This window comes from Paroedura picta, chromosome 11 (genome assembly GCF_049243985.1).
Source record: "Paroedura picta isolate Pp20150507F chromosome 11, Ppicta_v3.0, whole genome shotgun sequence".
Lineage (NCBI taxonomy): Eukaryota > Metazoa > Chordata > Lepidosauria > Squamata > Gekkonidae > Paroedura > Paroedura picta.
In genome coordinates this window covers 18,306,540-18,450,718 of record NC_135379.1, presented here as the reverse complement: position 1 = coordinate 18,450,718, position 144,179 = coordinate 18,306,540, and the positions used below count along the sequence as shown (strand labels likewise).

At 41.9% G+C, this 144,179-nt stretch overlaps 1 protein-coding gene across 3 annotated transcripts; it reads right to left on the bottom strand.

The window, feature by feature from the left end:
* Positions 1 to 27,678: 27,678 nt before the first annotated feature.
* On the bottom strand, positions 27,679 to 139,198 carry ITGA8 (integrin subunit alpha 8). 3 transcript variants are annotated; one of them, XM_077304448.1, is made up of 30 exons: positions 138,793 to 139,196; positions 134,446 to 134,570; positions 123,619 to 123,719; positions 117,459 to 117,582; positions 116,526 to 116,587; positions 115,563 to 115,608; positions 114,291 to 114,416; positions 113,180 to 113,224; positions 111,468 to 111,511; positions 110,778 to 110,834; positions 110,566 to 110,618; positions 107,601 to 107,806; positions 106,999 to 107,190; positions 97,955 to 98,000; positions 96,160 to 96,267; positions 88,660 to 88,715; positions 88,006 to 88,160; positions 86,310 to 86,447; positions 85,753 to 85,820; positions 84,706 to 84,853; positions 79,155 to 79,247; positions 75,977 to 76,056; positions 73,535 to 73,615; positions 69,021 to 69,126; positions 65,592 to 65,750; positions 61,648 to 61,770; positions 57,775 to 57,888; positions 44,823 to 44,924; positions 35,544 to 35,666; positions 27,679 to 31,346 (listed from the first exon to the last, which is right to left on the bottom strand). In XM_077304448.1, the coding sequence occupies exons 1-30, from the start codon at positions 139,020 to 139,022 to the stop codon at positions 31,260 to 31,262; spliced, it is 3,198 nt and encodes a 1,065-aa protein (XP_077160563.1). In that variant the 5' UTR covers positions 139,023 to 139,196; the 3' UTR covers positions 27,679 to 31,259. The 3 variants fall into 3 exon arrangements, with proteins under 3 accessions (XP_077160563.1, XP_077160564.1, XP_077160565.1); XM_077304449.1 differs by lacking the exon at positions 35,544 to 35,666 and having other exon boundaries at positions 138,793 to 139,198; XM_077304450.1 differs by lacking the exons at positions 27,679 to 31,346; positions 35,544 to 35,666 and adding an exon at positions 42,426 to 43,113 and having other exon boundaries at positions 138,793 to 139,198.
* Positions 139,199 to 144,179: the final 4,981 nt, after the last annotated feature.

The following is a 144,179-nucleotide window of genomic DNA, read 5'->3' as shown; positions in this document are numbered from 1 at the left end:
CATTTCTAATCTGTATGCGTCTGGGTTGGTGGCTGGGGCCCTCTGCCAAATCTGCAAGGAGATACCCATTCAGAGCTATACTTCCCTAACAAGCATTCATGAACCTCTCTTAGCTAAACTTGCCTAAACTTTCGTTAAAGGAACCTAAACTAGCACTGGCAGGAAATTCCATGAGGAAAGTGTGCCCTGTGTGAAGAAGTACTTCCTTTTGTCTGTCTCGAATCTATGGCCTGTTAATTGAGTACCTCAGTGCTCTAGCATTCAAGCAGAGGGAAAAAGGTCTCTCTGACAGATTCTGCAGAGGGGCGGCTGGCAGTTCCTCGCAATGGGGCAATTAGCCCCACTGCTTCCTGGGTCCTCATGGGGGAAGATTTCCCTCGCCCCGGTCTGCCCCGGATTTCTGTCTCCAAAGACAGAAAGCCGGGGCAAGAAGATATCGCTATGCTTTGTGGCAGGGGGGTGGGGTGGATTGTTTATTCCCACTTTGTGGAAATTAAAAAAAAATCCCCCATTTGGTTTCGTGCCACTGCGAAGTGCCACAGACCCTAATGGGGTATTTCTTGTCACTTTGGGGACTCTGTAGGTAGGGGAGGAGCCAGCTCTTCCACCTCCAGAGAGGCCTGGCCTAGCATAGCTGCCTATGGCCCCCATGGCAGGAAAAGGAACACAAAATCTGTGTTCCCTTGCTGCAGAATCTGTGTTCCCTTGCTGCAGAATCTGTGTTCCCTTGCTGCAGGGAGACCTGGGATCTGATTTGGGCCTGCCCTCAGATGGCACCAGAATGGCAGCAGCATCATGGGGATGTGGGGATTTGCCCTGCTGCTGGACAAATGGTAAGGTGGGGCTTATTTCCCATGCAGAAGTGGTCTGTGTCTCTTTCTTTACGCCATGCATAAGTTAAAGAAACTCTTAGCTTCTTTTTTCTACAAAACTTTCACTTTTCCTCACAAGTGCTCTAAACCCTTGATCATTTTGGCTGGCTTTTAGATGCCGGTTGAGAAGAGAAATGGGTCCAAGCCGTGTGAGTTTTCCAGACATGGAACATCATTAAACATATTTAGCTTTCTTCACAACAAGCCCCCCCCCCCGATTATTTTGGTTCCTTTTTCTATGACTTTCCCAGCTCTGTGATATCCTTTTGGAGATGGGTTGACCAGAACTGTATACAATATTCCGTTTGTCTATCTTTCCTATTAATTCCTAGTGTAGAATTTCCTTCTTTCATAGCAGTTAATATTTTCATTGAGTTATCTGCGTCAACCCCAAAACTTGAAAATCGACTTCTAAAGTGCGTTGAAAGTGTTTTATCCAACATGTGCAGAACTGGCACTGATCAGATCATTTGGTGTATATTTGAAGTTAGGATCCCCCCCTCCATGTGCACTACTTTACCTATAAACCGGACATCCTCTGCCATGTTGTTACATACTTATTCTTTTGGGGAATCTTCACAATCCACATGGGTTCTCTCCAATCTGAAAAATTTGTTGTTGTTTACAAACCTGGTCACTTTATTACTCACCTCTAAACTATATATGATAGGCTTTCTCAACCAGGGTTTTGTGAAACCCTGGGGTTTCTTGATGGTGCTGGAAGGGTTTCCTGAATGGGTGAGAGTTAATTAATTTTTAATATATTTTTTAAAATTTGTTAAACACTTATTAGTGATATGACCATATATGGTCATGTTGACCCGCCCCCCTCCTAAAAAGGCCAATGATGGGCCTGGAGGGGGGGGAATTAAAGGGCCCCCTGGTGGGCATGTACACAGCTATGCTTCCCAACCATCAATCGCGCCACTTCTGGGGTTTCTTGAAGCCTGAAGATTGTTTCAGGGGTTTCTCAACAGTAATAAAGTTGAGAAATGTTGTCATATGTGAACAAATGAAATAGAACTGGTCCCAATGCCAATCGTTGTAGTACCATATTGCTGACTTCCCTCCCTGTGAGAGACTGGGAGAAAAAAAATCTGTTCCTGGAAGATCAGATGTATCTGGCTGGTTTGATCTTCCTAAAGGAGACGATGAATATTTCTTGTCCCAAGTAGTTCGGGCTGGGTTCACTAGCCTCCAAGGATTGGGCATGGAGGCAGCCATAGCCATTTGAGAGTTTTTCTCCTGCTGTAGCTTCTTAGGGATAAAGGTGGCTGTTATTGATAGTATATACCTGGGGCTGGATTCCAAGAAAGGTTAGGACTCTTGCTGATTTATTCCTTGCCTAACTTTTTTGTAGACTCCTTGGCTGGAGGTATCTCACCCGGAATACATGAAATGTCTTTGCCACTAACCAGTCAATCATTTCCCCAAGAACAGGTAGATCCGACAAAGACCTGTAACTCACTGGGTTATCAACAGGCGGCAAGGATTTTTTTGAACAGGGGCCATTATCTTGATCAGGGAGCCATTAACATTCCAGGGTTTATATCAGTGGATAATCATACCTTTCCAACTATTCCATTTCCACCAGGTTACTGAAATGCCCAGTCTAGCCATATTGTATACACGCACTTCTGTTCCCCCATTTTGTCTCATTGGTTTCTAGTAGCTGGACATAAATGCCTGTGCCTTGCTTCTTTCTCCAGACAGCAAGTACACTTCTCCCTTTGACCCTTCATTTCTTTAACAGTCTCTTATATCTGAGGATTCACATTACCAAAAAAAATTAAGTACTCATGCAGAGAGAGATGCAAACCCTTGGTTTACATTTCCTCTGGTCTTTGCAATTGATGTCGCTCCTCATATCTCTTTCTCCCAGTCCTTTGCAATGGTTGCCAAAAGGAATCTTGCAGGCCGCTCCTGGAACAGCACATTTCTTTCCTTGCGTGTCCAAATAATGAAGCTTGCTGCTTGCTGACTTGATCAGCACATCTCAAAATTCTGGCAACCTGATCACAGTGGGGCGATTCAGAGTCGTTTTTATGTTCCGTTCAGGGTCATTCATAGGCAACAAAATTTTCCACAGAAAAAATAGTGTTTCCAAAACTGCTTAATATATTAAGCTAATGATTTTTCCATCTATATTTAGTAAACCTGCGCCAGCCAATAAGATCACCAGTAAACAGTGCTCACTGATATTTCTAATCTTATAAATTCAAAACAGCTGGAACCCTCCTTGTTCATCTTCAACCTGCTTTTGGGGGGAAAGCCATTTAATAATAAATTTATGCTTAATGACACTAACATTAAAAAAGGTAAAGGTATCCCCTGTGCAAGCACCGAGTCATGTCGGACCCTTGGGATGATGTCCTCTAGCATTTTCATGGCAGACTCAATACAGGGTGGTTTGCCAGTGCCTTCCCCAGTCATTACCGTTACCATTAGGGGTGACTTATTGTTTGGGTAATGTATTTATGTATATTAGGAATGTATATGTCAGGAATGAACATCCAAAGACTAGCCAATAACACTCATTAGTTGCTAATCCATTGTATTCTTTCTCGGATGAAGATTGGCAATACTCACTGCCAGCAGTTACAGTCTTCAGTTCCTTTATATTCTGGGATGCTAATGGAGTTATTGTCTCAGGCCCACCTGTTGTGGCTTATCTAGATCTGTTCCTGGTCAACCTGAGAAGAAAATATAGTGTGAACGGAGTTCATTTTTGTTTTTTTTTTAATGTAATTATACCCTCCCCTCCTCTTTTCAGCTCTACTGTGATTTAGCCATCTATTGTTAGAGATCATGATACCTGTTTCCTCTTTAGGGTTGGCAAGGTCTCCCAGGCCAATGGTAAGGGATGAGGGAGGGGGTTGCAGATCCAGGCTGAGAAAACTGGAGATTCAGGGAGGGAGCTTGGGAATGCCTAGGGATCTCAGTGGGGGACAATGCCCTACAGCTCACTTTCCACTTTTCCCCTCTAGGGCCCATTATGCACGGTCGCCGAAACAGCCATTTCGGGTCACATGGAAAACGCGGAGGGGGAAGAAGTGAAGCAAACCACTTATACACGGGACGGGACGCAACGGTGGCAAAACCCAGAGTAACTGATTATGCACGCGGCGACCCAGGTGCCGCTTCTGGTTGTGCCCCAGTCACCCGGAAGCTGCGCTTTCTTCCGCGTTTCGCTAACGCGGCTTTTTCGGCAGCATGCACCGAATCTGCGGCCGGTTGCAGCCGGCTCCGTGCGTTATCGGTGATTTTAGTCGCCACCATTCCACCCCGAATGCGCGCTATAATGGGCCTTAGAGAATTGATTTCTGTAGTTTGGAGAGGAGGTGTGATTCCAGGGGATCCCCAGACCCTACCTGGAGGCTGGCATCCCTGAGGGCTGAGGCCCGCTGATGGACTCGCATAGCAGTTTGCTTCACTATCATCTCCTGTGAGCTGAGAACCAGAACTAGCATAGCTGTCTAGGGCTGCTTGGAGATTTTGGGGGTGGAGCCTGAGGATGGCATGCTTTGGATGGGGGAGGGACTTCAATGGGGCATAATGCTACAGAGTCCATTTTCTCTCTTTCATCTGGAGACCAACTGCAATCCCTTCTGCCAACAGCTGAAGGCCGAGAACCCCATTCATCTAAAGGCTGCTCAGATTGCTTTTTGATAAGAGTCTCATCTTTCAAAGACTAAAAATACTACCCGTTTAAAGTAGGCAACAAATTAGAGGCCCCTTCATCATCAGGTTTTCCTTAAGTTCTGTAAATAGCCTCAAAGAAAAAACTGATTTCCGCACATTTCTTTTTCTCTTTTTGTTATTTAATGGTGGTGTGTGTGTGTGTAACATTCCCATGACTCTCTACCTCTTATCCTGACCCTTCTGCCCTGAATCCTGGAGTCAGGAAGTGGGCTGGATCTTGCAGGATGGGTTTAGGTTTTTAGGATGCTGCTGTTCTCCAAAAAGCCAGCAATCAATTGAGGTCACTAGGTCCCTCACATACCTTCCTTTTTGTTTTCCTGTCCTCGGGGGCAACTGCTTTGAATAACAGCCTTCCCCTCTTGCAGTCTAGGACATTAAAACACACTCTGTGGCTAACATCCTGGGCTGCACAAGCTGTGCTCTCAACATGACCGAGATTCAAAGCATTGTATCTGTTCTGCATTGTCCCATGGCTCCTTTTTCATTTGCACCGCTGTAGGCTGTAATCAAGACCATGTCCCATTGTGCTAAGGACTGCAGGGAAACATAAGAAGCTGTGATCTTTGCCTCAAAGGATTAAGCACTGAAAACAATCAAGGGAATATCAGGAACAAGATATAACGCAAGAAATAAAGGTTCCGTTCCCTTTGCTGGGAGAACTGGCACTACATATGAATATGAGAATAATATCAACAAAGAGACACTCCTGTGTTTCTCCAGGAACCTAAATTTGAAGAAACTATCCTAAAGATCTAGAGCTAAATGTAGAATCCACAAAGAAATAACAATATCAGCAATAATGACACACGACAATCAAGGTTTGTTCAATTCATTTCAGGGATACGTGAATGTTTTTCACTACCAGAATGTTGTAACATTTGAAGCAGTTGTCTGAATTGATGTGATATGAAAAGGACGATCTACCAGTGGAGAGTTTTATTTAAAGCAATCTTGTTACAGGAAGATCTGTTCTTAGTGAGCTTTAGGTTTATAATAGCTTTACCTCTCTGCAGAGTGGGGGGCCAGGTATTTTGGGTCGGTCCCTGGGTGGAGGGCTGATAGATCTGGTCGATTTCTGGATGTCTTTGGGGATGGTTTCCTTGACATGGCTGAAACCTTGGTTGATCTTTGGAATATCAAGATGATTTGAGCTTCAAAACACCGTCAAACTGCCTTTTCTTGTTGGATCGTGCCAGTGTGAGTCTTTGGTATGACCCTGAAAGAGTTGGGAAGATGGCTAAAATGCAGGGGGAAGAAACCCCAAGCTAGAATTCATTTTCGAACCTACTTTGTGACACTGATGGTAGCACAGAAGGAATCCATCATTCTGGGGGAAATATGGAGCTCAATTTGTGCTGGTTCTGGGAATGCATGATAGCCTGAGATGCCATGGATTGAATCTGGGACTTTACATATGCAAAACAGCAGTTCTATCACTGAGCCATAGGCTAATCCAAAACTCTTGCTCAATAATAATTGAAAGTGGGAGTCCCAGTTGGACCGGATAGGTTGAAGGTGCTGCTGTTAGACCCAGTTCTTAATTCAAAGACTCAAAGAGTATCTGTGGCATGAGTCACCTGTGACCACCCTAGAGCATTATACAAAGACAGCCTTATCACAATCCTGTAGCATTCACATCATATTGTGTATGTTTGTGTGTGTGCAAAGAGGAGCAGAGATGGTTTGCCATTGCCTTCCACTGCAGACTCTTCCTCGGTGGTCTCCCTGCTTTGCTTCTGATATCTGACGAGGCCGGGCTATGGCATGCTGCCTTCTGTCCCCACACTATAATGTTATAGTGCTGTGTGGTGATCTGCCTGGGTTGTTACAAGTCTCAGGTATGAGGCTGCCTCTTAAAAACTGGGAACTTCAGCTAGAAGTAAAGAGACGAGTTCTAACTGTAGTATACAAATCTGATCATGTGCCAGACTGGAAAGATCAGCATTAGTTGTTCATGTGTTATGCAGGCAGTTTAAAGTTCTGTTTTTAACCTTTAGAGCTCTAAACTGTTTCAGTCTAGGTTCCCAGAAGGACCATCTTGTCCTGTTTGAGCCTGTCTGGCTCATGAAATAAAGGTACACTGAAATAAAAGCACACTACAAGTGGGTAGAAGACTGTTATGCGTTCTTCTTCTGTACCTTCTCGTGGCTGCCTATCAAAATAACCACAACAAAGGCTATAGAAGCCATCACTTCAAAGTAAAGTTACACATCCTCTGCAAATGGAGTTTGTAATGCAGTACTTGTGAATTAATGGAGGCCCCCTCAAACAATATTGATTTTTCCTCACTTCCGTTGCTCGTCTTTCAACCCATGCATTTCGACTAGAGGGAATTTTGCAATGCAAAGCTTAGAAAACAATTTGCACAGAAGATGGCATGCCATATTTTACAGGCTATTTTTGTCTTCTACTCTGACCTAAGTTGTACTTAAGCGGTTACTTTCTAGTCAGAGGCCAATAACAGTCTGTATCAAAGAGATCAATGTTGTTTTCCTCCTTAAGATTAATGTGGTGCTGTTTCTTGTGTACAGAATGACACTGTCTACATGGGTTTCTTTATACACTTTAAATATTCCATATGGCATGATTCAGGATGGCAAAGAACAAAAATTCCTGTCTTTGTGTGTAAGCTTAGAAGAGAATGCAAATCATTTTTAATGGCATGTACCATATGCAAGCCATGTTTTCAGCCCCTCTCTTCTATCAGAAGAATATTAAAAGAGCATTCAAAATGTTGAAAGCACCAGGTCCCACTGGTGGGACAAATTTACAAAGGCACACACGCATCCAGTGTCCTCGAGTCCCATCTAACATGTGGAGAACATCTTTGTTAACTCTTTATGACTGGGAGGAGCAAAGAGCAGCATTGAGTAACAGCCTGGTTCAGAAAACCCATATAGCTAAATCAGTGAGCGTTGAGTTCCAGGGTTTGCAATTGGTTCTTACTCAGGAGACTAAAACATGCATTCAAGATATTCTTAGCAGACTTTTATCAGGCTTACTATAACTCTCATTTGAGAGTCATGCTCTTAAGTATCCAGGTATGTGGATGCACAAGCTGGGTTGTAAATGTTGCAAGATGGCAAGTATTTCCATGATGTCAACAGTGCTCTCCACCATCCTCCCACTTATCCAGCCTGGGCAGAGTCTGCACTTACTTTGTTTATTCCATTGTCAATCCTGTTGAATTCAGATCACTTTGAACTCAGATCTTCCTCTCCCCCCCTCTCCATTGAAACAGGAAAGTGTTCTGCATGTGGTTAGGGTAGTTCAGAAGGGGGGGCAAGCCTCTTTCTTTTCTTGAAGGGGGGGAGAGGAGCCAAGCAGGGAGCCTCTCTCTTTTCTTGGAGGGGAGGGGGAGAAGATCGAAAAAGGCAGAGAAGGGGAAAAAAATACAGGACCGAAAGAAGTTGAGAGAAATTAGGGCCTTCTCCTTTAAGGTAAATTTGTCATATGAACACCTGTGGTCAATCAAGGGTCCTCTACCACGGAGGAGAGCCCCGATGCAAAACAATGCGATTTTATAATATATTCAGGATTAAAAGCACTCTAAGATATCGCACAATAAAGGTAGGGTCACTCCGGATCAATCCTTCTTGCTGCAGATGGAAATTTTAAATCGCTCCAAATCCAAACGGAAATCGCATTCTGTGCAGGGACTGAATCGATCTGGGGTTGGAATAAAAGCTCCGTGCAGTTTACACCCTGGTTCAAATTATCCCCATGTAGTCTTGTGATCTTGTCCACAAATGTGTAGATGAGTTGACAGCCTAACTGAGTCTAGAGTTCTGCTGACTTTGGTACCATTATCTGAAAAGAAAGAAATGTGCCTAAGAACATGCATTTGTACAAATGTTCACACATGATAATATTCACACAAGAAGGATTTTGTTTTTGTGAATTCACCCTCAAACATGCTTATGAATGACAGTTTTAGGAGGTGAGCTCAACAGGTTTGCTTGTCAATTATAAAGGCTAGATATGAACGGAACATGTAGAGCAAGTTCCATAAAGTACTTGTCCTGGTTATATCTAGATTGGGTAACTCCAATGCCCTCTACATAGAGCTGCTGCTGAAAAGCATATGGAGACTTCAAGTGATGTTAAATGCTGCAGCCAGGATGTTAATTGGAGTGGGTTGTAGGGAGCTTATCTAGTCTTGACACATAAACACTCCCAATATGATTTTGGTTATAACTGAAGGTGCTGGCGTGGATTTTTAAAGTTTTGGGACCAACGTACCTGAAGGACTACCTACTTCCTCATGAACCCAACTATGGTCATCTTCTAAGGCCATCTTTTTAGTTTGGATGCTCCCACATTCTGAGATTGGGTTGCTACAACCTGGAAGAGGATATTCTTGGTTATGGTATAAAAACTCTAGGACTTGGTCCCCAGGAAGTCCCCAAGAAGACTCATCTATCACCTTCTGTTGCCTCCTTTTACCAGCAGGTGTTCCCTAGGTGACTCCATCCCACCCAATGTTGTAATTGTTGTTTTTATGGGGTTTTTAATTGATGTAGTTTAGTTTTGGATTTCTGTGTTTCAGTTTTATTTATGTATTTTAGATCTGGTTATAATTAATGCCGTGCTTTTTGTTGGTTTTAATGTTTTTAGGATATTTTTAATGATGTATGTTTTAATTTGCTGGCTGCCTTGGTGGCTCTTACAAATGTATAGAATCTGGGTATGAATTTTGTTAAATTAAAAAAATTAAAATAAAAAGCTGGAGAGCAATTCTCATCAGATCATTTTAGGCTTTCTTCAGTTTACATGCTGGGTTTGAAATGTAAAGAGAGCAATGGGCTAGTCAAGGAACCCTCATGCAGTTCACAGCAATGTACTGTTCCATCCCATTATTTTCAGTTGTTAACACTGGGGTAGATCCAATTATCTTCCAAGGAGCCTTCTTTCTATGTAAGCCATCCAACATAGGGTGGCACTTCCACTGTAGGAAAGCTCTATTCAGTAGAGTTGTAGGATTCACAGCACTGTATATAAGTCATGAGATCATAGATTATTTGGGGGGGGGGGAATCCTTTCATTGCACAAAGTGTATCACAAACACGTATGGTATGCACACGTGCATATGGCTTGGGGACAAATCTCCAGTATCAGTTCCTAACCGGTTAGATTGAGAGCACCATTTGTGCAACTGGCTTCATGCCTGTTAGAATTATATTTTAGTATTGCAGTTATGTTTGTTTTGGAATGTGAACAATAGATATTATGAGAGGGGATATATAAAAAATTAACGGAGTTTCATAGGAAGGGGTGGCAGGTCCCGAAGGGAGTGCCAGAGTGGGGGGAGAATGTGCCTGTGGTCTCTAAATAAAACGGGAAAATATTTACCTAGATAACTTCCCTTTTGCATTTCCCTAGAGATTGTATTTTTTAAAAACATCAGCTGAAAAAAAAGCCTTTAGTCTTGTTCAAAATCCTGGATAATATCTAAGAAAGCATCAGAGGACATGTGGAGCTTTCCTGCGCTCCTCTCCCCCACACCAGCCCCAGATCCTTTTTGACCCTTGGGATCATGGGACTCTCAGGGATGAACATATGTGAGGGATGGGGTTTCCAGTGAGGAGAGGGAGGGGGATACAGTCAGTGGAACCACACGTTTTGAGGGTCAAAAGATCTGCAGGGATGGAAAAAGAACCCAGGAAAATCAGTGTTCCATTGATACTTCATTGGATACCAGCCACTCCCTCGGGTTCTTATCAGATGCTGTTTTTATTAGTGGAACAAAGGAGGGAAAAGTTTTGTATTATTGTAGTTAGTCTACTTTGCGCCTCTTGTGGCGCAGAGTGGTAAGGTGGCAGACATGCAGTCTGAAAGCTCTGCCCATGAGGCTGGGAGTTTGATCCCAGCAGCCGGCTCAAGGCTGACTCAGCCTTCCATCCTTCCGAGGTCGGTAAAATGAGTACCCAGCTTGCTGGGGGGTAAACGGTAATGACTGGGGAAGGCACTGACAAACCACCCCGTATTGAGTCTGCCATGAAAACGCTGGAGGGCGTCACCCCAAGGGTCAGACATGACCCGGCGCTTGCACAGGGGATACCTTTACCTTTAGTTAGTCTACCAAGGATTCTGCAAGTCTGAGTCACAAATTTGAAATTCTGTCCTGTTGTAAGAGGAAGACCTCTTTTTTTGATGTCCATCCTCTATTATTTCACCTAAATAAGTGAATAAAAATTGTTATTTAAAAACAAGGAAGGTTAGGGATACCCCTAGTTAGTGGCAATCATCACAGATTAAATAGGAAGGATATTTAAAATAAGATTTGTCGTAGTGATCAGATGTTTGAAGTAGTCAGATGTTTGCAGTGGGAAATACTTCTTCTTTTTTGCTTTTCAGAACATGGAAACCCTGGCCACCACAAAATCCAAATGCCTACTTTCTCAGTCAGTTCCCAAAAAGAGGTGGTAAATCCGTTGATATTTACATAGCCTCCATTAAACTCCTGACAATTAATTCCATCCTTGTGAGAGCAGAAAGAAAATAAATAATAAACAATTTATGACGGTAAGGGATCCTGGGATCATTCTGGGAAGCCTTTGATTGTCTCAGACATACCCTATCTGCCCAGACGCAAGGTAAATGGGAAGACTAATAAGTCTTCTGCACACCCATTACTTTAGAGTTACCATATTTTGAAAAGCGAAAAAGAGGACATGTTTTCTGACTGACTCCTTCAAACCAATGATGCCTGTTACAAATCTCATTTTAAATACCCATACTATTTAAGCTGCAATCGTTGCTGCTAACTAGGAATATTCCTAACCTTCCAACCCCCAAAAGGACATTTTCATTAGCTTTGTTGAAAAAAGCACAAAAGAGGACACCAAAAAAAGAGAGAAAACAATCAAGTAACCCTTCTTTATTAGCTGCTCCAGAACTGGAGAGAGTTTGTATACCTGGAAAACATATGAGGTGTGACCTCCCCTGGGTATATTTTAGTGGAATTGCAAATAATTCTGGCTGTATATGTTCACATCATCTGTAGTTCAGATGTGGGAGAAGGCATCATGCTGCTTTGGTGACTGTGTCACACACTGCCACATACCACGTTGTCTTGTCCCACAATTCTGAACTTGTGACCACAACAGTGACCAGCTGCCTGTCCAGAGTGAGCAGGATTCTGCCACAGGTTGTGCAGATTCAAAAGCTGCATTCAGAATCCAGCATAGCAGGGGTAGTCAACCTGTGGTCCTCCAGATGTCCATGAACTACAATCCCCATGAGCCCCTGCCAGCATTTGCAGTTTGCTGGCAATGGCTCATGGGAATTGTAGTCCATGGACATCTGGAGGACCACAGGTTGACTACCCCTGCAGCATAGTATAAACTGTGAACATATCAGCCAGTTCAGAGCACGGGGGAGGGGGAATGGGGACAACTTGAGACAAAAACAGGAATTACAAGCAGGATGGGTTCAATTTTTGAGTGCATTATTTATTATGATTGTGACATCACTAATTAATAGCTGATCCATAAGAGTAGGATATCTTTTTGAAAGCTTTTGAAATGCTGCTCCAGATCAGAGGTACTGATAAGCAGGGATTTTGTATAAACCTAACAAGACTGGTAAAAGCAAACTTTAAATTGGTTTGCTGCTCCTTAACTGGAGAATTAAGGTACTGTGTAGATATCAGGGTTTGACATGGAGGTCCTTATGAAGATCAGCGTTGTGTTATATCATGCCCAAACAGGGACCTCTTGTTAAACATATAGAAGCATTTATCACAAGTCATTACGCAAAAAATGGTCACCAAGGTCATCGTATCAGGTAGCCTTTTGGAAAACTAGCTATCATATTTCACTACACTTCATTCAGACAGTTACACATGATTCCAGGCAGAATGTCCTGACATATAGACCTTATAATCTTACAAACTATGGGGCTGGCAGAGGAAAAAAAATAGGTTATTTTTTAATTCCTTGAATAAGAATGAACTACTATACAGGTTGGAAAAGAGACTGGCCCCAAAGACTTTTTGGAACACAATCATATTTTGATGTGTCAACGGAGAGAAAAAAAAATAGCATTCCAGGGATCAGCCATGAAAAAAACATCTGATATAAGTACCTTGTTTTTTAGACTCCCCCACGTGGCAAATGAGCCACTCTACAGATGCTGTATTTCTGGGCTTCACCAATAGGTCTAGAGTTCCTTGGCTTTAACAGCAACAGAACAAAAGTATCTGGACCTTCTGTAGTCAATATCCTAGAATGATCGCCTCTGACAGTTTTTAAAAAATGCACTCTGCTCTTCTGTTTATTACATTTCACCCTGTTAAGATTTCACCTCCCCCAATTAACCTTCTGTTGTTTTTTGATTCACACATATTCATTTGCTTTCTTTGATACTATTATGCATTCGTGTGGTGTTGCTGCAAAACCACTTAATTCCCAGCATCTATGCTGCTGCTGCTGGATCATAAAAGCCTTTTCATGCAGTGAGCTTCAATAAGATTGACTTGATATGCTTTACCCTCGTGCCTTGAACATGTAATCATTTACCATGCTGTCACCATACTGTTTTCTACAGAGTTTGGGTAAAGATTTAGCCCATAATACTCATCCCTTATAGCAGATAATCCAAAATATGAACATTTGCTCACTTGGATAACTCAAACCAATAAACCAACTATGGACCATCTAAAAATTTTGATTGTTCAGCAGCAACACTTAGCATTTATACTATTGCTTTACCAAGGGCTCAATCACTTATTAATTCACCATTAAATGACCATAGCTTCTTCTAAAGATGCACTTTATTTCGGTTACTATGTCATTGCATACAACATTTTACTGAAAATCTCCTTATAAACAAATGCAGTTTTTTTTTTAAAAAATGGTATGAATTTTAACAGACACAAATTAACAAACATTTCTGACCTTACCAATCATAAAACTATCTTACAGATTATGATTTGATCATTTAAAGGGTTTTTTATTAGTCAGACCAGCAAATGTATGCCTTAAAAAGCTCATCAGTCAAAAGGAGAAGTTATATATACAACCATTTTTCTCATCTTTCAAAATTTTCCATTTGGATCCCAGCAAACGCAAGAAAACCAGCTTTCTGGATGTTTGGGGAAGGTCTGCTGTCCTTTCCAACTTAAATCTGCTGAGTGATGAGACAAAAGGTGGAATAAGACATCTATATGTCTTTCGTTCTTTCGGAACATCTGGGATCTTTAAAACCAAAAAGACATTATGATTTATTACCCTTAATTGTCTCACACGGATGTTAGACAGAACAGATCATTATGACAAACCAACAGAGTGCAGATGTTCCAAAACTGACACTTTAGCTGAAGGAGTATTTCTCCCCTGCCCACAATCACTTTGAAAAATTCTTATCTTCTCTCATTTTTCTTGACACATTTCCTATTTATGTTCATGTTTGGAGAGATATTTATGGTGAAAAGGAAGACCATACTAGTTTCCATTCCTACAGATACATTTCATGCCCTAAAACTTACAGACTGTGAACTCAACAGGAAACCATCCCACAGACTTTCTCCATTACATAGTGAAAATAGATGTCTCCAAGCAGGAGGGGACAAGTCCCTTGTGCAATGCCATTGATAGTTATCTGGAGTTGCTTGTAGCTGTGGGCCTATTGCTGGGGCCTATCAATACCATGATAGGTACAGACCATCCCAGCCTTTAAACTCCTTTTTTTGCTTGTTTTTTTGCATTTGCCACATGTAGAATTTAAATTAGTGTTCCAGACAACACTAAATAAATTGCTTCATCCCTCGTATGGGCCATTTCTTGGAAGAAAATCCCCTTTAGTAAAAGTCTTGCTCTATTGACTGCCTGCCCTCTTCTTCACTTTCTTTGGAGGCTTGTGATGCTCCCATCATGCATTGCAGAATTCAGCCAAAAAATCATTGGAAGCCTGGGCTTGACTTTCTGCACTTAATGTAAGGCTTAAGCTAGTCTTTAGTGAGAAGGGGACCCTCCATGTTCTGGGACTGGATTTTTTACATCTTCTTGGATGAAATTTCTTAAAGAAAAGTTGATGGCCCTTGATATAACATTAGATTTGATGAAAAATCATGGATAACACAAGATTTATGCCCTGGATAAGAAACCTGGATTACAAAAATTGAGCACATTATGTTTGTTTATCTCAATATTTGGGTATTTCTCCTCCCAAAATCTTCTACCACATGCATATTATTTGTCTATCCATTGATCTGTGAGGGCTAAGTTATCTGGCTAAGTTAAGTGCTAATCTTTCTCAGGGTCGCCAAGATGGATTTATGAATATCCTGTATTCTGCTCTACTCTGTCTAGACCCTGTAGGTAAGATTGATATCTCGTTTCATATTCTTCTCAAATGCCTGCTTTATGATGATCTCAGAGCTCTTATTTTAGCCCCAATCATTCTGATTGCTCAATTCTGTCTGCTTTGGATTTTTTAAGTTTGCGGTAACCCCTCCCATTACTTTGCCTGTAGGCATTTTTGCTCAGTCCTTTCATTCTCCAAGTTATAACCATTTCTACTGCTCAAAAGCTTTGTCTCATGAAGCTTTCATAGAAAAAAGGAAAGGAAAAATTCTATTGACTAATTCTTCCTCTTATCTCCTCATTCCATCCTTGGCTAATAATAAATGTTGTTCCCTTGGGAAGGTGGAGGCTTAAGCCAAACTCACTGCTTATCAAAGGCCTATTATGCACGGCCACTGAAACGGCGGCATGGAGAACGCGGAGGAGGAAGAAGCGAATGCCTGTGGAGGAGGAAGAAGCGAATGCCTCCGTCCGCTTACCCACAGGACGGAACACAACGGCGGCTAAACCCAGAGTATCCGATTATGCACACAGCCAATCCAGAGCCACTTCTGGTTGTGCCCTGATCCTGGGAAGCTCCTCTTTCTTTTGCATCTCGCTAACGTGGCTTTTTCGGCGGCATACGTTGACTCTGCGCCCGGTTGCTGCCTGCAGCGTTCATAATTGGTGAATTAGCCGCCACCATTCCACCCCGAATGCGGACCTTCCAGTCCGTGCATAATGGGCCAGCTTGGGGTAGCCGGGATTGATTCTATGCTCCCCCACATGTAGCCAGCTGGGCTTGCCACAGCACTAATAAAGCTGTTCTGACCGAGCAGTAATATCAGGGCTTTCTCAGACTCACCTGCCTCACAGTGTGTCTATGGTGGGGAGAGGAAAGGGAAGGCTTTGAGACTCCTTTGGGTAGAGAAAAGTGTTATATAAGAACCAACTTCTTCTTCTTCTTCTTCTTCTTCTTCTTCATTACTGTTTACTATCCCAATAATATAGTTATCAAACATCACCTCTAATTTGTGGGGGGTGAGTGAACTTATCATGGCAACTGCAGTCTCAAGGACTAGTGAGGAGACACTCATGTCCTGAAGGCCTGAAATTAAAGCTGGTCTCAGTGTGATAAGTGCCCAGATGGGAGACTCCTAGGACTATGCTGTGTTAGAAGACAGGTGGAAGGAAAAATGAAACATTCTAGTGTGATCCCGACAGTCAACATATCAGAAGGATTCTAATCTAGAGAGTTTCAACACGGATTGTTTGCGATCTGGATTTGCAATCATCCCATGAACCCACACTGCAGAGCTGGAACCCCAGGCAGAGTTGGCAGCCCTATGGGTCTGTTAGCAGGATTATGTTGCTGGGGCCAGGGGCCAGAATGTTGTCAGTGGCAGAAGAGTTATTCTCCTGCATCCTGCTGTTCCTCTTCTCTAAGGTAGGATCTACCTCATCCCCATCTTCATCATTCTGGAGCAGCAGGAGGTGCAGACATGATCTTAGCTGATGTGTGGATTTAAACCAGAGAGATTACAGAACACAATGTATACCACTACTTACCCTCTGGCATTGATCCCTTTTAGAGTTTCTACAATTGCATATGTATCCCACAAAAACCTATTCCCTTACAGCCTTCACAAATGATTTAAAAGAAATTTAGAACTGAGGGCCATATATTATGCTTCAGGTGCAGAGGGAGTTTTGGAAATTGCAGATACCAACTTTGATGTTTAAAAAGTTAAACAGACCAGACAGTTTAATGACTTAGGTCACCATGCAGACATGATGCCAAATTACTTGCTAGTTCTTTTTTTTTAAACAGTATATTCCATAGTTATGTTGTCAAGGACAGAATACCTTATTCAACTATTAGGATAATTTGAGACATTAGCTAAGATCTATGGATTGGACCCATCATAAAATAATGAACAAATGAACCCTGGGCCTATCAAATTGGAACACTGATCAATATCAACATGATAGCCTAGAATCTAGGGGCTACCATACTTGGTATCAAAATACCATACCATTTTCCCCCCAGCTAAAATGAAGAGAGTTCATCCATTCCAAATTATAAACACTAGTCATCTGCACACACATAGCCGTCTACATTCTGACACAGGGCCACAGACAGCCATACCTGATCTGAGTTCTAGAGGGGGTGCTAAGGACTGAATGCAGAAGGATTGAGAAGGAGGAATTGGATTGATAGCTGTGAATATACAGGTGTTCATCTTTTTACCAAGCACAAAGCCAGAAGACATCTAGGATTATTTAACAGCCTTAACCAACCCAGAGGCTCCACACCAGCTTACCAACTGCCAGGATGGATATTTTGGTCTTTATTGTCATCCACCCACCCACCCAGCCAGCCAGCCAGCCAGCCAGCCAGCCAGCCAGCCAGCCAGCCAGCCATCCATCCATCCATCCATCCATCCATCCATCCATCCATCCATCCATCCATCCATCCATCCATCCATCCATCCATCCATCCATCCATCCAGCCAGCCAGCCAGCCAGCCAGCCAGCCAGCCATCCATCCATCCAGCCATCCAGCCAGCCAGCCATCCAGCCATCCATCCATCCATCCATCCATCCATCCATCCATCCATCCAGCCATCCAGCCAGCCAGCCAGCCAGCCAGCCAGCCAGCCAGCCAGCCAGCCAGCCAGCCAGCCAGCCAGCCAGCCAGCCAGCCAGCCAGCCAGCCACCTTGCTTCTGTTGTGCATTCACGGTCTCTTCTGCTGCTAAAAAGTAGGGTTGCCATCAGGCCTAGAGAAAAAATGGCATTTCCTTAAACAGAGACTCAGTGTGTGGAAATGGGCAGCTGAAGCTTTTCTGGGCATGGAGACAACTATCATTGCCTAGTAAACTAGCAAGTGCAAGTCAAATCAGAGCAGCTAGGTCATTTGCTAGTATGTTTCTCCTGTTTCCACTCTTCATGTGCAATGAACAAATAGCAATGGAAGGGCACATAAAACCCCAAAGGCTGCATCAGTGAAACACAGACAGCATTTTTTTATTCTCTGATATTCTTGCATGACTACCATTAGATTTGCCACTGAATCCAAGCAGTTCCTTTCTGCAGCCCCTCTGGAAATAAGTCAGTTCTGTATACAAGGAGCTTCCATGTTGCCTACATTCCAGCTGTCTCTAACCCACCACATTTAACTTTCTCCAGATGTAACCCCTCACTTGCCTCCTTTGAGAAAAAAATAAGTTTATTATCTTTTTAAACAATATAAGCATGGGAAAAGTTTTTGGCAGGTGCTGATCAAATTAAGAATGGTCTAATGCAAAGAATTAGGTTATTCCTCATGGTTTCCCAGAATTCCAGAGCTAGCAAGTTTCCTCATTTTCCATTAAAAAAGAGCAAGGCAGGTCTGCACATGTGCACAAATGGATAAATTTGCAGAGCTACCTGACTACATAGAGATGAATGAGGTAACCATTGTTGGCTAAGGCTATCTGCATTCATGGAAGCCCCTCCCCTGGTGGGCGGAGCACCCTTAACTCTTGACAGAAAGCTAATTTCCAGATTTAGACTGATGAATACTATTAGTTGATGTCCCTTGCATCTCTCATTAGGATGAATTTGCAGTTTCCTGTTTCCTTGCATCATAGTTTCTTCATAAAATGTATGTCTTTTCAGCTCAATATGTCAATTGGTCAGCTGCAATGGAGAAAAATAGAGGCCTGGCAATTGTTGATTTTGCCCATTTGCAGGTTGGCACGTGCCGAAAGTCCTGCTGACATGAGTGAATTTGATGTGGTGAAGGATAGAGAGAGGCAAATAAAAAGGGACAAGGCAATGAAGGGATGTGTGAAGCTGCCAGAGAACGGAAAGCCAAAGACAGGTTGGCTGTTAGGTGGGAAGAAAAGAATGAAGCAGAAAAAGGGTAGATGCTGTAGGGCTTTCATGCAAGGTTAAAGAGGACATAATGGAAGAGGGAAAATGAGATGGTCCCTACAAGTCCTTGTGTGTCCCCTGCTTGCACTAATATAATTGCTAACCTTATCGGGCAGTGCAGAATGAAGCCCGCCAGTTCTTCTCCTTGGAATCTTTTAAAGCCAGCCTGCATTTCTATGTAGACCTATCAAGGGTGATTTACTGTGTAATATTTCCTACTTTCAATAACAGTTTGAAATTCTACCATATGCATAGCTTTCTAGAACCTCCATGGGACATTTTAGGGATGCTCCTGTACATTAGAAACATTTGGGACTGAATGGTCTTCCGACTTTCCTGGAATGGTGACATTATTAAAAGCCCTGCTTTTTAATGCTGGAACAATTAATATGTCACTACTAGATGGCATTAGATCTGACTGCTCTATTGAGAAGTAGGTGACTGTGGCTCTGGTCTTGCCCTCTTTTTTTAGCTTAGAAGGCCTGTCATCGCTGAATGGTTTCAATGATGGGAAAAAGAGATGACGTGATTCCACATGGAGATTAAAATATATCCCTCCCTCCTACACATACTCCTGGGATCAGTCTCAAGATTCTGGAATAGGGACACACACAGTGTTTCTGCCTCCGATGTGTGCATGTGGAAAGCACTGATTAAACACATGTGCAGAGAGTGCCACTGCAAAGACCAAGTGAGGGATTTTGCTGGGAAACGGACGGCCATTTTCAAGAGAAGTGGTAGAATGATTCATGGTGTGGAGCCTAGGAGCTTTCCTCCATGGGAGCAGTAGGGTCAAAGGTAGGATCATAGGAAGTCAGTACCTGCACATAGGACACATGGTCTCTGTACAGCACTGTGTTGTCGGCACACAGAAACCACAGGAAGACTTGCTTTCAATTTGCTTTGGGCTATGATATTTTTAGATTTATTATAGTATCCAAAATATTTTAAATTGGGGTTCTGCAAGGGTATGGCTATGACTCCAAGTCAGTGGGGAGAAACACGCATGGAACTGAATAGAGCATTGCCAGCATTTTCCAAAGCAATTACTTAGGAACGCCTTTAAAAATACCACAAATATTTGTTTTCCTTTTTTCTTTCTCTACGTTCAGGAGCTTCTCCTCCGTGTTTTCTTGCCAGGCCTAGGATCTCTCTAGAAAAATATTGCCCAGCTCTGCTTTTCAGCATTTCCTGCAAAGAGTAATCGGAAGAGATCCTAAGATGGATAACTATTGATGTGGGGAGTTGGCAGCGAGAGCTTTCCTTGTATCCGATCTCGTTTATCATCTTGCTGTTCTGATCTTGATAGCCACCTTGCTGTTGAATCCAGCCTTACTAATAGGCAGAAAGAGACGTTTCCTTCACGATTGAGACTCAGGACGCCTGAGCTGAAAACACTTACTGGCATCAGGGAGTGTCACCTGATCTACCTTGGCCTATCAGTACAAGGAAGCATCCTTTGCTGATGAGGCTAGTCCTCGCCAGGTCTCTCCTAGTGCACAGAGGCGAAGTTCCTGTATGCCGTAAGTCATAACGTCCTACCTATAGGTGGATCTGTGTTTCTGTATTTTCATGACTGGATTGCTGCAATTCAGTCTACAAGGGACTGCTCTTGAAAATGAGTCAGATTATTTCAGTATATGGTTGCTGGTCTATTGGTGAAAACCTGAAGGATGGAACAAATTCGAGAAACAGCTGAAACAGTTGGGTGGTGGGGAAAAAGTAAGCCAAAAATGAGGGGAGATGGGAAATATCCCAGCATGCTTATATCCCTGTCCATGCAACTGGAAGTGCTGGGCACGTGGATGGGCACATGATTATGTTGCCAGTGAGGTAAGTCTCCCACCAGTTGCCATCCTTGGATTGCTGCCCTAGGTGCCAATTCAATATGCTGGCATTACCCTTTAAAACCCGATAGATCCTGAGACCTGTCATCCTGAGAAATTTAAATAATTTACAATAAATAGAAATAGAAATGTCTTATCTCTTCTTTTAATTGCCACAGAACAACCAAAACGGCTTCCAGATTTAAACTGATTTAAAAGGTATTTTCATCAGTGGTTGTTATCAGTGGTTGTTTTTCCAACTTAGTATTTGCTGGTGAAGTCCTTCACTAGGATCTATTCTTCACAGAATTTAAACAATATATATATTGGCCTTTGGCTCACAGGTATGAGGAGGTTTTAGTCCAAAGACTAAATATTGGTTAGCAAGCAACAATGTCAAAAGCACCTCTACTTTTTTGTTTTTCTAGAAAACTCTGTAGCCAAGTTCCATAAATGGTATAGAATTCCTTAATATAGAGTGTCCTTTAATAGAAACACTGGACATGTCCCTCTAGGATCTGGGGAAAGGAGGTTGATTGAATATTAAAGTCTCCCACTCACCTGGCAGGCTCTCCACAACAGCTTGGGAAACAATCATTTGATGGCACTGCGTTTTCTTTGTGTTTGCGCTGAAATACGAGTTTCGGTGGTTTCAGGCCGAATGGTAATTGAACAAGCAGACTTCCCCAGCAGGCTTGAGAGAGAAGTCCACCTCCAGGCACAGAGCCCCTAGTTGATTAAGCAGGTTTATATGACATTAGTAATAACTGTTGCTTTTAGCAAAGCAAAGATGAAGTGCTAAAGATCAGCTATGTAATGTGGACTTGGACAAGGGGCGGAGGAATAGCTGGTGGCAGGTGTTCTTGTGTTTTATGGGTCCACAGTTTAAGGAGGGGCAAGTTACTGCTAGGTGGCTGCCTGGCAGCAAATGAATGACATCTTGCTGAGATTTTTCTTCCCTTTGCTCAAAAGTGCTGAAGAACTGGGTTTTCCCCAGAGGGGCCGGGAAGGGCAAGAGCCAAATTGTACAGTACATATACAAGACTGGTATATCAACTCTACCTGTGTGGGTTCTGTGGGGCTAATTCAGGAACAGGAACTTGCAAAACAATTTAAGTGGAACAAAATTTCTTTAAATCAGACCCGCCAACGTACAGAACAAAAACTGATTATAACTAAACACATTGGCGTAACTTTGACCAGTAACTTACAAAAGAGGGACGTTGTATGGAACAATGGTAAGGAATGCAAAGGTGCAATGCATATTGTAATCAGCTTGAGCAGAGCAAAGGAGAAATGCTTGAGGGCAGAAGACTGGCATCTATAGAAAAAAAATTCTAGATTCCTATTCAGCCCTGGGGGGTGGAATCCATTGTTCTGACTGTGTTAATTATCTCAAATTAGGCAATCTTACATTGTCATTCCGCCTTGAATCATAGAATAATAGAGTTGGAAGGGACCTCATGGGTCATCTAGTCCAACCCCCTGCACTATGCAGGACACTCACAGCCCTATCACTGTATTTGGGGACTGCCACTCTTAGGTCAGCAGTGGAATGACCTGGAAGATTAAAATATTCTCCTACTGGTTTTTTGAGTGTAGTGGTTGTTAATCTCAGATTTATTTCCATTTATTCTGTTGTGTAGGGACTGTCCTGTTTGTCTGATGTAGAGATGCGAGAGGTTTATTAAACATACTACAACACACTGCAGATGTTCTCTTGCTAAAATCAGTAGTTTGCATGTAACAGGAACACCTATTATCTTTTTCTCCCACATATGTGAAATGTCAATGTTGCTGAACATATACAACTGCCTTCTATGGCAATAGATTATTACTCCATCTAGTTCGGTGTTATCTACTCTGATTTTAGCTTGTCAAGACTGGATTTTGGGGACGTCCACAGCCTCTGCACATGGCTTAAGCAGGGGCCCCTCAAAAGAAGACTATAGCTTGTATTAAAAATATCCTTTGTCATCTAAAGTGGGAGGAGCCCATAAAGAGCATTCTGTCCAGGACCTAACATAATCCAACTCATCAATATGAGCTTGGATTGGCAGTTATTCTCCAGCATCTCAGTCAGAGAAGAGTTTTTCCAAGGTTTGATCCTGGGAGTTTGAAATGAAAAGCGTTTGCTCTGCTGCTAAGCCGTAGTTTGTCTCCAAAAGACGTTTGTATCTCAAGATGGTTCCTTTGACTCTGTGGTTCCAAGTCCTTGGACATATGAAGCAGAAGAAAATGGGAGTACCAGAAAGATGTTCTGTCCTTTCGTATCTCCAAGTAGCTGGAGACCCTTTTCACAGTCAGAGTAGTTCAGCAGTGGAATAGGCTGCCTAAGGAGGTGGTGAGCTCCCCCTCACTGGCAGTCTTCAAGCAAAGGTTGGATACACACTTTTCTTGGATGCTTTAGGATGCTTTGGGCTGATCCTGCATTGAGCAGGGGGTTGGACTAGATGGTCTGTATGGCCCCTTCCAACTCTATGATTCTATGATTCTATGACACTCAAGTCTCAAAGCAACCATTTTGAGACACAGAAGAGGTTAGGGATGGTTTAGGTTTGATTAGGAGTAACGTGAAGCTGAAACAATGATGAATGACTACAATCCATGGGACTCTTCAGGGTCCTTAACCAACAGAATCAAATTTTGTGTGAATAGATCCCTGTATGGAAAAGGAAGAACAGTTTATAAACAGCTGCTAAAGGTTCTCCACCCATAAACTTTTGGCTACGGAAATCAATAGGATGAATGGAATGTTAAATTTCAGTCTCTTTATGCACAGAGCAGAGTCACAACACTGCCCAGCGATGCCTCCGCAGTACAATGTTCAGTCAGTCAAAACAAGAACCAGTCCTTAGATATTAAAAACATTCCTGCTGTGTCACATCATGGCGCCGGCATAAGCTAAAGTCAAGACTTTATATTGTCAAGAGGCACTAACTTCAGACTGCATTTCAACATGGATGTTTGCCAGCAAGCATAAATAAAGAACTCGCTCATAAACAATATCTTGAGGCACTGAGATCTTTTTCCTTTTTTCTTTGGGAAAGGAAAAGTTTGCTACAAGCAGCTAAGTTCCTAGAAGGAGCATCTGCTTAGGACTCTCCATTGTCCTGTGGATCTTTGGCTTTGAAGAGAACTGATTCAAAAGGGTAGACGTGTTGGTCTGAAGAAGCACAACAAAATCAGAGTCCAGTGGCACCTTTAAGACCAACAAAGATTTATTCAGGGCGTGAGCTTTCGAGTGCAAGCACTCTTGGTGCTTGCACTCGAAAGCTCACACCCTGAATAAATCTTTGTTGGTCTTAAAGGTGCTACTGATGTTATTTTGAAGAGAACTGTTTAGCAGTTCCCAGGTGTGCTGGTGTCTCTGGAAACGGCAGCGACAAGGAAATAAATGGACAGCTTATCCAACCTGGGGCAAGAAGTGTTTGGAACTGGTACAGTATGGAGTAATTTGATGGGAACGTGTACCCAGATTTGGGTGTGGGGGAGGGGGGAGGAATATTCCCCAAGAACACATATCTATCACCAGCTCAGTTCTTCTGATTATAAACAATTTAAAGGGTTTGTAGATCAGGCATAACATAACCAAGTCACAAAATCTTTTGCTTAAAAATAGGTGGGACTGACTACCCACTGTGTAGATGCCAACCGTGAACAGTCTTCTTAAAATACCCTTTTTAGTTGTTGCAAATTGGTGTTGAATAATAGCCAGAAACTTTGCTGTGACTCCTCCCGGAAAGGGTTATATTGTCTGGCTCCTTTCCCCAGCATCTCCTGTAAAAAGGTTCAGGAGCAGGTGATGTGGGAGCCCTCCACTTGAAGCCCTGGGGAGCTGATGCCACTCAAGAATACCAAATACTGGCCATGGTATGTCTTGCTATATGCCAGCTTCAGTTGTTCAGATGTCCTGTTTGCCGCATCTGTACTAGTGTGTTTGTTCGTGCAAGGCTGTATCCTATGCTGTTTTGAGTTATGGATGGTACAGAAGTGTGGATCTGTATTTATATTCCTATTGCAGCTGATACTAAAAATCTGGGACCTTTTGACTTCAGCTTGACTTAAAGTGAAAAGTTTTGGGTCCTGGTTACTGGAAGGCTTGGAGTATATCAAGTATACAAGCTCTATTATCTGTCAATACAGTCTACGATGGCCAAGCTCTGAAGTTGCCCTTTTAGAGGGTTCTGTGTTGTACAGTTTGGGCACATAGTTGCTAGATTTGAACTCAGATTGGTGCTAGGCAGCTTCCTATCTACTATGTTTAATGAATATAAAAAATATTACTGGATTTTAATACACCTACAAGGGATTCATCAATTTTGCCAATTACAGAATTCTACAGATTAAAGACAATAACAGACCAAAATAAGCAAGCTAACAGATAAACAAGAGAAGTGAAGCAATAATGCAGGTACATTAAACCCTCCTTTCTTCATGTTAGCATCTCAATATAGTATTATATCAAAAGATTATAGAATGCATCAAAATATATCACATTAATACAGTTCTCCTTCTCAGGGCGACTGTGGCTCCGTTGCTTTGATCATCATAATCTCCCTCTCTCTTTTCCTGAACTCTTGGGGCCATTCCGCACAACTTAAATGTAGCAGAAATCTTACCTTTGGTAAACGCTACTAATTCAAGGTTCCTCATGACATCACACACAATCTGGAACACTCCTGCAACACTCCTGCAAAAAGCGCTTCGTTGTAGCACTTTACGGGAAATCCAGAAAAGTAGATTCCCGAGAAAACCGCTACACTTCTGCGCAGAAGCTGCAACACATCAGCGAAAGGCATGTGCGTTCTCAATGTAGCGGTAGAAAGAAAGTCCCTCCCCCAATCTCGCCACCGAATGTCCGGCGAAGCGATCGCCATTTTTTCCCCATAGACGGGGAAAGCAACAAACGAGTGAGGCTTCTCCGGCTAAAATCACAGAAGTGATTAAAAGTTAAACAAAGCTCCCTACTGCAAGTTTCTTTAAAGTTCCCAAGCACAATACAGCCCCTTGTTCGACACTGTCCATAATTTCGGTCACAATTCTCGCCCATGGGGGGGGGATTTTTTTTTTAACTTGAGGAGCCTGTAAACGATTAAGCGCCAGCTCCTACGCCTGCAGAAAAGGTCTTTCTGATACACTGAAGGAACGAATATGCGTTGCTACAGGTGTTTTCGGGTTTTTAAAAAAGAGCTCTTAAAGGGAAACACGAACACAACAGTTAATTGGCTGTTGAGAGGCGGGAGGAAGCATGGAAAAACATCGCCTCCCCTATTGCGATTTTGGCAAGACCAGAAACTTGTGCGTTACGAGAACAGCACTAGTGGGAGAGCCTTTTTTCGCTAGAAATGGCTGTGTGTGTTACCGCGATCTGCCGCTTTTGCCTGCAGCGCTTTTCAATAGGGCACAGATTTAGCCACATTGCCCTTTGTGCGGAATGGCCCTTGGTATTTAGAAGTCAGACTAAGGAAAGAGCAAGTGGGGACAATAAGTTTCTCATTGATTGCAACATGTATCCCATGGCTGAGTGGTGCATATTTAGATCCATCCATACCAGCACCTGCACATACTATAGCCAAGCCTTTAATTTCTAAATATGCACAAATTCAAGGAAACTACAGAAAAACTGTATTCCCAGACAGCATAAGGTTGCAGATTTTACTGTGAGTAACTTTGGTATGTCAAGAAGCAGAGCTTGGGGGAGGGGGAGCTTTTGCTCTAAGTAAGCAATTGTCAGTTCATGCGCTTCTCACTTGCTTTGCTGTGACATTGTGCAGCTGCGAGGCCTGGACTCTAGCCAGGCTGCTCATAACTGGTTTGGTTGTTTCAGCTGATGCAACTTCCCATTTTCCTCTTCATTAAAATAAGTGTGTATTGATATCCCCAGCATTTGATAGTTGACCATGCAATTTTGGTGGATCGACTGTAATCAATGTATTTGGGGGAAGGATAAGTTTGGGTTCATTTCTTGCTGGCAGGAAGCAAAGTTTCCATGGGAGACATGGATTAAAGTAGCTGAGGTGTGTGTGGCATGCTAAAAAGTCCATTTTATTTTCAATGCTATTTTATTTTTAAGTAATACTATTTGGCTGAGATCACCAGAAGCTTCAGCCTGGGGTTGTCACCAATATGGAGGTGACACCAAGCTTCATATGTTTCTACCTAGGCCTCCAGAAGCAGCTGTGGAGGTCCAAGAATAGCATCTTGAAGCTGTGATCAAGAGGCTGAGATTGAACAAACTGAGACTTAATCTACACATGATGGAGGTGATGCTGGTTGGGAGTTCAGAGTTCTTAGCTGGAGCTGATCTACCAGCCATAAATGAGATTTTCTCTTGTAGATCAGGTTTAGAGCCTGAAGTTGCTCCTGGACTTGGCCTTGTTGATGAATGAATAGGTCAGTGACTTGTTGCTGGGACTGTCTACTTTCAGTTACATCTGGCTTGTAAGCTAGTTCCTTAATTAGATTCTGTTGGTCTAGTTGTGTGGATCCAGGTTACTGTAACATCCAGACTGGACTACTATAATGGAGCTCTAGGCTCTGCGTTAGAGTCCTCAGACTAGCCTAATCTTGTCAGATCTCAGAAGGCAAGCAGGGTTGCATGTGATTAGTTCTTGGATGAGAGACCAGCAAGGAAGTCCAGGGCAGGCAATGGCAAACCACCTCTGTTTGTTGCTTGCCTTGAAAACATTAAGGTGTCACAACAAGCTGGCTGTGACTTGACAGAACTTTCCATCACCAACGATCTCTAGAAGAGGTCTAAGAAATGTCAGGTGCTGCAGAATGTGACGGCAACACTCCTTTCTGTGGTCAGCCACTTTGAACATATAATGTCAGGGCTCTGTCACTTGCATTGATTGCCTGACCGCTTTCAAGCCCTTGATGCTTCTTACCTTGATAACTGGCTCCTCAAAGCTCTTGGACAATATCTCCACAGTACCAGTTACATTCCCACAGCTCTAAGAACATAGCAGACTGACTTAATTAGTTTGATATTTGATTCATCTTGCTGTATCAGACATGACATAGACAATGGAATTTTTTTTAGGGGCTTAGGCTAATAAAAACTGGGTTTCAGACAGGGAAGTTAATTTTTTATTTGTTAATCAATATATCCAACTTAAAAAAAACCACAAATGCCAGTGTAAACATGCGCCAGGTACATATATAATATAAAATATTGCACATACAAAAATCTTCAATATTATCTAATATTCCATTCATCTAAGAGGGTTGCAATGACACAGATAAGCATATGTTCAGCTGGGCAGTCCTTCTGCATAAGCTATTATTATAACACAACAACCCATTATTTACAAAAAGAGATATTTCTCTTCATGTTTGTGGGTGGGTATGCATAGATGACAATGGGGTATAGTTTACAGAAACTTAACAGCCCCTTTCCTAAAAGTTGTTTTCTTGGTTGAGTTTTCTGTTGCCAACATCACAGTGAATCAGATGCCAGAGCAACTAGTGTGTCAGTGCAATGGTTTTCAACCTTCTTGTCCTCAGTGAGTCCTTTCTGCATAGACTTGGCAGCTGAGGCACACATGAGCATCTGTTGTGCAAATTTTTGCATGTTGCTTTAGCATACAGACACTGACCAGGATAGCCCAGGCTTGCCAGATCTCATCAGATATCAGAAGCTAAGCAGGTCAGCCTGGGCTAATATTTGGATGGAAGACCTCCAAAGAGTACCAGGGTCATGACATGGAGGCAAGCAAATCACTTCTGAACATCTCTTGCCTTGAAAACCTTATAGGGTTGCCATAAGTTACTTGTGGAAAGGGGAGATAGACATGGTTTGGGTGCCTTGGAGATTTTAGGCTAAGCCTAGCTTGCTGATGGACCTTGCAGTTGTTCCTTTTGTAGACAACACTACTTTTGCCTCATATTCACATGGCACTGCAGAAGCGATAGTGGTGAACCACTCTTATTTTCTTCTAGTTCAGGAACTATCGATAACCTTCTGAGAAACTTCATTTTTTTCAGTTTGAAAATCATTGAGAGGGGCCAAGATTCTTCCATGACCTCTGTTCATGTGAAACACGATAAACTTAGTGGCAAATATTGACATTTTCTGTATCAAATTTACATCATTCAAACAGAAGTTCATTTATTTACAGTATTAATTTTTAATTTTATGGCATTGGGACCGAGTATCAGCATCTTTTTTTAAAGCCCTATATTAATATAAGCACTTTGGGAATTTAGTTTAAAATCAGTCATATCCTACAATTTTCTAATGAAATTGAAAAGGCAAAATAAGTCAATAAGTCAAACTGTTGTTAACGCTACAGCTAGACATTCAATAATGTATGCAATCATTTTATGCTGGGAACAAGATCGCTTCCTGCCATTTTGTGACTACTGTTATCACCCCATTTCAGACACAATTGGCTGTGTCTAGAGAAACAGATTTTATACTGAATTCTTTCAAATGTATTTTGTCTGGTGGTCAGCAGGTGTGATGGTAGTTTATTCCTTCTTTTCTCTGGATGAAAAGAGTGTAGAAGAATAACAAGCCATAAATCCTTGGCAGGCTCTGGAAATCGAAGGCTCAACACTCAGCAGTCTTTATTCTCTTTCCATCCCTCTGACAACAGATATCACAACTCTGCTTTGTAGCAGGCCCAACACTTAAGAATGGTGGAACAACTGGATGTAGGACACGATGATAAACATGAAATTAATAAACCACCTTGGGATAAGGGAAGAGTGCGAGTAGGACAAACATTTCAATCACCTCAATATTAAATGCAGGTAGAAAAAAAATAATATAGAAGGCTCAATACTTCATACAGATTTTCTACACCACTTTCTCCAACACATTTGGAATTAATTGCCAAGTAAGGTCTACCAGTTGTAGTTATTTTGATCCAGTTCTTTAAAAATTCTATGAACCAGTAAATGGCTGATGTTTCTAGAACAGCTCCAAATCTTGCAGCCTTGGGTCCGAAGATTGTCCTCCTGCAACTTATAGTTAAGAGTCATCATAAACACCAACAAACATGATAGAGAGGACAAAATTATTTCTGGTAAAGATCATCATCACGATTCCAGCATCATGTGTATCGGCAACAGCACGTGATCCTCTTGTATGCCCTGAATCCTGATTTCTCTAAAATGTTACATGAAAGGAAATGCATAAGGATTGACTGTCTCCACTGAAATGAATGGAAAAGCAATTAAATGTTGAGGGTAGGCCCAGGCACATGCTGGAGTTCTCAAGGTCAGAACAGATGGCTAGATCAGACTGTATGAATACAAGAACCAATGTCTCCAAAGTGTTTAATAATAAATTCAGGATGGAGAACAGAAGGAAGTTCTATTAGTTATGCAACATTCTGGAACAGCCTCTTGGAAAAGCCATGGGATCAAAAAAACCAAAATGCCTTAAGGATGTTAAAGCGAAGTTGGGAGGTTTTAGATCTGGCACTCAAATGTGTTGCAGTGGGATTCTGCCCTAAACCTTGGGGTCGTTTTCCCCAACCCGGATAATCAGAGGTCACCAACTAGAAATAGAGGAATATGGTGTATTCTAGTGAAACAAAGATTATCTTCTCTTGCCAATGACAGGTGACTGGGTTTTGCTTACAACAACAGCTTCACAGATCGTATTTAAAGTTAGATAGTGTATCTTCTCCTATGTCAGGTTGGCTAGCTGGTAACTCCTTTGCTTTTTGCTTTTCCATGTAGCATGGGGTTTAATACACATGGCTAGAAACAGCTGGGTAGGATTACTAAAACACAGATTAAAAAAAAAGACTTTTATTGAGAATTAGTCATCTCTTTCTTGCAGATGACACCTGTTTTTCAGTATTGTATAAGCAATATAAAATGGATAACCTGGATGGATCTCTTACTGTAGTATGGAGAAGGAGGGTTCAGTTCCTCGTGCCTTAGGGAATTGCAGTGAACTATATAATCTTCAGGGTCATTGTCCAGATTTAAGATTTTATGACTCCTATTGTACTTTTCACCATATAAAATAATTTATAATTCTGCTCCCCCCTGAACACTTTTAATGAGTCTATGGAATGTACAGGCTACACCCACTGTATTTACATGCAAGATAATGTAGCTGTTACCGTCAGTATAAGATTTCAGAATGTCTAGTTAGTTGCCCAGTCTATAAAAGGTGTAAAAATAAATAATTGTGCCTTGTTGATGAAGTATTTTTAAAGGCTATTTTTTGCTTTTCAGAAGTACTTTCACAGTACCAACATATTGCTTGTCTCCCTGAGCCAGAGTCTCCTAAAAAGTTCTTATTCTTAGGGAGATGCCACAATGTTCTGCCATTATACAGTAGTGTTTGAACATTTTGTCCTGGCTGTCTTCTAAGCCAACACGGGCCTTTCATCTCTGCACGGTTCAGACTATGCGTGCTTTTAATGCACCACATGTGTTGCAAGGTCCAGAGTGATTAAAAAAAAAAAAAACTTCCTGCTCATCATCTGGGTATGTTTTCGAGGCAGCAATAAATGTTCTTTTCTGCCTACTATGGTCATTATGTAGTGCATATGTAGAACATTGCATGGTTCGGATTGCAACATCTTGGCAGTCTTGAGTTCAAAGGAAGGCTGCTGGTAGATGAAATATCTAGCATGGTTCTGGTCTTGATCAGGACTCTCCGCCTCAGTTAAATCTCTTCTATGTGTCAGTAGTCTTGTCACTTGTCAAATGAACCCTGTCGGCCATGTCATCTCTAGGGGGCCTAGCTCTGTCAAAGAAGCCGCACTAGGACAAAAGAGAAACAAACAAGTAAACATAGAGGCCTTCTCTCCAGCCATAATGCCATCATTTCTCTGTTGCTCTCAGTAGAGTTTGGTTACACATGCTGCAACAAATGGGCCCGGAACAAGCAGGTCCTGCCAATATTTTTGCTTTAAAAAGTACTCACACCAAATCCCCAAGCTGCTTTTCATAATGGCTGGTCCAAATGTCCCAATACCCATCTAGGGACAACACCCTATTAGGATTGTAGTTGGCGAGTCCACATAGAGAATGTAGCCTTTGAAATTCATTTACCATAGGTTGGCCCCAAACACAAAGAAAATTTTCCCAGAGCATCATGTTGCTAATTGCTGCTGGTCCATACAGACAGGGTCAGCCAAATGGTAAGCAGATTCCAGACATGATGGCCCAGTCCAATGTGTACTTAAAGCATGCAGAAGCAGTTAACAGTAGCATCTACAGGCACATATTCTCTAGGCAGAGGTATGGTTCAAACCACCCATAAGAAAGAGTTTGAGATTTCTAACAGCAATTCTCTCAGACAAGAAACCAGGAGAGGTTTGTATGGATTCTAGAGATAGAGACCTATCAGACTATTTGAGAGTAAATGTTATAGAATTCATGGCTTGCTTGCTTGATCAAAGTGAATTCATCTGTAAAACTGAAGTGGTAACTGAAATGGAGAAGCCACCAAATAGTAATATTTTCTCTCTTTGTTTATTTTTTGGCAAACTGGATATTTGATTTTGCTCTTTCAGACTGACTGAGATTACAGTCCCAAAAGTCCTCGCTTCCCATGTGGTCTAATGGTAGAAACATTGATCAAAAGTATGGTGCTCATATAGTACTAAATATCAGCCTGCAGCAGTTCACCACTGCTGGGCATACCTGAAAAGCAAAGTCCTTTCAGGACTCACCTTTTCAGATTGTAGCTGACCTATTCTGCATTACCCCATCGAATGAGGTGAGATCTAAAAGTGGGGTGGATTACTAACATCTGAGAACCTTGAATTCTCAGATGAGTCTCTCAACTGGTTAATCTACCAGTCAGAGACTTTAGATTTCGATTGTCTGTTCACCGTTTGGGGATCTTTCACGTACAGAGTATTCTTTGGAAAGCAGACTAGCAATGGGTGTCATGAATATTCTATTCCTCATATGAGTTCTACTCTCCATTCATTACCAACCAGCCTTGCATCGTTGCCAGCTCTGGGTTGGAAAACATCTGGAGATTTTGGAGTCTGAGAATGAAGGAGGGGTGAGGTGTCAGTGGGGTATGATGCCAGAGAGCACACCTTCCAAAGGAGCCATTTTCTCCTAGTCAACTGATCTCTGTTGCCTGGAAATTGGTTGTAATCCCAGGAAATCTCCAGCTTCCATCTGAGGGTTATCAACCCTATGTATCTGCCCAGCCACTGTCCCCAGTTTAGGGCTTAGAGGGCTTAGAATTTCCATTTTTGCGGCCAGTCAGGGTTGCAAAAACAGAAGGGGTGTCACCTAGCACTCGGCAGGCCATAATTCATGGATAGTGGACTGTTTTCAGCTTTGTGTCTGAGAAGTTGTGCAGGCCTAAAACAGCGAATACTCTGTAGAAATATCTAGACTGTGATATAAATTATTCAGAAATCAAAGTTCAATATGAGAGTTCCTAAGCATTTTATACATTCTTAATATCTAAAGTTTTTTTTTAAGGGTTTTAAAGTTAAATCAGTTATATTTAATTTGATTATTAAAATTTCATTCCGAGTTTCCAAATTTAAATCTTATGGTTTTTACTTTTTAAAAATATGATATATTACACGGTTTTCAAACACAACCTGGTTTTAAATTAAACTTGAATTGAACAGAAATGAACATGTTACCTTTTACCCCTTTTAAATCTCATGTCACACTAAATTAAAACTCAACAAAGTTTGAATCCTGCGGCACTTTTAAGACCAGCAAAGTTTAATGCTGGGTTCAGCTTTCTCATGCAAGGACACTTCTTTACAGACCATGAAAGCTTCTACCCGGAATTAAACTTTGTTTGGCTGCTTCAGACCAACATGGCAACTCCACTGGAATTAAAATTACAGGGGGAAATATTTGAATTCTGAACTCATCTTCTACAAATACGATAGAATAAACCATGTTATCATGACAAAGTATTAATATTTATGATTCTATCGGCTAAACACAGAGACATTTTATTTTCATTTTCTGGAAAAATTCCTAGTAATCACTTTGCTTCTTAAAAGCAACTGTCCAGAAAAGCTAACTTCGTTGGATTGTGGCCATCTTCTTATAAGCAAATTATGTTCTTCGTATGAGTACCGAGAGCAGAAACTCTTACATTCGATGACTGCTTCCCAAGCAGATGCAACTGTAGTGCAGAAGACATATGGGATGCACAACAGAGGATTTGGAATAATCTATTTCCATGGTTATAACAACCAAGCATGCACACATTTGTACTAACGTGAAATGCATGACTTAGAAGTGGGAAATGCGATCTTTTTTGGCAATTTCAATAATGATTTAAAATGCTATCTAAATTCCCTTGATTGAAATCAGTCCACCTCATGTGATCTTATCTTAGGTCTATGCACAAGCTAGTTTGCTTTTTGGATATACCATCAATAAGAATGAAATACATAGAAGCCATACAGGAAGTTGCAAAAAAGCCTTTCATGTGATAGATTATTCTCTTCCCAAGGAATTGGTTAAATTGCTATTATTGACTGAGGATGCTCCACTGATTTTGTTGGGCATGTAATAAAATTAAGCAAGTGCCTCTCCTGGGCAACAACCTTACTTACATTTGCTATAGACCTTCATTTAGGGTCAAGTTAATAAAACAAACATATTCATGGGGAGATCATATCAGATGCCAGAAGCAATATCAGAATTGAATGAGTAAAATCTGCACTGGCACTTCATGATGACTTTTAAACCTGTAAAGGTTTAGAACTTGAATGTATAACATCAGGCAAGAGATCTCAAGTATTATGCAATTTCAAACAATGCTAACTAAGTGATAAAATCTAAGAGGCTGACAGAAGTGGGAAAATACTGGCCCACGGTGGACTGGGCAATATGTTCACAAATATTATAAATGCCTCTAATAAATGGTAAATTCAAGTGGGCAGTGAAAAACCTGGTTGTTCATTTAGTCTGAGGAAGAGTTCCTGCAATCAAAGACTCACGCCTTGAATAAATCTTTGTTGGTCTTATTGGGCTCAGTTTTTGTTCTGATTAATGGTTTCAGTAATGGTGGGAAGTGAAAATGAGGTTGCTTCCTTACTCCCTACTAATTCTTAAACAACTGGACATCATGACACTCTCATGTTCAGCCTGGGCATACTGTGAACAGATTGGATGGGAGGACAATTGGCCATTAACCAGTTTCATGGAGAAGGACAGAAACTGGAACCATTAATGCCAGCTAAATAAGTCCTGGGAGAGTATTCCTACAGGTATGTAAGACCTGGCTGGGAACACAGACAAAAGCCTTGTCCCTCAATCTGTGGCCCAGTATCATGCCATACTGGAGGAACCATCAGCTGTTCTGGATATCCTTTTTAATGGTATGAGAGAAAAGCAGAATTAAAATACTCTCAATAAACAAAATCATTTGCTTGTGACATCTGAATTGAGTCTCTGCTTGGCTGTGCGTATTTTTAGCCAATTGTTTCCAAACCCCGAAACAAAACCTTGTAAACTGCCAGTGACTTCATTGATTGCAAGTCTTCAGCGACATAGTAAAAACATCAAAGAGAACCTACTGATATTAAAATAAAATCACTTGCAGAGTTAAAAATATAACATTTTCCTCTCTAAATAGGGTGCAAGATCATGTTACAAAAGAGAATTCCTTGAGGTTTTAAGCAGAAAACAACATTAGAGACACTCCTTTGTAGCATGTTACAGAAAGTACAACTCTTGGGACAAAAGAAGATCACAGGTTTCCGAGTTCTCAGCCAGTCTCTCACTGCTCACATATAATGAGCTTTTAGTAATGCAGAATTCAGAAAACAAACTGCCTCTTAGAAGATCAGTAAACATGAATGTTTAGTTATCTCTCATAAATCTAGCACCCATCTATGTCTTTGAATGTTTTGCTCAGAAGATCACAAGTTATCCCCTCTCTTTTCTGGGGGGAGGGGTAACTTCAAACATTGGTTATAGTTTTCTCTCCTGCCCCTAAAACATGCAACTTACCTTCCACAAAGCTAAAGTCAACATAGCCAGCACCAGCAGTCCAAGGAGTACAGCTAATATTACAACCCACAGAGGAATTACAAAGGAAATATTTGGAGTGGCCCAAATAACAGATGTGTTTATCTGAAAATGAAAGATGGAAGAAAGATGAATAAAATGAAATGAAGGGCAGGTGGGGGGGGGGGAGGAAACCCAAACAATGAGAACATAGAAATAGCCTGCTTCAAGACAGACCCAAAGTAGGCTCCTCATTGTCACCTACAGTTCCCAACTCAAATCAGTCCATCATATCCTCATGACCTGCAAGCCTTTCTGGGTAATAAGATCTTTCTCACACAGGACATGGGTGGCAGGACTTTCCTTGCTCACAGATAAGGCTTACAACAGCTTCCTGCAATGAACAAAGATGGCAACTTTGCCCCTACAATACACTCAAGGCAGGACTAATAAAATCAGGAAAACCCTCTTGGGTTCATCCGCTTGCTCATTCTTCCTTGCAATAAATGCCATCATCTGTCAACCATGCCCTTCTGGTTTCTGGACTGGATTAACAGGTTAGTCCCTAATATAAAAGAATAAATGGGCATTAAAATGGGCATTAAAAAAGAATAAATCTGACATTAAAAATTACCATGTTGAAAAACCAGTAAGCGAACATTGCAATTTTTCCAATAGTGTTCTGTTGCCATTATAAAAGCCACGATTCTTGGACAGAACAATTTAAAAGGGAGAGCCCAACGTGATGGGTAGAATTAGGAGTCATTAATTAGTTAAATATTATAACACTTCAAGGTTTGAACAACAATGTCGATTTCTCACAATGGGTGCTAATTTTTTAATGTCACCATCTCCCCTTTACAGATGTTAATTTGTTCAGTGAATTGTTCAGACTCACAAAAGATGATGCCAGAATAAATTGTGAGCCTTTAAGGTACCGGTGAAGTTTTGTTTAATAGTATCTACACAGAGAAAACCAGGGACAAGAGGACTATTGTACGTAAAAATACTGCAATAGCAGAGAACCCTCCATATGTCTCAGGGGTACCCTGAGAACTGACATTTGTGAGAAGAATTCAATCAAGCATGAACAGACCCCTGGCACTGTTCCGCACCTAACACTCTGTGCCCAAGTAAGGATAAAGAAATGCAAAAGACATGTACCTTCTGTCACTTCTGAATGGAGGATTCATGTTTAAAACCACCACTTCAAACACAAGTGACATCTTTGAAATATGCAAATTTTGGATCACCTTTCTCTACTTGAATACAGTATGTCAAGGCTACGGTACCTAGGATTTCTATGGAGAAAGAACAGGGGAGTTGAAACTGGTTTAGGTTTACATTAGGCTGTAAACCAAATAAGCTGGAACTGCTCCGGATAATGGCATAAGCAAGAGTCAATCTCACTTCCAGCTGGCATTAGACTTCTGCTGACACAGCTACATACCTTCGTAGCATTTGAGCAAGAAGCCCCTCAGCAACATGTAACTCATCATCTTTTTGTTACAGGAATAACACTTAAAGGTATTGGATTTGAATGCTTAAAAAAAATGGATGTCGTTTTTAGAGGCTAGTGTTCTTGGAAGATGGCATGTAACAGTATTTTAGGACATCTCAGATGTAAAAATAACTTACAGTTCAACAGAAGTATTAAATGTATTAACACCACCTCACACACTCTGGTTTAAACCAGACCACAAAAACTTGCCCAAATAAATAGAACTTATAAAGTCTTTGAAAAACACATACACTTTGGCTTTGTGAGGCCCTCCAGAGGAAGATTATATCTTTTCCAGCAAAAAGAAATTATATATTTTTCCAGCCTACCATTTCCCCCAACATTTTGGAACTCTCGTATTGCAGCTTTACATAATAAATATCCAACTTCCATCTAGCCGAAGTTTATAATAGTGCTCATCTCCAGTACTGCCCACTTAGATGAATGGCGTGTTAACGAGAACTCTGAAAGCCCATTCTTACACTATATTGTAGAAATGGACATTGTAAGTACAGCTTCTGAGTATTTCATGCAGGTCTTACCTGTGGTCAGATCAGTGATCTGAAACTTATTTCACCACAAGTGAGATCTGTATTATCAGCAATTTAGGATTGCTTTAGAAGTATTAATGAGGCTCACATATGCATATACTTGCTTTCTGAATCAACTGGGGATTAACTGTCAAGTGAAAAAGCACATCACCAAGATTCCAGGTCGATATATTTTATAACTTTATTCTATTTGTTGATTCTTGTCCATGGCTGCTTCCACACTGGGATTTTTCCTGGATGGAAAACAGGAAGCTCCCAGATTTCTTAGGAAGGCCCATGACCTCATGATCATTCCAAGAATGATGGTATTTCCATGACTCTCCCTTTTAATCCAAGGGGGGAGGGAAACAATCTGTTTTTCTTTGCTTTAATGGAGGATACTCTTTGGCTGCTCCAACCAGAGCCACCGCTGGAAGGACACACAGAATTAAGTTCCACCATCAAAATGGTACATGGCAGCTCACAGCCATGCACCATAGCCTCAGTAGCCCTTATAAGAAGTCTTTCCCCATTTCTCTGTTGAGCCATGCTATAGCATTAAAGCAGCCTTTCTCTACTTTTTTACTGTTGAGAACCTCCTGAAACATCCTTCAGGCTTCAAGAAACCCCAAAAGTGGCACAATTGTGCAGAATATGGTTGGGAAGCATAGCTGTGGACATGCCCACCCAGGGCCCCTCCCCTTCCCACCCCCTCCAGGTCCATCACTGGCCATTGGGAGGGGAGCAGCCAACATGTCCATATATGGTCATATCATACTATGGTTGGGGGCTTCAACGTGCTTTGGCAATCACAGAAGCCTGAGGTGGCTAGTGCTGCGGAGGAGCAGCGCCGGCACACCAGCTGGCATGCCACCACCACTGCCGCCCCTCCTCTTCATGCTGCTGGCCGCCTCGGGCTTCCATAATCGCCGAAGCACCTAAACATACATCACACTATAACAAATTTTAAAAATATATAAAAAATCAACTCCCACCTATTTGGGAAACCCTTCTAGAAGCCTCAGGGTTTCATGAAACTCTAGTTGGGAAAGCCTGCATTAAAGTGTAGCTTGTTAAAGAAGGGAAGCGGAACTGAAAGGGGAGTGTTCATCACTGCATATGTCCTCTTGCACAGTTGTAATGACGTGATGGTGAAGCAGAAGCAGAGAGTGTTATAGAGACAGGATGTGTGGATCCAAGCCTTGTCCTACTTGCTTCTGCTATTGGCAAGCAAGCAGAGGTGAGTTTTTGTATCCTTATCTGTCTGCACCCCAATTCCTAGCCTCCCTTGTTCTGGGTGTGATTCCGTGTTTGTCTTAAAGTCAGGATGCTGAGAAACCTGAGCCAGCTTCTCAGGTTATGGCAGAATTTATGTTACCTGAGTCTGATTATTGACCCAGTCATGACCTGACTGTATCCAGTGGAGCTTGGTGGCCTGTGGCATTCTAACTGCATTTACACAGCAGCTTTTAATCCAAGGAAGAAATGCACAATTTAAATTTGAAAATGAAACACGCCCAGGTTTTATTTTGTTGGAAACTTGGGGGTGAGATAATAGCAATAACAAGCCAGTTGCTAATGCACAGAGATGCAATTCAGCTCTCAAGGATTTCCCCATCCTTCATGCACCAAATACATGGGAGATGATTGAGGATGAAACATGAGTTCTCTTCCAGTGCCTATTTGGGAACCTATGAGCTGGAAAGACTTCCTAGGTCAGCAGGCCCAGCCATCACAACAGAAGAGGCTCATTTCAGCTAGCTAATAAATATTTTTGAATGGTTCCTTGTCTCCGTTAACAAGGCTGTAGCTGTCATGAAAGCATAAGGGCAGCATGAATGAAGAAAAGGTCAGGAGTTCTATTTGTGGCAATTACTCAGCCAAAGAGAAAATGAAGTAGTGCAGAAGGTTCCAGGATGTTGATACTGCAGATATTACAGCTGCTGGGACTTCCTCAACCAGAAAAGAAAATCCAGGATTTCTTTCTTTTCACGGTGACAGTTCAAAAATCTCAACCAATCTTGATCTTTGCACAACTCCAAGCATGCTGGCAGCTCTTTTAAAGGCAACTTTTTGTAGTCCCCCCTCCTAGTATCTCCCAGAGATTTCTGGCAAAAACAACAAGGGAAAAAATGAATTGGGAAGGATCTGCCCCTGGGGGTCAACACCTCTTGAGCAGGGGTGGTGGCGGCAGCTTTGCCTTCATGGTTGCTATGGCCCCAGCACTGTTCCCTTCACTTCGTAGGAATCAGTGGTACCCACTGACTGTGGAAGGAACCAATTACCACCCATGATAGCACATCACGAGTAAATAAAATGACAATGATTAAAGTACATGCTGAGTCCCAAAAAGAGACAGGGTAAGGCAGATGTAGTTGGATCTATGCTCTGGGAAGGGTTTTCATTGCTACAGATTTATAAGCAAAATTGTTTTTCTTGAATAGCAGTCTGTAAATAATTTTACTTGTATCCATTTTATTCTAGTGTATTTTCACACCACGAAATCTGAATTCTGCCAAAAAATAAATCCTGATATCAGTGCCGATAGAATGCAAGCCAGACAATGGTGCATATTTCAAAAGGAAATTGTGAAACATTGCCTTGAGTTATACCATGGATGAAAAAAGCTTGAAAGGAACGGATGGTGGTACAGTGGTTAAAAAGTGAAATAATAGGCAGGTAACATTGTGAAGAGCCAACAAAGTGTCCAAGGGTGCTACATACTAGCTGTAGCAGTATAACTGTTTTAAATAATAAAATGTTTTATTAGAACTTTTCCTTCCAGCAAACGGAATGTGGAGAAATTCTCAGCAACTGCTTTACAAGACAGATTAGGCTCTCTAAAGCCAACAATCCAATGATCTTCATGAATGAACAGGGGTTTGTGCCCGGTCCTTCTGAATGGCTAAACATTCTTTCAATCAATCACTTTGTAACAGAACAACAGTGTAGAAATCTCCCAAATAAATATCGCTTGGGATTCACAATGTCCAGTGATTCCTCTGTGTACCTTCACATTTTCCCTCATTGCTACGAGGACTAGAAACATCATTCAGAAAGCAAACCAACAGTACGGTTTACAAAATGAAGCTGCCTTTTTTTATCCGTCCAGCTCAAGCTTTGTCAAAAATGTGTTTGAGGCTTCTTGGAATTTCATGTACAGAGACACCTTCATGGATGGAAAACTGGGAAGCACCTGGCCATTACAGGCATGCAGATGAATCAAGAAGGAGAGAGCCTGGAGGAGCCTGCCCTTTGTCTTTTTTGATTTGTTTTGTTTTGCAAGCCTACTTATAAAAGCAGACCAGATGTTAACCCAAATAGGTTTTTATTTATGACTCCCAATAGGTGTGTGCTCTTCAACTTGGAAGGCTCCCGTATTTCCCATGTGTTTTTAACTTTAATACTTTGTTGAGTGCCTAGACCTAGTTAAGTGTTCTTCTTTTTATGGTCTGTTCTTTAATTACAACAAAAGAAGATTTTTTTAAAGCTAGCAATGAGAACCATCCTTCGCCTCTCCTGTTTTATCTAAGGTGGCCTGTTATGGGGCTGTGGAATTTTTCTACAAAACGTATGTGTTTTTGGCAGAGCTCTTCTGACAAGTTTTGGCTACCCTGCACGGTCGGTGTTAAAAGAACTCCTTGTGCAGAACAAAGAATATAGTCTGCATGTTCTTTTATCAAGTGAAGAAAGAACCATGGTGGGCAACAGGGGAACAGGAGTGGATCAATGGGAATTAATCTCCTCTCCTCTCCTCTCCTCTCCTCTCCTCTCCTCTCCTCTCCTCTCCTCTCCTCTCCTCTCCTCTCCTCTCCTCTCCTCTCCTCTCCGTGTGGGATTCCTCTGTGCGGGATATCCTCTCCTCTCCTTTCCTCTCCAATCCACCCCAGGATCCACCCTCAGTTATCCAGGAGTCTCCTTACGCAGAGTTGGCAACACTTAAGTGGCTGAAATAATGGCTGTGGACTAATTGGTGGGAGAGATGATGTGGTCCTACAAGAAGACTTCAAGTTTAAAAAAAGAACTTTTCTCCATAATTCTGTGTTGTTCCTAAAGGCCTTGAATAAATTAAACTATGCCATACTTTCCTATGACAAAAGAAAACTTGACAAAGGAAAACTTGACAAAGGAAAACTTGGACAGAACGGCAACAGAATTACAAGTTTTCCCCATTTAAATTTATATTTAGAGTAGATTTGATTTTTTAGCAAATGACTGTAGTGCTATTGATGCTTGTGTTGCTGATGTTTAGTCATTCTCGCTTTACGGTGGCTGAAGTACTATAAATTACGCTTTAATAATCTCTATATTACTCTCAAACAAACATTTACTTTTTCATGTTTTTAAAAGGGGCCCAAAGCAGTATTTAAAAGCTTCCCGGAGCCCGGACTCATAATTAATACTGACACGGGTGTTTGCGTATTATGGTTCCCTTGTATAAATATACTTAATACAAAGCACAAAGCACGTTTAAGATAAATATGCCTGAACATCAATTCTACAGATGTCTCAGTTAGAATATGGCACATTTAAACCTTCAAATGACCACCCTCTTTACCAATGGTACTGCACATATTACCAAGTACACTTTCAAATATGCCTCAAGGGTATTTACCCAAGATAGTAGAGGAATAATTTAATAAGCATGACAATACATTATTTCAGAATCATTACCCAAAGACACAGATTGGAGGAATGATACATGCTAGATCAGGGTAGTCAAACTGCGGCCCTCCAGATGTCCATGAACTACAATTCCCAGGAGCCCCCTGCCAGCATTCGCTGGCAGGGGGCTCCTGGGAATTGTAGTCCATGGATATCTGGAGGGCCGCAGTTTGACTACCCCTGTGCTAGATAGCACAGGTTGCACATTTCTCAATAGCTAAATGCAACCTCTGTGAGTACGTGAACAAGGTAGGGCCACAATCTTCATGTAAGTTTGTAAGCTTCATCAAAGCTATGGCTGCTGTTGTGGGATAAATGCTTTTGCGGACTGTTAATAATCTGGTCCAGCAAAACTATTCTTAGGCTCTCACTGTGGGATAACATCAGGTCTAGGAATACAAGTTCATTTTTTATTCATTTATTGTATAAAGGTGACTACAGGGAAAGTCAGCAACCTCTGACAAGAGGGGGGGGGGGTTCTTGCTTCTTGACTCATCATCTCCTCTTCATCAAATGTTCACACCAACAATAGCAGGTTTGTTTTCTCTAGGGGGTGGAACTGATTGTTCCACAGAGTAATGGTGCCTCGTGAGGGTCCCAAGAGAAGAAAAATTGACTGGCTGAAACAATGGCATTTGTTCACATATTTCAGGGCAACAACCTTGCGATAGCAGCCTCTGATCTTGGGTTAGTTAAAGAAACAATGTCCAAATTCTCTACTTAATCTGTTAGCATTTTACATAAGACATTGCCTGCAAGCCTCGCTGATCGACTTCAGGAGAAGTGAAAAGTATTGCTAGCAAAGGCTCCAAAATAATTTTGTGCCTACAACACATCAAGCTGTAGATTTGGCAAGGCTCCACCTCCACGGTCAGATCTGAGAAGACATGAAAGCGCTATCATTTCCCAAGCATTTAAAGTTGATGTTTTGGGCATCTGGCAGTAAATCAGCTCCATGGGATAATATGCTGCATTCTTGAGTAATACTGTAAAAATCCTTAACTGATCATTTGGTACATCATCTGAGACTTGTTGGGAGCAGCAGGCTATCACCTGTGGCAAAACACTTCAGTACAGATGGAGCCTGCCCGTAGCAGCCATTTTGAGACATGTGTTTCTAGTATGAAACACAGGCAGCAAGAAAACATTAAAACCCCCAGAATTTATCTTTTACTGTGGTATCTTTGAACCTCTGTGAAGGAGCAATGAACATTAAGGATAAAGACATTCTATTTTCCAGACTACAGGTAAATCATCATTTCTAATAATAGGCATGAAAGAAAAACAGACCCCCCCCCCCAAAAAAGGCCTATTTATTGACTCAGCCTCTTCTTCATCTCACAGTACTTTCCCTGTGATGTTATTTAGTTTGGTTACATGAAAACACACTGCATATATGCATGAAAATGGAGTACACACAATTATATTTTTGAATCACAAGATTCAATTTGAAACAAACTTTGTAAAGATGTGAGTAATATTTAAGTTATAGTATCCTGAGACATTATACCATCAATTTCTGTGTTTATTTTTGATTTGATATGGTTAGTACCCACAGTGATTCACAGAGAAAACCATGCAAATTTGCAAGGAAGGACAGGAAATTAGTATTATGATGCAGCTGTGCTGTGGCATTAGTGAAAATCCCCTCCCCTAATTCAGTGACACGAGACTAAAAAAATTTCTCCTCGACCAGAGGACTTCTCCCCCGTACAACTTGAAGCCTTGTGCAAAGCGTGGTGGAGTTGCAGCTGACTTTGCACTGGCGAAAGTTTATTTGCACAGTTTATTGGCATTATTTTCAGAGCATACACTGCTGAAGGATGAGTGAGAACTTGTTCTCCTCTCCTCTCCTCTCCTCTCCTCTCCTCTCCTCTCCTCTCCTCTCCTCTCCTCTCCTCTCCTCTCCTCTCCTCTCCTCTCCTCTCCTCTCCTCCCCTCTCCTCCCCTCCCCTCCCCTCCCCTCTTCTCCTCTCCAATCCACCCCAGGAGATGGTTTAAGGTATTTAGCTCAGTTTAGGAATGGACTTTGCTCAACCTAGCACAAAAAGCTACAGGAAGCCTAGGAGAAGGATAGTTTGTTGTCTAGAAAGGTTGCAAGCCAGAAGCTATGAACACAGGAAAGGGGATTTCTATCATGGAAACTATCTTTAAAATGAAAACCAAACAAATAAATTATGGAGGCCTAGGGCTGCAGTCTCAAGCTTATCCTTGAAGTAGCCCTGAATTTCCAAGAGGCTACTCTTGGTGTAAAGAACAGTACACAGTCATAGATGTTCTGCCTCCAAGCAAAATAATGAAGGACCGAATTCTGAAAATAATGCCAATAAACTGAGTTATAGCTGGAATTGTCATCTTCTCTTTCTGAACACCTGAGGATCATTACAAAAAGATATACAACCATTAAGCTTATTTTAAATTCTCCCACATATAAATATCTTTTAAATAATTTTCAGAGGATGAATTTGTACTAGAAACACAGGAAACATTTATCCCAGATTTCCCATCTGTATCCAGCAGTAATCAAGACACGCAACCATTTCCTATATGTTCTGGACCAGCATATCTATTTTCTGTGTTGCTTACCGATATACTGTCTTCAAGGAGTCCGGCCGGCTGAACTCTGTACGGCATTTTCTTTACTTCAAAGGACACGTTGACCGAAAGAGAGTAGTGGTGATTTTTTCTCTGGAAAAAATAATTCAGATCCTCTAAATAAACTATTTTACAATGCAGAATTTGCTTCCAGAAGATATATTTATTAGTTTGTTTGATGTAGTGATGGCCACAGGAATACATACCTTTACAAAAGGATTGCATAGATTTGTGGAGGATATGTCTATCAATGGCTACTAGCCATGGTAACTGAGGCGTTCAGAGGCATTCCCAATGCCAGAGCCAGGAGGCAATATCAAGGGAAGGCCTGGGCTGCTATGCCCTATTTTTGGCCATCCAGAGGAACTGGTTGGCCACTGAGAAAGGATGCTGGACTAGGTATATCATTGGTCTAATCCAGTAGGGCTCTTCTTATGTTTTTAAGCACCATTAAAGCATTGGTTTAATGAATCAAGATAACAGTTTGATTGTACTCAGGAAATTGTATGTATATGTGCCTATATACCACCTGTGCCTAAATATTTTCCATAAGATGAAAGAGTTATCCTTTAAAATTCATGTCCGTGCATGCATGCACATACACACAAGTGCACACAATGTATACAGGCTTCAGTATATGTATAGTGAAAAAAAATGCAGGTGATTCTCATATGCCATAGATACATGCAATGTACAAACGGTCAAAGAATAGCCCTCCTGCACACAAAGAATCGCTCCCTCGCCAACAGAGAGTAGTGCAATCTGATGGTTCAGCACTGGTGCTGTGATAAGCAGATAAGCAGATCTTCAGGATATAAAACTGGATAGCAGATTCATCTGGTTAATGAAGCCATATGGCAGGGGTAGTCAAACTGCGGCCCTCCAGATGCCCATGGACTACAATTCCCATGAGCCCCCGCCAGCGAATGCTGGCAGGGGCTCATGGGAATTGTAGTCCATGGACATTTGGGGGGCTGCAGTTTGACTACCCCTGCTATATACATTCGGAGTGGTAAGGCCTAAAAAAATCTACAATTTCAGAGGACAACCCTGGTATCAGAGTTCACCAACCAACCTCACAAGACTATTTGCTAACAGACAGATATGTCTGGCATCCGACCTGACCCAGACACTGCTGAGATGGAAACTTTAGCATCATACACATATGATACCTATGTCCCATCTCAATGTTTTTGCTTGTATACACGGACTTTCATCCAGGTTTGTGACACTGCAAAAGACCATTGCAGAGTTCGCACGACTTGCGGCCGTCTTTTCAGTTCCACCATCAAGCTGTCCATAAATTCCTAGTGGGCCAAGCACCCAATTTCTGGGAAACATGTTATTATCACTCACTTTATTGTTTGTAATCCCTCTTAATCAGTTCCTCATGATATTAACAAAAATCCAGTTCTTTCAACATTTTCTTACAGAAGGACATATAACTATCTATTATGTCCCCTCATTCGTTGTGAAGAAAAACTGCGGATAATATTTATGTGACCCCCTCATTGCTTATTTATAAAGAGTAAGGGCCTCATTCTCAAAAGCTGCTCATCGTTTGACACCAGCTGCTTTGAGATTTGTTGAGTGGCCAAGAAATAAACTGGCACAAAGTTTGAATTACCCTAATAACAATGTGATCCCAGTTCACTTTTTGACTGAATCCAAACACAAAGCTTGCTTTCATTACAATAGGCCTATAATGAACTCTCGGGAATTTAAGCAGGCCTGGTTCCAAGACGTGGGGAGGGTCACTGAGCACACCACCCCTCTCTGCCTTCATCCACACAAGGAAGAAAGGTGGGAAGAGAGGCCAGTCCTTCGGGACATGGGCAGCTCTGATGCTGTTGCCGAGAAAAGGAGAGTAGGAAGTTACATCCTGGGGATCCAGCATCTGACCGACAATGCCAACTCCACCACTAGCTCTGAACACAAGAAACTGAGAGCGAAAAAAGTGAAAGACGTTTCTATCCTTCTGAAATTGTACTTCTTTGCAAAAAGTAACACAATACTCCCTACTGTCCAGTGCATCAAGCAATACTGGTACAATAGGAAACTAGTGCATTTCATCTTTTGTTCTGATCTTGGTTTTCATTTTGGCAGATCTCCAATTCTTAAACTTCACTATCTGTTATATATCCTGCACCTGGGAAATCCCTTGTTTCTAAGAGATCTCTTTTTCATGCCCCCTGCCCCAGTTAAACACAAACATACACACAACAAAACCCTGATTTTTCTGAGTCTCTTTCAAGATACATTTTCTAGTAGGCCAGCATTATCCTCTCACAAGTGTAAAATGTTTATATTCTTTGGAATTTCCTGCAGCATCAGCTCTGCTCCCCACTATTTTAGTGATATGTTCTCCCTTTTGCAGCTGCTGTCCAGAAGAGGCCAGCTCTAGCTATTTTATCTCTCATCCGTGAGGATGATTTATGAGTACACTAATCCCTGGCCTTTACACTTGAAGGCGGGGCTTAGTCAAACACACACTCATTGGAAAGCGCATGTAATTTTGAAAAATGCGCTGTAGACCCCCAAAACAGAGATTACTCTTTCTTTTTAGAAACAGGAAGTCAGCTGATCAGCTCCCTTCTCCTTGAATGCAAATGTCTGCATCATAAATCCAATGGTTTAAAATATTTCACTAATTTTTGGAACAAGCAACAAACAAAGGAATTAATCCAGATTAAGGGAAAATGAGAAGGCTTCTTCATAAATCAGCTTTGTCAATTGTCTTTGATTCTTGTTCCTGACTCCTACTAGTAAAACACTCCTTATTCAAAAAATGATTTTAGAATCTGTGACTCTGGATGCAGGGAAAGTGCAGCTGCCCAGGACAGATTCAAGGAAGAAGGGCCATCACTGATGTCTAAAATTCAAGGGACAGAAAGAAAAGAATCTTTCCTTGTCTATTGTTTGTATATGGAACAAAGCTTAGCAGTTCAGCTGGGGAGGAGAGCCTTATGAGTTAAAGGGGTGTGTGTGAGTGATGAGTTCTGGCTTGGAACCAATAGAGATGTTATTTTAAGGGGGGGGGGATCAGATTGGTCCTTGGCACTGGACAAGAGAGTGATGGTTAATCTTTTCCTCTGAACTTCTTTATCCATCAAACTACCCCCTTCCCTTGGTCTGCAGTTATCTCCCGGAGGAACAGAAAACACCCTTTTGGGGTTGTGGGGGTGAGCTAACCACAGCCTGGGGGTGATGGTGAGTCAAGGAAAACTGAGTGAAGAATTAACACCTTCTGTCCTGTCCTAGGGCTCAAACCCAAGTATCCCACACCTACTTTTCAGAGTACTGGGAAAACCTGATTATTGAACTGAAACTCAAGCCATGCATAGTTTGGCTCTCACTCTCCCATGCAGATGAAGTCTTCTCTCCCAGCCCGAAATGGGACTTTCAGATTCCTCTGAATTTGCAGTCCAACAAAACAGTGAATGGTTTCACTGGATTTTAAAGAGTGTGTTAGAAATAGAGTTTGGGGACCTGAGAAAGGGGCCAGCTTTTCCCCTCACTTAGCTTATACTGGTGCTTTAGATCTTAATGTTTGGAGTCAAATGTTGATAAGGATGGTTTCAGCACCAAATTCCTGGTTATGCGGAAACACATTTAACCACCCAGTGGCTTCTCCATCATATACGCATCCACCTTCTTTCAAAGCAGCTTTTTCAGTTTTGAAATTTATGGTATTTTTTTCGGGGAGGGGTTAATTTTACTGTATTGTTTTACTCTGTGAGCTGTCTATAGACTATAGTAGGCCTCCAGAGAGGCAACACTGACATTTTCAAATAAATAAATGGGCCATTAGGGCAGTCTGCAATTGAAAGGGAAGTATGAATCATATTCAGTAATTTGACACTGAGCAGAATCATAGGGCTGGAAGACACCTGGCCATGATATCAAATCTCTTGCTGTAATGAAGGATCTTCTACAGCCCAAATGACATGTGCCAGCAATGAACTATAGAGAGCGTGGAGCCAGAAAAAGTCTTTGATTTTCTTTTGCACAATCCCTATTGTTGAAAAACATCTCAATTTTTTTGGTGTGTGTTTTGATTGCCCTCCAACATTTCATTTACTTTGTCCTGAACATTGTGATTGGTGATCAGGACTTGGATGAAAAGCAGAAGAATGCTTTCATTTTGTTTTGAGTGATTTCATTTAGGTGTTCAAAAGGCTGTCCTTTCCAACATGCACATTTTTGACAAGAAAAATGGACTCGTGAATATTTGGCTCACTTCTAGTTGCAGGTCATAACGTGACTTCATCAAGGATTTGACACAGATGATCTTGCACGGTTCAGAGAGAATTACTACTACTACTATCCTCACCTGAAAGGAAAAAGTCCATAGTTTGGGGGTGCTCTTGGATGTAGGCCTATTGCTGGATTAGCTGGTGGCAGCTGTGGTCAATAATGCCTTTTACCAGCTTTGACTAGTTAGCCAGTTACAGCCTTCCATGGCTGAAAAGATCTGGCCAATATAGTGCGTGCCCTGGTTACACCTGGATTAGATTACTGCAGTGCATTCTGTGCGTTGCTGCTCTTGAAAAGGTTTTGGAAATTTCAGTTGAATACAGAGCGCTGCAACCAGGATGTTGACTTGAGTGGGTCATAGGAACCATTTTACTCCAGGCTTGGCACTGGCTTCCAATTTGTGTCCAGGCACAATTCAAGGAGCTGGTCTTGACCTGCAAAGCCCTATATGGCTTTGGACAAACAATTCTGAAGAACTGCCTAATTCCTTATGAACCTGCCCAACCATTGTGGTCACCTTCAAATGCCCTGCTTCAGGTACCCTGCCCTCTGAGGGCAGGGAACCTGGGAAAGGACCTACTCAGTCATGGCACCAAAGCTCTGGAACTCTTTTCCTGAGGTAGATTCATCTGTCCCCTTTTGTTGCTGTCTTCTCCCAGCAGGTAAAGACTTCTTAGTTTCATTTGGCAAACCCTCAATCATCCCTCCTACTTAACCAATGCTTAAATGTTTTGGCTGTATTTTAACTCTTTTAACATTCATTTTAATGATGTATGTTTGTGAGGGTGGTATTTTAATGTCATTTTATCTTGTTTTAATTTTAGCTGTCTTGGTGGCTCTTATAAGGGCAGAACGGTGGGATATAAATTTTGTAAATAAGAATAAAAGCAATGGAGCCCAACAACTCAACTTTTTGCTCCACATGAAGTCCTTTACCAATGCTAATGGCTCTGGCTAAAGTAGGACAAAGGCTCAGCATCTTATACCTTGCCGAAATGTCACACCCAAAAGGGATAGATAGGTAGGCAGCCAAATTGCTATGAAGGTTTGCTTCTTTTTTAGGCAGGAAGGCTAAAATGAGGGCACAACCCTTCAGAGGAAAAATATAAATCATCTGAACAAAGGCAGGGTAAGGGGGAGTGATTCTTTAAGATATATGTTGGGCAGATCCTGACCTAAGGACTCTATCTTGCTCATGTAGTGAAGGACAATGAGGAGAAGTCCCAACTCTAAGATTTAAGGTTATGCTGAAGTTTGATCCACTGAAACTTCAAATTATACTAGACTCTTGTTTATGTTCCATGTGAACCACCCTGAGCCTTAGGGGAGGGCGGGATACAAATATATAACAAATAAACAAACATACTGAGTGTAGGATGACAGGACTGCAGGTTTTCACCATTTCCTTATATCCATGTTCAGCCTGGTGCTTGAACAGGCCCTTGTATACTCTTTCTATTTTTGTTCATTGAACTTTCTTAAATTTTGAATGCTCTAAGTCTGATTTCTGTAAACACGCCACACCTATCTAAAGTGCAGTAATTGGGCAGTGCAGTGAATAAACTTGCAATCCCTTGACCCAAACAGCTCAAATTTGCAAAGGTGCAATCAATCCCCTCTGCTCTAGCATGTACAAGGCCAGACAGGAGATGTGGCAACCAGGTGGTCTCAAAATGACACTTTAAGTATAGAGTGCTGGATGAACAAATCTGTCCATCAGGAGATACTTTTTAATTTGATGGCAGAGGTGGTCAGTACCCACTTTGGTATCTCTTTGGGAATGAGGGAAAAGGGAGGAGACTTCAGAAAGCTGAAGGAAATGGGGTTTGCAAGTCTGAGGTTTCACAGATTACAAATGTATCTTTTTCAGACTTCTGCATTCACTAGAGTATTTTTGTTATTCAGGTGACACATTTCAGCTTCCTGAATGGTCTGGATATAGTTTTGTGATTCTGGAACACATCTGGAGCTCTCTGTTTAAAGGATAATCCCATTAAAATGTCCAGAGTGAAGATTTTTTTTATAGTAACTGGATAGTAACTCTATCCTCCCTGTGCACCAAATTCCCAAGCTCGAGCTTATCAGAACAACACTTGCAATTTTGTTATAGGCCGTCTTTTGTTCTTATTCCTTCTCCACAATTTCCAACTGATAAATCCCCAGATGACAGCAAAAATGTTTATTGTTAGTCCCCAAGTGAATGACCGCAACAGTTCTGTTACTTGAGTTCACAGGTCACCCAGTTCATCCTGTAAAATTTTGTGGTTGTCATTTATATTAATAATAATACTGCTCCCCTACATGGAGTTATCAGCAACGGTCATCAGTACGCTCCCATTTCCTTAGTTAAGGTCATTAGAAAAAATCATAGAAATGGTTCCCAGCACTGGCCTTTGAGGAATTTTGCTAGCTACTTTACTTTATCTTAGAACTTTACTTTTCAGCAAAAACCTTGACCTTCTTCCCTTTAACATGTTCCTTATCCAGTTTATGGTGGGTCTTCAAGGTTTCCAGATATGTGCTGCTACTGAATTAAATGCTTGCTGTAGTAGATGTTCTCTATTTCCCTGGTCCAAAAGTGGAATCTTTCCTAATCTTTTACATTATAAGTAGCATATTTTCTCTTTGACATTTTGAATTGGGTCTTAGTTATATAATAATTTGACTAGAACTCTCAGAACAGGAAGTGGAGAGACCCAATGCCTCAAAAGGCTTATACATTGCAGGGATTTGGGATGAACTTTGCACACAGATGTTTCAGGCGTATATAAAGTATGTACAAGCTTATGGAGGATCATGTGCATTGCTTCTGCAATAGACATCCACATATGGAGGTGAGTTTATGTGCAGAGCTCTATACATATGTGTGATCAGATCACAGCACAGAGCTCCCGGCAGATGCCTGTATGCAGGGGTGGGGCCAGTAAGTGAGAAGTTGTTCTGTATGTGTACAGGTCCTTTATTGTGTTCCTCCTATAGAGTCAAACTTGCTATTTTATACTGACATTTTACAGCTTGGCGTCAGCAGCTTCTGTTCTGGAGAGCTGGGCTTGATTCCCTGCTCCTCCACATGCAGCTAGCTGGGTGATCTTGGGCTAGTCGCATTCCTGACAGAGCTGTTCTCACAGGGCAGTTCTTTCAGAGCTCTCTCAGCCCCACCTACCTCACTAGGTGTCCGTTTTGGGGAGAGGCAGGAAAGGCAATTGTAAGCCACTTTTGAGATTCTTTCAGGTAGTAAAAAGCAGGGTATAAAAACTAACTCTTCTTCTTTTAACTGACTTGGATCCCATGTTGGAAATATTTCCTCCTCCCCACAGATGAAATACTGCTATCCTAATTTCCCATTTCCTTTACATCACTTTAAACTCAGCCAGTCCCACCCATTATTTTCACAACTGGCAATATCTGTTGTATGAACTGCCGCCTGCAGTAACTTGAACTACTAATGATTTGTGCATTCTCACTAAGTCATTCCCCCTGTAGGACTGCATCAATGCGTTTTCTACAAAAATGAAACTGGAATAAGGCTTTTGAAAGGATGGACTCTATACTCCCCCCCTTGCAAATCCAGTTGGCACTGGATATATGCATACAAGGGCATGATACACAGATAATAATCTATCTATCAATATACACCTGCCTGTATCTTGCTTAATATTACAATTTTCACACTGGATCCCAGGTGATTAAAGCCTGCCTGGAAGGGACATAGCTTGCTTACATAGCCCTTCAGTGCTTCTTTCCAATAGCTGCCACCTTTCCTACATCACCCACGGCTGCCATGAGTCTCCTTTGAAAGATGGGGCCAAGTCAAACAGATCCGTAGAGATGGATATCCCTCCTGCCCTGAACAATGATAATCTCATGGCTTCTATTTAGCATCCTCAGCAAATCAGCTCTATATGCACACATCCAAGCAGGATATTAAACAGACTATAATAAACAGAGAGATTGTGTACGTAGGGTATATCCTGCCCTCCTCATTAATTTAACATTTTCAGACTGCAGTGATAACCAGTGGATGGATAGTAATATGGCCAGTGGATGGATAGTAAAGGACATTAACTTTTTACAAGTCCATTTACAGTAAACACGTCAATCATAACTATTTGTCATCATTGTGTATGTCCTGTTTCAGCCTGCGGCAGGGTATTTCTTGGGGATTAAAGTCTCCTAGGTTTTTTTAAAAAAAATCTTGATCTCTGCCTTGGGTCACTGAATCCTCACAGCTGCTCCTTAAGCTCCAGGAAGTACTCTGGAATTCAATTCCTATCACTTAATAGGAATAGTAGGGGAAAAACACTACAGAATGCATCTCTTCAATATCCTCTTAGCAATTGGTCTATGACGATTTGTATATCATGCCCAGGGAGCAACAACCCAAAATGAAATCCTCCTGTATCTCCTGGACACTGGGTGCATTTATGACTATCCCCAAAACCTATGCTGAGAATCACAGGACCTGTTTGTACAAAAGCCACGTGAGACTAGAGCTGTAGAGTTGGAGGGGAACTAAAGGATACTGAGTCAGCTGGATCTAACCCTATGCTTCCCCATCTCATTTATTCCACTCTTGAGCCCTCAGTTCATTAGCCTGTTATAATATTTCTCCTACCATAGAACAAGATTTAAGTCTCTCATTCCTAAATAGCATTTATTGGAATAGCTGTGATTCTTAGCTTTGGAACAATACTTTATTGTATGAGCAGAAATCATGCGCCTCTAGATCTCTTTTCTAATGCAAGCACAAAGTTAAAACAAGCACAATTCATACATGTCCTTGTTCAGCCCTTAAGCCTCTGGGTGGCGTTATAGAGGCTGAAGAATCTAGAGACCTCTATGCCGCCTATGATATCTTTATCACTCACAGTAGTACTGGAACATCAACAACACCCATCCACAAACACATGCCATATATATTCAGCTAGCAAAATGGGGGAGTGGGGGTGGGGAGGAGAGATATTTGGTTTAAACAAATGTGAAACACATGGGCACCTGGACTGAAAATATTGATGCATTTCCAACAAACAGTTGAGCACAGTATCTGTCTGCATGTTATCCAGACACAGGCAGAAGTAATTTGGAAAGAGCATCAGTCTCCTGGCCCACCTAGGTAGTAAAAAACAATTTAAATGAATTCTCACTAGGCATGTTGATGAATGATGGTGCCTGCTTGGGTCCCAATGAGGCACAACAGCAGAAGTCAATAACCCATCCCAAAAATGCAAGATGGAGGCCAAGCGAGGCATGCAAGGACAACTCCCCCCCTGCTTGCATCTGGCTTGCAGATGGGGATGTGGGGAAGGAAGATGAAACTGTTTAAGCCAGTTGGAACTGTTGGCAGAATATCGCAGGTTTGATGTATCCTTCGAATGATGTTCCAAGCTTTGAATATGTGTTGACTACCACACCAGAGGTCTCAACATCATTGCGCTTCATCTTGCTATTTCTGAGGTACATTTGAAGGACAGCTTTCCTTTTCGGGCATGGTATCATAAGCTCTTTCCTAAGGGGAGCAATTGACAAAGTCCCCTTATTCAAACTGAGGGTCTTGCGTTGGAGGGTGAACTTGGCTCCCAGAACTGAAGCATACTGCTGAATATGTTGTTACTGTAATAATGTTGGCCATGCTTCATAGAAAGTGTGTGTGTGTTCCACCTCATTTCCAATGAAGTCTGGCATGTTTAGGTGGAGGAAAGTGAGCAATGCACTGTTACCATATGAATGCACACAATGGGAATTCATCGCTGCTATTCCTTCTCTGCATGATATTCAACTGTTACGAATTGAACAGCGGCCAGCAAAATGCCCCTTAAAAAGGCCGGTTTCAGAAGTCATACAAAAATTTAGCATGATGATTTTTTATGATACATTTAAGCCTGTCTTGAGACTACTGAGCACATACATTTTTATGGGAGGTAGGAATCTGTTTCCCGCAGATCCAAGTCAACCTGATAGAGACATGTAGGGTCCCTAATGAACCATATCATAAGAATGAATTTGTCGTAATATGTACTGTGTGTCTATTTAAAGGATGTGCTTGGAAGTATTTAAATAAGCATTCAGGAAACAGGGAAGTAAAATCAAAGTACAAAACCACAAAAAGGTTCCTATAATGTGTGTGTGTGTACTCTCAAGTCAATTCTGACTTATGGCAATTAATGTCCTCCCAAACTTCCTATTGTTAACTGCCTTGCTCAGGTCCTGCAAGCTGAGGGCCATGGCTTCCCTTATTGCAGGGGTAGTCAACCTGTGGTCCTCCAGATGTTCATGGACTACAATTCCCATGAGACCCTGCCAGCAAACATGGGCAGGGGCTCATGGGAATTGTAGTCCATGGACATCTGGAGGACCACAGGTTGACTATCCTTGCCTTATTGAGTCAATCCATCAGTTGTTGAGTGTTTTTCCTTCTGCCTTTAACTTTTGCTAGCATGGTTGTCTTTTCCAGTGGCTCTTGTCTTCTCATAATGTGAGCAAAGTACAGTAGCCTCAGTTAAGTCATTTTAGCTTCTAGCAAGAGTTCAAGCTTGATTTGCTTTAGAACCTGATCGTTTGTCTTTTGGGCAGTCCACGGTATCTGTAAAACTCTCCTCCAATACCCCATTTCAAATGAATCAACTTTCTTCCCATCAGCTTTCTTCACTGGCTGACTTTCACACCCATACATAGAAGCAGAAAGTCAGCTATGGGAGTCTGTGAGTTTGGAGTGCGGCTCCGTACGGGCGTGGCAGTGACTGTGCATCACCTCTCCTTGTCTGTGGCTTCTCCATTCTAAATGGGCCACAAGCTCCTTCCTTCCCATAGAATTCCAGATATCCCTTGGTCAGAGCCATCCCAGGTCTTGAACTACTGTTTTCCTGGGCATTGTTATGCACGTTGGTGCACGAAGTATTGTTTGGCCTTCAGACTAGAGGTTTGTTTGTTTTCAATAAGCATATCAGACATGTAAAAAAAAATAGCAGAGTACTGGAAAAGGCAAGACAGCCCAACCAAATGAAGCTACCTTTCCCTTGTATGAATTAAGCAATTAATGATTTGCTGGTTCAGCCAGACTGAATACAAAATTTAACATATGTTCACGTTTGCATTCACTCTTTGAAGTAAAGCCAAAAACCGTTCTGTCCCTTTTTGGCCTTGGTTTAGCAGTTTCTGTTATCTTTGTTGGTTTGCTGAGAGACCCCAGGCTGCTTGTTTACCCTAATATGTTAAATCACCATATAACTGCAGCTTGTGATACAGTGGTAGATTTTTAGATGACAGACCACACTTTGCTATGAGACAGAATGATCAGAATACGTCATTTTAACATTGCACAGTTAGAAAGTCATTGTATATAAATGCAAAAAAAAAAGAGAGAGAGGAGAGTCATTTATTCGTTCTTTGAAGGGAAACATATGTTATGTATTGCTAAAATAAATCACACTGGATTAAATACTCATCAGGATTACACTTTCATATCTGGGAGGAGAAACCGTTCCATTAGTTTGTACTTTGTCACATCGGACTGCATAATGCATCAGAAAATGGTGTTCTTTGAGTTTCTGAAAATGAATTTCAGTCCACTCTAATAAATTTGTGTAAAGAAGAGACTGGCAGAAGAGAATCAAATACACACTTTGAGCTTATGTCATCCATGAAGTACGTGATCTACTGCAATAGAAATGACAGGCTCATAGCTCAAGAGCAGCGATGTTACTGTACAACATAAGAAGACCCTGGCTGGATCAGACCACTGGCCCATCTAATACAGCATCCTGTCTCACACAAGTGGCCAACCAATTATTCTGGAGGGCCAGAACAGAGCATAAAGGCTGAGACCTTCCCCTGATGTTGCTTTCTTGCACTGGCTCACTAGTACACTCTTCCTGCGTCACTCCTCAGAGCCAACGTGATATGGTGGACATGAGCATAAAAGAACTGTGTCATAGTTGCAATACAGTGAGGAACAACAGGCTGTCTTGGACATGCCAATATCTCATCTCCCTACTCCAGCCTTGCAGGGACACAGAAAGGTGGATCAGAGGCCCACTCCCCAGTAGGAAAAAGCACTGGGTCCAAGCCTGGCTGGGAAATTGTGAAGCCAAAGAGCTTCACTGTGTAGCCATGTTTTGGGGGATGGTAAATCAGAAACCAGCTCCCAGCTCATATCCCATTGCAAGAAATCACTGATTGTTCTCCCTGAACCTTCCTGTGCCCCAGCACACCAAGGCTATTAAGTGGGAAGCACAGGAAGAGAACCAGCTGCTTCCGAGCAACAGAGTAGCTACTAACTCTTAGCAGCAGTGTGTAAGAACTCGTTAAGCAACTGTGTGAGTTGTTTGGTGCCAATGGATGTATCCTTAATCAGCATGAGTATGACTACCAAGCAGGATTGCTACCAGATTTGCAGCATCCTAAAATGTTGATTATTAGTCAAGTGTGAAATAGGGACATTTTCACAAGTAACGATTAAAAAATTCAGACGTGAATTTTTCATCTTTACTATTTCCAGCAGCCAAACTGCCCGGGGGTGGAACTCTGCAGTTTGGCAATTCTCTTTATTCACCCAAATAAGCTCTGGGATGGGGTTTTCAGAATGATCACATGCTGCAGAACCAAGATCCAGATTTCCTTTAAACTGTGAATACAATATACACCCCCCCCAAGTCCTTTCGCATATCATTTTAAGGATGCATTGCCATACCTTTAGGAATGTTGAGGCCCATAACCGAGAGCGTACTTTAAGTGCAGCACTTTTTCCTCTTTCCAACAGTCCGACTGAACAGGTGATGATGAGGCATTCCACATTTGTACAGTTCTGTATGAGAAACAATATAATATTTCGATCATCCCTTGGGAGGAAGGCAATAGCTCTTAAGCAGGCAGGCTTCAGAACAGCATCTTGAACACTAGCGTTATTGGCGTTAATTTTTTAAAGGAGATGAAATTGGGAATTTATTTTCCTTTTTTTAGAAAATAAATTCATGGTGCCATCCTAAGCAGTCATGCCCTTTCAACTCACTGAAGCCCATAATGCTTAGAATTACACTGTCATTTACCTGAACAGTAATATAGCCCAAGGACAAGATCTAGGTTTCCTTGTCAGAGAATGAATCCTTTTTTTTTTTTTGCCAAATTTGCTTATGTTTTAAATATAATGGTTTATGTATTGTGTTAATATTCCTGACTGACCATTTACTAGACGAATGACCCATTAATTGTTAGAAGGGGCATTCCTGATAGGTTGCAAATCCTCCGGTGGCCTTGAATGATAGATTTGTCAGAGCCTGTTAAAGGAGATAGCTCCCAACTGAGGAGAGGAATGTGTGTGTGTGTGTGTGTGCATGCGTGTGTGTGTGTGAAGAAACAGAAATTATCAGTTTGGGAGTGACATACCAAGAAATATTTATTGCATGGCATACATGATGTAGCCAGGAGATCCTAGGAAAGTCTGGTGGCCAGGCAGAGGAGATTTGGATATGTTTTGCCCTAGTGATAACTCTAGTGTTCCTTGGAAGTTCCGCCATCCAAATATTAGCCAGGGTTGACCTTGCTTAGCTTCCAAGATCACATGAGATCAGGCTTTGCCTGGGCTATCCAATTCAGGGCACCAAGGCAGAGAAAAACAGCCCAAGAGCTTTGAGATGATGCAGGTGAATCTCTTTATGGTTCAGTATATCTCCAGGGACCTGGCCTGGGGTAGCAGGTTTGCTTAGGAGTGCCTCCATGGTTCTTCCTACATCCTACTTGTACATTTGGAAATATTGAAAACATTACAGTTCTTTCTTATCCAAAGGAAATCAAAGCCATGTAGCACTGACTCAGGAACTTCTTACCACTTGGGGAAGTGGGTTGTAACTATCTAAATACACACTAGAGAATAAATATGAAACACTAAGGTTACTTTGTTCAAACGCATCCTCCCACCTTAATGCTCTAATGTTAATTTCTGGTCAAATTACACTCTCTCTATGATTCAATCGTGGGAAACTAATTAGACACATATAATTTTATACCTGTAAACAGTGGTTCAACATTACATTTGTACACAAAATTATACAAAGCTCCATGGAATGCTCCCCCATTAGAAGTGAATTAAAGATTACATTCTCTCAGCTTTCATCTACTTCCTCAACAAGAACTTGATTACACAGCACTTGTCGGAAGGATGCATTTTAAAGGAGGCATCTGTTTATCTTTTCTTATTTGAACAAGTCTTTAATCTAGCTAGACTTGTTTACTTTTCTGTCTTGTAGGAGCAAGTACGGCATGCTGAATTTTCAATCCATAAGCACCCCAAACCAAAAGTAACATAATCAGAGGCCTATGCAGAAACCCAGCTTTTATCGGATGCACATTTACAGCCTAAATGGCCTTTTTTTTGTTCTAACTGGTCCTCAAACAGAATCTCAGAAGCACGCACGATTTCTGCACACTCAAACAGCATGGTGTCAAACCGCTTGTTCAAAGGATGGATAAGAAAGAAGTCCCACCAGGGCTTGCCAGAAGTAGCCCTTTCAATTCTAGCCATGGGCTGTATATAATCCATTGATAATGATATGAACGTGAGGCAGGATGCTCCTTCATCTCATGTGGAAGAAAGCTTCATGCACCCAATGGAATGAAGCATATATCTAACATTCCATAAATCAAGAGAACAAGGCAATTCCTCCTCCAGGTCTGAGCACTGAAATGTCTGGGGAGGGAGACTGAAATATGTAAACAGCAGACTGCAAAACAAAAGACCTGCCTGCTGTTTTCTTTTCCCTCTCTCCATCATCGTGGCTGTTCATCCTCATCAAAAAATACGATTAGTGAAAAACACCAAGGAAATATTGCCAGACTAAATCGAAGTACATTGAAGTTGGATGAAACTACTGAATAAAGCTCTGGTTCTTGTTCATTTCACTAGATAAAATGCAGGTCCCACACAGAGTTACTATTTGGGCTAAACCATTTGCAGTTTCTTAATCTGAATTGGCAACAGGAAACAGTAGTCCTCGATAAAGATAGCAGATAGACGGCAATCTGGTGTGGATTTAGAGTTTTTATGGCTGAATGGTAGCATCTCCAAAGGTGGTCTTGTGGAACTGAGAATCAGTGATAGCTTGACATTGTTGATAGGAACCAAGGCTGTGTCCACATGACAATGATTGTCCATGTTCCTTTCACTGCCATTGCAAATGCAGTGCTAACAGTTCTTCCTTGTACTGCAGCTGCCATTTCCCTGTGTCCCCAAGGAGCCTTTATTTTTTTAAAAAATCAGTAGAGTGGACTCTAACCCTCCAATCACTCAATTGAGCAAAGTCTGAAGGCTTTTCATCCAACTGAGTCTGAAACAATGGGAAGTACATGGTAAGAATTTGGAGGACAATAAAAAAGCTTAAAAAGAAATAGCCTCTTCAACTCAAAGAACTCCTGAAAAATACGAGATGGAAAAGATACAAGAAATTGAGGTGCATAAAGATTTAGGTGAACAATTATCTCCTTTTTTGCTCCAGACTTTGATTGATTTTGGCTTTTCTCCTTTTTCTTGTTCGTAATGCTAAAGCATGCTTAAAAGCCAGCACGGTATAAGAGGGCATTGGCTAGAACAGGGTGCCCCAACCACTTTAAGCCTCTGGACATTTTTGGAATTTTTACAGAGATTGGTGGGCACTGCCCCAAAATGGCTGTCACAGAAACTGGAGCAAAACCCAAAATGGCTATCACAGGAGGCAGAGCCAAATTCTCACTGCTTTACAAAAGACTTGCACAACAAGAAATGAATAAAAGTCAGAGGGGCAAGACTGAGGATGAAAGGTATGGGGGAGTAAAAAGGAAGGAAGGAAGGAAGGAAGGAAGGAAGGAAGGGAGGAAGGAAGGAAGGAAGGAAGGAAGGAAGGAAGGAAGGAAGGAAGGAAGGAAGGAAGGAAGGAAGACAGACAGACAGACCGACCATAGGAGAAATGGGACACAGTATTTAAAGAAAGCACAAGTCCTTATGAGTCCTCCAGATCCTGCAGGGGCTGTGGTGGCTTTTGCAGTAGATAACCCTTTCATTTGAATGGCAGCAGCAATAACAAGCCCAGCCTTAAAATGGCCTCATCCTCTACCTGAAAACCTCAGAAAGCAGGAAGTACTGGCAGGCATCATCATGGTTCTTACAGGAGCCATGCTGGTGAAGAACTGGGAGACCCAGGTTTGAATCCCTACTCTGACCTGGAAGCTTACTGGGTGACCTTCACTAGTTACACCCCAGCCTAACCTAGCTCACAGGGTTAATGTTGTAGAAATAGAATAGACAAGGGAAGAATCAAGATGTAAGCTGCTTTCGGTTCATTTTGGGGAGAAAAGCAGCAATAAATGCTCCTATATACAGAGAATTGTGGAATACTAATATTAAAAAAAGCAACCCCCCACCCCAAATAGTCCAGCATGCCGGGCACTTGTGTTTGGCCGGGTCAAGAGCATCCTGACGCACCAATTCTGAAGGCTACAATGCTATGCCCACACACCTCAACTGAAAACAGTGGAGCTTTAAGCACACGGATGCACTGCAAGCTTTCAATGATGCTAGAATCTTCAGACATCTCACCAGAATTCTTGCAGAGTTTGTTTGATGCTCTACGAATTTGACTTCCCTCCGCCCGACATAGTGAGGAATAGAGGAATTGCGCAAAAAAGCAGCCAGTTCCGGCGTGTCCTGTGGGACAGTAAACTGCAAAGAGAGGGGGGAAAGTTAGCAGCAAACTGCTTCCTCGATTGTTCTAACAGATACATTGAGGTCACGGCAACATACTAGCTTGCCCTTCTTTTTGTATTTAGTAATTCTGTCCTGAGGACAGCTATCTGGCCGTCTTCTGCCAGCAGGCGGTTTAGGCACGGCCCAGTAGGGGTAGTCAAACTGCGGCCCTCCAGATGTCCATTTGCTGGCAGGGGCTCATGGGAATTGTAGTCCATGGACATCTGGAGGACCGCAGTTTGACTACCCCTGAGCCAACCAAATGAATAGACAGCGTTTCCCTTCTGTCATCTGAATGACTTCTGCAAATGTACTTTGTATTAGTTACGGTCCTGGAACTAGAATCGGTTCATCGCTGTACAAGCCAACGCTCAGCACGGGTCCAGAAATCTTGTGGTTAGTAGTCAATAGTTTTATTGGCACGAGTAAATACTTTTTGGTATGATCGCTATTTGTGGGTTTCTGGAAAACTCATTCTCCCAGCTATGGTTTGCTGCATTTGAAAAACAACTCTGGATACATAGCTGTAAATAAAATATTTGTAGGTGAAACCTTAGAGCCCATGTCTGGTTTTGTTGATACTTTTAGAATACTAATCACAAAGATGGCACTTCAGTTCATCCCCCCCCTTTATTCCCCCTATAACTCCAGCAAACATATCAATAAAGCAAAAAAAAGTTACTTTCTCATTTCAAATCTCACAAAGGGTTCAGAAGATAAAATTGAAAGGGTACAGAGGAGAGTGACGAGGATGATCTGGGGCCAAGGGACCAAGCCCTATGAAGATAGGTTGAGGGACTTGGGAATGTTCAGCCTGGAGAAAAGGAGGTTGAGAGGGGACATGATAGCCCTCTTTAAGTATTTGAAAGGTTGTCATTTGGAGGAGGACAGGATGCTGTTCCCATTGGCTGCAGAGGAAAAGACATGCAGTAATGGGTACAACGATACAAGTACAACGATATAGGCTAGATATCAGGAAAAAAAATTTCACAGTCAGAGTAGTTCAGCAGTGGAATAGGCTGCCTAAGGAGGTGGTGAGCTCCCCCTCACTGGCAGTCTTCAAGCAAAGGTTGGATGCTTTGGGCTGATCCTGCGTAGAGCAGGGGGTTGGACTAGATGGCCTGTATGGCCCCTTCCAACTCTATGATTCTATGATTCTAAAGGGAATCAAACTGCATATTCCAACAGCGCTGAACAGATTGACACAACAAATAAAACACATTCAATCTTTATTTTTCTGGACCACGCTTCTCAGGGCGGGTGACGTGATTAAAAACAATAAATTATGTTAAAACATGGCATTGTTTAATTTCCTCCAACTAATTACATACCAGATGGGTGGGGGATGTTCTAGAGTTTATGGAGCAGATCTTCCCCATCTCCAGCGGTGAGGTTGGCACTACTCGATGGTTATTTCAGGCCCCGACTGTAAGCCTGTGAAACAGCTGTGTCTTGAAGGCCCTGTGGAACTGATTAAGGTCGCTCGGGGTCCTGATCAACTTAGGCAAAATGATGCATCAGGCTGAGGCCAGGGTCGAAAAAGCCCTGGTCAAGGCCAATTTCACTTCCTTTGGGCTGGGGAGCCCTTTATTGTTTTGGGAGGGGGGGCTATAGGGGGAAAGGTAGTCCTGCAGATATACTGATCCCAGAGTATTTTGGTTTAGAAACATCATGCAGGGGATATGAAAGAAAGGCACAAAGGAAATAGGAAACAACACATGATGCTCTAGATATCTGAATGGAACTCCATGGTGGGGGGTGAGCATGGATTGCATCTTTGCCATTGGAGAAGGAATGCTTTCACTCTTCCACCCAGGCCAGTTTGAAAATGTCCCCTAGGCCAGGGGTAGTCAACCTGTGGTCCTCCAGATGTCCATGGAATACAATTCCCATGAGCCCCTGCCAGCCTTTATCCCAGCCTTTATCCCAGAATAAAGACTTACTTAGTTGATGTAGGAAGGCTTCTAAGGTAGAAACCATCTGCAATGTAGAGGAAGGTGAATTCCATTTGCTGGCAGGGGCTCATGGGAATTGTAGTCCATGGACATCTGGAGGACCACAGGGGGGAAAGGGTAATTTTTTAAAGAAAAAAGGGGCAATGATAAGAAGCAATGAGTTAAAGTACAAAAAGTCAGAATTAGGTTAGACAGGTTGAACAACAGAAGAAGTTGCCCAGGACAGTTGAGCAGTTTTTTGGGTTTTTTTTCTGGGAGGTTTTAAAGATGAGACTGGTCAGCACCAGTCAGGGAACTGGTTCCAATGTAATTAGTTTCCTACTCAGTGATTATGGTTGATTGCAATATGCAAACTTTCTTTTTCCTCCAGGGAGGAATCTATATGGAAAATCTTATTCAAACCCCAAATTCATGCCAGTTCTAGGTTGTGGATCCTTCCTGAAAATTCCATGTGGGTTTTTCATTCCAAGCATTTTCAATATGCATTCTTCCACAGGTATTCTCATGCAGAAGAAAACGTTTCATGCCAGTTGGCCCCAGAAATAACTGAAGTCTAGCTAACCGTTCTTTTCAATATGGCTGGATAGAATTGCCCAACACTGTGTATGGTAAGTATTTATTCCAACTTTTATATTTAAAAACAAATATTCTGGGCAGCTTAGAGCAGCCTTTCTCAACATTTTTACTGTTGAAAAACTCCTGAAACATTCTTCAGGCTTTGAGAAACCCCCAAAGTAGCACAATCATGCAGAATATAATTGGGAAGCACAGCTCGGCCCACCCAGGTCCCCTCTCCTTCCCACCCCCTCCAGGCTCATCATTGGCCATTTTGGTAAGGGTGAGTGGGTTGACATGATCATATACACTTGTATCATCTGATAACTGTTTAAGAATCTTTTTTAAAATATAAAAATAATTAATTCCCACCCGTTCAGGAAACCCTTCCAGGGCCATCACCCCCCCCCCCCAGGGTTTCATTAAACCCTGATTGTGAAAGCCTGGCTTAGAGTATCAAAAGCTACACAAAACAGTTACAAACACTGGCTTTTTTAAAAAAGAAAAAACCTTCCCAGAATAAAGACTTACTTAGTTGATGTAAGAAGGCTTCTAAGGTAGAACGATCTGCAATGTAGAGGAAGGTGAATTCCAATAGGCAGGGGCCACTGCTAATTATACCCTTATGGCAAGAATTCCACCAATCCCACTTCTCCAATTAGAGGTCCTATAGTAAGGTTCCCTAGATCTACCTCATAGCATGAACTGGCAATATGGCTGGAGGTGATCCATGTGTACCTTGGGCCCAAGCTATTTAGTGGTTACAGAGTTAAACTATTACTTGGGACAGCCAAGTTCAAATCTCCACTCTGACATGAAAGCTGGCTAGATGACCCTAGGCTAGATCACACTTATCAGCTTCATAGGGTTGTTCAGAGAACAAAGCCATACAAGCCGCTTTGGGTCCCCATTGAGGAGAAAGATGGGATACAACTGAAGGAAATCAATCAATAGATTTAAGACCTGAAAGCCATGATACACACTCAGTGGCCCAGGAGCCATGTGTGACTCTTTGACATGGTACTTGTGACTTTTCTGAGGATGGTTTCCCGATCTGGTATCTGCCCAAGTGCAATTGAATACAGGAAAAAAAATTAGAGGTTTGATTAACTGATTAATTATTAGAACTATTTTGCAAGTAATAGGCCATAAAGAACTTACCTTGTGGAGCAGACTTCATATGTTTTGGCCCTTAGGAGGAAACTGCCTGAAACGACTTCTTGAGTAACCTCATAAAGAGCTATCTTGATCAGCGTTTTTAGACATGTGTTTTGACAATGGTCCTACCTTTATTTCTAAACTGTTGATAGAAGAGCTTGTCTGACATTGCAATGGTCCGTGGGTCTGAATATGCAGGATGTAAAGAAGGAATTCATCTCTGCTCTGGACTGGCCATTCCACATATAAGATGGTGTCGTTGATGGCGCTGGGCCCAGCATTGTGCAACTACATGGTTCACAAGCAGAATTTAACTAGACACTTACAATTCAATATCTGAAATAAAAAATACTAAGCCACATCCATTCCCTGTACTCCCACCCTCACCATTTCTTTGCTCTCAGTGCCAGATTATGATGCTGCAATGACAGAATGTACAAGCGGTCGAATTCTCCTAGCAGGGATATCCGGCAGAATCCCCCTTTGGCTTCCTTCTGTGTGTTCCCTCTTCCTTTTCACCAAGAGTGTACTTGTTACTAGGCATGGAGGGATTTATAATCCAGTTCTACTTTCTTCTTGATTACTCCAGTTTTACCTTTCCACTACCCATTTGTAGGAGTGAGGTTTCACCAGACCCTAGCAGCCGGGCTGAGGGCAGAGGGGCTCTGTACAGTGGAAAGGGTTCTCACTCTGAATGTCCTTAAAGAGGGAAAAGGGGGGAGTACAGAGGCTATAACCCTGTTTTATGTGGGAAAAGGCACAGTGTGCAGCCCCTGGAAGTTCAGGAGTTGTAGCATGTGCTACATGCATAAACTGGTCCTGCCCATTTGCTTCCCCTAAGATTACTGCTTTTTAGCCTTGAGCCTTCTGAGTTTGCTATTTCTTAGCTTCTGTATCTTCTAGGCCCTCTTCCCTGTCCATTTCTCTCAGAGAAGCTGGTTTCCCATATTCCTTTGCTTCGCAAATGTCTGAAACCTCTGAGCCTTCACACCAACATCAGTGTCAGATAATTCCCCACCATAAGTGTGGTATGAGGTAAAATGTGACATATTTTGAGGTATGAAGTAAAATGTGACATATTCCCCCCCCTCAGGCAACTTTAAACTAAAACAATAAAACCAAGCCATTAAAACCAAGCCAATGCCATTAAAATAAGCTGGGGCGTAACACACAATACACACTGATTGTCCTAAAACAATGTAGATAAAATGATCTTTGGGCCAGAAGCAGACCACAAAACATTAGTTAAAAGCCTGAGCAAAAAAGAAATGGCGCCTAAAGGAAAGCAGGATAGGTGCCAAGTGAGATTCATGGGGAAGATGTTCCAAAGGCAAGAGGCCACCACTTAAATCCAGCTCTATTTGGTTTTTTTGTGTTTTTTTTAACATAGATAAGGAACAGCTTTGCAAGAAGAAATCACTCTCTTTTGTTCTAACTTATGAGGAACAGTCTCATAAAAGAACAAAGCGAGTGACTCAGGTTAGTTGGCTGGCTTGTAGAAGAGGTATGTTCTTCCATGCTTTGGTTGCTGAAACCATCTGGCAATTGAACAGCCTATCCCACAACAAAGAATAGGGTTGGGCCCAAAGTTCAGTTTCCATTAATTGAAGACTCTTCCATCAAAGGAATGGAACTTTTCTGTCTCTCCTCCTGCTGCAGCCTTCTGCTGCAAATATAGTTTGGATCCAAACCATGGTATGGTGTTAAGAGCTCGTAAGGTATGGCTGAATCTCTACTTGGCCAGAGGAACTTGCTGGATGACCTTGGGCCAGTCACTCTCTTTCAGCCTAATTTACCTAAAGGAGGTGTCATTGTGAGGATAAAATAGAGATGAGGAGAAAGACGATGTCCCCATTGGGGAAAAAAGTGGTGTAAAAACATCTAAATGAATAGTTTAAACTTGATTAGAACCCTGAATAGTGGAAACTCTCTGAATATTGGTCTTCTGATGTCTATATTCCTGGGGTTTTGGTTTTGTGGTGTTCTCTGAATACTGGAGACCACATGCATGGGACAGTTTGGTAGCCCAACACCACATTCAGCAGTTATACATCAGAAGCTATAGCAGCTCCTTGAACTTATGCATCAATGGCAGACAACTATGGTACAGCTAACATGGAGCAAATGTACAACACTAACATGCATTCAACCCAGCTCTACTGTAAACTGTTCACTGTCTTCTTCCTTACTTTTGATGAGGTCTAGTCTCCCAATGTTATGGACCTCAAATAATTCCCCCCCCTCAGTTATCCCTCAAAACTGAATCTTTAAATTATGAAAAAATGGCCACAGTCAATCATTATCTTTCATAACAGGTTTCTGTCGATGGTTCTTTAGAGCTTGACCTTGGGGAGGGGAGGCATACAAGTAATGGACACAATGGGAGTGCAAAGAGGGGTCTGGTGGTGGTCTTTTAGGTGGGTGTGGAAGGCACCTCAGTTTGGAGCTGCTTTTCAGATTCCAGGGGCCGTGGCTGTGTTTTAAAAGTTCATGCAAAGTTCAAGGATCTGTTTTCAAAGATAAACGGGGGGGGGGGGGCTTGATTTTAACAGCATTTGTTGTGGTTACTTTGTTACACCACATGTTTGTATAATGTGGTTCCACATTTGGTTCTGGCAATTCCCACCTTCCAATTCAGTCTCTTTTTTTTTTTTGCTGAAATCTGATTTATTTTAATTATTTATGAGATTTGTATGCCGCTGTCTGATCTATTAGCTGAAACTGTTAGAGCCAACTCTCTCTCTCTCTCTCTCTCACACACACACACACACACACAGCTTTCCTCAACACGTTTCAAATCAAGAAGAGCTGTTTTTTGCTTTTCACTACTCGAAGAAGTACCAAAGTCGCATACAAGCACCTTTCCCTCCCTCTTCCCACAATACGCACCCTGTGAGGTAGGTGGAATCAGACCCAGCTCTTCAAATTACAGTCCGTCACTCTTAACCACTACACCACGCTGGCAGTCCAGCTGTTCTTTGCCCATCTTGGACAAGCATTCAGATACCAGAATTCACCATGCTCCTGTGAAACTCTAATCTATAAATCCCCTGGGACAGTGGTCCCCAACCTTTATTAGGCTGGGGACCGGCAGGGCATTGGGTCGCGCCCGCAGGGACCGCGCCCGCACGCGCCACGCCCATGCTTCGGGCCGCGCCCGCGAGCCGCGCCCGCGGATCGGGCCGCGCCCGCGAGCCGCGCCCGCGGATCGGGCCACGCCCGCGAGCCGCGCTTGGCCGCGCCCGCGGGCCGCACCCACGAGCCGCGCCCGGCCGCGCCCGCGGGCCGCACCCACGGATCGGGCCGCGCCCGCGGATCGGGCCGAGCGGGCGCGGCCTGCACGGGCACGGCCCGGCCCTGATTCCCTGCCCGCCCTCCCGCAGTAAGTAGCTTCCCAGGCCGCAAGCTTGCGGCCTGGGAAGTTTTTTACTGCGGGGGGGGGCGGGGAGAGGGAGCCGCGGCCCGGCGCCATGGCCTTTGCGGCCCGGCGCCGGGCCGCGGCCCGCAGGTTGGGGACCACTGCCCTGGGAGGTCAGGGCTTGATTTGTGGATTTTTACCTCATATATGTGCTCCACCAAAGGTCCAATATCATCTTCTTTGGTAGGTTCTTTCTTTGGTTCCCAGTTATGAACTGGCAAAACAATTTGTGGCGGATGCGAAACTCTGAAAAGGGTTCAAGATGACGCTACATCAGATGGGTGACCAGTTACACATATGAAAAATCTTTATATTGTGCTTAGCAAATGAAAAAAAAAAAGATATCAACCGGAAATGGAGTCAAGAGACAGGAAAACTTCTGTGAGCATGTTCAAAATAGGTGCTAATTTAGCTCTTCTGAAGGGCGGGGAGAGTAAGTATAGAAATTGGCTGAGAGAACTTTAGAAGCTGCTAGTGATTGGATCTAGTCAATATTCCCATCTTTTTGCTGATTTGCATGAGAAGTATCCACAAATAGCAATTACATAATGAGATCTCTGTCTCTTGTGCCAAGTGATGAGAGGATCAGGAAGCCCCTCTGAGAGTTTGTACACCTGCCCCAGTCTTCAGGGACATTCCCAGAGGGTCTACAGAAGGCAGTGGGTTGGCCCTTGCTGAAGAAACTATTGCTTGATCCATGAGATCCCACCAACTACCACTCAGTTTTGCATCTGCTATTTCTGGGTAAGGAGGTTGAGCAGGTGGCTGCAATCAGTCTTGGACCCATTCAATTCTGGTTTTTGGCCTGATCTGGGGTAGAAACAGCATTGGTTGCCCTCATGAATGACCTCTGAAGACACTTGGACCAAGGCAGGTCAGAATCATAGAATTTGAAGGGACATCCAGGGTCATTTAGTCCACCCCCCTGCAGAATTCAGGAAATTCACAACTACCTGCCCACCCACAGCGACTCCAATTCCATGTGCAGTGACCCCGGTTTCATGTGTTATTCGATCTTACTGAAGACTTTCCCATCCCACTGTTAGTTTCAGCTAATTTGTGTCTGTGTTTCAAGGAGATATGAAAACAGTACAGCTAGAACCAGGCATTTGGTTGAGACTGGCCGACCCAACAACATCTGCTGGTCCCCCAGACACCCCTCTCCATGACCTGAACCAAACTGACCTCCCTATGGGATCATGTTAAAAGTTGTTGTTACAATGTGGATCTGTTGTAATATTCTGTTCAATTTTGAAAACCAATGTTATCACTATTACTATGATCATGATGTAAACCCGCAACATTTTAAGTAAACTGCCCTGAGCCTAACGGGAAGGTGGTATAAAAATTCAAGAAAATAAATGAATAATTAAGTAAATACTTATTAGCAAGTTGGCTCATGTTTCTTTGCATGCTCAGAAACAATTATGCAGGTCCTTGTTAAAGCAGAACCTTAATAGAGCTATTTCTGTGCTGCGGCTTCCTGAGTAGGCCCTCCCAGCCTTTGGGAAAGAGGCATCCATACATGAACCTCGTGAGATGATGAAGAATTTTCTGGGACTCTAATGAGAAGGGGCACTGCACAGTTAACAAAAATAAAGCTGCGTGATGTTCGTGCCAATTGTAAATACCAATGCAAATCACAAGATAACTACATATACATCCGCACACATTCACTTATGAAGGGAAATGAAGTCCAATGGTAAATATTTTAAGGGAATATTTTGCAGCTATCAATGGAAAGAAACAAAGTCATGCTGGATGAGGTGTTTGACTCATGAAATCTGTATTATTTCACAAACAGTTTCTTCTTCAAATGAGAGTATCCATTTTAATTTCCCTTTGGAGATTAGGAACTGATTGATTTCATATGATATTAGCAAAGCCTCGACAAGATATACTTTCAGGAACTACAAAAAATTCTGCTAAGGTTAACAATGTCTATAGAACAGGATTTTAAAATCTGGTATTGTTCATTGTATTCCATGAGTTACATTTGTCTTAGCAACAGATGTTTAAATTTAGACACTTGGTTAAAGATGCATGTGTAGGAATATACAATCTCTATGTTTTGTAAAATATACTTAGGATAATACTTTATTAATAAATAGAGGAACTTGGCCACTATCCAGATACCCATACAATTAGTTCCATGTGCCTTGTAGACCTTTGGGACATATTACCTTGAAGAGTGCTCCTCAAGCTGCAATGGAAACCAGGCTGGAAACTTGGAGAAGTTTCAACAACAATTTGTGAGAGAGTGTGGGAACGCTGCTCCCTGGTAATTCCTCTGAGCCCATGGACAACCTAGAGGAACTCTCTGGACTAAGATCATTATCCAAACTCTAAAGACAGTGTCAAATACACTGGCCTGTGAATTAGGTTGACATCTGGTCAATTCTGTTTACTTTTAATTACTTTCTGGATTTTTTTAAAACTATTTTTGGAGTATTAGGCTGTCTGATGGGCTACACCAGAAACATCAGCATTGATCAATGAAGAATCACACATTATACCATGCTCCTAAATGGGGAGGGGGGATGCCCCAGGTGGCTCAGTAGCCTTGTGCGGCACCCTGGAGCTGCCTAGGGCATTCTGTGGCCATTCTGGGACACTGCAGTCAACCCAGAGTGGGGGGAGGAGCCCAGCCTGGAAGGTCCAATGCTTCTCTGCCTGATGGGCCTGGGCCGACATAGGACCTGATCGTGCCAGAAGAATCCACATTCCCTTACTGTGGGCCAAACCAGGGACTGAATCGAGACAGGTCTGTGCTGGCACCGACGTTATGTGGAAGTGGGATTAGCCCCGCTGTCAGAAGAGTGCCGGCCGGGCCTTATTCTCCATGTGGAAAAGGTCTTTGAAGACATTCTTGGGAAAAATTTAATGCACATTTATCTCTCCACTGTCATGTGCTTTACAAATATCAAACAATGTTTCCAAATGCATGGAACCAGAGGAGGCTGGGACATATGGGATCCCTTTTACAAGATTGTCATCTATGTGCATCGTATTGTGAAGAGAGAAAAGTAATTGGTGATGGACACAAATAACTTTCAAATCTATTTTTAAAGGATCACTTATTTTGAACTTTTCACTATTATGGTGCGTTTACCTTTTCTGTTGTTCAGATCCAAACACATCTAGAAAACAACCATTAATCTAACTAAAAGCGGAAGATGTCTAGGGCACTCTCTGTACACATTGGATAATGCACTTTCAATGCACTTTAGAAGCAGATTTTGCTGGTTTTGCACAGGAAATCCAGCTTCAAAAACACACTGAAAGTGTATTATCCAATGTGTGCAGATTGAGTCCTGGATGGTTTGGTTGACCACATTTATACACCTCAGGAACTTGTTGTCTGATCACACCTAAGGTATGCCCACCCTTCTGCTTGAAAGATGGTGACCAGATGTTGAGTATGCAGTCAAGTTAGCGCAGCCAACGTCCATGGAAAACCTGAACTCCGTGCTATCATAATGTTAGGATGAGCATGAACCCTTTCCAGGATTTGGCCTACCAAACCAGATGAAGGGCAAAAATACCGTGTGTGTGTGTGTGTGTGTGTGTGTGTGTGTGTGTGTGTGAAGATTCTGATGAAAGGCTGATCAACTACGCAAGGTCTGAGGCTAATATAGCAGATAAAATCTACAGCTGATATATCAAGATTTCTGATATGGAAACAGATGCTGTGACTCTTCTCAGGACACAGCTGCCTCTCCTTCAGTGCTCTGGCTCAATGAAAGAAGGGCAGTCATGGACTGAGAAGAGGCTCAGAATCTATTTTCACAACCAGCTCAAGCATGAAAGCTCCTGGTTGTGCTGACTGCGAGATGGTGGACGATATGTGTGCCAAAAACAATGAGACTTGCGGCCACCAGCAGGGCCCTAAGACTCAATACACCTACTGTTCTGAGTGCACCACCACAAGATCACTCCCATATGTGGTACGGCCAGCACCCAATCACCTTAAGCAGCAGCTGGCCCACTGGAATGGCTTGTGAAAATAGGGTCACAGTGTAGTTGTTAAGAACGGCAGCTTCTAATCTGGCAAGTCAGGTTTGATTCCCTGCTCCTTCAAATGCAGCTGGCTGGGTGACCTTGGGCTCATCACAGTCCTGTCAGAGCTGTTCTCACAGAGCACTCTCAGAGTTATCTCAGCCTCTCCTCCATCACAGGGTGTCTGATGTGGCGAGAGGAAGGGAAGGTGATTGTAAGCCACTTTGGGACTCCTTCAGGCAGTGAAAATTGGGAAATAAAAAACAACTCTTCTTCTTTTGGTTGGATTGCAGCAGTCAACAGAGTGAAGGAAAGAATAGATTTCTTACCACTTCAGCTGGCTAGGTGATGCAAAGAGCAGAATCTTTCTTAAATACCACTTGTGAAAATGAAATTAGATTAGAATAAAGTACTTAACCCTGTCTGGAAAAGACAGAGAGATCTTAAAGGACATCGCTTCCCAGGTGTATGAAAAGCTAGTATCATAACCTTAGCTTCTTATAGTTGAAAGTTTTTGGTATGAAGAATTTTTGCAGTGCCATGAGAAATCCGAGGAGGATCTGGAGGTCTAATTAACATTTAAGCCGAGATTATAGTAAGTCATGTTAAACAGATAATTATATTTTCTAGCACAGGCTGAATATAATGTACTTACCCTCTGATCTGTACTCGAGCCACTGCACTGATGTCAATCTGAAGGTCAATCAAGTTACTGTTTGAATTAACTTTGTTGGAACTGAAATAGATTTGTGGAAAGATAAATTAGTGTACATAAATTTGAAAATGGTTCAACTAAAGCTCGTCATATTCCAGGGTTATAGCATGTGATGACTAAATGGAACATCCATATTGAGAGGCAGTGGTCTGTAAGATGCTCGGAGGCAAGAAAACGGGGAGGCTTATGCCTCCATGTTGTATTTGTGGGTATTCCAGGGCATCTGGTCATTATGAAAAACAGGATACTTGAATAAATGGTTCTGATTACAGAGGGTTCGTAATGATAAGTTAAAATTTAATTAAACATATTAAACAGGAAAGATTGGGGGAAGCAGAGAGAGAGAGAGAGAGAGAGAGAGAGAGAGAGAGAGAGTTTCTAGTAGTTTCTAGAGAGTAGTTTCTAGTAGTTAGTATTTAAATTTATGTATGCATGCACATACACATAAACATACACACACATTCTTTAGCTGATTTCACAAGTTTAAAAATGCAAACAAAAGGGATGTTATAGGCCCAATGTTTAATTATATACAAAACTGCATGCGTTTATCTAAAGCAATTTCCTGTAAAATATGACAAAATGTTCTTTGTACTGTAAGTACTTATATAGTCCCATCAAGTGCTAATACCAACATATATTACTTTGATAATCTGCAAATTACATACTCCAGTAAAACAACCAAGCCATGACATCTGAAGTCCAAAAATTATGAGGTGGTTATGATTTATATCCAAAATGATAAATGTTATTCTTCAGAAAGTTTTATTTAACTCCATTGTGTACATCTAATCTTATCCAGCAATCTCTCCCTGTATAGTAACTGCATCCCAAGCAAATATTTTTATATAGTGATGGTGAATCAATTGCCTTCTGCTTCACTGGCTTTTCTTTGAAAATTCCTTAATGTTTTGAATGGGAAGACTATGATGCAGATCTCTTGGGCAGAAACAAGGCTGAACTTTTCCTGTCTCTTGAAGCTGTTGGAGATCAGTCTGTGAAAGTTCATGTTTATCATTCAGCAGTCAACAAAAAGGAATTTCCTGCAAAAATTGCAGTCCATATTCAGTGATGCTTCTTTCCTCCCAGATACTTCCACTGGCAGAAAAGAAACTTAAGATTTCCTATTTTCCAACAAATCACAGTTTGTTGTGACTATGTCTTAGAATCCTGATATGCAGGCAAGAGAATAAACCACTGTTTGCCTTCAGATGTCGCACTGAAGGCGGCTTCCGTATGGAGGTTTGCTCCAAGATGGAGGGGAGCTTTTTTGGAACATATGTACATGGGCATCTCCTATTGACTGTTTTTTGTGTTTCTCCTTGGCTTTGCTGCAATCCTTCCCAAACCTGGGTTGGTCCACATGCCGCCACCTCTAGATGCCCGGCGGCTGTTGCAGAGGGATCGGAGGGCGAAAGAGCCTGTGCAAAAATGTGAGGGGGGCGTGGCAGATTTAAATGGGGGCCACGTGAGCAACGTGGTCTCCTTCTGCTGCTGCACCCGGCTGCTTCGGTTTTTGAATGATTTCAGTCAAAGCATGTTTGTATGCAATGTAGATGGAAAGGTACATTTTTTAAAAAATAGCAAATGGCTGTAAAATAGTTCCTCTGAATTCCCAGGCCTCATTTTTTTAAAAGTAATCCTCTAGCCCCTTTTGTTACAGATACTCTTATTGGAGTTGTACTTGCAAAAAAACAAACTACAAAACTCACTAATTATCAGATTTCAAGCATATTCCTTGGTACAGACTGTTTTATGTAAGGTTCTCTGTTATAATGTAAACCGCCCTGAGCCTCCGGGGAGGGCGGTATAGAAGTATGATAAATAAATAAATAAATAATAAAACCCCAAACAGTGTCATAGAAAGCTAAGCCTGTTTACTTGTGTTAGATCCAAAATATATGTTATCAAATATGTACCAGATAATGTTAAAATGTATAACGAACTTGTAAAATATACGACAACCACTGCTAGGATCCTTTACACATCAAGATGGCAAAGAGATTCATCATCAGACATTACGAACTGGCTAAACAGACTGACAGAATACGGGACAATGGTGAAACTTACTTATAAATCAACAGTAGAATTCAGAAAAAAATGGAGGTCAATGCTAGACTATGTAGAACAGAATCATAGCTGATTTCAATTTGCTCTGTAACTTTTAGAGGATGCAAAAAAGCAGGATGTGAACTTTTAAATCTATGTCCTATGGAATTTTGGGGGTTGCTCTATGAACAGTAACTGTAGTGTATAATTATAATTAGTATTCTTTTCTGTATATTTCTAAATAAGTTTTAAAAATTCAAAATAAGCCTGTTTACCAGTAAATCAGACTTTGGTAGAATGAGGTTATCATGCTCTTCGTGAGAAAGGTCCTACCTTCTGATTTGTAGTTCAAAGTTGATGCTTAATTCCGCATTTTCAAAACGCTGAACGGTAAATTTGATACCTGTAGAAAACTAGAAATAAGAGTTTGGTTATTAGGAGTGGATGTTGATTAAAAGAGAGTGTTGTACACTTCGCTTTAGACATTCCTGGTGTGGTGCTCCACAGCAGCCATTTTGAAATGTAAAAGGAATGCATGAATGGTGTCGTACACCATCCTGAGCCTGCATGGGTTGGTGGCATACTGAATGAATGAATGAATGAATGAATGAATGAATGAATGAATGGATGGATGGATGGATGGATGGATGAGAAAGAAAGAAAGAAAGAAAGAAAGAAAGAAAGAAAGAAAGAAAGAAAGAAAGAAAGAAAGGAAGGAAGGAAGGAAGGTAGGAAGGAAGGAAGGAAGGAAGGAAGGAAGGAAGGAAGGAAGGAAGAACATGCAAAATAGATTTTAAAGGCCAAGAACAGGAGAAGTCAGTGGTGTTGAGTACAAAATTAGGAGCACCAGAGGCTTTGGCAAGGGTCATATGTGGTTAAATGCCTTCAGAATGAACTTTAGAAATCCAGCACTGTGAACCCACATATGCATTACACAGCACCTTCATGTTTGGCGATTGGGGTCAACCATTTACTATTTCTTTATCTAATTCTGAACATGGCCCTAAAGTTCAGATCAAAAAAGGTACACAATGGAGCCATGTACAAATAAAAGTGGATGTTTTTATTTTTACAGAGAATCTGAAAATGAAAAAATCTAGGGAGATTAAAAAAAAATACAAAGTGAAAGGTGTCTTCTGTGCAGGGACAGGATTCAGTGGCATCCCTATTGCTGCAGGTAAAGCATAACAGCAATTGAGCTTCTGAATGACGGGGGAGGAAGACATGTCTGTAAGGAGGCTGGAAAGGGAGAAAGAAGCGACAGCAACTGAGAGGTAAAAGCAGCAGACAGCTTGGAAGGGGTGTGTTGAATATCCCTACTCCCTGCAAATTATTCACAAGCCTCTTGCTAGATGTAGTCACAATGATGAAAACAGTTCAAATGTTGCTCCATAACCATTGCAGACATAACCACAAAGATCCACAATGTGCAGTTCCAGCAATCCGGCGTCTGGAAATGCATGTGTTCTAATGGAGCGCTCATGTTCCACAGTTGTTCTGAAGACCCTTCCCCTCCCCCATCAGCTTCACCTTCACTGAAAGCATAAAACCGCTCTCCTGCTGCACGATACTAATGAGCAGCAGATGGTCCTTCTGTGTGGCGATGGGCTTTAAGGGTGGCGTTTAGTCCTTGACACTGCTAGTAATAACGGGCAAATGAAGTTCACATATGCCAACAATAAAACTCCACTGAGGTCAATGGAGCCATGCCTGGTTACTCCAGTTCCACATGCTCTACATTCATGCTCTACATTCATGAAAACTGAAATTTCGAAAGCATGAAACTGTGTAATGGCACAATGAGCCCGGGGTCTTGTAGACCTTCAGAACAACTATGGTATGTATGTGTTTGGTGTAGTGGTTAGGAGTGCGGATTTCTAATCTGGCATGCTGGGTTCGATTCTGTGCTCCCCCACATGCAGCCAACTGGGTGACCTTGGGCTCACCATGGCACTGATAAAACTGTTCTGATCGAGCAGTGATATCAGGGCTCTCTCAGTCCCACTACCACACAGGGTGTCTGTTGTGGGGAGAGCGAAGGGAAGGTGACTGTAAGCTGCTTTGAACCTCCTTCGGGTAGGGAAAAGTGGCATATAAGAACCAACTCTTCTTCTTCTTCTTCTTCTTCTTCTTCTTCTTCTTCTTCTTCTTCTTCTTCTTCTTCTTCTTCTTCTTCTTCGTCTTCTTCTTCTTCGTCTTCGTCTTCGTCTTCGTCTTCGTCTTCGTCTTCTTCGTCTTCTTCGTCTTCTTCGTCTTCTTCTTCGTCTTCTTCGTCGTCTTCTTCGTCTTCTTCTTCGTCTTCTTCTTCGTCTTCTTCTTCGTCTTCTTCTTCTTCTTCGTCTTCTTCTTCGTCTTCTTCTTCTTCTTCGTCTTCTTCTTCTTCTTCTTCTTCGTCTTCTTCTTCTTCTTCTTCGTCTTCTTCTTCTTCTTCTTCTTCTTCGTCTTCTTCTTCTTCTTCTTCGTCTTCTTCTTCTTCTTCGTCTTCTTCTTCTTCTTCGTCTTCTTCTTCTTCGTCTTCGTCTTCTTCTTCTTCGTCTTCGTCTTCTTCTTTCGTCGTCTTCTTCTTCTTCTTTCGTCGTCTTCTTCTTCTTCTTCTTCTTCTTCTTCTTCTTCTTCTTCTTCTTCTTCTTCTATTAGACTGCATGGAACTGGCCATTGTACACTTCATGGTAGTAGCATCAGCAATATGGGCTAGTATTTGAAATGTTCAAGTCCATTGTTTAAACTAAATTAATTACCCTTTAGAGGAAAACCCTAGTTTAAAAAAATTGAAATGCCATGGCAAACAATTTATTTTGAATCTAATTTCACTAGAAATAAAAACTGAGTCCAATAGCACCTTTATGGCCAACAATGATTTATTCAAGGCTTGAGCCTTCGAGTGCATGCACATGAAAGCTCACATCTTGAATAAAGCATTGTTGGTCATAAAGGTGCTATTGGACTCAATTTTTGTTGAGCTACTTCAGACCAACATGGCTACCCATTTGAATTTTCACTAGAAATAATACAACTTCAGACTGGGATCCTTTGTATAAGAAGTATTGAAATGATGCACACGGGTGACATGGATCAGTGCTTCTAGCTTTTATAACAGAATGCATAACAAATGATATAACCAGATCTGATGAAACCGGTCCTTATGTGTTCAACACAGCTGCATGAGTGTAGTTGCATTCAGAAACAGTTCATTTTGGCACAATCTAGAATACTCTGAGTTTAAATCTCAATGAAAATCAGAGGACAAATGCACACTTGTCAAACCCCACTAAATTTAAAAGGAATTTAATGGGTGAATGTCATCTGGATTCTGGCCAAGGTCATTAAAAAAATCAGAGAATTACATTTTCTTATATACTGTAATGCGTTCTACTTTACCAACAATTTCCGGCCCAAAGAATTGTTTTAGCCGGCACTTACTGACACAAATCCCCCCTAATGGAGGTAGTTTTCCATTAGCTCCCTAAACAATTCAATTTGATCAAAATCAGCAAATGTGGTTTTGCCTTACATTTGTTCCAGCTGCCATGGGGTTCCCAAGGTCACAAATCACCATTCTAGTTTCATTTTCCATCTTGTAATCACAGCTCAGCACACGTAAGGCCTGTAACAAAAGAACACCAACATGGAGGTCACAGGTCAAGCTAGAATGTATCCTGTTGGCAAAATGAATGCCTTTGAGAAGGCAAGATTGCTGTTGATTTCAAACACCTGCACAGAGGTCCAGCCCTGCACCCCTAACCCAAGAGGGTCTGAGACTTGGAAGAGAACAACTAAGAAACTAATATCTTCAAAAATTGCTAAGGATGGGAGAGATAATATTTGTGTGTGTGTGTTTTGCAGTGGGTGCTTCTTTGGTTCTCTGGTTAAAAGCAGCAGTCTAGCTAGCTGCTTTGCCCGTGTACAACCAAGAAAAATATAATGAAATGAAAAAGACGGATGCTCCATCAGTAATTTACCATAAACTACTGCTTCTTGTGTATGTTTGGGACAGAATCTGTCAAGGAAAACGGAAGCATATTTCTCACATCAAACCAAAGAGCTGCAGTAGGTTGAGAGTTATGCATAGCCCTGTGTCCCAACTTTTTGCCCTAAGTTTTAGCTGCCAAGCTATTTCTGGTGCTTTGGCAATACTCTTGTTTTTCTTTCATAAGAATGGATAGTGATGATCTTTCCTCTGTGTTATCTCTGGCATCCTTCCTCTAGTCTGATCATCTGTACAAATAAAAAGAATCAGAGAGGGAAAGAACAGGATGTTTCAAGACAGTAGGAGTTAAATAACACGGAGTGAAAACAAAACAAAAACATTGTCCTTCTCTTTCCCTCTTTTGTCATCATCAGTACAAGAAATGCAGCCCGATAAATGACATGACGTATCCACGAGAGATTGAGATTGGTAGCTGTGTTGGTCCGAAGAAGCAGAAGTTCGTCTTTAGAAGCGTGCATGCACAGAAAGGCTTTTACCTAGAATTAAACTTTATTGGCCTGAACTATACAGGAGAGTTTCAAAAGAAACCAAGACCTGGTCAGAACTATTATGTGTTTAGTGCTAGTCTTTTGGCTGCAAGTGGCTTTTGAATGCTAAGTAAAATGTGATGATGAGTTGTATTATTTCCACAAGAAAAGCTAGTTAAGCTAGGAAGCCATATCCTAAAATAATCTGTAAAATTCCATTTCAGCTGAGATTCCTGCAGTGCCATCCTAAGTAAAGTTACATCCTTCTAAACCCACTGCTTTCAGTGACCTTACAAAGGTATATTCAAGAGGGCAGCCATCTTGGTCTGAAGCAGCAGAGCCAATTTTGAGTCCGGTGGCCTTTCTTAGTCCAACAGTACCTTCAAGACCAACACATTTTTATTCAAGGTATGAGCTTTTATATGAAAGCTCATACCTTGAATAAAACTTTGTTGGTCTTGAAGGTACCGTTGGACTTAGAAAGGTCCATCTCTGCTTAAGCTGGCAAGGCTTTTGACATGGTGTTGGTACATTATCCAATATTCAGAGATACATCACACAGTACAGAAGATACGACCGGAGCTTCTTCCTTTAGCGACCCTCCAAAGAGAAGATGCATGTCACTGGATAACCTGTAAGCCTGTCTTTTTTGTATTATATTTAATTTATTATTATCGATTTGTCTTCTGTAGGCGGTCAGGATACCATTGTCCCTAAAGATGCCCATCTGTTATAGACCTCCTGGTGAGGAAGTTTGGAGGACCTACTCAGTTTACAGAGTTACCTGCCAGAGCCACGGGGCACTGCACCCCGTGGTCCCTAAGAACACAGTCTAAAAACCAGTGTGCTAAAATAACAGACTCTCTGCTTTCATCAAGAAATCCAGCTTTAAACTCACAACCCAAAGGATGACCGGAATGCAAAAATTAGCATTTGTATTAGGACTTTGCACAGGGGAGGGGGAGACACATGTTCTGCTGGCAGCTCCTTTGATCACATACGTAACTCCATTGACACCTGTGCAAATTTCACTATATCAGCGGTTTATTAGACCAGAGGAGCCATTCTTTTTTTCCTTTTATTTTAACACATGGCTCATGTTACAGATCTGAACAGTAGCAAAGCCTGACCAATTAGCACTTGCACAACTTGGATCCCGTTTCAAGCAGAAACGGCTGGAATGCGGACGGAAACGGACAGCCTACTCGGGTTCTTGAATTAATAAAGCTGCAGGCTTTAAAACTGGCTGCTTTCGTGACATTGATTAACTGGCCACAATCTGATGAGTCAGTCCCCCAAGGGCCTGGGTATTACCAAACTGCCTGACGGCTGCTGACATCCTAACACCCAGGCCCCGAGCACCAAGTGACGTGGAAGTCAAAGATATCGGAATCAGCGACCCAGCTTCTGATTAGATGCATTTAGAATATGGGAGCCAGCATTTCTGTTTCCCTGGTTGGAGAAAGTTATAATTCAACCGTTTCTCTTCTGGTTACTAGCTATACATCTACTTCCACAATAAGCCACCAAATTATAAAACTTTGCTAAACAAAAACTGTGCAGGGTTGTGTGTTGCTGTTACTGCAAATGCACTACACAGACATTCCATCCAGTCACAGGAACTGAAATATTTTCGTTGTCTCTCCCCAGTCCAAGGAAATGATGACCAACAGAATGATTTCACTACTTTTTTTCCATTGTCTCATCTCAACTTTCAATGGGCTGCCGTTGCTAGAGGGCTTGAGAATTAGAGCTGGGGCTTTTTTTATACCCCTCTTTTCACTAACAGAGGGAGTCTCAAAGCAGGTTACAGTCACCTTTCCTTACTATCCCCACAACAGACACCCTGTGAGGTAGGTGGGGCTGAGAGAGCTCTGACAGAACTGCCATATGAGAAGAGCTCTAACAGAGCTGTGACCAACCTAAGGTCACCCACGTGGCCGCATGTGGAGAAATGGGGAATCAAACCCTGCTCTCTAGATTAGATGCTGAAGCTTTTAACCACTGCACTACATCATGGCTCTCATTGCAACTCAGTACTTTCTACCATGCGCTGCAATTTATACGACTGCAGTGCAAGCCTGAAGCACACCTTAAACTTCGTGTACTTTGATGCATGTAGTGTTTGTAGGTACTCTTACCTGGGTGTATCATATTCTCAGGCTAATTATCTTATACAAATAAACTGAAAACAGCAAAAAACAAAACCAAAAGCGTGTGGGTTAACAGGGGTATGATGCTGATGCTACAGACCTTTAAATGTTGGACACTGACTATCATGGAGTCCAGGTGGCACCTCTGGCTTTTTAGTTCAAGAACAAAGGGTTTGAATTCAAGCAGCAACATAGGATATGCTTCCCAAATTACCTTTTCACCTGGAATAAGAATTGCCTTGGAGATACAAATTCCTGGGGACAAGTTGATTTTTAAAAATCTTATATCATATGTATGGCGTCTGTTGTCCATCCACTCTAATTTGCCAGTTTATGCCAGCAAGTCTGGGTATGATTCATTTTGGACTCTCCTGGACTGCTTTTAACCATCATTCATGCTGGATGGCCCATGCATGACAATCATACTAAAACTCACCATTCTTTTTCTATTTATCAGATGACTACTGATGAAGGTTAAAGCAGATTGTGCCAAAGCAGGATCGCTGCAGGATGTCAAGAACATGGAAGTAATGACTACTGAAGAATTGCTCAATGCTAAGGAGGAGGAGAAGGAGGAAGAGAAGGAGGAGGAAAGCAGAATTGTTCAAGATGTCCAATTAATTGGTTGAGTCATCAAGCCAAAGGCAGACTGCAACCAAGAAATCAGAAGGAACCTAAAGGTGGATGCCTGGAACATACTCCAACTACCTGTTATCTAATAAAGCTTTATGGTTCAGTCATTCAAATCAGAAAAAAAAAATCAAAACATCCAACTATAGTTACGAGGAAGGGGGTCAGGATATTGTTTAAAAGCTTTGTTTAATTTCAGATACAGCTTCTAAGAATAGCACCAGTTCCTTTCTAGTCGGATGAGGGTTTTTTTTTTTCATCAGGTTTTATACTGGCGAAACAGTCTTGAAGAGGGGAGCAGGAGGCTATTTTCAACATAACAAAAATATTTGCTTCTACAAAGGAAATTAACTTGGCACACCTTGGTTTCTTTTTTGGGTGTCATGCGTTGAACCAGCCAAGATAAAGTTCATGCAGTATCAACTAGCAAGTTTTGTAGTTAGATGAGTTGAGATATTCCTCTTGCCCAGCAGTGAACACATGAACTGTCTGTGTATTTAGGGGATAGAATTTCATCTTGGCTCCTTCAAAAAACACCCCGCTCCTCATCCTTCCAAAACCTTTCAAATAAAACCGTCTAATTCCATTACAACTCAAGCTCCCATAGCTTGCTGGATAACATTTGTATGAACTTTTATGTCCTGTGCCTCAGAAATTTGTTTTTGTCCTTATAGAACACCTTTTTTTTCATTGTGTAATATATCATAGAGCCTCTGGTGGCGCAGAGTGGTAAGGCAGCAGTCATGCAGTGTGAAAGCTCTGCCCATGAGGCTGGGAGTTCGATCCCAGCAGCTGGCTCAGGGTTGACTCAGCCTTCCATCCTTCTGAGGTTGGTAAAATGAGTACCCAGCTTGCTGGGGGGTAAACGGTAATGACTGGGGAAGGGAATGGCAAACCACCCCGTATTGAGTCTGCCATGAAAACACTGGAGGGCGTCACCCCAAGGGTCAAACATGACTTGGTGCTTGCACAGGGGATACCTTTACCTTTACCTAATATATCATGTTTAACACTTACGCTTTGATCCTGATTTCTACAATCCTAGTCCTACAACATTACTTACAATCCTAATCCTACAACATCTTTCTAATGATCTCACTGGTTTTAAATTCTGTAATCTGCCCTGAGTCATGGTGAGAAACATCAAATAACACACATGAAGAAATCTTTTGAGGAAACAGAAGTATCGTTTGGGTAAACAATTTATTTGGAGATTCACATCATCTCTACATTAATTCACTTAGAAGAAATGCTGGTAAAATCTCCTATAAAGCCTAGTATGGTCGCAGGGGCATCTCTCCTTCCCCTCATCCAGATGAGGTCACAGTGCCTCTGACAGGGAAAAAAGCCCAAGATGATAATCCAATAAACGTTTGGTACAGGCAGCAGCATGTGCAGTGGGTTGCAGGGAGTACCCCAGCCCTCACTCCTGAAGCCATTGAATGGGCAGGGAAAGCCAGCATATCTCAAATTGATGCTGGGATCACTCAGTGGCTGCACATCTTCCTGGTAAAGGCCGCAGTCATTACCGTTTACCCCCCAGCAAGCTGGGTACTCATTTTACCGACCTCGGAAGGATGGAAGGCTGAGTCAACCTTGAGCCGGCTGCTGGGATTGAACTCCCAGCCTCATGGACAGACAGCATTTCTGCCGCTAACCATTCTGCACCACAAGAGGCTCTACATCTTCATGGTGCTGCAGGCCAAATTCTAGTAGCTCTATCACTGCCTACTGACACCTGCTGGGTTCTGCTTCTCCTTCAGTTAAGAGGGACAAGGATATTCCCTGCTCTCCCCCATGAGGGGGTGCCAGTGTGTTTATTACCTTGATGTTACGTTCAACACCAGTGTAATCTGCCTCTGGAGGTATCTTTATGTGCAGTTCAGCTTCATAGGCTCCTTCACCATCGTTTCTTGAATTTATCCAAAGCATGACACAGTTTTCTTCTCCAATGATGACCCGATCTCTATCTCTGTCAAAAGAATACGTGTTTTGCAAAAATATAAGATAAAATAAATGTCAGCTGCTTTATTTCTGCAGAAACTGTGATACAGAATACTCATCATATTCCACAAATATGAGGAATAATTTCTGTGTCATAAGCCTATGCATTTACCCACTTTTGCAGGCCCTGCAAATGTTTCAGTAACAAGATCAGGTAATGAAATGGAAGAGAGATTTCACTAATGAGACCATGTTTTCCTCCTTAGCCTTTGTGGAGCACGTGCAGGGGTAGAAGTTAGACAAATGCGACCTGATGTTCCTCAGAGCTTAAATAGGGTTGTGTGTGTTGGGAAGGGAAGGGGAGGGAAGAGCCATTGCTTCCTTGCTACATATCTGCATCCTCAGAAGACAAGGCAAAAGGAATACTTTGGAATTATGATTTCTGACATGATATGTGAATTGTTCCAGAAAGTGGCCTAAGGATATATTTTTCTGCCCCTTACCAACTCACCTGGCCCACCCCCATCTCTGCCAAACCAACGAACTATCATGGATGTCAAAAGAAAATCGGCATGGATGTCAAAAGAAAACCTTGAGGAAAACAAATGTACACATTTTTTTCAAGCATAAGAACATTATCAAGACCCCTTCTTTGCTGAAATAAGCAAAGTAGGCTGAGTGGAGATACGCAGAATTGATTTAAACAACTCTCCCCCCTCTCCACCAGAAATGTGATAAGCCTTTGAAGCTATATATTCTTCAAGGTCACAGAAGGTAGAACACAAACTTAGAAGCTCATCTCAGCATGTGATAGTTAAGACCTCCTTCCTATCACAGGGGCGGTCCTCCCCCTCCCCCCCAAGCAGTTTTTAATGAACACCTTTATTTCATTAACTGCAATACACAAGTTTATTTGTTCAAACTTACGGCACAGCGGAAAGTTTCAAGTCAGGAATGCATAAGTTGTCCTCTCCACAATCCACAAGAATGTAAGCCTGCATTGTCCAAAACATGCATCACTCATGTTAGTGCTCTGTTTGAAAGGAATTCCAGTCATTTCCTTTCCTTTCTTTTCTGTTTGTTTGTTGACTGGCATTAAACATACCCCCCCCCCCCGCCCCAAAGGACTGCGTCCTTCCAAATCCCTATGCCCGTACAAAGAACAGTGCCATCTAAATTCTGCACATTAAAAAGCATGAGCACATCTTTCCTTCATTCCGAGGGGAAACGTGTTTTACATGCTGTTACAGTTAGCTGGACCCAGAGAATGAGAATGCTTCCAAAAGGAACACTGGAAGAGATCCAAAACATTTAGATAGATCGGGTTCAATTAACTTCCCATCATGAAGAAATTAAACTCTCGAAGGACAAATTGAAGGAATGCTGAGACACTGAAAAAAGCGCCTTATAAAAGGTGCCACACAGAATGCTAAACATCATTGGTTGTTTGCAATACATAACATATAGATAGGCAAGGCCCATACTTTCTCTCCAACGGTGCTTTCCTGGTAATAGTTCAATATTGGGTTTACAGAGAAACCATTGGGAAAAGTGGATTCATCCAAGCTGTAATTCAAGTTTATGCCAATTGGAGACAATTTATCTCGGTACTCCGTTTCGTCCTGTGGGAAATGAATCACAGGGAAATTCTTCAAAACATCGGGACTACACTTCATTAAGGCATTGGTTTGGGTCACTAATAAAGCAATTCAATCTCCAAAGAGGAGGGAGAACCAGTTACTCACCTCGATTTCACTTTCCAAGAACATATTGCCTCCACAGATCCACACCTGGAAGCAGCTTGCTAAATGGTAAAGGCTCAGAAATATTTCAGTACGGAAGGCTATCATGAGGTCGTATAAAGACCAGTTGCCACAAACTCTTCACTGCTTGGCACACACACAGAAGAAGCACACATGTGGATCTGTGGAGGCAATGGTGTTGATTTGTTCCATAACCAAACGCTCAGCTGTTAACTATAATGTTCCCTCATACAGATCCAAAAAGCACTTCCCAAAACTTTCCACGTCAGCAGATGACCATCATTGCACCTCAGCTAGATGTGGCAAGACAACACCAAATACAAATGAATAACTAATAATACCAGCATGCATCCAATTATGCAGTTTACTTTCTGTTTATGAAAGAGAAGGTGGCAATTTCTGCGGATTCCAGTCTCCCACAGCAGACTCTCACTTTGCCCCCCATACTGTTCTTGGGGTCCACTGGCAGTCCAGAACAAAACAGCTGGGGAGCCCAATGCTCAGCATGAAGAAGGCACAGCAAAGTCCTGCTTCTGGTTCTTGTGTCCAAAGGTGCCTAGGAGAATGCCATGAATCTCCCAACATCTCAGCCAACATTTAATATGACAAGATGTTTTGGATACAAGTATTAGGACCATAAGAGCCTCTTGTGGCGCAGGGTGGTAAGGCAGTAGAAATGCTGTCTGAAGCTGTCTGCCCATGAGGCTGGGAGTTCAATCCCAGCAGCCGGCTCAAGGTTGACTCAGCCTTCCATCCTTCCGAGGTCGGCTTGCTGCTGGGGGGTAAACGGTCATGACTGGGGAAGGCACTGGCAAACCACCCCGTATTGAGTCTGCCATGAAAACGCTAGAGGGCGTCACCCCAAGGGTCAGACATGACTCAGTGCTTGCACAGGGGATACCATTACCTTTACCTTTATTAGGACCATATTTACACTGGGTGGATCATATCTAGCAAACCTCCTCCTGTCCACTACACCTGACTATGCTCTCATAAATCATGACTCTCCCCTACCAGAGACACCCTGTCAGGGAAGTGAGGCAGAGAGAGCTCTGATATTACTGCTCGGTCAGAACAGCGTTATCAAGGCTGTGACTAGCCCAAGATCACCCTGCTGGATGCATGTGGAGGAGTGGGGAGTCAAACCAAGCTCACCAAATTAGAAGCTGCCGCTCTTATTTACATTTATTTATACCGCCTGGTAGTTACATAGTACAATCATTTACAGTGAATTCCAAAGATGCATAAGTTTTATCTATGCAACAGTCATTTCTAAAGTATACACCATTTTTAAAGTGCAAAAATCGATTATTTTTTAAATTTTTCATTTACTGCCTTGGTCATTGCATAATTGAAATGCATTCTGAAAACCATCATCCCGAATTATGTTCTTCATTCAAAGGCCAATAAAACTTACTCTGAGATACACCACAAAGTCCTTGCAAGTGAGCCGCTTCTGCCAGTCGATCATAAATGAAAAGAGAAGCTGTGACTGAGGGTAGTCAAAGAAGAGGGTCCGCTTTACAGCTCCTTTTGGCTTTAAGGAATCCAACTCCAGTTCTGCTTTCAAAGCTACAAAACAGAAGCAAAATGTAACACTGAACAGATCAAACTGGGGAAGGGGATATATGTAAATCTAAACTAACTTCTATGCCTATTATTTTATTTATTAATTCATTTATTTACTTATTTATTTTTAAATTTATACTCCGCCTTTGTTGCCTTAAGGTGGCTTACAAGATAACCATAAAACAATAGGACCCATAAAATCCCATTAAAACCACGATAACATTAATCACGGCATCCCACAATTCTAAAATGGCGATAAAAACAGTAATCTCCCCAACCCAACTCTGCTGAACCCAATCTAGGACCATCTTAATTATAACTCTGGGATGCTCAAATTGGCTGGGACCCTCCGATCAAAACTCCAGTCAACCAAAAAGCGAATTTTAAAAATCAAAAAGCAGAAGGCAGAGGCAGGATATGCCTTCTTGAAAGCGAACAAGCCTTGAAGATGTTGCATTCCAACAAAATTCAGTGAGAATTAAAGTCATGGAATAAGTCTTACCTAATTTATCTGAAATGCCTTGACCTTCAAAAGCCATACAGACAGTTATGGTAAAGCTACAGAGGGAGGAAAAACAGAGAAAAAACAATTCATATAATAAAACTATGTAGATGGATTCTTAAAATTCTAGTGCTTGCCACGGAGAGCACATTGCTAAGTCCGTGACATATTTACAGTAGGATTGTACAAATGTCCTTTCTGTATCCATGTTACATGGCTTTTGACAGACACTTAGATATACCATATGTGTCACATACATTAATAATGTACACAACTGATTTATAGACACGTGAATAACATTGAAAAACCTTTACACACTGGCATGGATCACATAAAATATTTCTGGTGATGGAAGGGGGATTTTTTACTGATCTCCTTTCCTGCTGCAGACCCCTGTGCTGTTCATGGGGTGGGGTGTGGGGGGGTCCCTTTCCAGGAAAAGCATTATAGGGGCCTTGTGGGATTGCAATAGGTGACAGAGATGAAGAAGTCCCATCCCGCTAGATGTCCATTCCATCAGCAGAGATTTACAATATATCTAATCTATTTTCTGGTCTAGAACCACATTAATAAACTGAACTGAAATATATATCCAGGTTTTCAGGAGAAAAAAATGGTATGAAGGAGAATGAAATTGTGCAAAAACAAAGACTCCTAGCCTTGATTTGCACAACAGCAAAGCTGCACTGAAAGTGTGATGTCCTGATAGCAAGGACAAGAAATTTGAAATAATTTCAAATCTGCAACATGGCTTTATGAAGAAGCAGAAGAAGAGTTGGTTATTATACCCCACTTTTCTCTACCAGAAGGAGTCTCCAATTGGCTTACAATCACCTTCCCTTCCTCTCCCCACAACAGGCACCCTGTGAGGTAGGTGGGGCTGAGTGAGCCCTGATGCTATTGCTTTGTGAGAACAGCACTATCAGGGCTGTGATGAGCCCAGCTGGCTGCATGTGGAGGAAAGGGAATCAAACCCAGCTCACCAGATTAGAAGCCACTACTCCTAACAACTACGCTGCCCTGGTGTCACTCCTCTCCATAGGGAGTCCCAGAAACTCTAGTTCTGGAAAAGATCTAAGGGATTCATAGAATCATAGAATCATAGAATCATAGAGTTGGAAGGGGCCATACAGGCCATCTAGTCCAACCCCCTGCTCAACGCAGGATCAGCCCTAAGCATCCTAAAGCATCCAAGAAAAGTGTGTATCCATCCTTTGCTTGAAGACTGCCAGTGAGGGGGAGTTCGCCACCTCCTTTGGCAGCGTATTCCACTGCTGAACTACTCTTGACTGTGAAATTTTTTTTCCTGATATCTAGCCTATATCGTTGTACATGTAGTTTAAACCCATTACTGCGTGTCCTCTCCTCTACAGCCAACGGAAACAGCATCCTGCCCTCCTCCAAGTGACAACCTTTCAAATACTTAAAGAGGGCTATCATGTCCCCTCTCAACCTCCTTTTCTCCAGGCTGAACATTCCCAAGTCCCTCAACCTATCTTCATAGGGCTTGGTCCCTTGGCCCCAGATCATCTTCGTCGCTCTCCTCTGTACCCTTTCATTTTTATCTACGTCCTTCTTGAAGTGAGGCCTCCAGAACTGCACACAGTACTCCAGGTGTGGTCTGATTCTCTTAACGAGTATGCTCAATGCCTTCATCAAGGTGCCAGGCTCACTGAATCAATGACATTTTAATGGAATCAGTAGCTAGAGAAGAAACCTTCAAGACTTTACCCAAAGTTCTTTCAATATTCAAAGAAGGGGCTAGGCTGTTGTTTTCTTACTACCACAGCTGGTCCTGGATATTAATCCAGAAGAATTACTCTAGTAACTTCCTCTTCTATCTCATCAACAATGAAGAAACTATGAAAGTGTTGCATGTACGAACTTTGGATAAGAGTCAGAGAAATAATGGTCTCTCCTTCCATGTTTATTAGATATGCTTATTGATATTAACATTCTTCCTTCCTTGAAAGAACCTGGTTTTCATTCTATAAAGTTAGCATAAATATTCACAACATTAATATAGCTATATCTTATGGCCAGTCAGAAGTGAACAGAACTTAAATATTTTATATAGGTAATTTCCTCTGTCAGGCCATTAAGCTTCACTAACCAAGTAACTTTTTAAAAGACAGAAGATCTAAAAAATGATAAATCAAAAAGCACTTGAGCTACAGTCTTTCCTCCTTGGATTATGAAAATATAAATTTTTAATCAGCCTACACTCCAAAGCTTTCACAAATAACCACAGATGGATGGCTAAATTATTAGAACAAAGTCTATTCTGTTAAAGAAGTCTAAAATCCTGGCAAGTAGAATCACAGGAAAGCCATCACTGATGACTTGTTTAAGATGACAGGCACTGCTGAAAGCTGAAAGATGTAAACTAAACATCCCTAAAACAGCAGTGAAAAAGCTCAAAAATGAAAAAACTGGGGGGGGGGGAATCTTCCCAGGTACTTATTATAATTGTTAGAATATTTATAATTCATGTAAAGAGCTCCAGTTTACCAGATAGATTCAGATTCAAAGTACCTTTATTGGCATAAGTTTACCAGATACTTTCATCACCCTTATTCTTATTATTTTACAAAACTGCCAAATGTATACTAGACAGCTCCTTGGGAAATATCCAGAATCCTTGCATTAGTCATTCCTTTTCAATTCATGTTACTAAACAGATATCTACAAACACTGCAAGTTCAAAACCAGCAACATCACCTCTGGAATAACCTCTAATCTTATTAAAACTGAGTATCATTTTCCTTCAACAATCCTAATGAAAATGTGCCACATCTGGGATTCATATATCGTGCATGACCTTATTCAACATCTTCCTTCAGGGCAAACAATTTGCCACATATCATTAAGCAGGGTTTTCCCGTAGACTCCAGAGGTTGTTATGAAGGTTTACTTCAGGCCCTCCGAGAAATCACAAATTCAGCCCTGTTTCCATTTCCTTTGAAATTGCCAAGAGATGAATAATTGAACAGATCTTCATTTATGAAGCGGTATGTTGTAGGAAATAGGGGAAGAAATATGTACACGATATGCATATAATGCAGTGACATTCTTTCAACTCTGCTAGGGCATAAGGAAGTCGCAGGAACTGTCTTCAGACGGGTAACGCTTATGACAACAGTACAGCATATCCGGAGGTAATTTATAACAGATGCCCATTTTGCAAGTGCCGTTCCCTCAAATGAAAAGACCCCTAGAATTAGCAACTCTTTCATTGCTTTCTCTCTCAGCGCCTCCAGTCCGTCCATCTCAATAGGTTCCCACACTCCATACATTCCATACAGAGAATGTCACTGCCCTTAGGTTATCATCACTGTGACTACAGGGAGTACAGCGTGGCATTTCTCTTGACTACAGGGACATGCCTAGATAAGGCTGAGGAGATTCCAGGGTCCAGAGAGCTGCCTTAGTCAAAGCCACTACCTTAGGTACCTCTTATTTATTTAATTAATTGATTGATTTATAGCCTGCCACTTCCCTACAAAGTGGCTTGTGGTAGGTAACAGTCATAAAACCCCATAATAAGAGATAAGACTAACTCTACCTACTAAATATATGAGCTGTGAATAGAACTTCCATGTTCAAAGGCAGCAGCTTTGCAAGTAGCAGATGCCGGGAAAGCCCTGGCTTCCTGATGCATCCGGTAGGCCAGGGGTCCCCAACGTGGTCCTTCACCCCTTCTATCTTTTTTTATCCATTCCTCTTCCATAGGAAGGGCAGAGAAGCTGATACAAACAGGCTTTCCTTTAAGATCCTGGCACAGAAGTCACAGCAACTACTGTGGAATGAACTATGGAGACTTTATGACCATGGAGACAAATTCCTATTTTGAATATATAGAGCTATTCATAAATGTCACTTTACATAGGATTAATCAGTAAGTCACTTAAGAACAATTAAAGGAAGGAAATAGCAGCAGATATGAAACAATGAGGAAGAGGGACCACCATCCTACATCTGTGTTGTCTTATCTGCAATAATTTATGTGTAATGTTTACATAAATGTTTGGGCCAAAGACCTATGCTTCATGTGACTGCTAAAAAAATATGTGCTTTTAAATTAGGAATTGCTATTGAAGTGATTGGAAATGTTAGCTTAAAACAGCTCAGTAATCTTTAACCAAACGAATTTTCACACATATCTTCAGGGAGATGTTTGTAAGTCAATGCATTTTCTGTTTCCCCATTCTTGTGCTTACTACATTTTGCTGCTTCACAGTTTGCTAAATCAATTACATATGTTATAATTTATGCAAACAATATTTCACAGTGTGAAAATATTTACAGATGCTGGAAGCTTTGGAACATCAGTAAATATTAATTATTAATACATGGCTGTGGTTGGATACTCTAATTCAATTAATGCTTACAGTTTACCCCAAGAGATACATTACAAGTTTCCACTTGAAAACTTATAGAAATCATAGCAAGACCCAGTATTCCTAGATCCATTTCAGGGTCAGTTTTTACAAAATATCCTGGGCTTTTATAGCCAAGCATAAAATGCAAATGATTACATTTATTTGTACTTTTCATGTTTTTTCCCCTTCTTAAAAATACATAATGGTGGAGGACCTATCACTTTTGGGAGTTTCTTTATATTTCAAATGGAAAACAAAAACTAAGAGCCAGCCTAAAAGGAGCTGGCTGGGCTTGAAGGCAGGGGCCAATGGGGGAGCTGGGAGCCAAGATGGTCAGGGTCAGGTGATGGAGGGGGAGGCAGACCAGGATAGACCAGCCTTTGTCAACCTTTTTACTGTTAAGAAACCTCGGGACTCTCGCCTTCCCACCCCCTCCAGGCCCATCGTTTGCTATTTTGGGTGGGTGAATTGACATGACCTAACAGATAGATAGATAGATAGATAGATAGATAGATAGATAGATAGATAGATAGATAGATAGATAGATAGATAGATAGATAGATAGATAGATAGATAGATAGATAGATAGATAGATAGATAGATAGATAGATAGATAGATAGATAGATTGATAGATGATAGATAGATAGATAGATAGATAGATAGATAGATAGATAGATAGATAGATAGATAGATAGATAGATAGATAGATAGAATTAACTCCCACCCATTCAAAAAACCCTTCCAGGGCCATCAAGAAACCCCAGGGTTTCATAAAATCCTGGCTCAGAAACCCTGGGTTAGGGAATAAAAGGAGGAATAAGGAGAGCCAGGGATATGGAGGAGAAGCAACAGCAGAGGACTTAGGGAGTGAGGTGTCTGAGCTAGTTCAAGGAGCCACTCCAGCAGCCCTCATGGAGTCTGAGAGACTCAGTGAGAAGGACTCGGGTGATGAAACCTCTCCCCTCCATCAGCCATTTACAAGAGCATGACCCCAGGGTCCTGGAATGCAGCCAAGGAAGACTCCCTATCCCCTGGTCAAAGGCTGGTCCGTCACAAGCACCTTTCCACCTATCCAGTATTGTGTTTTTAATTTACCTTAAATTTACCCCTTAATATGGTAACACAAGCTTAGATTTAAATAAAGTACTTTAGAACTTGTTTCCAATGTGGTTAAAACACCGTTTTCCTAATGCTACGCAGCATACAGTCAACCAGATCTTTAAACTTCCTAAACTCTTTCTCCTTAAGATGATCTCTTTTCATTCACTTTATTTTGAAATGTCAATCAACAGGCATTTTGCACAAGTTGCGCAGCTGGCTAAGAGATACAGAAATGTATCCCATGGGGCAGAGGAAATATTTGTCTGTCGGAGTTTCCCTAATAATTGTTTGCATATGTATAACACAAGGTTATAACAACTACAGAGAAAAATTACGGCATGGAAAACCAACAGCTGCTCTTCAATCATTTTCGGAAACTGAATTAAATTTTTTTTTATAGCCGAAGCAAAATCTTCAGGGAAGTATATTTTATAATGTAATGGACAGAAATGTGACTTATCTGTCTGCTGTGACACCAATATCACACACACGCTTTTATGTATCTGTGAGAAAATTCACATTCAAACAAATTCTCTTCTGGGCCCAAATTTCCAGGAACAAAGCAGAAATTAGAATGATAACTTCAGTGTGGTGTTTATTATGGATCCATTTCTCGATCCTGGCTGGAGTTCCAGACAGCTTCAATGGCGGTCTAATCCATTTCAGGTCTTTTACTATACAAGGAGGACAGAGAGTACTTTGGGATGTAGGCAATACATATATCTGACTAGTGTTTGTTGATCACTGAAGGCTTCTCAGCACTGGAGTTAGATGCTTCTAAGGGTCCCCCATGCACAGATGTACAACACAGTTCTGTCCATATTGTTCACATCAAAGTCCAGCCCCACTCTCCTTCAAACTTTATCATTAAAAATATGTCTATCTCAGACTCTCATTCGTCTGACCCAAGCCAGCTTATAGTTGGAGACAAAGGATCCATACTGTATAATTAAAAAGGTAAAGGAATCCCCTGTGCAAGCACCGAGTCATGTCTGACCCTTGGGGTGATGCCCTCTAGCAGCAGACTCAGTACAGAGTGGTTTGCCATTCCCTTCCCCAGTCATTACCATTTTATGCTCCCCCCCCCCAGCAAGCTGGGTACTCATTTAACCAACCTCGGAAAGATAGAAGGCTGAGTCAACCTTGAGCTGGCTGCTGGGATCAAACTCCCAGCCTAATGGTCAGAACTTCAGACAGCATGTCATCTGCCTTACCACCGTGTGCCACAAGAGGCTCATACTGTATAATTAAGCTATATATAAAATATTCAATCATCTAAAAACAGAACATAAAGATTCCACCTGCAGCATAAAGAAGTGCCATAAAAGAGTCAATGTAAAGCCAATAACATCAAGGTAGGCCACATAGCCTATACAGGCTCTTTATCAAGGCTTTTCAAAGGGGGAGTCCAATCCATACAACCTTATGAATCTTGATAGTAAAAGAACCTATTTTATTTATGGAATGACAATGTAGACTATCAGTGCAATCCTAAACACAGTTACTCCAGTTTAAGCCCACTGGGATTCAGCCGAACAATGGATGGCTTTTCAATAACATAGGAATATATTGAATAGTGATTATTTTGTCCACAGCAGCTGTGGGCATTCAAGAGTATAAGGGCAAGAGGTCAATCCTACAATGAAGCCTGTCTAAAATAAGAGTATTAGGAAGGATCTTAAAATAAAAAGACAAACACCCAATGCAGCATTTTGCCACAGCAATTATTGCTTACAAATAGCATTTCCTCTTTTTTCAGTGGAAGAGGTACTTCTGGACAAACAAAGATATGTCTTTCCAGATGAAGTAAATGAGATAAGCTGCATATGCGGGAACTCCGTGAGGTGGATATCTTCTAAATTTTGTAAATGGAATTTCCTCATCTCCTTGCTCTCTAAGCAAACACCTCAGAAACAAGAGGGAGTGTAACCGTTCTATCTTTTATGAATGCATAGAAGATTTCAGTAGGATCCAACCCTACATGAAATCCTACATGCATTATTCTCACCCACTTACCAAGCCACTAAAGTCATAGAGCCAGGAAGCTGACAGGTTTTATTTTCTGGATTAACAGTCACTGGAGACAGCAAGAGCCGAGCATCCACTGTTAGAACTGGCCTTGTTCTGCAAGGGTAGAAAAACAAGCTTATGAAAGCACAGAAAAGGAGCAGGGTACATTATGCATGGCAGGAAACCTTGCAAAAAGTCTGCCCCAAAAGACATTGTTGTTTTTATTTCCGCATACAGAATCCTTTTTGTTGTGCAAAACCCATTGTAGTATTTTTGATTATGCACAGCAGCCCCTCAGCATAGCATCAACTGCGTTTTTTTAGCATAGTATCTAAAACTAACTTTGCAATGACTTTTCTTGTGTGACAGTACTATGCATAAATGTTAGCATGTTTTTTGGTCTCCTCCCCTGACAGCCCCTTTTCTGCTCAGAGTCCCTCATCCACCAATGGGAGCTTGAGGTGCCTGCTGCTGATTTTCTGCCTTCTCAATGTCAGCAATCAGTCTCCCTGGCAACCTATTGAATTTTATTGCTTTATTGCATAATAATTGCCTGAGGAGTACTTCTGCTGGCATGCATGGTATTTCTGCCACAACAGTCTTCCTCGGATGCTCCTGAGACTACAAAACTAGTTTCTCTGTAGAACTATATCACACAAGTAATTACTTGCAGTGGCAGTCTACTTCTGATCAGTGACCATGACTCGGGGTCGGGGCTGTTCTTTGACAGTTTATCAGGCAGGCAAAGTGAAGGGATTTTCCTGTGCAAGCTTGCATTAGCTCAGCAGCTGTCTGAAATGCCAGTTCTGTCTTGCAGGAGAATGAGGAAGCAGAGCTTCTTCAGGCTATAGGAGGAAGCTCCCGTTTTGGGCTCATCGGTGATTAAAAAATAACTTAACAGGGGAGAGGATGGTATGGTTGGGGCTTTAAGTGTGCATGGGAATCTGTGGCCTGCTATGGTCCATCTTGGTAGTTAGCCATTCAAAGGCCTGTGTATCCCCAAAGAAATTCTTGTTAGGTCTCCATGTCCATGAACTACAATTCATATGAGGCCCTGCCAGAAGCATATGACAGAGTGGCAGTCAGATGACACTGCAGCATAATGGATGAAGTTCCCCCTCCCAGGATTACTGTTGGAACTTTTTAAATGCATAATCGCAGCAAAACAACAACAACAACGCAGTATCAATGCATAAATGGAAATTAAAAACATATTTTAGAAAAGGACATTTTAAAGGCTTGGCAAACTGAATGCAGTGAAAACCCATAGCCCAAAATGTTAAACCCTATAAAACAGCCAGAGAATCCAAGTAATCAATCCTTCAGATGCAAAAATATGAGAAAAATTCATTCTCATTTATCCCCTTCAATGTCCCAATTTCTGTACCAACCCCACCCCTGAAAACCCCAAGCTATGGGTATTGTTCCTCCAGAGCAGGCTTTCTCAATCCTGGGGTTTCTTGGTGGCCCTGGAAGGATTTAATGAATGGGTGGGAATTAATTTTTATATATTTTGTTAAATGTGTTAAACATTTATCAGGTGGAATGTCCATACATGGTCATGTCAACCTTCCCTCCTAAAATGACCAATGATGGACCTAGAAGAGGTGGGAGGGGCCCTGGTGGGCATGTACACAGCTAGGCTTCCCAGCCATATTCTGCATGATCATGACACTTCTGGGATTTCTTAGAGCCTGAAGAATGTTTCAGGGGTTTCTCAACAGTAAAAAGTTGAGAAAGGCTACTCCAGAAGGAGAAAAAGGGAAAGAACCAATAAACCAAACAAATAAATAGTACATACCTGTAAACAACTACTTTTCCAGCTCCAAATGCACCAACAATTAAATCTGCAAAATTTAGAAAGGGATACTCAAAACACATATAAAAGTGTGTAACATTAATCAAGACTGATTTAGAGTGGAAATGAAATTATGTATGCGTATACACACAAATACAGAAGTTCAGAAATGTTCAGGAAAATGTTCATCCTAATTTTTAAATTCAGTTATCTTCAGCTTTTTGTACCCTTCCACATCAGCAAAGGATCACATTCTTTCCTTCAAACATACATTTCTCAATTCTCTCTATGGGTCAGAAGATCTCTTATTTTTTAAAACTGCTTCCATGTATTCCAGAATCTTTTACTTTCCCCATTTCTCATTCATTTTGCAATCATGCAAAACCCTGCCCTCCATACATTATTTATTTATTTATTTATTTATTTATACATACATACATACATACATACATAGATACATACATACATACCTCTGCCCCTCCCAACATAGTCGGCCTGGGGCGGCTTACATAAAGATAAAATAATAAAATACAATTCCCATAAAAACCCCTTCAATTAATCCCCTGTAAAATACTAAAACAATCTAAAATTTCCATCAGATGGTCGTGCCCCATTCCTCCTCTATACACTGGTGTAGTGGACCACCTATCCTAACTGCATCTGTGCTCTGGTACAACCAAACAGATATTCTACTAGGCAGGACCTCCAATTCGTAGATTATTTATTCCCCGAGATAGCTATTCCTCCCCAGCCTTAACAAAAAGCCTGGCAGAAGACCTTTTAGGGGCTATTAGCTATGATGATTAAAGAATCACCATGTTCAGATATAGAATACCCCTGAATGTCAGTTGCTGAGTATGACAGACTGCACTAAAAATTCTAGAAATGCTGTACAAACAACTGAAGGACTGTGAAGGGCTAATTCTTCACAGAAACACAGAACTTTGAGTGACAGGCTGCTCCAAGCAATCTTGATTGGTTAGCATTACCTAAACAAAGATAGAGATGAGAGCTGCATGCTGAAGTCAGATTTCTTGACTGGGTTTAGTCTGAGAATAGTTTAATACAGACAGAGAACTGGGGGAAAATTGGCAAGAAAGTTTGGGAAGTTAGGTGAAGACTTCCTTTTGGGCCAAAGAAAGGGGAAAGATCTTCTAATGAGAGGATAATTTCCCTATTCAGTCAACATAGGGTGTTATTTCTGAAGAGTGTTATTAGAAACTGCCTTTGGAGTCTTTCAGAGTCAGTTAAAATCTCAAAAGGAGTACTGGTGTTTCAAGAGAAGGGGCTTAAATACTGGAAAGAATATACCAGCTTTCGAGAAACTAAAAGAACCAGATAATATTAAAGAAAGTATTGGGGGAAACATTAAATTATGAGTGAAGTTTATAAACACTTGGTATTCTGTGAAAGAAAACAATCAAAATCAACCTTCGAACTGTCTACATCAATTGATATCTGACAACCTCCTTATCCTAAAAATACAGAAACACTTTATTCATTATATTCATCTTCCTCAAACGGCTAGCCGAAATCAAAATGTTTGACAAAGTGTGCAGAGATGTTTTTCAAACAACAAAAAAGTAATAAAACTAAAGGAACTGAATTCTTTCCAAATGAAATCTGAAGAAAAACATCCATGCACTAGAAGATTGAATCATACCATTTGATGAACCAGTCTTGTACTTTTCTTTTTAAAAAAATTAAAAATCACTGTAGCTTTGATTTATGGAAATATTTGTCTATTAATCAATCATAGGATATTGTTGTTTAATGAACATAAAGCATTTACACAGGCCTCCTAAAGGGAACAAGTCACCTGCTCTACATATATAGAGTGAATACTGACTACTGAAGCAAAGGAAACTATGATCGAATGCTTACAAAGTAATAAAATTGACAACACCCCCCCCCCCAGCAAACAAGGTTTACTACCACCTCATCTGCATATAGCACATGTAAAGGATGCTTCCAATATGTTCTGTGACCTTGCTTTGTGGAACAGGGTCAAGACACCTCGGTGGACTATGAAGACATTGTAGGTTGGATGAAGTAATCATCAGTGAAAGGTGCTAATAGGTACAGATTTTCTCTGCATCCTCCTCTCCTCAGCAGTCCCTTCTGAAAAGCAGTTAACAGGGCCATTGCGCCCTTTATCTTAGGTCAGGGGGGGGGCGCTAATGTGAGGATGGTAAAGAGAATTGCCCCTCCTCCCTCTTCCACCAGCAGAGATGTACTTGGAAAAGGAGGAGGAAAGTTCCCTAGCATTACGGCGATTAATCCATATGGATCCTAGGCCCTTGGGAATGAGCTTTTTCCATGTTGTAATGAACTGTGGGTGGGAGAGGTAATTGGGGGAAGTAATTAGTTGCAAACAACCATCCACATTGTGCTATTATCTCTGCTATCTAGCTCAGTCTATTCAAATAAATAGGCTCTATTGGTTAGGCTTGCTTTTGGAGGTCATGCATTGCACCATTTTTCAACTAACATGGACTGGTTTTTATTACAAGAAGTCTTTACAAATACAGGAGTCTCCAGCAGATTAGTTCAGGATTTACTAGAAGTAATGATGCTCTAATAAGGTGACTAAAACAAAAACTTCGTTATGATGCTTCAGATCAGCATGGCTACCCACTAAAAAAAGCCAGCTTACTAAGTGCCCACACAAGCCTTTAGGACTCATCAGCCAGGTAATGACGTTTTCAGCCAAGAATGTCTTTATCACCTAGTTGCAGATGCTTCCTGTCTTCTGAGACTGTAGTGAAGTACAGTATGGTAAGGGTAAGTGAAGAGTCACCTGGTTGCTTGAGCACTTGGGAAGCTGTCCTTGTCTTGCCCTATCAAATTGCAACCACAGACCAGGGAAATGGCTTTTACGTTCCTGTATTTCCTGGATGGTAGGTTTATGCTCCAGCTTATGGGTCTGCGCTGTCATTGTTGCAGCATTTGTACAGGAAAGAGAGCAAAAAAATAAACCTCAGAAAGAAATATGACTGTGGTTGTCAGGCTATAAATAAAAATAAAATAAAAATGAACAAAAGGTACGTTTGGTGGGGCCAGGGAGCAGTTTTCACTCCAATTCACTGTATTCTGTTCCACAACTCAATCCTAGTAATATTGGTAACCCAGGACTACTAGTTCAAGCCAAATGACACTCTGAACAGCGTCTGTTTTTGGCCCACCCTTCTACCAAGTCATTTAGGGCAGGTTGAATTATCCCCTACTGTAACCTCACAGCAACCCTTTGAGAAAGGTTAAGCTGGGAGAGGAAGACTGACCCAAAGTCAAGAGGCAAGCCTCTTTTATCTCAATCCAACACCCTCCCCACACCACTATACTACCCCAGTCATAATACTAGGTCGCCCCACCTCTCCAGAAAATGTAACAAATGGCAGTGCAGCTACCCAAGATGTTTCATATAAATTCAAGGAACATCATAGTCACTGCATCTGCCCCAAATATGGAAATACATAGTGGAAATGCAGAGCTGTTCTGATGTTCGATAAATCAGAACAGTAAGACAGTTGCAAACGACTTGGCCATAAATTGTGTTGGCCCTCATCCGAATAAAATTAATCACTCAATCTAAAAATCTGTATGTGCCGAATTGCTAGCAGTGGGTTTACAGCTCTCCCAAAACTTTAAATCCCACAAAATCCCTGCTGCTAAGAAGCCTAAGTAAGGGGTTTCTTCCTGCTGTAGATCTTGATGCACTTAGCAGATGGAAATACTAATTAGCTAGATATGTGGAAGAATAAGAATAAGCTTGGGGTGTTTTTAGAAAGCGGTTTAACCTACCCCAATTACCACATAAGAATGTAAGAAAGCTAGCCCTAGTGTGTGAGACCCATGTAGTATGTAGTCTAACATCTTGTTTCCTTCAGTGGTCAGCAAGACAACCTAGAAGGTGCATAGAAGATCACCAAGGTTAAAACATAAGTTCATAGAAGATCACCAAGGTTAAAACATAAGCATCCAGAGGGATACTGTCTCTGAAACATGAAGGTACATTCAGATGCAATGGCTTAGTCTTTCACAAAATTATTCAATTTCTTTATAAAAACATCTACGTTTGCGGGTGTTACTGCATCCCATGGCAGTGAGATCCACAAGTTCATGATGCATTGTGCTGTTGTTTTTTTAAAGTATCAGATATCTTCCAAGTGATAACTATCTATATGTATAGATTAAATTTAAGGTACACCCAAGAATACAGGTATAAATTGTGACTTAAAGATGTATTAGGTACATTGAGAGGCAGTATCAGCTCCAGTACCACTAGTGAAATCCATTAACCTGGAAAACATGACTTGAAAACATAGAATTCTCTTACACTTCTACTGGGTGCTCTATATAAACTGGGAAGGATCACACTGTTCAACCAGTAGTCCAAAGGCCAGATCTTGTCACAGTCTACAGTAGGCCTGCTCAGACGAACAGCTGGCTAAAGTTCTTGGGTGGCTGACCACTGAATGAACATGAAAACTATCATGACTCTTACTGGGTCTCAGTAAGAGTTGAGCTGAAGCTCTTGCAATTTCTACTTTATAAGGTTATTGTTATGATCTTGTTAAGTTATTATTGTTATAATGTTATTACTGTTACCTGTTACCATATGTTAATTGTATCTTTTCCTGTTTTCTGTAAACCGCCCTGAGCCCTCGGGGAGGGCAGTATATAAACAAACAAACAAACAAATGTTTTTAGGGGCTTTGTGGATGCTTTCCCATGTCATGGACTCAAATATACTTTAACAATATCTTTTTTATCATTTTAGATTTAAAATGGCACAACAGGTTTGGAAGACTGCAAGATAAATAACCAAATAAATACACAGAAGGAGTGATGGTACAAGTAGATGTCATAGCTTTAAAGAGGACCAGTTCATTTTCCAATTCATATCTGCAATGCTAAATCTATAGGCACATTCTATCTTTGTGAGATAAATGGACAAAGAATGGACTGTACTCCTAGAGTAAGATGGTGGGATCATGCAACAGGAAGCATATAAGGACATCTCATACTAGGTAATGGTCAGACCAAATTGGATGGGGCCTTAGTAGGCTGCCCTGAACCCCGAACTGCTCTTTTTAGGTACATGCTCATACCTAGATGGGAGTGTCAAAAGCCAAAATTAATTGCATTAAATTATATTTCAGAATTCAGTTGGCCATTTTCTTTCAGCTTCCCAGAACCCTAGAACATACAATACCAAAAAATCAATAATATGAAGATTAATCATTGAGCACATTCACTGTATTGAGTTTCTTACTTTAACATTTCATTGAAAATCAGATATAGCCCAGTTAAGTCCTGAATGCAGATTTGGAAGGTTAAATGCCTCTCCAATTGATGTTCAAGAAAATCCTGCACTGAGTGCATGTTGTAATCAGAAGATTTAACCTTGGCCATTGCCCCAGGATAATTTTCAAGGCAGACTTTGATGTTAAATTCTTAACCATAGGAAAACAAATTCCCTACTAAGCATGTGTATTTCTGTTAATTCTGACAAATATATCCACTTAGGTTCTCAAAATTTAATCACAACTTGAAAGATTCAGTTTCAAAATATTTTAAAGCTTCTGTCCTTAAACCACTTATTTTTAAAGTTTGTATTGGCTTAAACAAGCTTATTCAGAATTAACTGCATATCTTTAAGTGGAACATAATGGCAGATTATTTTCTTTTCCAATATAATTATTATTTTAAAAAATGGAAGACTGGGAGGGAATTTTAAGGTAATCTCTGGCACAATTCCCTACACTAAAACATCCACTCCAGTGCTTAACATCATAAAATGAAATATTAAGATTAAAATGGAAGGGTATTTCTATACCGAGTAAATCTGTTAATACAGGCAAGATGAAAAACAGATCCCATCCCATCATGATGAATTATTACAAAGGACAAAACTCAGAAAATTCTTCCATGTAAGTTTACCTGCTAAGGAACAAACCAACAAAACTGAAAAGAGTATATACATAATTTGTTTAATATCAATTTCTGTATGACTATTACTATCATATGTTTATTTAGCAAATTTGTATGGCCCATTATGCATGGAGTGGAAGGTCCACATTCGGGGTGGAATGGCGGTGGCTAAAATCACCAATTGTGCACGCTGCAGGCAGCAACCGAGCACAGAGTCAACGTATGCCGCCAAAAAAGCCGCATTAGTGAGATGTGGAAGAAAGTGGAGCTTCCTGGGACCAGGGTGCAACCAGAAGTGGCTCCGGAGTAGCCTCGTGCATAATTGGATACTCTGGGTTTTGCCGCCGTTGCGTTCCATCCCGTGCGTAAGCGGTTTGCTTCGCTTCTTCCTCCTCTGTGTTCTCCATGCCGCCGTTTCAGCGGCCGTGCATAATAGGCCTTTGACACCTCACCAGGAAAATGCCTAGTAAATATTTATAACCACAAACATTCTAACGATGAGTATATATTTGTGTGTAAGGCATACGCAGCAACATAGTTTTAAAGAATTCACTGATCTGTTGTGGGTTCTATGAAATAGAGACCAGCTCTGCACACATTGGATAATGCACTTTCAATGTGCTTTTGCAACTGGATTTTCCTGTGCAGAACAGGAAAATCTGCTTCTAAAGTGCATTGAAAGCACATTATCTAAAGTGTGCAGAGTGGGCTAGTCTAGTTGCAGAGGAAGACTGGACCAATAACCCACTGCAGTTCATCCTCAGTTTATGTCTCTTCTGCCCATCAGTAGACCCTTTTGTTTTTAGCCAAGCATTAGCATCCTATTTACTACATTTTCCTTCTGCTAATGGCCAAGAGCTCAAAAACAACAGTACCTCCCCTTCCAAGGCGATATTTACTCAAATTCTGCCTACAGTACTTTTCCAAGTACTGCTGTGCCATAAATTGTGCCATTATGCACCACCATATATGTCAAAAAGGATTCCTCTCTTCATTTCCAAAGTTAGGCAGGCGAATTTTCAATTAAGAATGCCATAAGGACTTCAGAACGCACACAGCATCCTGCAGTATGACAAGTTCTAAGTAAATCCCAGTCCTAAACTACTTGGAACCAAGTCCTCTTCATTTCATTGGAATGTAATTGTGTGTGCATTTCTAAGATAGCAGCCTTTGTTGTATAAAAAGAACCAGAAGGGAGAAAAAACAACATTGCGCATTTTAATCCTTCTATTTTCATCGTTATTTTTGCAAAGAACAATAAAGATGGGAACATAAACCCGAAACTTTGGCCAGCTGGAATAAGGCAAGCAAAAAGGGGGGGAGGGAATTGCTGAAACAATCACTAAACATAAACTATCCAAAAACATTAGTACAGTAGGTTAATAGAGCGCAGTGGCAAAGATACTCCAGAATGTTCATCCAGCGTTGTCTCATTAATTCCAGTAAGGCTTATGCCAGCAAAACAATCTAAGGTTTGGACTACAGGAGTTCTACTGTGTGGGTTATGTTACAAACGCCGAGAGCCTTCTTAAATCCTGACAAAGAGAAATGTTGCGGTCTGCTGTGCGCTTGATCCCGGAGGAGAAGGAAAACGGAGAGAATCAAATTAAAATGATGTTGCGCATTTAGACTACAGATGGTGTTGGAACGCTGCCCCAAACAGGATAAGCTCCACTTCAGAAATAAAGAGTGCAAGCCGCAATAGTCAGGCAGTGCTGATAAATACCAGACGGCATCAGTGAGTGAAAAATGGATCATTTAGGGAAAACATTCAGAAACAAACTAATTAGAAGAAAAATCAGGGCAAGCAAACAAAGAAGAATACCTCGGACTAAAAAAAGGACATCACTTTTGTCATCTAATATGAATAGCACTTAATATTTAATACCACTTACTATTTAAATAGTGCTTTTTTAATAGGTAGTCAAAGGACTTACTCTCACTTGCAAGAACCATGCAAGGTAGGCAAGCATTATGACTGCTTCTGGTTGGAGGGAGGGATCAGGTGATTTGAAAGGCAAGCAATTATCCAAAAGTACCTGATATAGCTCGGTTGCGATCTGAACAGGGGCCTTTCAGGTCATACCTTATCATTTTAATCATTACCCTATGCAACTTTGTAGAAAGTTCATTAAACCGCACTGGATTGTATCTCAACTACAATTTCCATGGATGGAAGGATTTCCATCTGTAGGACAGCTTCCCCACGTGCCCTCATTCCCTGCAGCCCAGAGGACCACTAAAATGTAGCTCCTGAAAACTTCGGGACTGCCATGGCTAGTTTGGGATGAACTGGAGGTCTGCTGAAGGAGCAAGGAACTCAGTGAAAGTCCCCCCTCCTGAATTTGTAGAAATTTTAGGCGTGATCCAACCTATTCACTTTACATTCACATAGGCACAATCCAAATGTAAACTACTCGTTAATTTTAACAGAAAATTACAAGGATTGTGGTTAATGTGAATGTAAAGTGAATAGGTTGGATCCCTCCTTTCTATAAACCAGGGGTAGTCAAATTGCGGCCCTCCAGTATTCAATGGACTACAATTCCCATGAGCCCCTGCCAGCATTGGCAGGGGCTCATGGGAATTGTAGTCCACGGACATCTGGAGGGCAGCAGTTTCACTACCCCTGCTATAAACGGCTTTTTAATGGTTTGTGTGTTTTCATCTTGATAATTTATGATATTAATTGAAAGCGCCTTCAGCAGGACTCTCAAGAGATGGCCTAAAGTTGTCCTACATATATAAATAAAACAAAACAGCCGGATCACAAATGCATTAGCAGGAGAAATCCAATCAACAGCAAGATAAGCCCTCTTTTATTCACACTTTTTTTTTTTTTTACAAGGAATCAAAAAGAACATCTTTAAAAAACAAAAACACATATTTTGTGTTAATAGATAGCCCTTCTTGCATTTCTGATGATCTCTCTTCACAGGAAATGGAATATTTATTTTGTCCTCCTTCAAATTCTCAGAGAAGCAAAGCGAGAACTACACAAGCTATGCCTATCCTATTTTTTGACCTCTGCCTTCCAAAAAGAACAATTCGAGAATGATGCATTTTCCAGAGGAACAAGGGATGAAGTCCTCTCTTTAGTGGAGGAATCTTACCTGGGTAATCATTCTTGTCTATGTCAAAGTCTCCTCTCAGCGTAAAACCAAATCCCGCAGGCATGGGTTGGGAGGCCCACATACCACTGAGAATCTGGGAAGGGTTAGGAGTTAACCCATTCCCGACTCCATTATAAATGAGCACTTTCCCCCTGCTGTCTTCTCCTGCGAATGGGGCACCTATGGCAATGTCTGGAACACAAAGAAAAAGTCAGAGAAATGGCAAAGCTGTCATGCCGATGATGCATTTCTTCTGGAAACAAAGACGAGAGTTCATTTACTTTACATCGAATACGTTGGCTGTGGCTGATTCATTTTGTTCTTGTGCCGTAAGATGCCTTAAAGGCGATGTGTACTTTTACATGTATATGCAAATCTATTCCCCACCTCTCTGCCTGCCAATGTTTAGGTAAACCAATGCATGATTTGACATCATTAGCATTCCTCATGCTCAGTGTTATGTGGGCGACCTTTACAATCAGTAGAAGGATTTCACCCCATGGCCTCTGCAAATCAAAATGCCTTTGCAACGGAATGACTTCCACATTCAGGTATCTTCAATCAACGTGCTAGCATTCTTCACACGGGACTTGATAAATTACCATTGTATCCATCCTGATTCAGATCCCCGAGATGCGCAATGGAATTGCCAAATCTTCCAAACACGTCTGTGCCGGACAGCGTCTGTGCTTCTCTGAAGTACAAGGCACTCTCTTGCAGGTATAAATAAACCTGCCCAACTTCCTTAGGGTTGCTCTCAAATTCACGTTCCATAAAGAGGGGGGCCCCAACTAGGATGTCATCCAATCTGCAAGGGAAAAACCAGCGTAAGAGCCCAAGTGTTAGAATACTAAGCGTATGTGGGGACCAGCAAGGACCCATAAGGAGTATCACATCTGCCACTGTATCCTTCCCATTTCCTTCTTTTCTTCCTTGGAGCTCCCATTTCCTACTTCCTTATCTCTTTCTCACCTTTCTAACCTACCTGTACCCAATCTCTTGTCTTCAGCTGTCCCTCCTTCCCTCCTCATAGCAGCCTTTTCGCAGGAAGTATCTGGCTGCCAATGCCAGCTGGGTCCAGTTGTGTGGCAGCTAGCACTGGGCACTGTGGATAGTAAGTCCCTGATGGCCTGTCCTCTGCAAGTCCTCCTCCATCAGAAAATGGCACTGTTTCCCAGACAATTTTGCCTCCATCCTTGCTCCCCCCTCCCACAATAGATTTGCTTTACAGAAACTACAGCTTGAAAAACTGAGCAGTATTGTTGTGGCTGCCCAGTAATCACCAAAAAGGCCACTGAACTCTCAGTCGGCCTTCTTTTCATAAAACTACAGGTGTTATCCCTATTATTTGGGGGAGTTTGAATCCTCTGGTGTATGTCTACAGATATACAAATTTAGATTTCAGATTTTTCTGCAGACTTAGGACCTCTTTCAGGTTTTCAGAGAAACCTGCAAATCTACTGTGCCTAGCTCCATTTTGAAGATCTATTGATCCACACTCTATGACCTGCATCAGAATTAGGTTTATGAGCCTTCCAAAACACAAACATAGCTAGAAAAACTGAACAAGCGGCTCCAGTTTTACATGTGGCTACATAGAATGTGGCTTGAAATCAAGAGTAGGTGATTCTGTGGGTCCTTCCCAAATTCTTATAGTGTATAGGATTCTTATAGTGTCATTTAAAAAAAAAACCTTTTTATAGGGCACTCAAAAATCAGTCAACAAATGTGTTGCTGTCCTGGAAACTGAGATTATTTTAGTGACTCAAAATGTGCCAGGTGCTGCTGTTGCAGTTGCAGGAAGGCACCAGAGACCCCCTGGATTCGCCTTCAGGGCGATTCCTATCCCTGCCCCAGACATACCTTCTGAAAGATGCTTATGCAACAGCCACGGCAGCTGAGGGGATGCTGGTGAGTAGTATTGAAGGCCACCGTGGCACGTGCACAGGGGCAGCTCCCTGCTCTGGCACCTGAGAAAAGACCATCCCAAATCCCCTCAGCAAGGGACTCTCCCCTTGGAACGTTCGAGTCCCCGTCAAAGTTCCCTGGCTCATAAGGTCAGGCTGTTCTTGCTTATTATCGTTGCTGTGCTTTGTTTTCCATTTCTCAGTTTGGATAAGAAAAACAATGATGTCAGTTTTGCTTCTATTTGTGACCTCCCCCTTGGCTCCTCCTTCAGCATTCAAACAGTGTGTGGGGAGTTGTATGTTGTAGAACATCTGTTTGCTGTAGGCACTTTTAAACTGAGGAACATTTCTGCTTGTCTTCAGTTATAAATAGTTTGCTTTCCGAGCCAAATTCAAGCGGGAAGGCAGGAGGGATAAGGCAACGGTCTGCTCCGTAGATGTAGAAGAGTTCAATCCATAGTTGTGCTCTTGCATGGTTTTCATGGCTATGCCATTGTGCTGCCCGGGCCCATAACCGAAGCAATCTGTTTGTTTGGACTGTGCGTTTAAACAGGAGGGGCACTGTTGCTTCCTTTTTAATAACATGGTTTTCAAAAGCACTGGCTGACCACCTGCTGGAATTTTATACAATCCTTTTGCATGCTGCTGGGCAAAAAACAGCAGGGGCGAGGGAGAGTGTCAAGAGGTGAGAGCCTAAGTATGTGAAGCTTTGATATGGTACAAATAAAAATATCTCTAATGTATTTTTATTGGAAACAAAGTTTTAGCCTAACATAAATAGCTCTCCTCCACTCGATGGATGTTGTGCATAAATAGTTCTCCAAGTGGCAATGATCACTTTTGATCACTGATTTCTATTTAAATGGTGCTTGAGATGGTGCCTCTTTAGGCCACTGACAAAAGACCAATCCAGAGCCCATCTCAGTTCAGTTCTTGAGGAAAGGGATGACAGGTGAGTCATTAAGAAAACATTTTCTCCATCTCTCTGATTAGCTTCTAGATTCTCTTGCTTCTATCCAGTCCCATCTCCTTCTAAATCTCCTTGCTGAGTCAAGCTTTTGGGACAACTGGCTTACATCCCATGGATCAGTTCCATGGAATGATCCTTCCCCTGATGATAGAAACTCAGAAGGGAGTCTTGCAGGCCCCTTGCATGAGCCAAAAGAATGGAAAGGATCTTCACGATATAATCTGGTGCTTGTGGAAAGAGTGTCCTAGATGGTCATGTGGTAAGGAATATTTGATAAGTGAGAAATCTGGAGATAGCATAAGGAATGGAAAAGGGAAAAAACTTTTCATGCTCCAGTGTGGGGTGGTATCATCATCTCTGTTTTTGTATCCTGTCCTTCCTAGATAACTCAGGGATAACAAAAGGGAAGGAGTTACAGTTGGTATTATATTTTTATTCTCTTTTCCAGGGAGTCCTGTGTCTTCTCATGCTATGACCAAATATTCTCTACTTTGGGAAATTTTGAAAGGGGTCATGAGATTTAGAATCTTAATGCTAATTAGCCATTTGAGTAGTTAAGATATAATCTCTCTCCAACCACTTAGTATGAGCAGTTCTGGAATAATCTCATAGACCTCATTGAGACAACCTGTGATTGTGTGGCTCGAATCATTCTAAACCATTCTCAATCATTCTGTCACCGCAACTTACCCATCATTGTTAACATCCGATACTGCAACAGTATATCCAAAGTACGATGCCATCTGTTAATAAAGAACATTTGACTCAATCATTCTATCACATCCCAAATTATGAATTATAAGAGTTGTGTCTCAAAATACATAAATGGCAATACACCACTGGGTGGTGGCATAGTCCCCAACTTTAAATGCTGCTGTGAATTGTCTTGTTGATTCCTTTACCTGTTCTCCTGTGAAATTCAGAATGAAGGTCAAATCTGTGGAATTAATAATTGAAACCTGGAAACAGAAAAATAGAAAGGGCCCAGTCAGACCATAAAATATTATATTCCAAACAATTTGGAAATATAATTACTGTTTCACTCATTCTTTATTCTTGTCATTTAGATCATTTAGACTAGACTCTTGCAGTGTAGTGTGATCTAAGTCAGGGGTAGTCAACCTGTGGTCCTCCAGATATCCATGGACTACAATTCCCATGAGCCCCTGCCAGTGTTTGCTGGTAGGTGTTCATGGATATTGTAGTCCATGGACATCTGGAGGACCACAGATTGTCTACCCCTGATCTAAGAAATATCAGAAATATATCTCCCCTACATTCTGTTTAACTAAGCAATTTTTTTTTATCCAATAGGAAATCTGGTCTCTCATAATATCTGAAAATTCATTTGACTGTTCACTAGGCCTGCACACTGTGTGTAAGGTTTCAGACTAAAGTGAGACATTCAATCAAAGCCTATGAATAAGGGATTTTTAAAAAATGAGTGAACATCAAGAATTAAATAACTGTTCAAACACATACACACATTCACACACAGATACACAAAATATTAACTCTTGTCCTTTGGAAATGCAAATACACCTTGTTTAATTTGAGTGGGGGGGGAGTAGAACTGTTGGTAGAATACATACATAGCCAAAGTTCTGCGCACCTCTCGGGATTCCAGCAACGATCTCTAAAACAAAATTAATAGTCTGAAAGTTAATTTACCAGGAGAACTGCTGACACAGCAATCGCTCAGAAACTGCTTATGGGTAGTCTTTATATTCTGAGGGGATGGCAATTTGCTTATTACATTTTATCCTTTTCAGTGGGAAAAAAGGGTTCCCAAGAGTGGCTGGGAGCATTTTATATCAAATGCGAATACCTATTAAAATGCTATACGTAATGCTGCTTGAATACAGGATTCTCACCACGGTCTGAAAATACAATGAACCACTTGTCTGCTGTCCCTTCCACAGAAAGCCTCCCTGACGGCAGCTGTAGCTGGTAAGATTTACTCTCTTTCTAAATAATCATCCTAGTTGGAAAATCCATTAATGCTCCCAGATTGCATTAGTCAAATAAAATATTGTAAAAGTCAACTAATATTTATGCTGCTTTTGGCGGCATGCAGAGGGTTCAAGCAAGCAATGGCATTTGGTCAAGCTCTGAAGTGTTAGGTTGCAAAAAGTCTAGGTTTTTTGGGTGGGTGGGTGAAACAGTGGAATCTAGGCCATGTTATTCCATACTTCAGATAATATTGCAACCACATGCAACAGTGCATCATTACAGCAGAAAGAGCCAGAGTCCAGTAGCACCATAGACTAACAAAATTTGTGGGAGGGCATGAGGTTTCATGAGTCACTTCTCTACTAATACAGACTGACATGGCTACCCATCTTGTATTATTCCAATTAAACAGGCAAATGCTTAGATATGCTTAACCTGTATGTGCCAGTCCTTAAAAAGAATTCCAGCACCTGATGGTTTCCAACAAGAAAAAATCATGGAGATATAACATCCCCCCACTTCTCACAAAAGAAAAATATGAGAGAGAGAAAGAGGACATCTTGTTGAGCCAATGTGATATTAATATTCAGTGCATCAGAGTAGGACTAGGAAAATATGGGCTCAAATCCCACTCAGTCTTGAAATTCATAGAGTAATCCTGGCAGGTTACTCTTTCACAAAGTTGTTGAGAAGGTATAACAGAGGAAGGGGAATGGCAGCATTAAAAAAAAAGACCTACAGACAGCTCAATCTTGGATGCAACTGGCAATAGTTCATCTAGATACCATGGTTTGAGAAAGTTTTGCCATAAAGAGGGAGACTGATGAAAGTCACATCTGTGATTACCAAGTTCAGACACTACATTTTTTTCCTTTGAGCAAGCATCCCAGGACTATTCCTCTGGGTATACTGTGCAAACTGGTCATATATGTATGCAAAATCTAAAATCTAAATATTTAACAGTGCAATCCTAAGCACAGTTACTCCATTCAAAGACCACTGATCTCAGTAGGCTTAGATTTGAATAACTTTAACATCCTATGCAGGATTACTGTGGTCTAAGACTTTATCGTTTGCAATGGCTTATGGCCTAATGCAGGGGTAGTCAAACTGCGGCCCTCCAGATGTCAGTGGACTACAATTCCCATGAGCCCCTGCCAGCAAATGCTGGCAGGGGATAATGGGAATTATAGTCCATGGACATCTGGAGGGCCACAGTTTGACTACCCCTGGCCTAATGCAATAATAAAGTTTTACTAAGTATTTATGATTTTTAATGAAAAAAGAAATTGAGTACAATAACTAAATGGCAGAGCCATGCAGTTTATACAGAAATGTAGCGGCTTCTTACCTTGCTGAAAATCTCCACTAAATTCACCAGCAGTCACTGAGTACCCTGTTTAAAAACAAAACTACAAGCATGATACCTGATAAACCATTTATGCCTAAAGAGAGATACTCCTAGAAGGTCAACCAGATCTTTCAACAATCTTCATTAAAAATATTTCTTAAAAACCTTTATAGACTAGAGTACCTAAGGTCAGACAAAGAAAAACAATTTGTCAAGCTTTTATGACTAACTTGATTACCCGTCCCTGATGCACAATAAATCTACAGAGTCAAATCACTAGGAAAAACCACTGCTGTAATTATATCTCAAGATGAGCTGCTAGAGCATTAATACTTTATAATTCAGCTGGACATAACATTTATTTTGCCACTAGTGGGATTCACAGTCTGACCTGTTTACATAATGTACTGAAAGGGAAGGTTGCACGGACCCTTATTCCACAGTGTAAATATCACTAGTCTTCCAGGTATGAACACATTGCTTTGTCTTTCTAAAGCAAAAGTTATGTTATACTAAATGGCAGATAAGAGTATCTTAGGAACAAGGCCAGATGAATTTGTTCTGGATGCACGTTTAGCAATGTCCGAGGGTTAGAAATTGGATTATGATGCATGAAGTTTTTAAAAAGTAAACTGAATAACAAATCGGTGTCAACTGTACCCACACCTCTAATGTGGGCAAATGCCAAGCATGTTTACAACCCTTGTTCCCAGCTGCACTTAAGAGCAACTGACAATGTATACAATCTGGTGCCCCTTGGTGTAGAGCAGGGGTAGTCAAACTGCGGCCCTCCAGATGTCCATGGACTACAATTCCCAGGAGCCCCCTGCCAGCATTCGCTGGCAGGGGGCTCCTGGGAATTGTAGTCCATGGACATCTGGAGGGCCGCAGTTTGACTACCCCTGGTGTAGAGGGACACCTCCATTTTCACCATGAGACTCATACAGTCAAGAGTGTTCGGGCTTGGATAAACAGCGCCACTCACATTGTGTTTGCCCAGTGCATAGAATGCTGGTTCTGCTTGGGACTCATGTGAACAGAGCAAACACTTTTATTCCCGCTTTCCAGACAAGGCTAATGCCGAGTGTGACAAAGTTGTCTTGCATCTTACCCAGATAATTGTCATCATATATTGATGGTGCAACTCCGGTTTGTTTTTCTCGAGACAGTTTTCTTAAAATATTTTTGAATGAATAGTCTGTGATAATATCTGCAAGGCTGCTGGTGATAATTTGACCTGTGATTCAAAACAGATTAAAGATAAAATGAGAGGATATTAATTAATTCATTAAATTCTAGAACCAGTTACAGAATTTATTAAAGACTTAGGGTTACATTTCTAAAATATGGTCCGTCTCTTCTAATTTTGCTCATCAACTGTTGTTGTTGGAAGAGGAAAGGTAAGCGATCATAGGCTGCTTTGAGACCATTTCCATACTGGGAACATCATTGCCCTGGTTCCCATGTGGGAGCACAAATCAGAGGCAGACAAGGTGTACCAGGACAAATGCTCCCCCGTGCAGGAGCCAGAAGAGGCAGGGCAACCTGCACCAGCTCAAACTGCAGCCTGCAGCCTGGCACAAAGCCTCCGGTGTGGAAACAGTGTAGACTCCCTTCAAGTAATAAAAAACAGGGTACCAAAAAAACAGTTATCTTCTCTCTTGTAGAACACAGCTTACTGAGATATTGTTTCCCCAACATGAGGCAAATGAGTAATTACCACCGAAAATAAAGAACTGTCTAAAGACTTGACAAGTACTTCTAAAAAAAAAAAGCATCAGCTATTTCAACAATTTAGTATGCATGATACAGTAAAAAAAATGGTGCACGTGGATTACAGGCACAAGGGAAGCAATGATGAATGTGCCTTAATAAGCACTGAAAGCTCCATCAGTAACAAACACAAATGGAAATTCCTGTACACCATATTATCTAAAAGATAGTAGGTGAAAATAAAATGTGCCCATTGCCTTCTGAATTTGCATTAATGGATAATTATGTGTGAAGGAAGAATCAAACATATGGGCTGAATGTCAACCAAGCATCAACCAACAGAGCTGAATGACAGAAATTACCAGTTGACACTCAGGTGAATAAGGGTACACCACCACCTAGAATGTTATTGTTTTAATTAAAAACAAAAGGACTGAACCGTCCATTTATCCAATAATCCTCCAATAATCCTTATTGAATCCAAGGAAGTCCCAAGGCCATATATTAATAAGATTCCAGTAGGATTAGTTCCAAAATTCACAATATTTGTTTATTTCTTCTATTCATAAATCATTTTAACTGTCAATTATGGCAATCAAAAATTAATTAAAAGGAGACACATACAGATATATCCAGGCCTTACTTTGGTTTCACTTGTAGATGAACATACCTTGCCAATAAAAGCTGCCAGGTCCTCCCACTATGAGGTCTCCATTCTATGTTGGTGACAGACAAAAGACATTAATTTATAATTCATAATATGCATGAGACATAAAAAGCAAAACATTTGAAAAAGATTCAGATAATTAACATTAATAAATTGGCATCCAACAGCCAGTCTGGGTGGGAAATAAATACAGGAAGTTAACTACAGCTTTCAGATCTCAGCACCTAAGCAGGACCAACCCTGGCTGGTATTTAGATTGGATACCTCCAAGGAATACCTGAGTCAAGAGACAGAGGCAGGAAATAGCAAACCTCCTCTGAGTGTCACTTGCATTGAAAACCCAGTGGGGGCCAATCAGAGGCTCCCCATTGCTTCCCAACCACATGCTAACTCCTCCGAGTGGCCCCCAGGAGGGGGGGCTCTCCCCACCGTGGCCAATCAGAGGGCCAGCACGTCATTGGAAGCAGTCACAATTTTATTTATGATACCAGAAGAACAAACACTGAGAAAGAAGTCTGCACAAATTCTATTAAGACGTACTTTATAAACTTCACTGCTGAATCACCTTAATATTTGCTTGATGAATTGGGATCTTGACTGTAAAACTTTAAACCTCTCTATGGCAGTTGATTAAACTAGTGATACTAGTATTCATTTATTAGCAAAATAATTACAGATGTATTTGAATCAGCTATTTAATGGGATTTAAGCCCTTTGAGTGCACAGAACCAGCTTTTGGACCCCAGTTTATGACTAATACAAGAAATATGGGAAACTATCCTTTTAAAAGATTTTGAATGTAATTACTAGGTTTCAGATACTGAGCACAATGTACGAAATGTTTTTAAAAAGTGAAAAGAGAAATCATACAGAAATGATGAATTGGAGGTGAGACATGTGTCTTTCAGAGTGAAGATGAAAGAAGTTAGTGGAACCAGGGCCAAGTCAAACACTATTGACTCTCACCTTATAAAAATCTAAGCTAAATCCTGCTTGACAGAAACCTTGTCCCTCAGGATCTGGATTGCCTGTAGATATCAAAGTATGAACACTGAATTAATTTCATAATATAAAGTGACTCGAATTTTACCACATCAAACGGATAAGACTTTCTGAGAAAAAAGAGCAGGTCTAATATGCTGTTATTTTAAAGCTAAAATTCTTTCTGTAAATTCCAGTTCCCAAGCAAAATTTCACCATCAGATGCTAACACCAAAACTAGCCTGTGAGTTTTGCTAGGGAAATTTGATCCCTAGAGTCGGTTCATATTCAAAATCTGGTTTGGCAAGGTCAAAGGTAGCATGAAGTTCATTTTACCCTAACAACTTTAGGTTTCATGGCTCTTTAAGTACAGTCCAGTGTAGTGTTTAAACCTCCCTGCATGAACAACAGGTCATAAGATGCGACCAACATTTTCTTTTGTGCATTTAACCAACAGCAATATAGGGATTTGTACAGTTCCATGTTATATAAAACTATCATATACTGTACTGTAACATATGGTTGGCATGCTCACAAAATGGTATAATTATCTCCGTACAGGTTGAAATTGTAGGCTGCCAATTCTCAAAAGAGAAGTTTCCATTTGGAATAATCGGCTGCTTTTAAAAGTTGGCTTCTCCTTATCAAGATCTGCTTGCTAAAGCTGAAACCCTTTTAAATTAAGCCAATTCTGTCTTCTCATGTCAGCATAATAGCACCCACCGCATCATGGCCCTTTTAATTAAATACAAAAGCATCCAAGTGGAAACATATAAGCTGATGATGATTCTTTTTAATTGAGATTCTCTCTGCAAGATGATGATCATGTCTCCCCATAACAGTCACTAAGCCAAAACTACACCCAAAAGCACTAAAGTGCAGATTAAGATGATGTGGACCATACCGTGAAAAACTTACTATTGCGACAAGGGGAATACTCTGCATAGGCACTGAAATTCTGAATTGCTATATAGCAGGTGCCAACTGGATCCTTCTCAGGCGTAGGCTTCAGCGTCCTCCAGTGATACAAGGGAGCACAAGCCTGTCAAAATACAATTTGCACAGCAAAGTATTCTAGAGTTCACCTGTGTCTAGTTAGAGCTCCCCCCCCAAGAATCATCAGAAATGCCATTTGTGTTACAGCAGAAGTACTTGTACAGACCCTCACTTTCATCTCTGGGCTCAACAGATGTAGTCGGAAGCGAGCTCCTTTAGTGTCAAGGGAACCTCCCAGGCATGCAAAGAATCCATTCCTCAATATCACCAGTGAAACTAACATGTTATGAAGGAACATGGCAGGAGAAGACCTCTAGAGAGCTCAACTCACTGCTCCAAGCTGGTAATATTGGACTATGTGGGCCAATGATGTGAGTCAGCAAAAGGCAGATGTGTACATTCATACAGCCTTCCACATAGGCAGGCTCAGGAATGCAGGCTTAGGACACATTCAGGGGATCAAGAAATAACCATGGATCTTGTGAATGTCAAAAGAAGAACAAACTTACTGTCCTCAATCTGTTTATGCAAGTCAGACCCTCACTGGAGTAGTTTAGTGCATTTATTTATTTATTTTACTGAATTTCTATGTCCAAGAATCTTGTCATTTTTGCATGATCAAGCATATGCAGAGTTCAAATACAAAGTGTTCATCAAATTTCGGCCTTGTTGTTAAATCCAGCATGACCACCCCTGATTTTTGCCAGTTATTGGGAAAAAGAAAGGGTAACATTAGACTTCATTGAATTGAGAGAGGCTACCTATGATCACTTGCCCATGCAGGTCTAAAGATCCTACTGAAAAATTTCAAACAGGTACTTAATCCCTCCAGGTCATATAGATTAATATTCAGTCCTGTGCATCGTGTCTGAGATAGTCACCTGGCCAGGATAATACTATGGTCTACCTGGTGGCTTATGGACCAATCTGACAATCTAGCTTAGAATGGCTGAGAATGAAGGACATCATTGCACAGCGGCAGGTATCCCAATTTTGTACTGAGGCTGAAAGAAAAGGGGCTGGTATTCCAGGCCTGGTGGTTCTGAAGGTAGGGAATAAGGAACAGGAGTTTCTGTGCTTTTACTGGTTGACAGAAAAGCAACATGAACATCACATGAAGCTCACAGCAGGGATAAGACTGGATCACCTTAACGTGTATTACACATGTGCTGGGTATGTGCAGGGACCTACCCAACATATATTGTTGTTTTGTTTCCTGTGTATCACTGATACAATCAAATTCTAATAGAGAAGGGCTGACGTCTTCCTAGTAGAAAAGCCAGCCAGACAGTTCAAACCACTGATCAATAGGTTTTGAAAGTAATGCCATTAAGCTTCTAAATGAGTCTGAACAGAGATTAGCATTATCAGTTATGTGATCACGGCAGCCCTCTTCCACTACATGACTTTCTTAGGCTGCATTCTTCAAAATGAGGCCTTAACTCAAGCTTGTCAGTTTGATTTTTTCTTAGTACTCTGTATTAAATCTGTGGGTTCAGTCAAGACATGGACACTTCAGCTCCAAACAACCAGCATTTTACTAGAACCGGAAAACACTGAACACAGACAAGCACAACCGGTGAACTTTAGTACATGCTTGACTAGACACTAGTTGGCCCTTAACGGGAGCCCATGTAAGTCTGTTTTCTGACAGGACTTTTCTGACAACTCAGTAGGAGGCAAATCCCTGACAAGAGCTCAGGAATCCGGACTTTGCTCTAAGCTTGAAGTTTCTGAATGTCCATGTACACAACACTCTACTTCTAGAATGGGTGACTGTGGCCATTTTAAATACCTGTAGAAATGGACAGGCAGAATATCACTTGCTATACTTTTCGCAATGCTACTCAAGAGCTAAGGCCAGTGCCTTACCACTATGCGGATACTAAACGGATACTATGAGGATACTAAATGGAACCAAAAAAGACAATAAGTTTCTTGATGCTATTACATTTTCACCTTAATACCTGGTGATTTGTATAATGTTTTCTACTGTTCACGATGTTTCCCATGCATTATTTTGGAAAGGTGTACGACAGCTCTGCAAGGTTATTCAATATGAGGATGGTTGCTTGACTAAAATTGTCTAATACATTTTTGGAAGAAGCGATATTTGAATCAGGAGCTTCCAGAGCTTAGCTGATTTTTTCTACAGTATGGAAAATCTTAATCACCTTGTTTTTCTGAATGATTTTCACATTTAAATTGTTTAATTCAGTGCAAGAACACTGCATCCGCACCCACCTGAGGACATCTAGAGTTTCCCTACCCTTTAACTCCTCTATGCATTCAGTCAGCACATGCAGAGTGGGCACGGGTATGCTCGCTTGCAAGCATGGCACCCATGTGGAGAGGAAGTGGAAGTTCTCTTCCCTTAACCATACATGTTTGGAAAGCAGCTCTCATAATTACAAGGAGGAGAGCCTACATAAGCACACTTCATCCATCCATCCATCCATCCATCCACAAACAAGTCATCATGCAAGGGAGGGAAATAGGGTATGTACAGGAAGAGGCACTGATCAAAACCAGACCTGCCTAGCTTCAGCCATATTCATGCATCAGCTGTCTTCCAACTGTAGACTGTGGTGAATTCCTGTTGGTGAGACCATGATACATCAGGCGTGGTATTACCGCCAAATGAACAGGCTACAGTTCAAGAATATTATAGCATGTTCCTTCTGCAGCCCTTCTCATTCTCCCGTAGCTACACTAAATTGTGAGTGTTTGATCTTATATGATGCAGGACAAAAGTGGCAAGTTTGAACTTCATGCGTGACAACCCCAGAGGGTTGTCACTGGTGACATGCGTATGTAAGATTTATTTTTGACAATTATTTACTCTATGGAAATCAACTTTGCAATAAAAAAGTACTAAAGGAAGAGGGCCAAGTCTGGAATACGAGAACTCAGAAGGATTCCGGCTGGGAATTCAGCATGCATGCTGTAACAGGAGAGGGTATGTTTTATTCATCGCCTGTTTTATGTCAAACTCCTTTTCTGGGGTTAACCACATGAGTGAATATTTAAGGCAAAGCATTTTTTCCTCTATTCCCATTAAGTAATAATTTAAACCATTTAAAAACAAATCCCAAGAAAACACTTGTTGCTTCAAGATTGTTTGGAAAATCAAGCATGACCAACTCTAACTTCACGTTGCAAGATGTTTTGTCATTTTTATGCAGCTTTTATTAAATGGCAGTATATTAACTGCTAATGTAAAATGTCTGTGTGTATGGAACACATTCCCATAGCTGTCGACAAAACTGCCCAAGAACATAAGTAGGCCATTATGGAGTCCTACCTAGGGGTTTCAATCAGTGCTTTAAAAAAACCCATCAACTATGTGTGTTTATTCAGTTAATTAGTCAATTTCTATCCTACTCCTTCTCAGTGCCACATATATGGAATTTCCCCTCCTCCATTTTATCTCAGAACAATTGTATGAAGTACAAATCTGAAAAAACATATTTGTGTAGACATGGTTCCATTTTTATGTCTTTCTCCTCAGCCCCCCCCCCCCCCCCGCGATGCCAGGACCACATTGACTGTTAATGCACTGGGAACTTCACTGCCCCAGCTCCCATGCAGGAGCACAAATCAGGGAGGGATGAGGAACACTGAGCCAAATGCTCCCTTGTGTGGGTGCAGGAAGAGGTGTGGCAACCTGCCATGACTAAAACTCCAGCCTGCAGCCCAGCATGAAACCTCCAGTGCGTAAACGGTCATTGAGTGGTTAACAGAAGACCACACACCAATAATACTTTCTGGAATAAAATAAAACTATCTCAGAAAGCCTTTCTGCCCCGTATTAGGCCATCAGATTACTATTTAAGGTATATATCAGTCATTAATTAGGGCATCTTTTGCCTCAAAAGGTGTCTGTCATGGGAAAATAATCATTTGCCACTGAAAGGCTCTTGCTTCAGATTGACCTTATTTATTTCTTGCGAACATTTTTATGCTGCCTCTGCAGGAGGCAGAGGTTGCTTACAAAATAAAAATAGGAAAAATAAAACATTAAGTGATATTAATTACAGTTCAGCATTTTAAAAGCCTCTACCTGTAGATCATAAAAACAAATCACAGACAGATTTAAACAGTTTCCAGGTTAAAATAGTGTTTAAAAAATCAACCCCTTAATTCAAAGGATGCAGGGATACCTTCTTCAGGAAGTGCTTTATTATTGTCTCTTTCAAGTTGGTTGGAACTACACCCTCCTGCCCAGAGGTATTCATTACCTCCTGGATCCATTCAGTCCAGGCCATATAGCAACAGCCACAAAGGGCAAGAGTGGAGTCTAGACATGGTGGGCAACATATTTTTAAGCCAGCTTGTGTACTTCATCAGGTCTCACCAACTGAAAGTCATTCAAAAAGCAAGGACCACAATCCAATGGTATCCTGATATGAGATTGTACTGTATCAAATGCAGAGTCTAAAGTCATAGTGAATGTAAGCAATTTTATCTGAAAAATGCATAGCAAAAGAATCACAGGGGGCCTATATGTATTCTAGAAGCCTGAAATAAAATACCATTCTCAACTCAGAAAAGGGCCCCTGGATGGCATTGTGCAGATGCAATGGTGGCAGAGCTGACTTCACCATCACTGAATAAGTACAATAATGTGCTTAGAATTATAGAATCATAGAGTTGGTAGGGGCTCATGGGTCATCTAGTCCAACCCCCTGCAATATGCAGGACATTCAAAACCCTATCACTCATCCACTGTAACCTTCCACCCCCCTGATCCTTCACAGACTCAGCCTCTCCATCAGATGGTCTCATTCATTTTGAGTTCCAACCATCTGCCCAATCACTTCATTACTTCAGGCTCCTCAGTGAACCAAGGAGTATTTCAGGCTCTGAGGAGGATAGAGGTACTTCAAAATGATTATGTTTACAAGCAGGTCAACTCTGTATTCCACAAATTGACCAGAGTTGTAACAGGAACACCAGCCTTGCTGACCAGAAAATCCCAAAGAGATGTCAGGAGGCCATCTGGATCCATCAACCTCTTGAGACTGGCCATCCTAACTGGGCCCCCAATTTAAATTATTCAATGTTTATTAAAGATATATGTCTATGATCAATAATTCCAAGACTACCTTGCTCCATCATGCTTTTCCCCTTCTACTTCCCTTGCCCATTTGTAATCCCTCCCTTAAACACATGAAAGTAACTTACTTCATTGTCCTATTAAGGTCCAATTAAGGACTAGCTTGCCTTGAAACAGATTTTTTACATAATCTACCACCTGATCCTCCTAAATGGAAATGCCAGCACTTTCGGCATGTAAAGCAAATGCTCTGCTTCTCAGCCACAACCTTCTGGACAGGTTTAAATACCAAAACTATACTTTTACTTTGTTTATAGGAAGTTTCTCCTCCTGACTGTAGTTGGAAAAAACCCTTAACAGTTTTCTGAGGCTAGTAATTGATCTTGATAGCTAGACTGTCTCATCTGTATACATACAACAGAACTGGTGTACTTTGATTGTTCAATGATGGAGAATGAAAACTTGGATCCAAGAGATGATTCTTCAGATCACTGCAATACAGACTGAATAACTGAGGAGGAAGAACACAGCCCTGGCAGCTCTCCTTTTTCTCCACATCAAATATAGGTGTGCAAGTCCAAATAAAGAATGCAAATCAAGGCTAATAGCTGCTGATCAATGAAAGTATGCTCTAATTTTATCTAGAGGCATTTCAAAGAAATGGTATCAAATGCAGATTTTAAATCTATAAATGCTATTGCCAGGTAGCCCTTTGAAAAATGGGAATATTTTTCTGACAGGAAATGAAGAATGTGGCAATGGTCTACTGCTGAGGTACCACAATGAAATTTTGTCTGTTCACAGTCCATAATTTCATGTTCATCCATCCATGAAATCAATTTGAGTAATGGGTATTTAGCATAAATCTTGCCTATAATTAGCGCAAGACTAATCTTAGTTTGCAAGATCACAGCATCACTTTTCTTATATATAGACAGTATTACAGAATCATACCAAGAGGAAGGGATACAGCCTATTCTATTAACCTGGGTAAAAATTAATATCAAAACTGCAAATACTTACCACAACTTTTGCTTTATGAGCTCTCACTGTTGCTCCAAACCATTGGTTTGATTTAAATTCAACGGGTTCCCGCGTACCATTGCTTTTGATTTTCCTGTTGTCTGAAAAAAGCAAAAAAATACAGGAAATTTGTATTTTGTTATTTAAATAAACTGATTGAAAGATGGTGGGATGATGAAAAGAGAAGGAACAATTGATTTCAGTTACTCAGATACCTTTATATAAGCATGTTCTAATGAGAACATTGACAGTGGGTTTAAGTTTAAGGCATCAGATTAAGGCATATAGTGTTTTTCTTGTTCTACAGGTTGCAACCTAAAATGAAGTGGTTATTATATACCTCAAATTAGCAAAATTGAAACCTAAATCTTCCATGTTCAATACCATGTGCCTTTAATGATTCCAACCTTATGATCAACCACTTCTTGGTGATCAGATGGGCTCCAATATGTTCACTGAATACCACAGCATGTGGATTTTCCTGTGTTACTTCGATGAACTCTCTTCCACAGTAAAAAGGATAAGAACGCTCCATCTATGTACCTCAACAGATTATATGCAAACCAACCCTAGATTTGGTTATATGCAACAGATTATATGCAAACCAACCCTAGAACTTAATTCAAGCTTGTATTGTAGCACTTTTGAAAAAGATGCACAATTTGTTTCCACCACAATTCAAAATTCTAGTTCTTACCTTTAAAGTCTTAACTAGCTTGGAACCAAGGTACTTGAAGGATTGTTTCCTTCCATACTGTCCAGACTGCCAGCCAAGATATTCCTCATGAGCCATGCTCTATGTTCTGTCACTTTCAGAAGTGAGGCAGGTGGTAAGCAGAGACAGGGCTTTTCCAGTGGTGGCACCTTGTTGGTGGAATGTCCTTTCCCTAATGGCCCACCTGGCACCTACATTGTGTCCTTTTTGGTATCAGGTCAAAATATTTCTGTTTATTTAGAGCTGTAACTGAGTAGTTGATTTTTTTTAAACTTCATTTAATAGTCCATTTTTACCCTGAGAAATGTTTTAGACCCATTTTAAGTCACGTTTTTTCAATTTTCTGCTGTGTTTTTTAATGTTGAGTCATAATAACTGTTGTGATGTTTTATGTTTTTATTACATCTTGTTTTGCAAGCCACATTGTGCAGGTTCCCTAAAGAAGTGGCACAGAACTGTTTCCAGATAAATAAATAATAAATGCGATGATCTCTGACCACACTTGAGATACCAGACTTGACCAGACTTGAGATACAATAAAAATTCAGGAAATTAATTAGAAAGCAATTCCCATCCAGCAGCTTCAGATGCATAGATTTTTCAAAATGCCACATCATAAACTAAAATATCCTCTCTCTCTGTCTCTGTCTCTCTCTATGTATGTATGCATGTATGTATGTATGTATGTATGTATGTATGTATGTATTTTAAAACATCTTCTGAATAGTCACTTGAAGGGGGGGGGTGGAATGTCTTGGGATGAACCATGAAGTGCACTCTGTTTTGGTCAAGTAAACACCATTTCTTACCACCTATAATTCTACAACCAGCCTGAAGACCAACCTAGGACTTAGCCTCTGAGCAGAATTACATGTGTACACTCTGCCACAAGAGACAGCTCTTTAACACTGCTTTATATACATGTCACAGATGTCAGCATAAGAAAACCCATCTGGGTAAAAACTCAGCCCAATTATAATGCATCTCAGGTTTTAATAAAAAACAGACGTCTCTTCCTTTCACCCCTTAGTCCTCTGAGGTAAACTGATTTCCCACATGTTCCTAAGGTCTGTTCCTCCCTCACCAGTCAGTCCTAATGAACTTCTCTATTTATACCCACAAGTATACGACAGACCTTTCTCTCCTCATATCTGCACACTCCTGCATTTATTTCTGGCTTATAGATATAATTCACCAGAACGTACCCTTGTTCTTCAAGCTAAGCAAAAAATAAAAACACACACGTCCCAGAAGGAATTTAAAATATTCTTCAATGTCAAATCATTTTGTTTATATTTACAAAAATGAAACACATATTGGTACAGTGCTTGCTAGAAAGCCCCAGTGCCAAGTAACTCTCCCGTTCCTTCAGCTACAGTGCCACAGTTTTGCACATTTTACAATGATGTAGTAATGCCCCTCTTCATTACATGGTTTGTTTTAAACCATGGAAGAACTGATAGTCAACTGATACCTGTTTGATGTTTAAAAAAATATTTAATTCAGAAACTACCTGGATTTAGTTTTTTGCTCTTCCACATTGCTTGCCTTAGCTAGCACTGCCAAGTCACATCAGCACGAAATAGCCCAGCTGTGAGGAAGCGTCAATTAGAATGTCGTCCAGTCTTCAAAATGTGAGGAGATTTTCTGTCTGGCAGTGGCTCTTCCCCTCGCTACTTCATTTACAGCCTGCACTAATCTATAACCCAGAAAAGCAAAATTCCTCTTTACTCCCAAAGAAAATAAGCAGAGTTTCTTACTTTAAAGACTGTTAAAATCCTGCCATATCTGAAAACAAAACTTGTTCAACTATGCTGTCTTGATTGAAAACAAAACTTCCAAAGCTTGAAACACAGACATGGCCTTGGCTTGAAAGGAACAAACCTTTTAAGGAATAAATACTCCGAATAATTTCTTTTAACCTTTTAGGGATTCCATTTTTTTTTAATCCATGCATAGGAGAATAGATAAAAATAATATTCAGCAGTAAGAAGCTATAATCTGTAATGGAGGCAGGGAGGGGAATGCTTACTACTCTAAAGCAATTTATGGCATTTGTTCTTTTAAGAATGAAACCAAGATGGTGGCTGGGATTAAATAACCTCTCAGAGAATGATGGAGTCAACACAGTAGTTCTCTTCTGGCATTCAAATATGATGCTGCTGATGCTGTTAGCCATTCTGTCGAATCTGACTCTTGCCGATCCTATGGCTCAACAGCCACCACAATTTCCAGTCTTGCACTGCTTCTTTCAGTTGTGTAATGTTCTGGCTGGTGTCCATTTTGATCGTAACTAACCACTGTGTTCTTTGTCGGCCTGGTTTCCTTATTCCACTGACCAATCCTAGTATAATTGCTTTTCCACTGATTTGGATCACATGATATGGCCAAAGTAAGTGAGCTGGAGTTTTGTGATTTTGCCTACCAGTAATACATCAGGCTTTACGCACTGTACTATTTCCTTGTTTGCGTCTTTTGCTGTCCATGGAACTCACAGAAACCTTCTCTAACATCAGAGTTCAAGTGAATTTAAGAAAAGGCCAGTTTAAGAAAAGGCCAGATTTCTTGCTTACTTCATTGACCTTCGTGATCAACTGTTCTAGGCCTTCCTTAGTTTCTGATAGGTGGGTAGTGTCATCCTCATACCAAAGACTATTTATATTCCTTCCTCCAATCATAATTGACTAGCAGGAGTGCAAGTTCTGGCTGGAAGAAAGATGTGACCAACAGATTGGTTTTTAAAATGGCCACAACCTTTATTAAACATGTTAGGGTTGGCGCAGCATGAGAGGGGGCCGCACATGGGGGTTGGGGACCACTGCTTTAAGTCAAACCAGATCTTGCATCACTGAATAGCAACCTTTCATGTTGAATAAATGGAAGATTCCAGAAGAAAAATTTCAGTAGCAGTACATTAAGTGTTGGAAGGAAAAGAAATATCTGAAAGCCAAAATTATCACGCTCATCATTAACTGGACACCATATTAAAGGTTCACTGATGCAAGAGTAAAATCCTGGCCCGAAAGCTCACAGATCCTTCCCATACCTCTCTTCTTAGCCAATTATGACTGCACCAAATTTAGTTTTGCCTGCTGCTTCTCACACTTAGATATAAGGATTCCCTTGCTTTCATAGAATTCTCTTTCTCTTTATTACCTCAGGACTCAAGCTTCCATGCTGGCCTCATTCGTCTTAAAGCTAATACTTTATCTCTGCTTTTAATGGAGGTTTTGGCCATGGGATTGTCTCATATTTCTGAAGCTTCACTTCAGGTAAGCATTTCCAGATGATTCCTGCTACTAAATTTGAGATATTCTGCAGCACTAGAATAACCTGAAAGTTCAGGCAATTCCTTTCCTCTCTCCTCACCTTCCAAAATCTCCCTTTCCCTTCTTCCACTTTCCCTCTTTCTACTGACTCTCTTAGAAATGGTGCTGTATGGTCATGCTTACCTCTGCCACAGGACTGTCTTCATAGGGCTAGTTCAAACACTCCTATCATGTGGTTTTCATGAGAAAAAAAACCCTACTTCTCAGCCTGCTCCCCACAATATCTGAGGATTGGGGTGGGGGACATTACTAATGGGGTTGACAGCCATGTTATTTTGTTGAGATCACCTGAACTGGTATTTGATCAACCCCAAGGGCAATGGCAAACATATTGTTCCCGATAAGGTGTGACTAGAGTCTAAACCAGGGGTAGTCAAACTGCGGCCCTCCAGATGTCCATGGACTACAATTCCCAGGAGCACCTGCCAGCATTCTCTGGCAGGGGCTCGTGGGAATTGTAGTCCATGGACATGTGGAGGGCTGCAGTTTGACTACCCCTGGTCTAAACTCTTTTGGAATACATACTTGCAGTGACAAAAGACCAAGCAGATTCTTCCAAAACATTTTATTATAATAGTAATAATAAGAGCTAGTCTTTTTTTCTTCACTTTTTACGACCCAAAAGAATATCAAAACGGCTTACAATCGCATACTCTTCCTCTCCCTACAACAGACACCATATGAGGTAAGTGAGGCTGAGAGAGCTCTGAGAGAACAGTGACTATTCCAAGGTCACTCAGAGCTCTAGAACTGTGACTAGTCCAAGGTTACCTAGGGGGTACATTTTTGATATAAAGCGAACAGATCAAGATCATGCACTATACACAGCTTAATAAAACCATTGGACTTCTAGCTTTCTGACACATTCCGTTTATGTGAGAAGAGTCTTTTTTAAAGTTAGAAAACTAAATTTTCAGAATGACAAATATGTACGAATGTGTACTCTCTGTCTCAGAATAATGGGTCTAAAGATTACTGCTGCCAGCTATTATTGTTCCTGTCAGTTAACTGATTGGTACTGGTCCAAATTCTTTTTCACACAAGTCAACTCCCCTGTAGTACCCAAATATCAGTTTTATTTGTTCCATAAAGCAGAGCTGCACCAAATAATATTCAGTGCAAATAATAACATGCAATTGGCTGTGGGTACTCTGAACATGTGGCAAAACAGTCTCACAGGCAATCATAACATATAACCATCTTCATGTGACTTTCACAGATTTCCCTACATGCAAGTGGATTTCCATGTATCTTCACTGAAGAGGCCACTGGAATCTAAGAAAGAACAGTAACTAATTACTATCAGAGCGTCTACGAGTCTACAAAATCCACAAGTTTACCCCAAATAATAAAACCCAGCCATGCATCCACCTCACTTCATTCAGAAAAGGACACAGAATGAAATAACCACTCAAATACAAAACGCTGCAGCTTGTGAAATTGCTTGAATTCATTCGAACGGGAATTCCTTACACAGTTTTATAAATAGTTCTGGTGCAAGACACTTTTGTTGAAGTCAGCGGATGCCCAAGTGAAGGAACAAACAACACATTTAAAAAAAACTGTATTGGAATATCTGCTTGTGATTTCCTAAGCATAGCAAATCTATTGCTTGGGAAGAATAGGACGGGGGTGGGGGGGGGGCAATTCTGAATCCAGCCTTGGACCGAGGTGAACTGAGCCCCATGTGTTCACTCTTTAAAAGTCACAGTTGATAAAGGGATTCATGTAAGCAACATATATCAGAACTCTGTCCATAAATCATTAAAGGCTAATCTGGCCATTCCTGGATCTCTGGTGTGCAAAAACGCTAAGATGAGTTTTCAATTTCTCAGTATTTTCTTTTGACACCTAAATCCTATTTTGTAATAATTTCCCGCAGGCTCTTACTGTCTTCATGGTTAATACTTTCTTCATGTAAGTAAATCCCTGGAGCCTTGCAACACATCCTTGGCTAAAAGAGTACCTGGGTTTTGTTACAATCAACTCTGCTTCTGGCCAAACGGCCTCATGTTTTATCTCAGCAGCACACTTTGCCAAAGATTTCCCTCTCTTTATTCTTGAGAAAAGATTCCTACTTTGGTCGAAAATCACAGCCTGGTTGCCGAGAAGTGACTGAGCATACCCACGAGGACCCAGAGCACATCTAATCATTTATGATTAGCCAAGTCTCACTCCAGGGATCTTGGTTTTTTTTGCAAAAATAAATAAACTGAAGAACGGGTACTCCCCAGAAAATAAGCATATATTTTTATAATAGAATATTGAGAGAGAATGGGATTCAGTTATGAAACCTCTCTAAAGCTTTGAGCTTAACGCATTAAATTCAATACTTACAGAGTTGATAAATGGAAAGCTTTTTAAAAAATTGCTGCTCTATGACTACCTCTTCTGGCCCTTTCAAAGAACTACAGGATGATGCTGAATACTTTCTGGCACAGATTATAGTGAGGGACAGGGATCCTAAAAGCACAGTGGCCATGCTGACAACACAGGGTAATTTCATACTTTAGGTCAGCTTTTCTCAACTTTTTTACCATTGAGAAATCCATGAAACATTCTTTGAGTTTCAAGAAACCCCCAAAGTGGTGCAATCATGCAGAAAATGGTTGAGAACCATAGCTAAATACATGCCCACCCAGGGACCCGCCCCTTCCCACCTCCTCCAGGTCCATCTTTGGCCATGGGGGTGGGTGGGTCAACAGGACCATATATGGTCATATCACCCAATAAATGTTTAATACATTTACAAATATATATAAAATTAATTAACTCGCCCATTCGGGAAACCCTTCCAGGGATGTCAAGAAACCCCAGGGTATCAGAAAACCCTCGTTGAGAAAGCCTTCTTTAGGTACTAGAAGAATTTATTGCTTGTTGATGACTTGACTTTTGGTCATCAGCTTTTATACCTGAAAGGGAGATTTCTGCCTGGAAACTCTTAGGGGACATGTGTTGTGGAGCCGCACACAATGACAAGTCCTGGAAATGTATCCTCTCCAGATACCATACAAAACTGGCACATCTGTAAAGTACAAATTAGCTTACAGGAACAATTTTAACCCACACAGAACTCAAGCTGGTAGTTCCTGAGCACTCCCCTCCCATCCACTTTCTCCATCTTAAAGGGTGGCAGATAGGCTCTCTGAGACCCAAACATATTCCTTTGTTTGCTCCTCTTTGATTCCACTAAAATCAGAAGGACATACGTAATTTTCTGTTAGAAACAACATGCAGAGGCAACAATGGGCATAAAGAACTAGGTCCAACAACACAGTATAGCATAAAGGCAATGAAATCAGCCTAAAGGGGAAAGGAACAGTAGTAATAATGTATGTGTGTGTGTATATACATATATACACACGTATATATGTATTTATGTATGTATGTATGTATGTATGTATATATATATATATGTATGTATATATATACATGTATACATATATACATACATACATACATACACACATACACACACACACACAGACTTAACGATGACCATTTTTGAGACTTCAGTCCTACATTACACAGCCTGGACAGTGTCATTCCAGGAAATGCAAATGAACAGACATTACTACCTTATATGCAATTAAACTAACTGGCTGCTACTGATTCAAGTGGGTGGATATGTTGGTCTGAAATATCACAGCAAAATTTGAGTCCCATAGCACCTTTAAGACTAACAAGATTTATTCAAGGCGTGAGCTTTTGAGTGTGGGCATTCTTTCTCAGACTGCTGCTACTGAAGCTGGGTTTTTAACAAAACAGCTGGAAAAAAAAGAATTAAGTTTGTTTCATGCGTGGTAGCCCACTTGGCAACAGCAGTTGTGTATAAACCTCCAACACTGCTTTAATGCCTCAGAAACAGAGACCACGCTGTGGATTTGAGTTGGCCACAGGCCGCAAAACCTGGGTGGCGTCGTTCAGCTGCCCTAACGTGCAGGTATATCGTAACCACTTCCAATTTGTGTGAGTCGAAACCATTGCTGTTCTTGCTTGTTCATAAAAAGCCACTTGTAGGAAGTGTTCTCATTCTGTCTGCTGCTCTGTTGAGCTCACGATGGTTATTGTTGGCAGTGGAAGTGAGGAAGTCATCCAAGTATGCTGTGCAGTCTCCCCTCACTGAAAGATTACGAGTCCCATAAAGCATTCTATAAGCCAGCTTATTCAAGTGGGCAGGGAGGAAAGAGCAAGCCCCACCGCAGCATCAAAACATGCCACTGGAGCCCTGTGCTTGCCACTTAGGAACAGGTTGGAATCCAGGATGGAGGCATGGATGAGGTTTGCAGCCTGATAATGTTATCTGCTTGCCCACAGCTGTGGTTTTATGGTCTGCACTTATAGAAAGTTCATTATTAGTCACTGGTTGCCTTTTATTGTTCAACTAGGACTACTGAACTTGAACTTTAAATTTATGCTTAAGACTGAGCTCCTGGATGTTCAGACCTGACATGTTCTGTTCAACATTTTTTCACCTCTTCTATGCTTGTGGAGGTTAAGTTCAGAACTTTGATGTTTGAAAACCCAAAGTCATCTATAAAAACAGAGCAATATTTGAACCAGCCCTGTTCTTTAATTAAAGCCAGTTGAATTCCATTCTTGTGTTCTGTTCTTCAGCAACTGGGAAACCATGTTTGGAGAGAGAAAAAGCGGGGCAAGAAAGCACTGCTGTAATGTCAGGCATCCCTAAATGGGTTCTGCTCGGGGCCACCAAATGTGTTCCCAGATGACTCCAGCTACCCAATCAAATGTTCTCTTTTGTAGATGGTGGCTCATGTTGCCTGGATTGGTTTATGCAGGAGACAATTTCTTATGGTCCTTTTTTAACAACAGGAATGCAGGATATGTCTGCATCTGAAAATGTGTGTAGATATGATGGGAAAAGGAGAATATAGACAAGATTTCAGACATTTTCTTTAGATTTTTATACCCAGCATTTCTCCTCGATAGGAACCCTATGCAGCTTAGTACAACATCCCCTCTTCTCCCATTTTATCCTCATAACAGCATTCTGTGAGTTATATACTGCAGTCCCTATCCAGAACAGACTAAAAATACTTGTAATAAATTGAGTAGATACCATAGCTACATTAAGGCACTGTGATAAACCATGGTAAGATAGAACCCCAGTTAGGTATGACATCTAGACTGAGATGGACTAATGGTTTGTTGGTTGACATGAAATGGCCAGAAGCATCCTGACAGCACAAAACACATACACACACCCCAAACTGAGATTTCAAGCCAAGTTTTGTTGCTAGTTTGTTAACTCCAGTTTGCATTATTTGTGGTTTGTCTGGATACTTGAATTAACAAGTCAGAGTAGCACAACTCCTTGCAGCTGCCCAGAAGCAAGCAAGGTAGCACTTACAGACTCAGCTTTGTTACTCATAGAATCATAGAATCATAGAGTTGGAAGAGGCCATACAGGCCATCTACAACCCCCTGCTCAACGCAGGATCAGCCCAAAGCATCCTAAAGTGTCCTACTTTAGCATCCTACTCATACAGCATCACCACTGTTTGTTCAAACCAAGCATGATTTAGTGTGATGGGTTTGTGCAAAGGAATATTTGTCAAAGCATTTAAAAGGGTGGGGGGAGTTGAAAACCATATATGCAGATGGGAATTCATAAAGGTACTGGATGAAGAAGCGTCTATGCACAAAACACTACAAAAGACTGTAAATTCTTGAGATTTAACTCTCCCTTGTCTTACAACCATTTAATATGCTGAGGGCTTGCTACCAATTATACAATGCAATAGATCCAGAGGCCATTTGATGCCTATCAAAACTTACTTATTAGTCTGAAAGAGACCTGATTTTCAGTTCCAGCTGCCTCATTTCATGCCTGAAGGACACATCCCCCAGTAGACACTGCTGCAGTCAAAGGTATCACCTTACTGATTTTGCACGGGCTCACTCAAAGGGAAGTTCTGAAATCTATGTTTGTAAAATACGGGGTTTGGTACGCTCACGAAAGCACAAACGTTAAACCAAACTTGACGATTCATAAACATTGCCTCTAAAGATCAGATGTTTAAATTAAAACCTTTCCATTTTAATGTTTCAGAAAACACAAGCACTAAATGATTTTCAAGGGCCATAAAGAAAAACAACAGAAAACATAAACAGCCTGAATTGTCTAAAATGTGTTTCCCCTTTAATTAAATAAAAAACATCTGTCAGAGGGGGAGGGGGGTCTGCAGTAGATGCAAGCCATGCACATTATGTCTCAGTCAGTTTCCACCCAGCCTCCATTATTCTAAAACAAAATCCCCCCCCACCACTGTAAAGAATTAAATAAGCAGGCAGCACATGATGCTCCTCAGCTCCACCCAACCAGACATCAAACTCCTTGCAAAGAAGGGTGCTAAGTGTTGACTGTGTACTTGAAAGGGGAATACCAAACAAGGGATTTACTTTGTAAAACTTGAACCTGGCAGGGACTGCCCTTGTAAACCACACTGCAGAAATGTGTCAAGGGAGGGGGGGACTTCCAGAAATTTTAGTTGAGGAGCTAACGAAAGCAGTAATCCTGAGGTTCATGCCACTGTTATATCCCTGGGGACTATTAAACACTTCCCCACAAGCACATACTTACAAATATCCAAGAGTGGCATTTCCTCTGGAGAGTGGCAAGAGAGTTAGATCAGAGGAATTAACAGAATTGACTAGAGCTTCTGATCTGCTGACCAGAGCAGGGAGGGGGGGGGCTCCTCAGCACAGCTGGGTTCAGCTGGGGTTCCCACGCAGGCCACGATGCAGAGGCAATCTACTCACTTGTGTTATCAAAAGGGATCGGCTTGCACTCCAGGGCTGGCCAAGGGCAATAATAGACGGCACCTCCTTCCACGATGTCTGGCTGGCTAGTGTTGGCTTTTGGAGCTCCAACCAGGACACTGACTCTGCAAGACAGTCATAAAAATGTTGTGAGCCGCATGGATTAATTGGAAACGCCGAAGACGGAGTTATTTTATTGACAGATGGCTGTATGCAGAGTGGCAGATCAGTAACTACAAAAACATTACAATTATGCAAAAAAAGAGAACTTTAAAAAAATTCTGAGTTCTTTCCTTCATCACGAAGGTTGAATGAGACCATGTGGCCCCCACACAGCCAGAATGGTGTTAGTTATGAGGTCAACAGAGAGATCAACTGCAGAGGAGAGCTGGAGGTGATTATTTATTTAAACAACACTTTCCCTTGGAACTTGTTTGCTTACAGAAGGGCAACGGCAAAGCCGGTTCTGGGCAAGAGAGTTGGGCTCCTTGGGAACAATTGACTTGAACGCTCAGCTCTGCCTGCTGCAGGCCTTAATGGTGATTGATGTGTTACTTTTTTAGCAATGTAGTCCTCAGATTTTGGGTGGCTGATCTGAGACAAACGTAATGTAAGAATAGTCAAGTACATGTGTGTCCTAGAGCCAAGATGTATTCCGATTTAAAAACAAATAACATTGCTTCTACAAAACATGTGGGTGCGTGACACACACCTAGGCGGTCTGAACACCTTTAACAATTAAAGGTCCAAACTAACTTGAAAGAGCCAAAGTCAAGCGTGCCCATTTGAATCATTGATAATGTACGATTCAACATTATCGATAATTTATGTATTTCTGCAGCCCAAACACTGGTCTTTTTGATTCCTCACAAAGGCCTATTATGCACGGCCGCCAAAACGGCGATTTCAGGTCACATGGAAAACGCGAAGCAAACTGCTTATGCACGGGACGCAAGGGCAGCAAAACCCAGAGTAACTGATTATGCATGTGCCGACCCCAACTTGGAGCTTTGCAGCAGCTATCCATAATAGTGTTAATGAAGAAGAAGAGCTGCTTCTTATATGCCGATTTTTCCTACCTGAAGGAGTCAAAGCGGCTTACAGTCGCCTTCCCTTTCCTCTCCCCACAACAGACACTCTGTGGGGTGGGTGAGGCTGAGAGAGCCCAGATATTACTGCTCGGTCATAACAGCTTTATCAGTGCCGTGGCGAGCCCAAGGTCACCCAGCTGGTTGCATGTGGGGGAACGCAGAATCAAACCCAGCTTTCCAGATTAGAAGTCCACACTCCTAACCACTACACCAAGCTGGCACTCCTAACTTCTCACGAGCTGATAACCTCTGGTACCCGGCATTTCATTTTATGGCACACATGGCCTGCCCTGACAAAGTCCCATTTGTGTCAGATCTGGCCCTCATAACATAGGCGTGTGACAGCTCTGCTTTAGGGCATGGGTAGTCAACCTGTGGTCCTCCAGATGTTAATGGACTACAATTCCCATGAGCCCCTGCCAGCAAACACTGGCAGGGGCTCATGGGAATTGTAGTCCATGGACATCTGGAGGATCACAGTTTGACTATCCCTGCTTTAGGGGACTCTACTTGATAATCCGTACCATTTCCCTAAGGCAACTTCTACCCATCAACAGGTCTCATTGTAGATTTCATTGCCAAGGCAAATGAAAGGGGCAAGAGACTGCCATTTTGTTAAAGCCATCTGGTTACAGGGAGAAATGAAGGCTGCAGCAGAAGGACAGAAGAAGAAGAGTTGGTCCCCACTTCTATCTGAAGGAGTCTCAAAGTGGCTTACAATCACCTTCCCTTCCTCTCCTCACAACAGACACCCTGTGGGGTGGGTGAGGCTGACAGAGCTCTGAGGAGCTGTAACTGTCCCATGGTCACCCAGCTGGCTGCATGCAGAGGAGTGAGGAATCAAGCCCAGTTCTCCAGATCAGAAGCCACTGTTCTTAATCATTATCCCACACTGGAAATGGTGCTGATGTAGGGGGGCCTTTCACAAAGCATTCAAAGACGCTCCCCAAAAGATGGTTCCAAACCAGATTTGCATAAGTTTACAGCAAAACAAGGGGGCCTATGGAAAGTGGAACAATGTCATGTGGATCATTAACACACACACACACACGCTCTGGAAGAGTTGCCAGACTGGATGCCATGTAGAAGCAGCCCAATAATAACAGGATCAAGTACTAAATCCTAGAACCAGAGATCTGGAAGTGATCAGAAGTCCAAGCTCTGATGCCTAGTTGTTCATTCAGGGTGCTCTCAATACTCCATTCAGCCTTCCCCTCTCCAACTGATATATTCATTTCAGTCTTAGCTCAGCACCTCATGAGACATTTCCCAAACACTATGCTTACTGTCTCCTTTATGCAGTTTGCAGGGGGGCCCCCTTTCAACATATTCGTTGAAATCCAAGCGATTGGATGCTCGTGTGAATGGAACGACACAGGTCCAACGTGACTGGATGAACTTTTGCAACACTCCACCTAAAACAGCTCCCTTTACATCACCCTTGCATTCTCAAGAATACAACAGAAGAACTGCGTTTGTAACCCAGCTCACAACTTGCCCCATATGCCGGTTTTAATCACAGCGATCTGTCCTTGTCTGCTCCACCATCCACTTGCAATGCCCCAGTTTCTCATTTGCCCATTGCTACCTAACAAGCCTTCAGGAAACTCTGTCCTTTCAATCAGACCTTTTCACAACCTAATAACTGACTTCAAAGATACGTAGGATGTGATTCCAAACACCCTTACAAAGGCATTCATTGAATTCAACAGGATTTGCTTCTGAGTCTATCCACTTAGGACTCGCTCTGACATTAGCAAGGTTGAGCCTCAGATATTCAGCGTTGTTTGGATTGACAGGGATGAACACACTATTCATTAGTATTTATTCCTGTTCAGCTGCATTATAATATAACAACATGGCAACTGACAGAGCAAGATAAGATTCAAGTGGAAACCCACAGGGATCCACAAGGGCTCTAGAGCAGGGGTAGTCAACCTGTGGTCCTCCAGATGTCCATGGACTACAATTCCCATGAGCCCCTGCCAGCAAACATTGGCAGGGGCTCCTGGGAATTGTAGTCCATGGACATCTGGAGGACCACAGGTTGACTACCCCTGCTCTAGGGCATCTGGAGGACCACAGGTTGACTAACCGTGCTCTAGGGCAGGGATAGTCAACCTGTAGTCCTCCAGATGTCCACTGACTACAATTCAAACGCTGGCAGGGGCTCATGGGGATTGTAGTCCATGGACATCTGGAGGACCACAGGTTGACTAACCGTGCTCTAGGGCAGGGATAGTCAACCTGTGGTCCTCCAGATGTCCACGGACTACAATTCAAACGCTGGCAGGGGCTCATGGGGATTGTAGTCCATGGACATCTGGAGGACCACAGGTTGACTACCCCTGCTCTAGGGTATTAGACTCCCTCTGTCAGAGGTGAGGAGGGCTGGCAATCTGGGAGCTCCTATCTCTCTGTCAGAAGGTGTGACGGATGCTGCAGGGAAGGGAGTCAGGCTGCAAAGGTCAACGGCAAAACGTAACCAGCTTGACTAAGGCAGGATAAAATGCTACAGTCAGGCATCCTTGGCTTCAGAGTGGATTTGCAGATGCTCTAGTGCAGGGGTAGTCAAACCACGGCCCTCCAGATGTCCATGGACGACAATTCCCATGGGAATTGTCGTCCATGGACATCTGGAGGGCTGCAGTTTGACTACCCATGACTGGAGTTTCTAAGCAGAAGCATACTGGGGAGACTGTCAGATACAACAGCCAGATCGGAGTCCGGCAGCACCTTAGAAAGAAACACAACTGGGGTGGGGGGGAAGGGGGATAGAGTCAGGAGAGTCAACGCTCCCTCGGTCAGATTTCCGCTAGCCGTCATCTGCTTTTTCCTGCCACCCTTCCACCAAAGTTCTCACTTGGAGACTTGGGCAATCCCATCGACTCCAAGAGCACCAAACCCACAGTCTACCGCTGGGACTGAGCCTTCGAGCGTGTGCTGAAGGAGCAACCGATTCAGCATCCATCGCCCGGGATACGACTCTGGCCAAGCAGCCAGGCAGGTCTGAGGGAAGTCCCGCCAGTCCCTCTCCTTGCCAGGAGCCGCATATTTGCGCTAAGCTTGATATTCTCCCACTTTCAGTACTAAGGCTCCGTGCAAGCCCCAAGGACTGACGCGGACCGACGTGTGAGTAAAGCAGCCGAAGACCCGCGGAGGAGGTCTCTCTAGCGAAAGCAGAAGCGCAGTACCTCGCGGTGCGCGCCGCGTTTGGATCGCAGTGCGCTGCTTGTGCTCCGGCAGAGCGACTTACGTGTGCGGCGCAGGGCTGTAGAAATCCAGCGCGTAGCCGAAGTAGCTGCCGTCGGGCCCGCTGTAGACCGTCACCTTCTCCCGGTCGACGTTGAAGGCGCGCAGCCTCCCGGGCAGCAGCAGCAGCAGCAGCGCCAAGAGCGCGCAGTCGTCGCCCAGCGCGCAGCGGCGGCGCCAAGGTGACGAGGGCGGCAGCGGCAGGAGCAGCAACCTCCGCCGCCGCCTCCCCATGCTCCTGGCAGCGGCGGGCGAGCGCGAAGCCGGAGGGGGAAGGAGCCGCTGCTGGGAGCCTCACAGGGCGAGCTCTGGCCGCCGCCGCCACCGCCGCCCCCGCGCCTCCCTCTGCGCGCGCCGCCCGCCACGAGCTGGCATGGCGAGGGAGGCGCAAAGCCATTCGCCTCCAACTTGCCGCCGCCGGCCGGCTCCGAGCGCCAGCCTGCCTCGACGGCGCCCCCTGGTGCTCTGCGAGCGGCGCGACACAGGGCGAGGGAGCTCGTCGGAAAGCCGCCCCCTTCCCCGGCGCTCCGGGCCGGACAGCAGGCACGAGGGAGGCCAAGCGCGGCCTGCCTCGGTGACCTTGGCGCGCGCCAACTTTGGCTAGGACTTGCAAAATCCCTTGGCCAAAAAGGTTGTCTGCTGCCGGCGTGCACGGACTGCTCCCGTGCCAGATGACTTCCAAAGGCCCAGTCCTTCTCAATAGGCTCCCCTCCCCAACGGTTTACCTGCCAGTTTGCCAGCTGGGTGACCTTGGGCTCACTATGGCGCTGATAAAGCTGTTCTGACTGAGCAGTGATATCAGGCCTCTCTCAGCCGCACCTCCCTCATAGGGTATCCGTTGTGGGGAGAGGAATGGGAAGGCGACTGTAAGCTGCTTTGAGCCTCCTTTGGGTAGAGAAAAGCGGCATATAAGAACCAACTCTTCTTCTGTAATATCAGGGCTCTCTCAGCCGCACCCACCTCACAGGGTATCTGTTGTGGGGAGAGGAAAGGGAAGGCGAATGTAAGCCGCTTTGAGACTCCTTCGGGTAGAGAAAAGTGGCATATAAGAACCAACCCTTCTTCATTTACTACTGCAAAGGATAATATCATTTCTGCATTTTAGCACAAACACACACACACCTCCACTGCGATTGTGGTGGGAAATGCCATTCTGCAAGTCTCTGGTGCATTGTCAACAAGTTTGCATATATCTTGTGCCTTCCTACATCTTACCTGCCACCTCTGGGCTTGGGGGTGGGGCCTTAGTCCTTTAAAGTGTAAATCAGCATACCTGAATTTATTCGTGATTGCCTTGATCTTCTTGGCTGCTCCTTGCAAAGTGATAGTGGTAGAGAGATTGGGGAAGTGGGCACTTTCTAGGGCCTCTTTTGACAACCAGCGGGGGAAGGGGACACTTACCAGTAGAAAAAAGAAGGCTTCGACCACATCACCAGCATTCTGCACTGTTGCTGAGACACTCTTCTATTTGGGCAAAAACGCTATGGTAAAAATGTCTTCTACTATAGAGTTTTTTCCCAAATAGAAGAGTGTCCGAGCAACAGTGCATCATGATCATGTCACTTCCTATGCATTGCAGGTGACATGGTCTGGGACTTCCTTTTTCTCCTGGTAAGTCCCCTCCGCTAGCCACATGTATGGCAGCGGGGAACCGCTGCCTCCATGGTGGTGGTGATGGGGGGCTGGTAACCCGACTACTTTCCAGGTCTTAAGAACCCAACTAATATCCACATATAGGGTTGCAGTTCTGGTTTGGGAAATACCTGGACATTTTGCAACAGAACTGGGGGGGGGGAGTTTGGAGACGTGAGGGACCTCAGCAGAGCATAATACCATAGAGTCAATCCTCCAAAGGGGGCATTTTTATCAAGGGAGCTGCTCTCTTGCCTGATCAATTGTAATAGTGGAAGATCTCCAGGTTTCACCTGAAGGTTGGCATCCCTACCTTTGGACCAAACAGTAATTACCACTCACAAGTCACCTTCTTGTATCACACCGTGCATTTTCAGCTATCTGGCTCAAAAGTCTCTTTATGGGCCCAAACTGTAAACATTTGTATATGTAAAAATGAAGCTTGGCTTTTCTAAGGTTTTGTGGAGATTAATCAAATCCAGAGAGAGCATAAAATGGCTACATTAGGATTTTTTTTTTTTTAGAAATTGAAAACACCGTTCCTGGAAATGTCCATGTTTGGGTAGAGAGAACTAGACAGCTCATTTTGTTGTTGTCTCAATCAAATTGCTCCAAGCTGTTGAAGGATTATGCGTTGTGCATTTTCATATGTTTGTGTGTGTGGGGGGGGGGGGGGAAGGAGGGACTCAATTCTGCTAACTCAGCCAGTGGTCCAGAGTAATTCACATCAAAGTTTATGTGAGATTGCCAGTCTCTAAGTTGTGCAGTTTTTAAATGTCAAAAGTTATCTTGCAACTCACCTTAGCAAAAAGCTGTGTTGTTGAATCAAATGCTGAAATCATAATAACATATCAAAAGTGTTCCCCTTGTGTGCAGTCTCAACACCCAACCCCAAAGCATTTTTGCTGCTGCAGAGTTTTGCTTCCTATGGCACAGCTTCTGAGCCTTTTAAAAACTCCCACACCTTCAAATTCTACTTAAGGCTCTTTGTTCACATATATCTGAACCTTGTGTTGCTCCCAGCCCGTCAAGTATGATCAGCACGTGATGCACGGCATCTGTGCATGGATTGCCTTGCTGGTAGACCTCAATGCCCTCATCGACTCAGGCTCAAACCCTGCTCTGCCTTGGAAGCCTGGTGGGGCCAAACACACCGGCTCAGCCTAACCTCTGCTGTAGGATTTTCATGAAAAGGAAGAATTGGAGGAGAAGGATGTAAGACACAAATAGAGTATAAGTAAAGGAACTGGTAAAGAGCAGTTATGCAAGGAAGCAAATGGTTAATTTTTCTTTACTGCGTGATGCTGAATCAAAGGAACAACTCACCCTCCTCACAGGTTGCAATATTTATCCTCTAAGAGAGATTGACTTGAGCTTTGACAGGGCCAACAAAAGCACACGGAGAAGAAATATTGACGAGTCGTTTGAGAACACCGAAGACATGAATTGGGGTTGTATTCCAGCTGATCATGTCTTTGTCCTGCAAGCAGGATTTCTTGGCCCTGTCCGGCGACTACAACTGAAGGGAGAATTTATTTCCAAGGTTAAGTGTACTAACCTAAGCTGTCATCACCGCTCGCCCTGCCGCGTGGTCTTTGACTTGGAGGTACCGTTCCTATCAGGGGTGTGTGTGTGTGTGTTAAGTGATGTACATAATGAGAGCTCTTGTGCAGCTCTCTTCAGAAGGAGCGATGAACAATTCTGTCCGGTGAACTTCCCAAGCTGGGGAACTCCGCCATTGCAACCTCCCCGATTCCAGCCAGAGAAGAAAAAATATATAACTAAGACATATGTATCATACAGTCACATGACCCTTTGTTAGTGAACTTTGCCACTCCACACAGTCAGATGCTGATGGTCGTGTGAACAGAGTGCCGTTTCTGCTTTTCACACATATTTGGTGGGCTGGGCGGTTGCCTAGGACAGTCCAATCCAAGTGATCTTTGCTATGATGAAAGCAAGACACAAAAGGGTACGTTGAGGTAAAGTGTGTCATTAAGGCACAGCTGACTCATGCAGAACTCAAAGTTACACCTCATGGAGTTTTCAAGGCAAGAATGAACAAAGATGGTTCGCCATTGTCTTCTGCATAGCAGCCCGTGTTCCTTGGTGGCCTTCCATCCAAGGAGTGGCTGTGCTTAGTTTCCAAGCTTCAGCAAGATGAGCTTATTTGGGCTATCACACACACAAACTGAGAACAGCCAGCTCACATCTCTGTTTCTTCAGCTTCAGAAGAAGTTCTAAAAGAGTCCTTCCATAAAAAGTGCCTTTTGATGTAAGGACATCTCAAGGGGGGAAAAGTGCCAAGGGAGCAGGTTTAGATGACAATCTTTTCCATATGTTAACAAAAGCTGCCAAATGTGTTGTGGCATATCCTGTTGAAAGCCAGAGAGAACTTCAGATGTAGGATATGGAGCAAAGTTGTTTTCCTTTGCCCCAGAGGTTCGGACCAGAATCAGTGGCTTGAAATTAATTCAAAAGAATTTTCGGCTAAACACCCAGAAGTTCCTGACAATTAGAGTGGTTCCTCAGTGGAACAGGCTTCCTTGGGAGGTGGTGGATTTTCCTTCTTTTGAAGTTTTTAAGCAGAGGCTCGATAGCCATCTGATGGAAATGCTGATTCTGTGAACTTAGGCAGATTGTAAGTGGGTGGGCAGAAGGTATTGTGTCCATGCTTGGCTCTTGTGGCCCTTTCTTGCATGCCCAAGGAAATGCTGACTTTCACTTTGGGATCAGAAGGTGAACTTCTTCCAGGCCAGACTGACCAGGGATTTGGGTTTTTTTTTGGGGGGGGGCATCATCTGGGCATGGAATTGGGGTCACTATGGGTGGACAGGTAGTTGTGAATTTCCTGCATTCTGCAGGGAGTTGTGCTAGATGACCCTTGAGGTACCTTCCAACTTTATGTTTCTCTGATGTTGCATTCAGGAGAGCAGAGATGTTTTACTTAAAGCTCTACATAAATAATTGTGTATGGTCTGTCTCTTTGGAGACGGAAGCAAAGACTATTACACCAGTTGTGGAATATGATATTGTGCTTCCCATGCCTACTTAGTGGGCAGACATCCTTCAGTAAAACTGAAGCAGTTTTTATCTGCACGGCTTCTATTTTGATGGAAGAAAAGACGAGAACTTAAAAAACCCAGCGCTTCTGTCTCATAAAACAGGAGGAAACTGACCCCAGAAGTACCTTCCTTTATTTTCTTTGGGAAATTAAGCCTGCCATTGTGAAATTGAGAGAGGCAGCTGGCCTTGAATCTTTCCTCATCCATTTTATTGGGCACACTGAAACAGGACAAGAAAAGCAATGTCACACACCTGCCCCCAGCACTGCCCCAACAAAAGCCATTATCTCTGTTAGGAAGTTTATCACAGCAAGGCCATGGTCTTCAGTGGTAAAAGAATGTCTCTCCAAAGGAAACTCTGACCAACCCAAACAAAGCCCTTCCCAGGGAAGGGAGAGAGGTCTATTTTACAGGGTTCTTGCCCACCCTGAAGAACACAAACAAAACAAACCCAAACATTGAGCACTGTTTCTGGACCTCTTCCCTTCAAAGGTTAAATGGAAAACAGGGCTATCTAAAAACACCAACAAGATACAGTCTCTTGCCCTCAAAACCTTTTCCTGTTGGTGTCTAATGATGACTCAAGGGCCCTATATTTGATCTTGCTACAGTCAATTCCTTGGAAAACAGTTTAGCTGCACTTCAGAGGCACAGTCCCTGATGGGAATATAAATACTGGGCCCTCTAGGTCTTG

Bases quoted from the DNA above. Each gene is read 5' to 3' on its own strand.
- ITGA8 (XM_077304448.1), bottom strand. From the start codon at position 139,022: ATGGGGAGGCGGCGGCGGAGGTTGCTGCTCCTGCCGCTGCCGCCCTCG. The intron at 107,807-110,565 runs GTAAGTTGCGGT...TTTCCCTTGCAG, and splicing joins TCGGATGTTAACAATGATGG to ATTGGATGACATCCTAGTTG. The intron at 88,161-88,659 runs GTAAGACTTATT...TCTGTTTTGTAG, and splicing joins AGGCATTTCAGATAAATTAG to CTTTGAAAGCAGAACTGGAG.